The following is a 144,179-nucleotide window of genomic DNA, read 5'->3' as shown; positions in this document are numbered from 1 at the left end:
GTCTCCCCCTCCCACTGTCTCTTCCTGTCTCTCCCTGTTACTTCTCCCTCCCCTATGTTGTTCATCCCTCCTCTGCCTTTTCCCCTAATGTCCCCACTGAGCCTGACTTGATGGATGACCCTTTGCTTTAGCGATTATGGTCCCCGTGGGGGCCCCTTCTCTCCTCTGTAGGAATCCAGGTATGGCAGAGTGACAGAGCAAGTTCAGGCCGCCGCCTGCCTCAGAGTGTAAGCGTGCTCATAGAAGATATCTGGGAGATTCGTATAGAAGGGTGACAGGACATATCAGCCGAATGGAGTCTCATGGTCGGTAATAGGCAGAGCACTATCTCGTTGCTGTGTCCTGTGGTCTTTCCCTCCACCCAACCCGCTTGTGCCCATGTGGTTGATGGTCTGAGATGAGACCAGATGTTTTGCGATGTTTTGGTTTTATTTCTCCTCCAGGTTTTATAAAGGTTCATCTACTAGATGGCAATATAAAAAAGCAAAGTTAAAGCTGAAATTTGTAAATTGCATTCAAGAGATTATTACATTTGATACTCACTTACATAATCTCCCATAATTATCTTGGTAATTTCCATACATTTCAATACAGTATGTTCTTACAATATCTAAAGGTGACACCAATTCACTGACACTTTAACAAAAAGCCTCAGAACGGGGGAATTCCTTGAACATGAGGGCAACCGAAAAAACCATTGGTTGTCATTATCTCTGCAACCCAACCTGCTCAGTGTTACTGTAACTCCACACTGATGCACTATGGGTATGAATAAGTCACCAAGAGACTTTTTGTACTGTATAGTGATGCCACACTGGCCTTTTGTATAACTGCATTCCTTCAAAAATTTGTAAAAATGCTAAAAGGTAGCTGTAGACAAATTACCAAATTACACTGGAGCCCCTTGGGGGAGACAATCTGGAATCAGTCGAAAGTGTTGGAGTAAAAACACTGTGTCATGTTTCTGTAACCAAGAAGATGTAACCATAGACGCCTTTTGTTCAAGATGAAGCAAAAAGCCAGTTGTCTCACCATTTGTTTAGAGGGGATGTTTAGTTGATGAGCTCATGCTGAGATTCCCTTTTCCATGTAAATGGATTAGCTATGGGATGGGTACAGTAATTCTAACTCAGCAATAACAGACAAACATGAGTACTTGCATATGCATGCACAGCAAGCAGAGCAGAAGAAAGTTTGGAGGGAAATTGTTAACATTGATAATTGTTCATTTAATCTCAGTTGCTTAAATTATTTATTGTTAGTTGTGCATTTTCAAAGGACCATGCTTTGCCTTTGGTCTTAGAGTAGTGTTGCACTGACAAGAAACAAAATGTGATGATCAACACCAAACAACAAACAAGTGACATTTGGAAATCAATATATCTGGCAAATTACAGCGTTAATGAATCTGTGCATGTGAACTTTAAAAGTCTGAAAGAAATGTACAAAGGAACAGTTCTTTTGCAATTGATAGAGTCCCTGCAAGCAAAGGCATTCAGTTTTTCACTTTAGGACATGTGCGCCCATCCAGACTTAATAAATATACAATCTGAAGCACATGGATTACCAGGAATTGGGCACTTTTCTTGTTCCAGATGGTTATTCTTTCTCTAGCTTTGTTGTTTTCTCATTAGTACTTGTGTTTACTTCAGAGATAAAAGACCGGGTTGACTCACAACACAACAAATATAGAGGGCTAAATCAAGAAACAGCACAATCAAGCCTTATAAGCAAAATTAAAAACATATAAAGATGAAGTAATAGTTGAGATTTTGTAATAATTATAGAAACAAACAAATTGTAGCAACAAATTCACATTACACAGTCTTGTGATATTACACAGGTAGTAATATAAATGGTTAAAATTTGCTCTTTCTGTCAGTTGTCTTGGCTTATGTAATCTGTAGTATAGCATACTATTGTTCAAAGGTAATATGAGAGAAAAAAATGAAAAAAATATACAACATTACCTAACAAGGTCAGCACAGTGTCAAGAGAGATACCCAACAAGTTTTCCAGCACAAAATATTCAGGCTTTTGCCTGCACTTCTTCCAATGAACATGTCATATATCACGTGAAACTGTGGGAAAGTGGAAGGTTTTGAACCATTTTGGCATTTTGGTATTTTGCATAAAAATAGGATTTGTACAAAGTTTTCCTTCAGTGGCGGCTTTGTTTGACCATGGAAACACAGCCTCTCTCTTTCATTCCTTTAACTATCTACTTGAAAATTTCTGAGTTTTAATATTTGCAGAAATCCAAAAACCTGAGGATATCCAAGTCTTTAACGGTGACTGAAATAGGTGTGTTTGTACTTCTGTTCATTTTCCCCCCAGTTTTGCAAACTGTCTGTTGGTTTGTGTACAAAGCACAGAGATGATCATAAACAAGCAAGAGGCTGTTTGCTGTAAACTGCAGTAAAATCCCAGCCTAGATACATATCCTGAATGAACTCCATATATGCCCAAAGATTGCTCCTACAACCTGAAAAATACTGGATTATCCCACATGTCATCTGGAATAAGGTCTGGTTCAATATATTCAAATGGAATATTCTATTTAAATGACTAGTACCTAATTGGAAATATTGTCATTTTAGGAATAACTATGGAATAATAGTGTGCATGTAAGCTGAAACACTGGCACTCTTTGCTGGCACATTTTTGTGATTTCTGTTTTTAAAGATATGACACAGATGGTGATTCTTGACTCTTTTTCATCACAGTGACTTTAGGGCAGAGAAGAATTATTCAGATCCCTTACAAAGGTACTAAGACGATCATGTAAAACTTACTTAAATCCTGCATCAGTGTCCTGAGCAACACGTACTTCAAGTATTTAATCAAAAGCAGAAAAATTACCCCAAACAGACATGTTAGTACATCTTACCCTAGTCCATTGTCAATAAAAATGAGTATGAGTAGTATTTTACTGTTTTAGCATATAAAGGAGGACCTCATCTACTGCAGTTAGTCTACTGATTCTCAACAAACAAATTTGATGGCCATGATATGATTATGATTCAGAAAGAAGGAAGGCAGTTTTTCATATTTTTTTCTTATCTTATTGTAGTGTTTTTTTTTTATGAATTATCAGACTATTCTACCTCTCTGGCCCCGAAACAGTTATCCAAATGAGTCCTGTGAAGTGTCAGGTAATGTCCTTTTTCTTTGTCACAGTTTCTGATATATGGAAATGTGGGTTTTTTTGTTCCTGTTCTTTTTTTGAGCATTCACAAATCATAATAATTGGGATCGAATATGTTGATTTTCAACACTGCAGTTTGTACGGTTTTAGGTAAAACTTGCATGTAAAAATGACTAGTAAAATAAATGTAGTCAAGTAAAATGTTTATTATTTTCCTCTGAATTGCAATGGAAAATCCAAATCTAAAGTAGGTGAACTATTTAAGCAAAGTTCATGCCTTAATATTAATAGCATTAAAAGGAGCACAGTACATTTAATAATGTCCATTTACTACTATAGGCAGCTATAGCTGAGTTTTTCACTGACTCCAACAGATAAATACAGATACAGCATTTCATTTGCCTGCCTAAATGAAAGTCTTTTGAGTTCAACCATCATAAAAGGAAAACTGTCCACATTAAGGTTATGTCAGTAAACCGAGACAAATCCAAACACAAAAAGATACGAATGAAATTCAGTTGGGATGGGTAGAATGGGTTGAATTTGTGCGACTGTCATGAAGATATTTTCTATTTAATTTTCTCCAAACAAAGAATCATCCGATTCTGGATGTTTGCATGCTCATGTTTACAAGCATGGGGGATTTAAATTCCAGATCTGCAAAAAATCAATGAAAAGAAAGAAATAAAGAGGCAAATGTAAATTGCGCTGACAGTATAAAAAAAAAAACTGCGACGGTGGTCTTAAGTGGTCATCTTTTTTTTTTCTACTTAACCATAATGAACACCATGTGAAGAACCTCTGGTTCCACAGACAAAGCAGAGGGCTGAATAAAAAAGAGGAAAGAAGAGGTACCATATTTATGTTTCCCAAAGAGCTCACATCCGGAGATAATCTGCTGTATCCTTAGATAATCTTTAGTAGCTTATACACACCGGCTGAGCAGTAATTAATGGCAGGGAAGCAATGGCATGGTGACCCAGGGATGTTTGTCCTATCAAAGTGTAGACTGTTGATTAGCACGACCTGCAGCCAGTCACATGTTTTACTCCTGACTTAATGTTGGTTCAGCTCAAGAGACATACCAGACGACCAGCTCTCACAGAGAACATTTTTTGAAATATATAAAAACACATATTTAAGCATATATACTACCGTTCAAAAGTTTGGGGTCACTTAGAAATGTCCTTATTTTTGAAAGAAAAACTTTTTTTTAATGACGATAACATTAAATTAATCAGAAATACAGTCTAGACATTGTTAAAGTGGTAAATAACTGTTATAGCTGGAAATGGCTGATTTTTAATGGAATATCTACATAGGGGTACAGAGGAACATTTCCAGTAACCATCACTCCTGTGTTCTAATGCTACATTGTGTTAGCTAGTGGTGTTGAAAGGCTAACTGATGATTAGAAAACCCTTGTACAGTTATGTTAGCACATGAATAAAAGTATGAGTTTTGCCTGGATGACCTCAAACTTTTGAACGGTAGTGTATATACCTTTTTATGCATACTGTTTTTTTTCCCTGCAGTAGTGTTCCTTTTCAACAAGGCCAGAGACGCCCAGTGACATTGCTCCTCTCCTCCCACCATAGACATCGACTCTATTACTACATTAATATACAGCTTAAATAGGATTATTATTATCCTCATGCACATCTCAAGGTCTTATTTACAGTACATACTATGTAACCATGTAGCCTTGTATATTCTCAGGTGACCAATTTGCACATTCTTGCACACAGGAAATCTTTGTTACTTTTTGTGATTTAAAAACCCTTGATTACACTTACTGCTAATTTAACTTATAAAACTGCTTCTTATTTATCTTGTAACACTTAATACCTACAACTAGCAACACTTTTTAACCTATGTGTTAGTGTTTACTGTTGTGCACTGAAACACTGAATCAAATTCCTTGTATGTGGAAAAACCTACTGGGTAGTAAAACCTTCATAATGCTGATTCTAATAGCTTCTGTCAAGATAATGCTTCCCATGTGAATATTAATTCAGTTATGAGTTACAATTATCTGTGAGTGTACTGATCTTACATACTTTATAAAACTATCTAAGAGCAAATAACCCGTAAGCCTAATAAAAACACATGAGATTAGACACTACTATGCAACTTACATGTTCTGGATATTATGTGTAATTTGGTTTCATCACAAATTAAAACAAAATCCTGACAGACTTTTCTGACTTGTGAGTAAACCATCTCACATCTAACAGTTTGTGCAGCTGCAGCACATAAATTCACTAATTTCTGATATCACTTGTGCCATAAAACTTCAGTATATAAACCGGAGAAGTACTGCCAGAGCTCCACAGTTTGAATTTATGTTCATCCCACCACTGTGAGATGTGTGGGAAATCTCCACTGCAGCTCTCTGTCATGTCGGCTTCAGTGTCCGGCCTTGTCATTTTTCACCACATCGCCAACACTGCGGTGGAAGGCAAGAGGACATGTGTGTTTGTGTGAAAAGCACACCTGGCAGAAAAGGAGACCTACAATCCCACCCCTCCACCAGCCCGACCTTAAAACCCCCAATTCCTCTTTCTCCGCCTCCCATCCCACCTTCTTCCCTTCCCTCTGCCCCAGGCCCTGAGGGCAGACATCGATATGTGTCTGGGGCTGGTGATGTCACTGTTGGCAACCTGAGGTTCTGGAGTTCAGAAGAGAGAAGTGGAAGAACTATCTCACCTTGTTTACAATGAATGCAGACTCTGCTATAAGTACGTGAATGCAGAAATAATTTCTGTACACAGGTCATGTATTGTAAATAGCTTGTGGTCAAGACTTTTATCATTTGCTTTGGCTTGAAATTCATATAATTGCACTGGTATAAAATGTTCTTTGCAGCCCTCACCTTTTATGGATTTTCTTTTTTTAATTTACTCCAACAGTTGGGATGATGAGAGGAGCCTGGTGGAAAAAAATGCAAGCAAACAAAACTTAATAGAGACCAGGAAGGACATGTGTTTCCAAAGGTGGGGATTAAATTGTCGAGACAAACTATAAAAGGAAGAATCTAAAAGAACATGACCAGAAATTAAATTGTATGTGAGAATTTAGAGCTCCAATATCGACAAACTCTTACCTGTAGAAGAAAGGGTAGAAAATGTGTGCATTTTGCTGTGTTTTCTTTGAGATATTGAAAAGTTACAGCAACGTTGATGGTTAATCAGTTCAAGAAAGCTCAAAGGGTGCACCCTCCCTGAGAAGAATCCCAAAGAGATACCGTATGTGGTTTCCATGTATATCCTCCATATGTAAACACAGACATGTAGACAAACAGCCCCACAATGCCCAAGATGCTTCATGTGGCTGGATCAATTTTTCAGGATTTAGGCCTTGTTCTGTACAGTTGAGTGAAGACATGCAAGAGAAGACAGCAGAGCACATGTCATGGAAGTCAGTCTGGATGAAAAGGCTTGTCTCTCCTTCCCCAGTCAAGTCATCATACTGTGCAGTCAAGCTGCAGAAGTTTACAGATTTTAAAAGTCTTGACATTGTCCCATCAATTATGGGACACTGATGTCACGGGCCTCTCTGAGTCTCTGGGAATACTTTCAATATATGCAGTCAAAGTCAGAACAGTCAAAACACATTCTAAGCGCATCTTTGACATCCTCACTTTTTCCATAGAAGTGTCAGCAGCTCTGCTAGACACGGTTCTGTGTGGGAGAGAGAGCAGGAGAGAACGTGTGTGTTGTGTGTGCATGTGTGGTGATTAACAGTCCCTTCTCTATGTCAGATAAAAGCATGAGAAATGGTATGAAGCAAAAAAAAGGGCGTCTCCCTCACCAGTTGCAGCTTCAGTTATCTGATCGATACCATGCAATTACAGAGATTTATGTCGCTCAGCATTCCAGGGTAAGTTCATCTCACAGCCACCTGTGGAAATATGATCTGTTTTCAACTCATCTAACACAGGGAGAGGAGAGGAGAGGAGAGGAGAGGAGAGGAGAGGAGAGGAGAGGAGAGGAGAGGAGAGGAGAGGAGAGGAGAGGAGAGAATAGGAGAGGAGAGTGATTTTATCTGAGTTTCCTCCGCATGTACATCTAAGCACACTTGTTCTTCAGGATATAGCAAAACAGAACCACTTTACGGTATGCCATCCACTATGCATTTCCAGGATAACATATCATTATGCTGTGACTGATGGGGTGTAACTGTGTCTTCTGGTTAGGTCACCTGTGATAGGTATCTCACAAACCCATTGTTTCAAGTGTGACTGAAGCATTCAGGTTAAATAGGGTTTGGAATCTTTCCTGTCTGGTTGGTCATCGTCAAACTTCAAGAGTATTCTGACACTAATATTCACGTTATACAGTGTAAGAGGCCACGATCTTGTATTTAGCTGCAGATAAACTGGTAGAACAAAAGAGTGGATAAGATTCACCACTTAGGACATATTTCAGTGTGAATCTGCATTGCAGTATTTGTCCAAAAAAGATGAAGTTTGGAACAATAACTTATTCAATAATCATCTTGGGTGATACTTTGGTATACTTATTACTTCGCCAAGGAACGTGGCGGAGTTTTGTGACGTTTGTCCTTCCGTCTGTCTGTCTGTCTGTCTGTTTGCAACATAACTCAAAAATTGACTAACGGATGGACAAAATTTTCAGGGAAAGTCAGAAATAACACAAGGACCAAGTGATCAGATTTTGGCAGTGATGCGGCTTATAGTCTGGATCCATGGATTTGTCAAAGATTTCTGTATCATAAGGGCACAGCATCAATTGTAGCTATGACAACAAGTGAATGCTACGGCAGCTGCCTGCTGACGATCAAGATTGCAATCCTACTACAAATCCACCATTGCGGACTTATCCGTGGGAAATCATACAAGGAACTATTGATTAAATGTGAGGGTGTTTCCGAGTTCCATCAATTCCCGCCACCTGCTACATATTTAGGACACGCAATTCGGTATCTGTACATAACGTACATATGCATAACATACGCTTGTGCTCAGCGCAAGGTCATTTTGTTTGTGGGTACATCTATATTAAATGGACACATTCTACGTTGTCGTAATTTCTGCCACAATTTTTTTCAAGATTCCAGCCATTGGAAATGATACGACGGAGCAGCCTTGGTGGAGGACTGCGCTCTCTGAGTGCTTTTCTTGTTTGTTATTTCTGAGCTACCTTAGCTGGATCGATTCATCTTTACAAGTTACATTTACTACATTACATGTACTTAAGTAAATTTTACTTGTTGGAGTAATTTTATTGCAGCTTTTAATTTGCTTTAGGTATAAATAAATTTAAGGAAAAAATGTTCCGTTGCATTTGTATACATTCATCAGCTACTTGTGCTGTTTTGTTATACAATGCATTCATGTACATTCGGTCAAGAGGATGGTGATCCCCAGTCAGCTGGCACTTTGTTATTGTATTGAAGCCACACCTCATCATGAATCTGCTCACAGAAGAATAATAGGTGAAGCTATAGCTTGCGATTCAGATGATTATGTTTTATAGCTGTCTGAATTTGCCTTTGAAACAGCGTTGGCAGCTCGTACTAAAAGGGCATGTACAGGGTGCAGTGAGCGAGTGAGTGAATGCTCTGAGGTCAGCGCATCAGAGAACGGTGCTGACACTAAACAGAGAGTGCAAAGTGCATCTGTTGCGTTAACGCTAACATGGTTCATATGATACGCACATAACACATCATGCTTCAGAGCTACTACTAATGCAATCAGCTAAAAAAGGGGATAAAGTGAATACATTTGTAATTAACAGGTAATTTACAATGAAACATTACCTCCTTATCTCCTACTGGGCTCAGGAAAAAGGTGGCTGTTTTTTGTCTTTACCAGATTTCTTGCTACTCAAGCAGGCTTTTCAGGAATTCATTTTGTACTTTAACACTAGAAGTTCCAGAGCTGAGCAATGAACTACTTAGTTTTTTATTAAAATCACAACACTTTTGCTTGAGTAAAATGTTTAACCACTCTACCTTAAGGTTGGACAACAAAGATCAAAAACGGAAAATCATCAGAGCAACAGAAGTAGTCTTTGTTCTGAGGATAGTTTGTCCAAAATTTGTGAACACTCCTCGTTGAAATATGTGACGAGCAAACTAATCATCACATTTAAAGTTAAAGGAGTTTATATATTTACCAAGTCAGGTAGTAAAAGTTGCATTTACTCCATTAAATGTATTTTAATATTCTTTTTTCTTTCTTCTCAAAATTGGAGTTAGGAGCCTCACAAGGCTTTTATATAATAGTGTTGTATTGAAGTTACTGTATTCCTGAACTCAATGTGATCTACTGGTAACAAATCTGTCAAGGAAGCACTATAGGTTGGAATGGTTGTACACCTGGATCTGGACATCCATCCTTATACTGAATCAGAGCAGCAGCTGAAATCCAACAACATCCGTCACAGCCAGGCAGAGCAGCTACAGCTGTGCTCACAACCAGCAGCTGCATATTGTCTGAGATCGGCCTTTTAAAATGAGTAACGAGCACTAAATGCATTACGTGAAGTGTCACATCATGTCTTGTGTCTGCAGAGTATTTCCCTTAACTGTCAGCGGATTATAACAGGACTGGACCAACAAATCAACTGCTCATTAGGTTCAGGAGGAATGCAAAACTTATTGCAAAAGAACACAAAGGTATTGTGGAGTAACATATTATATCGGAAAGCAATGCAAATCTTATTGCAAGGTAACATTTGAGTACATTCATCACATTTCTTTGTGCATTGATGTGTATAATGTTAAGAGGTTTGTCGGCTGATCCCAGGTCTGCTGGTGCTTTGTTATCATACTGCAGCCACACCCACCTCCTGACTTTGTTTAAAGCAGAATAAAGGCTGAAGTTACAGCGGGAGATTTAGATGAGCCTCTCATTGGAGGCCTCACTGTTTTCTTTTGGGCTGTCAAAGAACACCAGCAGTTAACATTAACTATCCACAGCTCCAGGTGCAGCAGGTTTCAGCTGGTCGGAGGTCAGTATATCACATAAATGCACTGAGACTGAACTGGCAGAGAGCAGCAAGCGTGTTTCCTGTGTTAACGCTAATAAATTTTAGAATATACACTACTGTTCAAAAGTTTGGCATCACTTAGAAACGTCCTTATTTTTGAAAGAAAATCTTTTTTTCCAAGGAAGATAACATTACATTAATCAGAAATACAGTCTAGACACTCTTTAATGTGGTAAAATGACTATTCTAGCTGGAAATGGCTGATTTTTAATGGAATATCTACATAGGGATACAGAGGAACATTTCCAGCAACCATCAGTCCTGTGTTCTAATGCTACATTGTGTTAGGTAATGGTGTTGAAAAGCTAATAGATGATTAGAAAACCTTTGTGCAATTATGTTAGCGCATGAATAAAAGTGAGTTTTCATGGAAAATGAGAAATTGCCTGGGTGACCCCAAACTTTTGAATGGTAGTGTATATACAAACATCATGTATTATCATATTTATCATACTTCAACTACATACTCCTGCGGTCAAACTGTGCATTTTTGCAGCTGTATCACTAAGTCATCATTGGTAAATGATTTGCTGATTCATTTCCAGAACACAACAGAATGCAATAAAGGCAGCAACTAACAAAGAATGCAACTGAAAACGTCTTAGGGATAGAAGGAGTACAATACTAATGTAACATTCATGTGAGAATGTTGCGATCACACTTTAAAGATCCTGGTTGTAGTAATTTTCTATTTGCCACAAGATGATGATGTGCTGTTCTTTTCCTGAGGAGGAGCTCTGTTGTTGAGAGGATGTCTGTCATAACGGCATAAAATCTAAGAAGTGCGACAAGACCACAGTTTAAACTAAATTTTTCTTGACAAACTTACTAAAGTAGGTTTTTCAGCAGTTAATAGATTTGATGCTTGACTACTACCAATTCTATTTGAGTATTTGTTTTCCAAAGAAATAGTACTTTTGTTGAATACAGTTTCTGTGCATTTTTAAACCACTGTGTTGTGGCTCAGTAATATGACTTCAAACATGGTTATTGCGGTAGAGGAAAGATGGAAAATTTTAATGGTGTCTGCATCTACCCTGTAAAGAAATAGATGTTCTCTCCTAAACACTTCATGATATTCTGAAGATAAATGTTGTCTCTGGTCAGTGGAGGTGCCCCCGAGGCAGCAGGTCATGCACTGTGAATGATAAGTTCCTGTTTTAAGGCTTATCCACTGAGGCGCTTCCTGCTCTATACATGGCAACAGTGATTCTGGTTCCACTACATGGGCTCTGTAGGAATCCTCATGGTTGTGTAGCTCCACAGATCTGGCTGTGAGGGCCTCTTACATTCATAGCTTGCACAGAGGATGGATTGATATCAATTCTACCGTTTCTATCCTTTTATCTCCTCTTTTCTGCTGTCCTCTTTGTTTTGTCCTTCACCGATTTTGTTCTTTTTCTCTCTGTCTTTCCTTCCTTCATAATGACTCATACAGAAGGAATGAGTAAAACTCTTCAGTCCCCTCCAGCTGTCATCCACTCCATTTTACAGACAAGCTTTATAGCTACGATTTTTCGCTCTTGCAGAGGACTGTATTGTACTGCTAAGACAGTAGACGGCGAGCCTAAACGGCCTTGTTTTGCCCCGATACACTGTTAGTAATTCAGTCCAGATAGGTCCTGTCAAAGCAGTTTTGCTGTGTAATTAACTGAAGTGCTCAAGTTTGCTCAGATTCATTTGCAAAAGGTCAAAGCATCAGACTTTGCTCCAGATCCAAAGGGAATTATGGTCAGAGTAATTTTACTCTCAGTAAACAAAATGATCTGTCAAAGCTTTAAGAAGCCATCTCCCCAACAATAAAACATAACCTTCAGCTGCACAGAGAAGTGGTGTTTGTCTGTTTTTTTATTGCTACCTCAAACTGAATTGGACTGAAAAGGCCACCAAATCCAAACAAGGTCCTAAACCAACTTTGGCGATTTTTCTTATTTGGGTTTGAAAGGGGAATTTAAGTGTCATCTTTATTCAAAGGCTTTTCTGCATTACACGAAGAAAAATGTCTGAGAGAGACACACATACACACTGTTTCAGATGTCGTGAGTGGAAAATTTCACTGTAATAAATTACCACCACTGACACGCTAAAAGGCTTTGTGGATCTGTCATATTCAAACGTTTCAGCAGACAATAGCATTGGTACATGATGACACAGCTTAGGTCAAACCTTTCCAGACCTGGTAACTGTATCTCTTATTTTCTCTCCCGGCAGAGCTTTTTAACTGGATTTACTGCAATGTGATAGGAGCAGGCATTGAGTGTGGAGATGGTGGTTTGTGGTGTGCTTATGTCTAACTGTTCATGAGAAAATGTGTGTCACTGTGCTTGCATGAGCGTCTCTTCATTTGTGCATATGCGGACGCACTAGTGTGTTTGGGGAAGAGATCAGATGTTTGCCTGGTCCATCACTGGGATGGTGGAGGAGCAGAGGATGCTGGGATATGCCCGGCCCGAGGGGATCCTCTTGTGTGCTGAATGGAATTGAGGAATGCCACCATAGACAAACATGCTGCAAGCTATGAAACAGCCGCCGTACAACTGAAATCAACACTGTGCATCCCTGCTATCCAGCACAAAAGGGAAGTCAATCCAAGAAACTAAAGGAGAGAGAGAAGGAACGAGAGAGGGGAGGAAAGAAAGAAAAACAAACATTACAAGGGTGCCTCAGTGTAGCCAAAAGGGGTTTCAATGTAATGTCACAGCAATGCTTAATATGTAGCACAGCATGTAATGAGTTGATGTAATAATAACAAGATCTATGCATAGTCTTACGAGACACGTGCGGTCAAGCCCATGTCACTACCATGCAAACCAGAAACTCGTTTAACTAAATTTGAAAATATTTCTTCAAATACTAGTAAAGCTGTGAAATGCAAGAGGCTTTTTAGACTACTTCCATTCACTTCTATCTTTCCTATCTCTGATATCCAAACTATTTCTTTCTTTTCTGTGCAGTTATACGATAAAATGGTATCAAGATGGCGTGTGAAGTTGTGCTGCACCAATCTGCCTCCAACTGAAGGGACTTTCTTAATCATTCTCTCTTACCTGTTAGATAGTCAACAGAAGAATGACAGATACAGTCCTGCAAAAGAGTCTTTTCAGGAGACATGGAAATTAATGGGTTGGTTGGCCATATATTACAAATTTACACAAGTGTTCTTAAGTAAAACAGTGAACTACACATTGCTCTAAATGTATGTGAATTAAAAAGTAAAATGCTTTGGACAAAAGCTAATGCTATTTTTTCTTAAAAAATGAACAATATACATGAGATTTGCTTGTCCTTGAAGAAGCTTTAGAAACTTTCCAAGAACAACAGTATAAGTTTCACGAACCAGTTTTCTTCCACGTTTTCTAAACATTTCTATATTTTATGATATACCACATTTATTCCATAAGGTCCATCAATACATTTCATATTGTTAGACCAAATATTATCCTTGCTGAAGGCAATTTTACTGTATAAACTGATGTGGAATAATTCCTGATGGACGATTAATATATTGAGTTTCCAGTCGTGTGTGTATGATGAAAGGCTCGAGCACTCCAAAAGTCCTTGAATAATTTCATAAAGAAGCAGCATGCTTCTAAGCACGGCTTATGGACTTGTTGCATACGCAGAAATCAAAGCCTTGAGATAACAGTGCTAGAGGAGCTCTCTGGTTTGAGGTCTTTCTCAATGTTGTCTTCCGTATTCGGTTTGTGTAGAACACCCACAATTCAAAAAGCTTCTTGCTCGGCAAGGGGTTTATGAAGTGAGGGAGCTTTTTCTTTTCCACATTTAGGCAGACAGCATTTTCATATTCGCGCGTGAGGATCACCAACGTTGGCTGACAATTGTCACTCATGTACTTTCTAATAATTTGGGCATGCTTGGTGGGATATTAAGCAGGCTTACAGGCATGTAAGACGAAACGATTTGAACTCGTGTTGTGATGGAAGCCGTGCATGTGTGCGGGAATGTAATTGATTTATTTATTTTATGACAAGGATGCAAAGCAAGTGTGAGATTTGCTACTGTAATGCGGATTCAGAGAGAGACAGAGAGACAGAGAGCCATTGTAGGATGAAGGTGGGGGAAGGTAGCCCTTGCAATCCTTCCAAACCTTCCAAGAACGTTGATAAGCAGATCCCTGAAATGAAATCTTTCTCAGCACCCGGCTGGATCTGCCCCTAATCGTTTTATTTACAGTCACTATAAAAGACGCCTCCCTTTTAATGGTGCACTGAAATAATAGGCAACCGAGGAACAATCGGTACAGTCCTAAGCGCATTCCCCCCTTCCATTTTCACATTAGGCTAATTGAGGCGAGGGGAAGGATATAAAGACATCAGTTGGATGAAATGAGTGTAATTGGAGAATAATGTAGTTAGTTTGCTCTAATCTTCTGCATAATATTAAAATGTTCTCAATGCACCCCAGCTGCAAGCAATCACCCCGCTCTGAGGGAAAACCTGGGCGACACTGTTTGGAGTAAGGAAGGATTGTGTGAGTGAGAGATTGAGGAAGAGATGCATTATAGTGCAGGAAAAGGAGAGCAGGAGAAACAACTGGAGGCTTCAGTGGGAAGTCCAAGAAACTGTCTATGAAGGCCTTTGCCCAGATAAACTGAGCCTTCCTCTATCTTTTTCCTGTCATGGAAAAGCAATCCTTGCACCCTGCTGACAGCTGGCTAATTTGTACTGGGGGCTTGTTGGATGCCAAGACTGGTTATGGTGCTGTTGAAATCAGGAACAGTAGGGTCCAAAACTGTCAGCATGGGTTTCAGAGGTTCATTTTCTCCATGCTGAGTATAGCCTGGTACAGCCTGACTGTTTTTTTTTTTTTCTGTTGCCAAAACGCATCCTACAGCACACCAGCTTACAATGCAACTAAATTTCCAAAGCACTCAGGTGCATTTTGAGAATTAATACATTTTCACAGAGACTGGAGTAGAATGACATGCTTTGTGTACACAGTGAATCATCATCTGAAAGGATTAAAGATCTTCTTGGGGTGCAAAAACATCTTCAGCTCCATCTATTCAATTCTGTGCAACTGTAATGGGTGTGAGATTGGAAATTGAGAGGTCATCAGTCACTCTGTTCAATATGGCCTCTTATACCTCTTTAGTTTAAAAAAAAATGACTGTTGCCTCAAATGCCTCCAATGCCAAGCCAAGCGGGCTAAATGAAGTTTTGATCATCCCTCTCTATACAATTAGGGCTGTAGGGAAGTTATAGTGTGAGCAGTCACAGCAGTAGCCTCACAGTGGAATTAAGAGTGAGGTTTATTAGTCCCCCTTTGGCTTAGCCTTGTCTGTGATTTCAAGGCAAAAAAAAAAAAAAAACTCGCTCTGAGGCGCCTCTTTAACTGGTGTTATTGTGCAAGAAAATTGTCATTAGACAGTGGAACAAATAACCTCGAAACGTCATGGGTGTCTTCGCAAGGGATCTAAAACAACAACAAAGAATTAATCAAATTAAAGGAAGCCTTGTTATGTGATTTCAATTTAATTTCCACAACCAAGCCTTCTATTTTGTGTTTGACAAAACCTAAAAAGGGCAAGTCACAGTTTAGGGGCTCAGTAACAGTTTTATATTAGTGAAGAATTATCAATCCTTTAAGCTAATTTGGATAGGTTGGGGAGCCATAAAGTGGGCTATGAAAATGGAGTAGCCTATTTGTTAAGCTCCCACCCCCTTCCACACTCTTTTTATGCCACCGGGGCACTAATACACTTTTGTTTTCCCTTGTTGATCATCTGCCATTTAAGGATCCTTAAATCCTGCAAATTAATATAAATCTATGAAAGCTATTAGTGATTTCTACCCTGTATTAGGCAGCCACATAGGCCTGTCTATGAGAACTTGAGTTCTATAGTAATCAGAAAGATGAAAAGCCCTGTTATCCACTCTGCATTTGTACCACTGGACTTTTTACAGTGTCATTTTGAAGAGAAAATGGAACTTTTTAAACAAGCCAGATTTCTTTGCAATCTCACATCCTCTCCTATTGTCCCTTCTATTTGGCTTTTCTTTATCTCCACAGAGGTTTCTCAAGGGCCTCCTTTTTGTTTTCTTCCAAATCCTCTCCTCTCCTCTCCTCTCCTCTCCTCTCCTCTCCTCTCCTCTCCTCTCCTCTCCTCTCCTCTCCTCTCCTCTCCTCTCCTCTCCTCTCCTCTCCTCTCCTCTCCTCTCCTCTCCTCTCCTCTCCCCTCCCTTCTCCTCTCCTCATAGGCAAGCAGTTTAGGCAAGTGCCATATGCCCTGATTAAAGCTAGCGGCAGGCCAAGGAGCACAGGGAGGCTGTTTTGTCATTAGCCCCTTGCGCGGCTGAGGTGGAAACTCATTTAGCCCCATGCTGGACCTTCATTATGATAGACTTGTATCAGATGGCATCTCTGGCTGGGATCTCTGGCTCCTGGCTAACGGATGGGGAGATGCTACAGCTCCGGCCCCTCTCCAGCCCCAGCAGGGAAAGAGAAAGGGCTTTAAATGGGGATATGGCTTGAGGAGAATGGTTGTGGCTGGGTAATGGGAAGCAAATGGGGGATAAAGGCAGGGAAGAATGGCTAGGAACTACAGAAAGCGAGAGGAACAGGTCAGACCTGGGGTTAAAGGTTGTGGGACCTGGAAAAGTGGCTGAGATTGTAAAGAAAAGACAGAAGATAGAAGATTTCCTTTGCTGTTATTTTTGCTCCTATTATGGACACACTTCAGTAACAGATGTTCATTGCTACATTTGTTTTGGGGCATGTTTAATGTTACAAAAGTAAAACTAAGATAAGAGGAGGGTGTTTAGGTGATTAGAGGGACTGTATAGAGATTAAGGTGGAATAGAGTAATGAAGCTGAAGCAGTAGGTCAAAACCTGGAAGAACACATATCAGAGCGCCTTCAAGGTGATCTGACGTATTATTATTTAATAACTAACGGGTTAATCATTCTTGCTTTTTTATGGTCTAATGACAAGTGAGACAGTAGCTTGGAATAACAAAGGTGTATGACTGATGAAACAACAAGAGAAAAAAAAAATCACTGTTTATGTTTGATGTCTAAAAAAATCAAAGAACGCATTGAATATGGTCATACTGTAGTCTCCAAATTATGTCTTAAAAGTTTTTGCCTTGGCTCCTCCACGTCTTTAGTAAACATCTGTCTGATAGTATGCCCACAAATATCATGTCTTTCTGTTTCTGTAGTTGGATGTCTCTATTGATGAATAATACCTTCTTAAATGTTACTAGGCTAAGGTATCACATAGTGAGTCATAAATTCCCCAGCAAAGATCTACCACCTGCTGTTTAGAAAAGCAGAATGTTTGTAGTGCCAAAATTTTCTACAGAACTGTAATTTGTGATACTGTATCAAAAACTATTCATGTAAGTCAACTTTAGCACACTCATGGAATAGATTTTCGTGCTGTCCCACGTGAATGTATGGTGAAGTGAATTGGCGTATGGATTGAAAGAGGCTGGAGGAGAGATATGAGGTTAGGGGGTCTTGAGAGGCTGAGGTGGGTTTTGTGGCAGAGGAATACGAGGGGATGGAGCTGGAGGAGCCGATGCTGAGGATGCATGAAAAGAATGGATACAGGCCTGAGGGTTCTGTTTCAGGGTTACTAACATGGTTTGGTGTGAAGACAGAGAGGTATGGGGTGGGAAGAGCAGCAGAAGAAGACAGCTGGGCCTGGAGGAGAAGGCAGTTGATGGGGCTTCTGGTCCTGAGATGGGGCCGAGGAAGGATCTGGGTCTTGCTCAGCCTGGTGCCTCACTGGCAGATGCTGCAGCAGACTGGATGAAGGGACCACCACTGACAAACTGCTGGCGGCTAGAGCTGTGTGTTCCTGGTAGACCGAAACCACCTCTCTGTCTGGCTTTCTCTTTCTGCCTTAGTCTACCCCTCCCTCCTTCTATCTTTCTCTCTGTCTCCATTTCTTCCTCTTCCTCCTCATTTTCATTGTGTGTGCTATCATCACTGCTTAAAGCTGCACCTCCTACACTCAAATCCACACACACACACACACACACACACACACACGTGTGCACACACACACACACACACACACACACACACACACACACACACACACACACACACACACACACACAGCAAAAACATGCTTGCTGCTGACATACACAAAAAACTGTGCACACAATGTGTGCATGGAGTACAAAAATTATAAGCTTCAAATGTTCCAAAGCAAATGGCTGAAACAAATTTTTCCCTATTTGCTGACAGTTGTGCTACCTCCTGTAATAAAAAGTCAATGAACCAAGGGCAGTCAATATATTCCAATAACAAAGACTGGGAGATTTGTCATTTTCCCACTCCATGTTTTTTTTTTTTGTTTGTTTTTTTTTTCCACTCTTTTTTAAATGAAAACGTGTCTTTCTTCTTCTTTAACATACAAAGAAGCGGGTGGTGGTGGAGCTACACATGCACACAGATGCAGTTCTGCTGTCTCTTAAAAAGGAGAAATCTTGGGGAAAATGCCTGCGCCCCCCACAAAATGCAACCTGAGGAGAAGGCATCTGACTGTGACAAACCAAATACGCTCTGTAATAGAATTTTCCATTTCTGCAAAACTGATAAGGAAGAGAAAACATAACAACTGCGAGTGGCACATATCTGAAGGAGGTGATTTCAAAGAACAACACCAAGGCGCTCCAGATGCCTCCTCTCGCTGAGTTCTTACATAAATATGCCGTTAAGCAATATGATGTATTATTATTACCTGAAAACATGCTCTGAGCCCGGGTAGGCAGCATATGAGCCAAGCGCCTTAGCTCCCCAAAGGAGATTGTCTCGACACCACATATCAGCCTGTGCTATTGGATTCCCTGACTTTTAACTGGGTTAACCCACTTCCTGGTGAATACAAATTCAATTTTAACTGCCGCAGTTTTTTATTTGCCATGCATAACCCCCCCTTCCATTTCACTTGCCTTGCTCTCAATAGACTGGCATAACCACGTAGAAACAATTTTCCTCTATTGAGTATACACAAACTATAAAATTAAAATGAAGTGCCATTACATGTGTGCAAAAATGAGAAGGGGGGGGTGCAAATCTCAGAAAGAGAGAATGATCCCTCCAATTTCTTTTATTCCTTTCATCCATCTATCTCGGCCCATAGCTCTCTTTCTCCCGCTTGTCCTGTCATGTGTGGTGGTAGATGCTGATAATCTTGGATGCCCTGTTTCCTGCTTGTGGATGGAGCATTCGTTTGAAATGGATATGGACTCACCGTTAGCCACACTGTAAAAATTTTGGGGGTAATCTGTAACTTTTTGGCATGATTTTCAGGGTTTACTCAGAGTCTGAAATAACATTTAAAGAGTTACAATTTTTGTAGTTGTTTGTAATGATGCAGTTTATCACAAAATTCAAAGTAAATCCTCTAATTGTAATGAAAACAGATAAACAAGCATGTTATTCACTACTCTTTGTGTAGTAAGTGCACAATATTTAACAAGCATTTTGTGATACCTCTGTTTGTCATTGTTTGGGTTAATCCTTACTGCAGTGCAGAAACTAATTAAGAGTCTTGTTATTACTCAAATTTTCCACACTGCATGACTAGATCTTCAGATCAGCCCAAGCCTATCAAAGTTCTTTAAGAAGTCCATTTGCCAAGATGGACCTTGAGGTCCTCACAGCCACCTTAAAAATATTCAGGACACAGTGAGTGTCTTCTACAGTGTTTTTCAACAGTGCGGGCCTGTCTTCCAGGGTCTGTGTGACTGTCTTCTCAATGGGTTAATGGCTTTCCTCAAGCAAAGGGAGGGAGAGCGGGGCCTAAATAAACCCAGATGAGGGAGTCAGGAAGCCTTTCAGGACTTCATTAGGTTCTCTCTCTGAGAGGGGAGGTTAAGAGCCCAGCAAGCTGGTACTGTTTAGCTGCCTAACGTCAACAGGAATGCTCACGCAGCTGCCCCATAGACCCACCGATGAGCGCACACAGGACACAGCAAACATGAAGCAAACATAAGTGCAGATACATGCGCTCAGTCTCACAACATACTACATGGACACATGTAGACAGCAGCGAGATAAACACAGATACACACATGCACATACATGAACAGGCTGTCTCTATGTAGCCCCTGGTTCAGATAACGCACACCACTAAACACTTGCTAGTTGGCATTAGAAAAGGGCCACACAGGGACTCGAACAATCACTCCTATTGGTACAGTCACACTGTTGCTATGGGCGCAAACCACACACATGCATGCACACACACATACCGTACAGACATTAGACCTTTAGTCCTATTTGATGCACAGTGATGAGTTCACAAAAAAAGTGATATTGTTGCTGCACAAGGATAAACACATGCATGACAGAATTGGAGTCCAGCTGTTCTAATTCAAAGTCTTTCATTTTCATGTGTTGGCTTGATTTTAAATGATCAGTTAGTTACTTAGTGAATTAATAACAGGCACCTTAAACATTTTATACTGTAAGAGTTCTACAGTGAATTTGATAGAACATATAAATTTTATACTGTAAGAGTTCTACAGTGAATTTGATAGAACATATAAAATGTTTGTGGAAACTCAGAGTAGCAACAATGAAGAGAATGTCAAGAATGTTTAAAATATATGTGCAAAATCTGAGAATATCTAAAAGATATCTGTTCAAGCTGCTGTCAGCAACCACATCACTTTTACTGAAATGAAGTATTTTCCCACTGATTGACCTGCTGGTCTCACATTCTGTCAATGGAAAGTCAGAAGTTCCTTAATTTCTGCTAAAAATCAACTTGATGCACCCTGAACTTGTTTCATGACATCTCTGAGTATTTACCCAACAAATACTTACATCAGCACAACACCAGAGGATGATGTTTTCTGTTAGTCTGCTGTTAACATTCATTTACCTCCTCACACAAGAACCCAAATACACCAGGAGAGTTGAACTTAAGCTACGTATTTAAGCATGTATGTATCATTTTTAGGTGGAAAAATTGCATGTGTGTATTTATGTGATGTCAAAGGTATTGTGTTGCAACTGGTCGCCTGCCCCTGAAACCCTGAACGCGCTACCACATCTTCCCTGTAGCCCTGAAAGGAAAGCGACGAGAAAAGGCCAGATGATTAGATGGATATCATAGCTTGAGACACGTGGAGCTGAGATTTGATGAGTAAGGTAGAGGGAAGTGTATATGAGAGCGAGTGTGCGCGAGTGTTTGTGTGTGTGACAGGTGAGGAGGGAGGGGTGAAAGGGAAGCCGGCGAATATCAAATGAACAGAGAAGAGGTCTGTAAGTTGAGCCTCGCATCATTTTTTTTGCCTTCATTGTGTGTATGTATGCGTGTGTTCGAGTGTGTGTGTGTGTGTGTGTGTGTGTGTGTGTGTGTGTGTGTGTGTGTGTGTGTGTGTGTGTGTGTGGTGTGTGTGTGTGTGTGAGGGCAGTGGTTGGGGGGTGTTTTGTTGTTCTCTTAGAGTGAGTAGAATGGGAGCTGATGATAGTGTGTGTAAAGAGAGGGGGGAAGAGGTGTGTGTGTAGATGCGCGTGTGTTTCCGTGTGTGTATGTCTGTGTGTGAGGGCTGTGTTCAAGCACCACCTAGTGCTCAACTGTGGCACCTCACCTGGGATGTAAAACACAACACCTCAACTGTTACAATCAAGAGGTACGCTTGAAACAGACGCTGGAGGATGCAATAATTTTGAGCAATAATAGACTGAATAATTTGATGTGAAAACTTCAAAAATGCGTTACATTTTTTGTCATATTGTCATTACATTAGCTCACCTTTGATATTTAACAAAACTGACAGTATTTGCAAAGGAGAGTACGGCAAGTAACACATCAAATAATAATAATAAAAAATATAATAGTCATGTGTTTTATAATGTCAAAAAAAAACTCTACAATACTATTATATTGCTGATAAAACAGTGATGTGACATGGCCCTCGGAGAGGAAAATGCAGCCGAAATTGCTCCCACATAACACCTCCTGTCTATTGTGAGATTCGGAGGCTATTGTGAGATGGAGATAATGTCACAGTCGATTCCTCACTCATCTGGCAATCACCACCAGCCACCAGATAAGAGGCATGAGGAGAGCCCGGGATAATTATGGCACACATGGCTTAGCAAACTTTCCCCCCATTTCACCCGCTCATTTCAATGTGCCCTTGAATACAGTACATTGTCAACACACATCCATCGCAGTCAGCTTACTCCAACGTAGCACCGCGGCCCCATCAAGCCCTTCCAAACAGGCTGGTGACAGTGATGTGAGGCTGTCGTGGTGGATCAAGGTAATTCAGTCTGAGCCCCCCCTCCCCGTCAGTCGAGCGTGCCGTGACCCTCGGGCCTTCAGATTCAGCTCCCCAGACCTGTTTATTTTTATCACAACAATGAAAATTAGCATGATGCTGAACGCCTATGCACACTGCACGCCTCCAAGGCTGTTTGTGTGTACATATATGTGTGTGTATTTTTTGTGATCAGGCTGGGTGCGTGTTTATATGTGTGTGTGGGCTGAAGTGACAGTGTCACCTTCTTATCATGTTGTGTAGACAGGGAGATTTAGCTAGGAGATTGAGGGGGCTCGGTGGTTACTACTGTGTGCTGTGACAGGTATCACCAATACAAGGATTATCAAAACAAAGATTCCATAAAACTGTCAGATGAGCGAAGTGTCCCATGGCGCTTTTGCAGAAGAAATGTCAGAATTCCCAATCATATAGTATTTTTTGTACTTTATCTCATTTGGTTTAAATGTCAGACTGATTTCATTCTCATTCAGATATGCATCACGGACTGAGTTTGTTCTGTTGTGCACATTTAAAAACATTACTGCTCGTATCCGGAGTTTGAACACTTTCATTCTGATGGATGTGTCCATAGTAACACTTTAAAGTAGGTTGACTGTAATAAAACACAAACTGGAAGACAATCGGTCTTGGGGACATTATTACTGTCACACACATATGCTGTGTATGTATATTTTCTATTCAGTGTCTGACAAATTTTCACCACCAAAAAATAATGTAACAAAATGTGTAAGCCTAATTACATTTTCCATGTAATACAATTAAACTCAATTGCTTCAGTGAGCTGTGAGATATGTTTTTCTGGCTTATTACACACTGATGTTTTACCCAGCTTCTGATCTTAGTCACAGTCATTTTGCTTACTTCTACATTTATCGAATGAAACAGGTGGATTTTAAATGCCGCACGATTTCTTCTTTTGGACATTAAAACGCAGAATTTTAGAGATCAGACACAACAATGGCTATGGCTGTCTTCAGTTTTTGTTTACCCACACTTGTTCGAACACTGGCCCTTAAGCATGACTGCTGTTGAGTGTTAGAGTCTTAAACATTTAGCCTTGGTAGGAGCTGAGAAATACTTCATTAGTGAGTGTGGCTAGGTGGATGGAGTGGAGACAGATGTTTAACGCTTTGCCTGCCTGCACACACACACACACACACACACACACACACACACACACACACACACACACACACACACACACACACACACACACACACACACACACACACACACACACACACACAGTCACACAAACACATGCCGGCCCTGCACACAGATGTGTATGAGCTCATAGTGCATCTCTGACTCCATTATACACAATCTGCCGTGGAGGGTTTTTCCAGTGTGACTGACGGCAGTGATGGAGGTGAAGATAAGCCTGATTAATTGGGAGGATGGGTGGGAGTGGGAGGCTATACAGAGGCTACGCTGCACTGCCTCAGCAATGCCTTTGTGGCATCATGTGTCGCTACTCAAATAATTTGTCAACACTGCTGAGCAACACTTATGTGACTGCACCCATGGTCTCCATTTTGCAAAGTGGTATTTTGTCATGTGAAAAATGGCCCTCCTCAACCAACTCTGACACTCAGCTCTCAAGTTTTTTTTCATCTTTGTGCTACCCCTAGTGTAATGTTGGAGCTGAGAACTGTTGATCAGAGCATCCGACAGTCAAACGTCGATGTAACAGACTGCCATTAATACTAAAGACATGCGCTTTCTGCTCATAACACATAGAAATTATGTTTCAAATGAGTCTTCTGTCCTCGAGGTTGACATTAATGCTGTAACCAAGTGTGACCTTACACAACGTTGGGAATCAGATGCAGTAAGGTTTGATTTTGCATTGAATCTCAGACCAACATTAAAAAAGTTGAACAAAAAAATCATTATGAAACAGCTGTGGGCTTTAGTTATATGTTTCTCAAAAATCCTTGCAAGATTCACTAAATAAAAAGCAAGATCTGAACTGTTTGAATAATGCAGGTCTTACAGGCCTGGGTCACGGAGAACAATGTTAATTTTTGAATGTACTTACATTGCATTAAATCTGGACTGCATGGGAGTCGCTGGCCAGACAATGACATCTTCACATTAAAACACTGCTCAAGGGCCAAAGCCTGTGGTACTTTTACACAACAACTAGTTGATGCAGTAATCTTAAAGTGATGTTAGTTTTTATTCTACACTTCACAGAGTGCTAGATTTTGGAATGGAGTGGATCTTTATAAGCAATCAGTCCCAAATTAATAGGTTATCTGCATCAATTGTCTTTATCCCTACATACATTTAAAAAATAAGGAGGTAAATTTTTACTCATTAATTATTTCCATGCTTGTGCCTCATTTTGGTGGTTATAAAACAGTCAGAATAGCTGTTTAGTGTGTGTGTCTATAGGTCAGGTTGGAATACTGTCCCATAGTTTTACATGTTATTATATATTTATTATGACAGACATATTTTGTCTTATCGTGTCCCCCTCAACACATCTACAGTATAACAATCAGCCACAACATTGAAATCACCTATAATGTTGTGTAGGTTCCCCCACATGCTGAAGAAACATGCTGATCCAAAGTGGCATAAATACAAGATATCTGAGGGTGTCCTGTGGTGTCTGGCATGAGGGGTCTTGGCAATGGATTCTTTGGGTCCCATGGGTTGAGGGTCAGAAGTCTATTGTTCAGGTTTATTCCAGTGCATCCCAAGGAAGCTTGATGTGATAGGAACCTGGGGAGTCGGTGTGCTGTAGAAGTGGCACCATATGTAGGCACTATGTGTACCCCAGACCCTAAAATTATTATATAAATTTATGGTAGGTGGTACATGTCAAAGTATCATTCACATCAATGTCAAGGCCCAAGGTTTCCCAGCAGAACATTGCATTATAATGAGACAATCAATGTTACTCACTTCACCCGTCAGGGGTTTTAATGTTGTGGCTGATCAGTGTATACATAATCATATAATCATTAACGCCTAACGTATTATGTAAAATAACCTCTAACTATGTCTTGGTTAAGATGATTACCTTATGCGGTAATGCTAAATTGCTCTCAGTGTTTTTAGAATTGTGATTTGTGAAACCATTTTCCTTTTTCCCTTCATTGTCTGCCCTATCAATTCAGGATAATCAGCATTGTAGAAAACTTTTCCCTCTAAACATATATTCAGCATACACAATCCAGTTGTGTGGTTTCACTATGATTCAAGAATCCCTGAGAGCACTCATTCAAAACTGCGTGGAGAAAGACAGATATGGCAGAGCAGTGAAGATCCATTCAAATATGATTATAACTGAATTAATAGACATTGACATTTGTGTTTGTTCCAATGTGGTGAACAGCCCAGCATTTCCTGCCAATGGGCCCATGGATGACACTAATACCTTGTAATCAAAGGAAATGTGTATGGCTCCACAACCATTACATTCAGATTTTGTCTCTCTCGTTTTCTTACTTCACTCTTGTTTGTTTCGGTGTAATGCAGATCAGTTCTGGGTTTATTTTCTACCCTCAAAGCTGAATCTTTTATTTGATTTGCGGTAGAAAAAAAATCATCCTGGTGAAATTACATCCACATGGCAGAGCCTCTGAGTTCGCACTGTAGCTTGGTTGGCATTGACAACAGCCATGCCACGATAACAAAACAAGGTTAGGAACAACTGAGGAGCTGCTTTCCAAAACATTAAGCTTCTATTTTAGGTAATAAATTATTAAATGAAGGCCATTACTCAGTATGTATAAAATACAGAAACATTTAGAACAAGAATGTTTGATTTACTAATGCATTTTACTCCAACTGCTTTTTCATGGGTCTTTCTTTTCCAAGGTGTTCAAGATCAAAATGACACAACTGGCTGTTGCTAATAAAACCCTAGAAAGTGTAAAAATGTGACGCAATTCATTTCACCCTTCAGGCTTTGCAGGTATACCATTAAAACAGTTATTTGCTTGAACTAATGAAAATTATTGCTTTATTTGCCCAACACACATATACGTAGAAATATTACTTTTTCACCGAGGAAGATAACACTGTCATTACAAAATTGCATGGCACTCCCACTTAATCATTTATTGTGTCCTCTTCACCTCAGGATGTGGTTGACATGGCATGAAGGGATCTAGATGCACTCTCATATCTATCACTGAGCAACTTTTCTTCCTTTTTCTTCTCTAATGCCTGTGAAGACAGTTCACCCTCAGGAAAGAGGCAGCTACGTTTTCACCTCTTCCGAAAGCAGAAAGGGGGGAATTAACTAGTTGAAAGGTTATGTGGTAAGTCAACATTTGCTTTTCGGCTTACTTCATTGATTGAGCCCTGTAATTATATGGCACCGTCTTGCACCCTCATTGGTGGAAAACTTGTCTCTCTATATCTTTTAACTTACCTCTGAAACAGCTTCTTTTCCATAAATAGATGACTCTTTGTTTGAATTGGCAACCTCTATTTTTTTTTCTACTAGATCACTTAAGTAATAAAATATGATATATAATGTTAAGGGTTTCCTGGTTGTATAATAGACTGGGGTGCCTTTTGTTTTTGTGGTTTCTTGACTTAAGTTTTTGTCCTCTCAATAACTGACACTGTTTAGCATTTAATCACAAGGAAATGCCCTGGGGGTTATCTTTACAAATATATCTGTATAAGGGATGACAGGAAAGCCTTAGTCAAAGCTTAAAATTTATAACCTTAATGGAAGCATTTCTGAACTCTAGCTACTATAATAGAAATTTTAGTGGATTTACCTTATGACAATGCAAAGTAACTATACAGCCTGTGCGGAGCTCATAATCCTTGAAAAAACAATGCTGGTACAAACTGAGTCTGTGCTACTGCTAATATTTATATTTACCTTAGTGCTGGGACATGTGGCCATGTCCCCCGCTGACAGTAATCCGCAATAAATTAGAGTCTTTTCTCTTAATATTTACAAAAGTACAAAAGAAAAATGTTGATGTCCATCTGGATTTCATTGAGACTGAGTTTCCCTGCTTAGGACACACAGTGGGATGACAGAAACCAGCCGTACTATACCATAAAAAACATTTGTTTGTTTCACTTTTTCACATGATGAAGGGATGCGGGATATTCTTTCAGCTCAGTGTTTACAGCAGAGTCAAAGATGGTATGTTCTCTGCATTTTTTTTTAGGAATTCTGACCAAAAAAAAAGAAAATGCCCACTCAAGTGGTATGTACAAGCACGTGTGTACATCTGTTTATCCACATTACTTCATGTTGCCCAATAGTCAACTCACAAGTAAATCTTTTTTATTCTTTCCTGTTCATCTCTGATCTATTGGGAGTCTATGCCAGCATGCGATGGGTGAAAGGCCCTGTACACCCAGTGCAGGTTGCAATCTATTACTGATTCCAATGTAAATAGACAGAGAGCGCTGTCAAACAAAACACACAGGATGATGAGGTCAGATAACATGTCATTATCATATTGCCTGCTATCATCATATTGGCAATAAAAGTCAGCAAATATGGAACACATGTCAGACTTAAGCAAACTTTGAGAAGTGTTTGTCACATCATTCTTGCATTAGGGCTCATTCCAGTTCAGATTTGCCATAGCAGAGGGTGTGCAGTCAATCCACCACCAGTCATTGTCTGTTGGATATTTCTGGTTGTACTCCATTACCTTCTTGCTGTTTAACATAGCTCATTAAATCTCACTTTTCCATACCACTTGTCCCAGTAAATAAAGTTGATGTTGGCGCATGCCGGTTTCGTGATCTACTCTCTCTCTCTCTCTCTCTCTCTCTCTCTCTCTCTCTCTCTCTCTCTCTCCCTGTCTTACCAAGCAGTGTTCGGAGGTAATTGAAAATGTGATCCATGAAGTCACAAGTGCAATTTAACTCAGAGCCTACCCATGTTAGCGCTTCCACTCGTAACAGGTCAAAGAATGAAATTAATTTTTAAAAAGGTGACCCATGAAATTGCACTCATGATAGATGGGGTGTAAAAGCAATATTTTAATACATTTATGGGTATATATTTCCCAGACCCCTTGATGCTGGAAACACTGTTTCTGTGTTAAAAGAGGGTATTATTTGAGTTCATTTAGAGAAAGAGAGGAAATGTAGCATCAGCATGGTAAATTTAAAGCAAAGGAATGCTTTCTTCTTCATTCTTCACTCACATATGAATCAAGCTCATTTTCATCTCAAACAAGAGCAAAATGTGCACAAAGATGGCAATTTGCACATTTATATTACGGCTTTGAATATATGTACATGCTAAAAATGTGTAGAGCTGAAATTGTGAAATATTAGTGTAACAATGCAAGAAAATGCGAATGGCCTCTGCATGAGGGTCGGGCAAATGTCTGAAGGTACAGGGAAGAGGGAAGAAGCATTGGTTAGTTGTATCTGTTGGGAATGAAAAAGGCCCAAATACATCAGTGAGCAAGCATTACAAATCTTTAAAAGCATACGCATTCAAGATGATTTCAATCTCTTCATTTCATGTTAAATGACCAAAGAGAGTTCTCCAAAAATGCTTCTCCAATTCTTAGAAACGTTTTTTCTTTGCATACAAGACCTGAGTGTGCCAAAGCCAGTCTGCAGGCCTCTCAAAGGTCCCTCACCAACTGTCACCTCCACACCTCTGAGAGGGAGCACAGGTGATGTGGAGGTTTCTGGAGGAAGACTGTAGGGGCAGCTGCCTTCGCTTCAGTCTAAGTCCTCTGACCCACTTTCCCACCTCTTCCACCTCCCACGATTTCCCCATCTCCAGTTCATCTCCCACTTTTTCAGTCAAGATTAATGGTGTGAACCAACACCTGCTGGCAAACTGGATGTAAGGAAGATGTCTGAGGTAAGAGCTGACAGAAGTTTGGAGAGCTGGATAGGAGTGATATGTGGTTGTATGTGACTTTGTGCTCAAAGGTCCGTGGGGACTGTCCTTATGGTCGAGATTTTTCTTTACTAATCTTGTTGCAGGAGAGAGCAGCTCATATTTCACTCTCTCTGAGCTGCCGAGTTCTCTGTCTTTCACTCTTTCTGTCTCTCTGCCTCGGTGCCTTGAGGGAGAAAAAGCAAATTCTCAAGGCCTGAAAGTAAGTGAGAAGACTTGGTTGGACAGAAGTTCAAGATGTCATAGGGCAGAAGTTGTGTTTCAACATGAAGCCTTGTTTGTGCTCATCAGCAAACCTGTCAGGAGGCCGTTTGATGTTGTATTTGGGTGATGTCCTGAGGCACTGTGTTTGTGTTAGCTTCCATATGGATTAGCTTCATATAGCTTGGCCTTGCCTGAGATTATCCATCAATGGAAGATGCAGCAATCCTAGCATCAATCTCATCAACAATCTCATATATTTACACATATTCCCATCCTCAGGAAAAATATGCCCTCACCGGGATTGGAATTAATGACAAGTTTCAAGAGGAATTTATCAATATAATTACTTGAAGCACAAAAAAAGGGGAAAAAAAAGTTTTCTGCAGAGCGAAATTTTTTTTCAAATCACCACCATACCTCCACCTGCATAATTGATAGAGTCCTCATGATTAAGCTAATGAGGCTCAGAGCTTAAACCCTATCCAGCAGCCCCTAATTACAAATATGTAATATCCCCCCTCTGCTTCAATTAGCATTAGAGCAGAAGGTTAAGAATCATTCAATATTCATGCGGATGGTGAACTTCAAGGTTAAGGAGACTGGTCATTTAACCTCAGCTTTAAAATAAAAGTCATTTTCTTTAATTGTCTTAGATGAGAGCCACTAACTATATAGCTGTGGGAGATGCTTCATCAAGTTTGACCCAGGTGGAAGTGAAATATTATTGCTGTGCTCAAACTTCCTTTTTCCCATTTGAGGAAGCTTTGTCTCATTCAGGCGTCTCTAGAATATCTGAAACTATCACACACTGTGAGATTTCATTATATGCTCTATATGTTTAAAGAGCCTAAAGGTGTGATATCTTTCCTTGTATTTCTTTGCTATCTGTCATTTCAGTTTTATTTTATTATTTTTTAGAATACCTGAGCCGAACAGGTGTGTGACGTAAAGTAGCCGAGCTGTCAGACTTGTAGAGAGACGGTTTTTGATTGACACCCCTGGAGGCAAAAGGCCTAATGGTGCACCATGGGAAAGCTCTCTGCAGACTTGCAAGGACCTCTTTCTTATGTGATGAAGGCTCAGTGCAAAAGGGATCAAATGGCAAGATGTGTGTGTGTGTGTGTGTGTGTGTGTGTGTGTGTGTGTGTGTGTGTGTGTGTGTGTGTGTGTGTGTGTGTGTGTGTGTGTGTGTGTGTGTAGGGAATCCTGTTTTGTGCAATGCTCCACATAACTATATATACTAGAGAGTATTTGTTCTACATCTACTTTGCTATTTTTAAAGGGCCAAGACACATTACAAAGGTAAAAGAGTAAAGAACATCAGTATAAGTATTCCATCTTTGCCGCTGTATATTAATAGCTGAGGTGTGAGAGCTACACAGAACAGGAGCTTTAACTTTGGTCTTGCTTGAGTCCACCTCCTCCAGAATGTGTCTGACCATTGACTGGGGGTTTGACAGGAGACTGCATTGGCCTTGTGTCAGCAGTGGAGACCACAGAGCAGAGCCTGGGACTCAGAGACTGGGCTTGGATCCCATAGCCTGGAGGCTATAGGCCCAGCACAGCACCCACTGGCCTAGACCAGCCCAGCCCAGCCCAGCCCAGCCCAGCACAGCCTAGACCAGCCCATCCCAGCTCTGCTCAGCCCCCTCCTCCCCATGGCCTCCCTGCACCTTCACCAGCTGCGCTTTTCTGGCTCCAGCTGCTAGGTGTATATGTGTACGCTGCCCGCCCCCTCCATACCCCCTCACTCCCCTACATCTCTTGCATTTTCATTTTCTGGTTTTCCCTCATTCTCTTATTTTTTTCTCATTCCTGATTTGTCCTCTTACTGTGTGTGTGCCGCATCCTCTCTCTCTTTTTTTTTATCCGCTCTGCCTCTCATCCTTCCCTCCCTTGCCAGACACAGGGGTTGTAATAGTGCCCAGCAATTACTGAGTTGGCATGTGCTGCATTGTTTACTCACAGTCCTATTCCTACTGGACTTTATTAAAACACCATCTGCCGTCAGCTCTGGAATGGCAAAAGAGGTGGTGGAGGAGGAGATGGAAGAGGAAGGCAGTGGGAGAAAAGCGATAGATTTGGCTGCAGAGTGGAAGGAGAAGGGCTGGACTCACGTGGAGAGCACTGGCTGCCACAGTGGTCTCTTGTCAGAGGGACATCGACAGTACATGAGACTGAGGAAGCTAAATGGGATTTTTGCTGCAAACAAATGGTCTGGTAATGGGAATAGACGAAGCGAGTTCCAGGAAATACGGATCCAAGTTTTTGAAACAAACCATGCAGGCTTTCAAGGCCTCAAAAGTGCATGGAAATTTGAAATGTGACAAGCATTTTTTTATTTTTTTTTTTACCAGAAGACAGTGCCTACTATTATTGTTTTCGCAAACTGCAGCTGGTGAACAGTTGGAGATTTTTCAGATCATGTTTTTCCATGAAGGCAGATGACAGAGTTCCTTCATCAGGCCTGTCGGTCACACAGAGTGACTCAGGTGCTAAATAGCGGCCAGGATAATAACAGAGACCACGCCTGCTTATGAACATTCACACGGCCTCTCTTTCTTTCACACACATGCACACGTAGAGCCATGCTGAGCAATAATACCGTGGGCCCGCCCCTGTAATGACATTCTGATGGTTATTTCATTAGCTGTAATTTGTTACGGGGCATGTCATTTCGGACAACAGCCTGGATTGATTGGATAAGTCATTGAGAGGAGGCGGGCTGGTCCCACTACAAGCTGGATCAATTAGTGAATTATTGCAAAGGCTTGGCATCAACAGTTCTGGCATATTGCAGGTGTGAGTGTGTATCCTCAGGTGTTTCTGTACTATTTAATTTGCATTTTACAGTCAAATATGACAAAACATCTTGACGTGGTTACATTTTTCCAGCTAAAAAAAATTGCATTCAAAATGATAATCATTTTTTTCAAATAAAAAAGAAATTACGGAATAGCACGAGAAGTGTTTCATCCTCTGCTGCCCTAAATTTCATAAAAGTACAGTCAGTGGCTTACACTGGATGCTTTGTGCTCTGGAAATGTCCCTGAGAGATCAATGAGGTGGAAGACTCAAGCGCACTCACGCAGACACATGTAAGCATAACATACAATTATAAGGTCATTCTGGATGCTCAGTGGTCAGTCTACTTCAAATAAATCTCCTCCCATAATTGGATGCTTATTTTGTAGGAAAGTAAAGGCACTTGTTTAGGAAGCTTCACCTAAGCTGGGCTGCACAGTGAACATGGGGCCTCATTTGTGTGCTGTAAGTCAGCCATGTGTCTGCGCTGAGGTTCCCAGCAGAGAGAATCTTGGCAGCGTGAGAAACACTGAAGAATAACGAGAGGAGGAAAAATCACATGTAAGACAGACTGTGCGGAGCAATATGGCAGGATTGTGGTGGTGCAAGATGTAACTCGCTCATAAAGATCACCAAATGTATGACACAGTTCACACATTCATCCCCAGTAATGCTTCTTGACTAGAATGTCCCAGATTCAATGCCTTTTCAGCTCTCTATGTTCCAAGAAACAGTGGGAATAGTATTTTTCAGTTCCGTGAATAGCTGAGAATAAACTACATAAGCAAATCCTTGACATAATTAGTGAATTTATATTTAGTCAATACTCCTAATTATCAAATTGTAAGCATAGTATACACAACTTACATTTACTGCACACCTAAAAAGATAATTTAAGCAACTTTAAACCAAACATAAAATAGATCAGATTAAATTATTCATATTTTTCAGTGGTTATACTTGTCAGGGTGCAATACACAAACAGCATGTATACATTTTCAACTGTATTTATTGCAAAATATAACATTACTGTATGGGATTGACGAGACGTGTTGTGTGTTTTATTGATATGGATATATTCAGTTGCAAATGAGTTAAAATAGATACAAAAGAGATGTAAAATGGAAACCAAAATCTGATTTGAGGCATAGACAGCAGATATCACACTTGCAGTCATGAGTTATTCATGCATTAGAGATATTGTAGATTGACAGCACAATTATGTCAGAGGGTATTACGCATCAGCAACCATGTCATGCCCCCTGGACGGGCACATACACCACACTACAGAGAGAAAGCAGAAGGCCGTCTGCGGTGAATTGTCTCCAGCTGGAAGAAGTTTCAGTATTCTGAATACTAAAACCGGCTTACAGATGAAACAATAAGAGCCGGGCAGAGCAGAAAAGATTTTAAGTAGTTGCAAAGATCCACAAGAAAAAGTTTGATGGAGATGTTCTTGTTTTTAAGTGAAATGTTTCATCCTTTAGAGAAATATTATGTCTGTTTAATAAGGATAATAAAAGCTCAAAACATAAAAACATGATGCCTAGACATTCCATGTGCATGGGAGGGCAGCTTGGACATGTGTGTGTGTTTGTGTGTGTGTGTGTGTGTGTGTGTGTGTGTGTGTGTGTGTGTGTGTGTGTGTGTGTGTGTGTGTGTCGTACCATACAAGCAGTCCCTCTGTGTGAGCCCTCAGCTGGTGATGTTGTCGGGGGTAGGAGGTCAAAGGTCGGATCAGGGTTCATTACGGACAACCATCTTCCAGCCACCACAGATGCCAGCAGCTCCACTCTCAGCTGCACTGCATGACACAAAAAGATCAGAGGATTATTGTCATTTAGACACAATACATGTAAACCCCCATTATCAGATAGAAAACTGTAAAAAAACAACACCAAATAACAGATCGGTGACGGTAAAGGGTTACAAAGGTTGATACACTTTATTAAATAACTGTAAAAATACAGTCGGAATCTAACAGGTGTGTGATGTTTTTACTAAAATATGGTTATAAACTGTAAAATCTCAAGCTTCTTTGGAAAGTGCAGACAAGAAGGACCATTTACAGCAGGCTACTGTAAAAATTGATGGTTTGAACTGAACAAAAAGTTTTAGCACAACAGATTACAAAGCACTGCTTAGAGTAGCAACTTGATTTACACAGCTAAGAATATCCATCCATCCATTATCTATACACCGTTTAATCTTCATTAGCGTCGTGGGGGGCTGGAGTCTATCCCAGCTGACTTAGGGTGAAGGCAGGGGACACCCTGGACAGGTCACCAGTCTATCACAGGACTACATATACAGACAAACAAACTATTCTCCCATTCATACCTATGGACATTTTAGAGTTACCAATTAACCTCAGCATGTTTTTGAACTGTGGGAGGATGCCGGAGAAAACCCACGCATGCACAGGGAGAACATGCAAACTCCATGCAGAACAGCCCCAGGAAGGCCAGGACGCGAACCACAGGCGAAAGTGCTAACCACCGAGCCACTGTGCAGCCCAGCTAAGAACATTGTTAATTTTTTTTTTTTAAATATTAAGTTAACCCTTTGTTCCTTTGTTTTAAAAATATATTTATGAGACTACATTTGGAATACATTACTGCCTCCAAAAATACTTTCTTAGAAAATGCACATTTTACCTTTATACTTTCAGTGTTTCTACTTTATTTACATTTTTAGGACATATTTTTCTTCTTACGTTTATGTATATATTTTGTACCATTTATATTTCTGACTTTGAATGGGAGCAACTACAACATAAGCAATTACCCCTCTGGGACCAATGAAGTATTTCTGATTCTGATTCTGAAATAAATGTTCCCAGTGTATGAAAATGCCACTTGTTTTACCCTGTATCCTTAGTCTTGAGTGTTTTAGTGGTACATATGCATTTTTTAATGTTAAACAGTGATGTAGATGTCAATTCTGTATTCATTGCATTTGACTGCAATTAACAGTAACTACTGTTGCCTTTAATCTTAGTTACAGTGGCACAACTACACACATACAGTACATTATTGGAAAATCAAGTCACAATATAAACCCTATAGAGACCAGCGTAGCACCAACGCTACAACTGCATATTTAATTTTGATTGGTGGTAGATTTGAAACCAGATAAGATAGATTGATCATTCTTATTGTCTATAAAATCTGTGGAGTTACACTAACATTTCACACATTCATGTCTCAAAATGCTTTTTCATTGCAATGATGGGCTTGTAAAAATACACAATAAAGTGCAAATAACGAGACCACGGGATATTGTGTAACTTTTTCACATTTAGAAATTTGAGGTATACAGCTATGCAGTTTCTGTATTTTGAAAACTATGTAAAAAAAAATTTTTTTTCGTTATTTTTAGGTTCATTGCACGTTTCAGCAATTTATTGTAGAAGGTAAGACATAAGTCAATACATTTTATTAAAACTTGGGATATAAGGGTTATATTGATGTAAAGCAAATAAAAAATACTCCAAAAAATTACACTACAGTATGTAAATATGTAAGAATATGTCCCCGCGGATTTGCACAATGGTAGGTCTTAAAGGGTTAAACAGCAAACATCATATTCTACTGTATAGAACTGTAATTAGTTACACAGTAATTTACTATTGAGGTAAAGAAAAATAGCAACACTGTAAAAAATACAGTAAAATACTGGCGACTACAGCTGCCAGTGTTTTACTGTAATTTTACAGGAAAATTTGGTACAGTGTACTGAAGCATCTAAAACATTGATATTTAGATTATAAAGTAAGATGTGTTTTGTGAAATTTTGAATACTGAAAATTTGGCAACTAATTTTTCAAAACCGGGATTTTTGTTTCTGCTGTTGTGGCAATAAATTAATATAAAACATCACTATGAAAAGTGTCTCATTTGAATCCTATTGTGCAATTCAAGCATCAAGTAAGCAAAAGGCAGAAACTAATATTAAGATATTTTAATTAAAATGAAAGTAACTAAGATTCACCTGCTCCGTACACAGATAGGCTTTAGCAATGAGCGTACACGCCAGAAGAGGAGACAGTAAGTGCACTGTTAAACACACAGTTGTTGTATACTTGTGTACAGTAGAGTGTAGTTATCGTTAATGAGAGTGAAATCACTGTCTCTTAAAAAAACACACACTGTTTTATGGGTCACATCAGAGCCGCGTTCAAAGCAAGCATCCACCACCACAACAGGATGGACTGCTCGCCACTTCCTCCTCCAGTTTATTTTACTTCCTCTATTAATGTTTTTATTTACTATTAGGTTGTTGGAGATATTGTGTTGGATACTAGAAGACACAAACAGAGACATCTGTTTCAACACTGTGATTACTGCATTAAACATTTTGAGGAGATTTTGATGAAAAAGTCAAGAAAACACTATTTATATGGGGGATATTTTAGCAATGGTGTGTTAGCATTATTACTGTCAGTTCTAAAAGTATATGAATAGTTTATACAGTTGCAATGTTCAACCCCAAACAAATAAAAACAATCCACAGTAAATCAGCAGGTCATGTGCACTTTATCTGAGATTAAATGCATTGATGCTGTTAAACCATACGATGGGTTTCTGCTCACTGTATTTTTCTGCACTCTCTTAGGACGTCTTGTAAATCCCCCAAAGTAACTGTTTACAGTAAATGTAAAATTTTATATGCATTCAAGCTGTGCTCTTTCATATGTCCGTCCCTTGCTTGGTCAGCAATTTTTTTTTTTTTTTTTTTGCTTTTGCGAATTAAAATGAACCAGTTGAGGCAATTTTTTTGTTACATTTTTATTTAACGTTGCAAAAGTGTGAGATGCAATTTTAGGTGAGAAACTGCACTTTAAGCCCGGACATTAAAAACAAATGCACAGATTCAATTATCACTCAGTGCAGTTCATCAAGCAGAGCGACAGGGAGTTAAAAGTGGCGAGGCCGGGGTGTCTAGCGCAGTGTCAGCATGTCTCTATCACCTCAGTGATGGAGAGCCCAGCTGAGGATGGACCCTTGTAGCCGCGGACATGTTCCTCCACCCCGTCGCACCCTCCCGTCCCCTCCCTTCATCCAGCATGCCCTGCCGCCTACAAGCACCTTTTGTATGGGCTAAATGGGGCTGGATGCACCCCTTTAACTTTGATTTCCATTTTCCATTGTCTGCCCATTGACGGGGAGGGTGACTCCATCTGTGCCTGCCTTGCGTGGTGCCACCCTTTCAACAGACATATGCTCCACATGTGAGAGTCCTAAACCTGCGAAAGAATGGGTGGAAGGAATAATGATATACAAGACGGGCCCCTCACTTCATAGAGGAACAAGGAAGAGGGAGAGAAAATACTCCATTCATCAATTTATTGTATGGCCCTTAAAACTCCACGGCCTTTTTATGTATATTCAAGAGCGCAGAAGATATTACACAAAAGCCCCTGCTGAACTGATGGCGTTTTAAATTGCGGTCAAGCTGCTCCACTCGCCTCCTGAACTGTGCTCAAAATGCGTATGTGTGTTTTACATGAAGGGAGACTCAGCTTGTCGTGCCACCGGTCACAAAGGAGGCCTCGCGGAACAATTGATAACTGTTAACTGAGGTGGCAAGCTGGGTCAATTTTGACTTGGAAATGTGCAATATGCTGTGAAAACAGCCCCTTGTGTTCGCTCTCCCCCGTCAGATCTTATCTCCACGTGATAACACCACTTAAGATCTCATACAGTAACACACATTAAGTCATTTCCCTCTCCAAACAAACTGAAGGGGAACGTCAGTGTAAAAACAGAAAGTGAAATTTGGTACCAGATCATTATAAGGCAGTGTTTTTTTTTCTTGATTTTTATCTGCAAAGTCCAATTTTGATTTTCAACTTTTTTTCTCATGTTAGGATTATTTTTGCCTTGAAACCCAATTTAGGCGGAAAAAAGCGCCTAAGACAGAGTGGGAGGAGGCGAAGTTCATGGCTTAATTTGCTTTCCATTCCACTTCATTCATTTACTTCATTCATTCATTGCCTCTTTCTCCCTGTCCATCAACCTTATCCTAATCCCTCTCTTTATCCCTCTCTTTCCTCGACACCCATGACGCCGACTGGCCTCCTCACCCTAATGCCGTCCAGCCCCACCCCTCACCGCTCCTCCTGTTCAGTTATAAGGCTCTATCGATTACAAGCCTGTCGTACAAAACGACCTAATGGAGGGTCAGCTTTAATGTGAGGGGCGGGGGGCCCCTGTCTTGGTAGGAAGTGAGCCTGGTTTTAAACACCCTTTCTTCTTCCTTCGCCTTCCACTGTGTCCCCTCTCCCTCCTGCTGGGCTCCACCTTGTCCCCCTTAGACCCTTTCCATTGGAGAGCGAGAGCCATGAAAAATCAACAGCGGAGCCATCAATCCCCCTGCACACACACAACACCACCACCACCTCCTTCCTCCACTCCTTTACAAGGCCCACCGCCGGCTGCAGCGGCTGCACATGTGTGAGGGTATTTAGTGGGGGCCTGAAAGCTGAAAGGAGAAGTGCCTGGATCAAATGTGTGTGTGTGTGTGTGTGTGTGTGTGGGTGGGGGGGGGCGGCACAGAAGGAGCCCTCTCAGGAGGGGTGCTGAGGCCCCGGCTCGTTTTATAGACTCCCCTGAAAGAACGTGATTACAGATCATTATCCAATTGAAGCAGATTGATGGGCCGGGGTCAAAGTAATATAGCTCATAGTAGCTCAGTGAGACGGGAGGGGTGATAGGAGAGGACTGAGGGCAGCGCAGAAGTTTGGGTGAGGTAGGGGAGGGGGGCTCGCAGACAGGGCGAAGATGGTATAATGACCAGATTGTCACCACCGAATGGAGTATGAGAAGGGGGAGAGGAGCAAGAGGAGGAGGAGGAAGACCCAAACTTGTCGAATGAAAGACTGAGGCTTTTCTTTATCCGGAGTGGGTTGTAGTACAAGTGCTGATGGAGAGGAGAGTTCTAGATTGACCTCATCACTCCACAGGGCAGATAAAGAGATCTTTATGAGAGGGGAGGAAAGAGAATTTGTCCAGAGTGACTCGGCTGTGTGTCTTCTTGCAAATAATGCTGCTCATTCTCCCTTTTTTTGGGGGTGAAACAATCAAAAGTTATGGTTGGATTTGAAAATGACATTCTTAAATGCGATTTAAAAAGACATTTTTCAGAAATTATTCACAAATTTTTTTGACTGTGCCCAATTCAGTAAATGTAGGGAAAATGAAAGTCCCAAATTTATATTCTCACTTAGATTAACAAGTTTCCAAAAGTTATTTTAAGTAGAAGCAAAGACAGTTTTAACATTTGTACATGCAGTAATCTAATTACCGCCGTCAGCCAATGCCCTGACCTCTTTTTTTTCTCACGATATTCTGATAGCTTACTTGCCGCTGTACCATTTGCCTTAAACTGTTCTCTTACATAATATCGTACATTACAATGCATGATGTTCCTGACCTTTCCAAAGCACTGGAAAGGTAGATCTCAGATGATCTCACCGCACAACTGCCAAAAGCACAGATCCTGGTTCTCCTGCTGTTTGAATGTATGTGATGATGTTGAGGCTGCGTAGCTGTTTAGAAAACCTTACATGACCTCATGTGTAATTTTAAATGAATTAAACAGTAGCAGTGGCAATAGCAGAATATGTTTTGCACTTGTTGGACGGCACAGTGTTGGTCATAGGTTGGATATGTACGGTTTTATTGCCAAAGGCAGAGAAATTTTGATAGTCAGTCGGAGTGAATTTCAGATTGTTTTGTCAAGCTACAGTAATGTTGCTGTGAAAGTATACTCCACAATAACTCAGGACTATAGCGATTTTTTTTGTTTTGTTTTTTAACAGCAACTCATACACATGAGAATCACGCCAACATACCATGAACTGGTATGTCATGGCGTTTAATGTAACATCCATGAACCTGATGCATTCATTAACGCTTTGTTTGCAGGATCATAGTTCTGTAGATGGTGCCAGTGGACCGGAGTCTCATGACAGGGATCGTCTTCCTCCACAACAGAGGGCTTATGGGTAATGGCCATGACACTGAACAGTCTTTTGATAATAGCTGAGACCAAGTGTCTCTAAATTTTGCTTGCTTCCACGATTTGCCGATGTAAAAAAAAAAAAAAAAAAAATCCTTTGAAGACAGCATGAGCATGTTTTAGATCAAGCTTGACATTTCACTTTTTCGCTTGGGATATTTTAAACAAAATGGATCCTAAATGATGCAGAATTTCGGGACTTTAATTGGACTTGACAGATGCACATGCTGTCCATGTTCGCTCGACATGCAGGAACTGGCACACGGCAATTATGGTGAATGTGCAAGAGCGTAAAGAAAACATCTTAAAGGTTTACAACTTTGCTCTGTGCAGCCTTTGTGTAATTATAGGATTAATGAAGAATGCACTCATCATCAGCGGCTGTGACGCATAAAAAGGGGCACATACTGTACATAGGAAGTGCTTTATGCATCTCCTGCTCCTTCTGAGATGATGAATTTGGAAGGCAGTGCTGGGGCAAGTACAATCACATGTGTGGGGAAGGAGGCATACACAATAGCTTCAATATACACACACATATTGTGCTTGCATGCGAAAGCATGAGTAATGTGAATTCAAGGCATATATTTATTGATTTATTTATGAATATTTAGTCCTCTAATCTTCACCATACTGTATTTTCTGAGCTATACAAAGTGATTTATGGGGATTTTTTGAAAAGAGATAGAAAAGTCAGTCGGACAGAGCTGTAGGCTTTTAAAGTGCAGTCTAAAGGCTTTAGTTTCTCTGTCTCACCAGTCTGATAACTGACACTGAGCAGACCCATGTGACTACAGCCTCAGAGAAGGCATTATATATGATTGTATGTGCAGATGTTCTGTCTGCATGTGTGTATTTAAATGTTTCACTTTATACATTCATATATGTTGACTTTGGTTTATATTAATGTCTGTTATGTTCAGACAGTGTTGATCTGACTGAAGCCACTTTGAAATAAAGGTGAATAACTGTGAAGATATTTAAGGAGTTTTACTCCAAGATTGTCTACATTTTAAAGGAAAAATACCTGCTAGTCATCAGTGTTAAAGCTCTGTCCAAGTTTGTTTCTTTACTGACCTAATGTCTCCAAAAAGAAGGAAAAATGCTCCTGTGATTCTCTTTCATGTCTGCACCCAGTGTTTGAAGTATTTGTAATTCTCTTCAGTTGGTGCGTATCTCATTTTGGCATTTAAAGCTTGATTTGTGTTTGTGCTGGAAATTCATACAAGCAGGAGAAAATGATCCTGCACCACACATTGCTATAGGTCAGGCTGTAATTGCAAATGCATGTGGATTAATTCAAGTGATCTTTGATTAAACTACTCTGTTACATCTCACAGATGTCTTTGATACTGGCCCGTTTTTTCCAACATTCAAACAGAATAAGAAAATATCACCTTATAGATGAGTGAATTCTGAGATTCACTGCTGCTGTTCTTGTTAATTTACCTTAAACAAAGTGAGGAAGGTGATCATGACGGCCAGGATTTTTCAAACACGCTTAGGTTTCTTTCAGGGGGACATAAAAGTATGAAGCATCATCAAACAAGCATATTGAATTTTGCACCACAGCAGCAGCTCTACTCTTTATAATGTGTCTCACATTATTTTGCAAAAACAGAAAGACATTGGGAATTAAGAATTTATTCTCCAACTGCACCTCATTGTTACCAGGTTTAATAAAGTTTGAATTTTAAAAATGTCAGGACACAAAGTTAGTCAGTCTGGTAAGTCAATTAAACCATTGAGTAAACAAGTTGCCTTTGAAGACACCATACACTGTAGCTACAGCTCTGCGACCTGCATGCTAAACCCAGTTACAGGCAAGAGAAGCCCTGACTCCCTCTGCGTTACACTTAGTCAGATAATTGGAAATGCGAGGGCATTAACTCCAACGGGATTAAGAGGGGGAATTAAATATGTTAATCCCCAAAATAGGTAAATAGCCTCAGTGATACAATAACCAATTTCTAGGGTTTTCCTCCCCCGAGGACACGTCTGCCTTTGAACGCAACCTGCTCACACACAACCGCTCACACGTACGCACTCACGAGAAGACTCACAAGCAAACTGGTACACTCTCGCACATAAACACGAAGACAAACGTCGCACAGGAGAGTAGGAGAGAGAGTCTCGAGTGTTCCAGAAAGTTCTCCAAGGTCATGCCTGTGGTGTCGTGTGGCCCTGTGGCTGACTCTTGAACCTGTTCTCCCAGGTCTGCCTCTTTGTTCCAGAGATCATTACCTCTGTCGCTCCGCTCTGCTCCGCTCCCCTCCCGAGACCGCTTTGTCGCCATGTGTTCATCTGCCTTGTAATTATAGCACGGTCCTGGATGTCATGGTTTAGGGACTCTGCCTGGGTGTGAGCGAATGTGTGTGCGTCGGAGGACTGAGCGAGTGCGTTAAGATGTGTGGCATCACATTGTGCTTTTATGTGAGAGTGTGTGGGAAGTGTGTACACGATGGCGCACGGACACTGGTGAGATCAGTGTGTTTGTGTATGCGTATATAATTTCAATCAAAAAAAGGGTAAATTGAATACAGTGCACTTTCTCTTTAAACTATTCAAGCAGAGGCATTGCCTTTGGAGATGGCAACAGAGCTGGATTTTGATGAGCTACTGTACTTGTGCTGGGGACATGAAACAACTGAATAAAAAGTATATATTCAAAACTGTGACACAAATCATGAACCAAGAGTGTCGGGGCATCAGTTGTGGGCAAAAATCATGTTAAAAATACCCCACTGAGTTCAAAGTACATTTTTATACACAATTAGTGAAGTACAATTTCTGTTGGAACTGAAGCATGGCGGAAAAAAACCCCAAGGTCAATTACTGATCGCCTCAGAGGAACATTATTTTTATGTCTCTGTCCAAAGACGAATGTCTTATAGGGGAAGAGAAAATAATAACAAGAAAACATTAAAAGAGAGAAGTCAATCATTCAAGAATGCAAGACTTGAATGCGCCACAGTCAAATTCAATAAAGTCATTATTCCAGGCTTAGCCATAGCAATAGTATTTTTCCTAGATATCCTATACTGCTTACTCCTTTCTCTCTGCTGCTCATTCTCCTTCTCTCACCATTCCTCTTTCTTCACTCTGGCTACAGGGCATGTAGGATGGCATCAATACTCTAATTTTGCAACATGAAACCCTCTATTTACTCTAAAGATTCATCTGCGATGGGAGTCGTTCTGCAACGGCTACCTCCTCAAAAAGGAGGAAAGTGGCTTCATCGTGCCAAACCTCTGCATATTACTACTGACATATTCTATTAGGCCGATTACACATAATGATGCCAAATAAGCAGCAAACGAAGAGCTGGGGAGTTATCGCTCCCTCCCCAATGGAAAAGAAAACGAAGAAAAAAAATGCTCAGCAAAGTTTCTTATCTCAATCCAGCTGAAGGAGGAACCACACACACGCAGTCCATGCTGCACTTATCAGTCATTAGGCATTTAAATGCTTGCCCAGAGAGAAATTAGATTTCTGAAGAGTTAAGAAGATAACCAGTGGCTCTGTCTTATAAGTGTGTAGCACTTTCAACACATTTGAGTGGCAGCTGAGACAACAGACTTATTGCGCTGCTGTAAATCGTACCATAAAAACCATACTGTGTGTTCTAGTTAACACTATTTGAACAGATATGTAACACAATATAAAAAAACAAGATGCTTAGAAGAAAACATAAATAATGTCGTGAGAAACAAATCATACATACTCAAGTTACTTACTTTATTATCCCAATCAAGAGGGTTTATGGTCCTAGACTTGCTAGTTTGTTTTTGGTGAAACAGCAGGCCATGATCCAAGATGCAAATGGTAAGTAATTTTCAAAGAATTTACTCAAAATCTGAGACACTGAGACAATTTGATGACAACCACAATCCAGATGCCGACAGAGAGTTTCTAAGCATTTCCCATTATTAAAACTAACAAATTTTAAGGATTGTGCACCCTTGGCAGAGATATGTGCAGTCTATTTCTATAATGGTAATTTTAGTGGGTTGCAAAGTGGGATCCAATGACCCTCAGGAGTCTTGTGGGAGTTCCAGGGATCACTTGAGGCAGCTGAATTTCAGAATAACCTAATTCTTTAAACATAACAGCAACTACTGCAATCATACGTTTCTCACTGATCATTTAATATGTTCAACTTAAACTCCATGGAAAGTACAAAACTCGGAACAAAAATCTGCAGATAGGGTGGCTAATGGGACAAAATCTTATTCAAAGAGTATACGTTTCAGATATAACATCCATTCTATGTGGTACGATGCACTGTTTTGGGACTTCTGCAAAAGGTGTCAATGCCCTTGGAAATGTGTTCTGCATCCTCCCTGCTGATAACTGCAGCACTAAAAACAAGGCCCTCGCTAACAACTCCTTGCCCGACACTCCAGGCTCAGTTGTTTCCAGTGGAACAAATTGCAGAGCATTTACCAAACTTTTATTAGGTTCACAAAACAAGATCCCATGCCATAGATGTGGGTGAGGGGTATTAATTTAGGGAAATGAGCACAGGCTAAATAAAGGCTGTCTGGTTGCCGTCCTAACAGGAAATACTATGCAGGGGACCAGTGGAAGAGGTGGGGGTGAAGATTGGGGGAAGGGTGTGTGGAGGGGTGAAGGAAGGGAGGGAGGAAACAATTATGACCTCATTTAATAGTCTCTCTCTCTTCCCCCCCACCACCTCCTCCTCTCTTTCTCTCGGCTCCCAGGCAGAGATCGGAAAGGAATGCCCAGTTTGAAAACCGCAAGTCACCTCTGAACATGCAAGCATTTGGCCTAAGTGTTTCCTGTTGCAATAAAAATGTATGTCAAGTATGTGAACCGAGGTTCCTCAGCGCTTAAAGCCTGTTGAACACACACACATACACACACAATGTTCACACATATACGCTGCAGCCACAGTATTATGGTTTGAAATCCTCAACAGCAAAAATGAGCGCATTATGAACTACTGCCACTGCCCAAACACAGCGGTGTGATTAAGCCAAGCATGGACATGGTCTGGGTGCATGTGTGTGTATGTGTGTGTGTGTGTGTTGTGGAGTGGCATTGTGAAATGGGTGAGGGTTGCCGTGTGATACAAAGCCCATGCCGTTCTGGTGCCAAGCTCATGATAAGAGTTTGGGAAGTCGTCGCATGGTGATAGCCACAGGCACAATTGTGCAAGGGGGCTCCAAGTGCTAATTTTATTCATTTACCTCCCTCTCTGGATAATTGTTTCTGTCAACCAACGACGGCTTGATAAAGGATTTCACGCCGCTGAAAACAGTTACATGGCTACTTTGGAAGGTGATCGCCAGAGACGATTATATTTATCACCTGCTTTAATATCCGTAGTGTGGTGTAAATTGATTCATTCTCTGAGGATTGCTGTCACAGAGGCCAAGGTGTGAAGAGTTGTGCACCCAAATAAGGCTTCTGACTTCTGACATGTAACACTGCAAGATCAGCTCTTCTACAATTAAACTTACACTAATGTTGGATTATCATTAATAGTATCGTGCTGTCAGAATGCTCATTAAATAGTTTGCCTCTGTTTTTTTTCTAGCTATGTTTGAATAAAATGCATTAATGATTGTAATTAGATGACACATTTGCACAGACACTGTTACACACATGCTTTCATACTTGTCAAAGCACATTATGCTATAATACAATTTAACCAAAGGAGTGACAAAACTTGAGATTAAATTATTAATGTCATTGGCTACATTGTTAATGTCAGTGAAATTGATCAACATTTTTTATAGAAATTATCTCTGGAATTATTGGTGCATTTTTTGTGATTAAACACATACTTGTTACTAAATTATTGGTGTTTGAAAGAAAAAATAGTGGATTTTTCTGTATATGTACCTTCAAAACTGGTTGTCAGTGTCAGTTTTCTAAAATCTTTGAGTTACAAAAATGAGAATAAAAGTATTATTTCAGTTGCCGCACTAAAGCTGTCATTAGAAGGGAAAGAATGAACTTTCTTTAACATATTGTCTTCAAAGAGCCGACTGCCACCCAGAACCAACAATCAAAATAGCAGATTTTACTGCGTATCCATCAACAGCCACAGATGAAAGTTTAACGGATTCATCAGCCTTGGCTAATAAAAAAAAAAGAGAGGAAAAAGAAACTATACAGTTGTTAGAAGTTGACCTCAAAATGTCACTCACAAAGCTTTAAATTCCACAGCACACCTTTACCTCAGAAACTGACAGATTCCCACCCATTGAGAAGAGTGGCCTGGAAGCCTTCTTCCCCCAGAGTTCAAAAACATGTCGCTCTGCCTCCAGTCGGGGAAGCCTGCTTTTATTGGACCCTTTGTGGAACATCCTTTCTTCCCCCTCATCAAAAGAAGCAAAATAAGTCAAGGCGTAGTCGCATTTCCCCCTCTTTTATTACTATTCTAATAATACTCCATATTTGTTCATGCCTTCATCTTCTCAATGCAGCCATTGAATGTGTGTGTGTGCATGCAGGACTATAGCGAGGCAGCGCCACTTTACTGACTGCATCTGTACTCTAAGCTTCAGTGGGCAAATGCACTGGATGGATAGAGGACACAGCCTTCTCATTCTTCCCCATACCGTCACTGCTACACACAAGGTCATGGAAATGAAAAGAAGTAAAACGGAAGAGAGAGTAGAAGATTAAAAAAAAAAGAAGAAGAAGGCTTTTAAAGCAGAAGAGGAAGAAGGGGTTACAGTGTGTACACATGTGTGAATAGAGTGTGTTTGTGCAGGAGCATCTTGTTAAAACCACTCTGCACTAAAGCAGCAGCTCAGGCCCCCTTTGCTCCACAGAGGCCTGTAGCTGGTGGTGGCTGTGGAGGAGAAGGTGAGGCGGAGCGGCAGAGTGGTGGAGGGCAGTTCCCTGCGCTGACTGGAATGAATGGTATGGAGCAGTAGTGACCAGTCATGCATGCTGTTTTACCTCTCCCTCTCTCTCCCCCGTCCCCTTGCCATTCCCCATTTGAGATTTTTAGATCAGCAGCACAGAGAGAGTGAAATAGCACAAAAGGGAAGGAGATAAACAATTCAGAGACAAATCAAAGATAGAGGAGAAGGTGAGGGAAGAGAGTGAAATAAAAAGAGAGGTGGAGTAAAGAGAGAGAGAGTGAGTGGAGAGGAGAGGAGGAAGAGAGGGAGGCAGGACTGTAGTCGCTGGGCCACTGGAGTTGAAGAGCAGCGCAGCGTGAAATAAGGGAGAGGAGCAGCTGAACCAGAAAGAAGCCAGGCTGCTCATTACAAAGGCCTAGGCCTGACTTCTACCCTCCACAAACTGTAACACACACTCGCATGCATGCGCACGTGAAGATACACCGATGCGCACAAGGAAACAGAAAGAGGAACACATCACACTGCAACGGATGCCATTTGGTTGAGGTTTTTATGTGGGTGTGTGCACGCAGACATGCAATGTCATGTGCTGTATATCTGGAAAGGGGCATTCATTCACAAACACACGAGCCAAAGAGCAAAAATAATAAATTTAGCGTGTTTTTGTGCTGTATTTTCCCCCCTCATCAATAAAATATATATTTTACTATAACAAAACACCATGTTTTATACTTTAGCAGTTAAATTCAGGAAATGTATGCAAAGATAAAGAGAAGAAGAAAGAGAGAAGAACGAACTGAAGAGCGTCAATACAACACAAGCTAAACTTGCCAGAAGCTGAATATGTGGATCTTTCTGTTTTGCTTTTTTTCCCAGATACTTACTCCGTGAAAATGTTACACTTGCACAAAAAACTTTGGCAGGCTTTCCAAAAGCATGCAGGGAGACTAGAGAAGAGGAAGTCTCTGTTCTCATTGTGTGACCCTCCTTTCGCATCGTGACAGCTGATGAAACATTTGGTGCAACTTGTTTATTTAGATTTGATTTCCTCCCCTCACATTTGAGCAGCTGCCTCTCAATACATGGTTCACAAACATCTCATTCAAGGGCATAAATAAGTGTGTTGCCAGACTGGATGATACTGAATTATAAGCAAAGAGCGTGAATCTAATATCACATTGCACCACTGTTAATGGAATGGATGGAGAACAGGAGGCTTATGAATTTTACATTTTAAACTAAAATTAAATGAAAACAGATATTAGTCGGTATTATTTTAAAAAAGAGTTTGAACTATTGTGTCATTTATGGGTTTCTTGTTACTAAATTAAACATGTCATCACAGTCCTGTCTGATTAAAGCAGGACAAACAGTTTTCTTTCTCTGACAGTAAACGCCGCACACAGGATACGACTCCATCTGTTTCAACAAACACACTGACTCGGATACAGTATATTACTTCATCAACATTTACAACTCACTCTTTTATCTTTTAAACACAGACTGGAACCGAGGGCCAGTAGCAGTATTAAATCCAACAGGGGGATGTAAATATTAAAAAGAGACATATAGAGATGTAACAAGGATTGGAATGACAATATGCTCCTTAGATATTCCATTACAAGTTCTCATAAGACCTTCTTTTTCTTTTTTTTTTCCAATTCAAACAGAAGAAGCTGTAAACCAGTACTGCAGTGGCTCCTGATAAACCCCCACCTTTTCTGCTGGCTGACACATATTCTGTGAAATACTGCCATCTCTTGGCACTTAAAATGAGAACTTTTACAGAGAGGGACCCTTGGTGGCTCAGACGACTGTGACTTCAATCATATGTCAGAGGACACTGGAGGCGGGGTCTGTGCTGGACACAGAAGAAACGTTAAATTTGATCCTGATTTCCTGAAGGTTGATTTCAAGAGGCAGGGATGAGGATCAGATACAGGACATGTTATCTTATACTTTGCTTTATTTTTGTGCTGGGCCCTAAATGCATATTTCCCATTATGTGTACCAGAATTCTATTTAAAGTACTGAAGGAAATATGCAGAAATGTAGCATTAAATATAAAGTCTGAATGCCAACAATAGGATTATAGTCATTTAAATATAACATCCGTCCATATATTTTGAATAATTTTTCATGTATTATGATATTTGAAGCTAGAAATGGGCCTAAGTTGCTAAACATATCTTATTGCATTTTTAAATTTTCAGCTGTCATTCAGAAAACATTTGATATTTTGTAAAAATCTTTCAAATCACACCAAAAAAAGAAGCCACAAATGAGTCTCTTTTCATCATGTCATGGAAAGCAAAATCTTGGCCCAGCAGTAGAAATATGATGCACACAAAACACCTAAAAAAAAAAGTCACTAAAAAAAGAGAGCATAAATAGACTGCACATGTCCCTGAAATAGTAGGACATATTAGGTGGTTACAGTTGACGCTGCTGTACAGACGCTGCACACACAGCAAACTGTGGTAACCAGTCATGATGTGGAGGTGCGGTTCATCATGTAGAACTTACTCAGCAGCTTTCTGAACTCTTTCTTTTAGGAGATAAAAAAAAGGCTCCATTTGTGTCTGTGTGTCGAGGTTGAGACATGCAGATAAAAGTGACATCTTTTGAAAGAGGGGAGCAGGAGTGTATTTCTCTTGCTGCTTCACAGCGTAGTAGAGTTGTAATTCAATACTCCCCAGTCAGTGCTTTGCAGGGATTCTACAGAGGACTGTTGTGTTTCACAGAATGTATTTCCAGCATGGAACAGGTTGTTCATCACAAGGTCTGTTGATCTTAAACACACACACTGAGCTGGGAACTTTGAAGTGTGAAAATAAACATTTTCACCTAACCACTAATCTTCTCTCTCTCTCTCTGTCTCTCTCTCTCTCTCTCTCTCTCGCTTGCTTTCCTCTGGTTTCAGCTCTCTTTCTCTCTGTCTCTTTCTCTGCATCCCTCCCTTTCTCTGATCTCAGCCATTTTAACGTGAGCTTCATTTACAACTTTCATTTCAATTTGTCCTCTTAGCCCATTTGTTATTGTAGCGGAACCAGCGCCAGGGCCTCTGGTTAGTGAAAATGTCAGATTCTTTGATTTGATTTTAGAAGATTTCAGCAGGGACTGAGGGGCTGCGTGGTTCTGGCCCTTTTCTGTGAACGGACCAACTACTGTTTGCATTTAAACATCCATTTGAGCCAGATTCCCCAGAGGATTCATTTGTTTCACAGAGGGTCAATTACCTCTCACCGCCTCATTCAAAAAAAAAATCTTCTCTTCTATTTTTTTCCGAGCTGCAATTAAAGAGATTTTTCCTGTTTAGGTTAGGTGTAGGATGAGGGTGCCTGGCTGAGGTCACTGTTTTAATTAGGCACTATTTAAGACCAATAACAAACTGATTATTTGCCAAATGGCTCTTGCAAACTGAGAGGCTTAATGGCTGGTGTGTTGAGTGCTACTTAAGTGATTTTCACCCTCTGAAAAACTACTAAAACGTGAGGTCACAAATTTGCTTTGATTGAGGTTTCTATGGATACAGATACATCCCCGCTGACTTTTTTCTCTCCTAACCTCCCTCTGTCACTCTCTTCCTCTTTCTCCACCTCCTGTGCAGTGTCATTGCCGAGCGCTAAGTAAATACGTGCTCTTTATGTTCCTCGTTGCATTTCAATATTTGGCAGCGTGGCAGCGGGGGATCAAAATGTGTGTGTCTGCTAAATGTCAGTGGGTAAAAGGGGTTGAGTTTAGAGAGGCACACACCATGAAGCACCTGCTGTAAAGCGAGCAGCGGGGGGAAGTTTCATCTCGGTTTGATCCAAAATGGAAAAGGCTATGAGCATCACATCGACATCAATAGCAGCCCCCCACCCCAACACACACAAACACACACACAATCCCTATTTTCAAGTCTAGTTTCAATTTAGCCCTATGCAACAGATGGCATTAGAATACCTCACCTTGGCATTTTAATCAGACCAGAACACAATTTTGAGTTATTAAGGAGATTGTTTGCCATAATATAATGCTGTAATTGATTATCGGTTTCCGAAATATTGTTTATGCTGACGTTAAGGATATTTGAAGAAAACGTTATGAGTCACAATTATTATTGTTTCTAACTTACCTTAACTTATCTCTAATCAGATTAGATTTTATGGAAGACAACCCACAGCGACATCTGTGTCTTCTTAAAAGACTATCATGGCTTAATGTCTTAAATATGCAGTAATTGATAATAATGCTGAAATCTGAAATGATGAAGTTTTCATGTCTGCATAGTGGGGGTTGACTGAGCAAATAGGACCACTTTCCGTAAAAGCATCTCTCAGCTGCTTAATAAAAGCGGAAGGAAAAATGGGTCTGGCTGGTTTGCGGTCGTGTATGACATCAAGTAAGGTTTGGACTCTGTGTGAAATGGTCTGGATGAGCGTGACCAGCCATGGGAAGAATCTTTGGCCTCGAGGGACTGACAAAAAAAGACAGGAAGCCCTGAAGAGCCACTGCAGGCCATCTCCCCCTACTCCTTTACCTCCTCCTCCTTGCTACTTGGCCTTTGTCTTTACTTGGCATGCGTGTGTGTATAAGTTTGCATCTGCATCCTGTCCTCTCTGCCTGTCCCTGGCTGCGCCATTGGAGGCAGCTGATGCTATCTCTTGGCAGTATTGTGGCAGCCCCTGCTGTGAATAATCAAAGGCAGCTGTTTGGAAAATACCAGAGATGCCTAATAGGAAGCACTGATGGCCTGGATTCACTCTTTACCCAACAAGCCCCCCAAAATGTCTGAAATGAAATGCACCAGATCAATTATTATTATCAGCATGCAGACGCTGTGCCTCCTTTAGCCTGCCTTATTGTTGTTCTGCAATTTACTTTAAAATACAAAGTTTACAAAAAAAGGCAGAATTTATTCCACTTAAAAGCAAATGTCCTCCCTACTCTTTTTAATCTTTGTTTGAATGTATTTGTAACATAATTACAGCTAATAATTCCTGCAGTATGAGTTATATCCTTGAGTGTTGGCGGGTTAAAAATTAAGAGGAAAAGACCTATTATTTCTATTATTTGGACTGTGCACCAAGGCAGCTTTCGGGGGTTTGATTGTGTTTTGTTTGAACAAGTCAGTTAATGAACGCCAATCGCTGGATGCTGGTAGTTCTCGATGCATATCTGCTGATCTGGGGGTCCCAGCAGATCTTGGCCAAACACTGGGCGAGGCAAAAACAAATCTGTCTGTCAGTATGGGGTTAGGAGTCCTAATTAGGGGTCCTGACTCTCTGTCTGCGGCTCCAAGTCGAGCGTCAGCTCTCCCTGATTGGTACAAATCTCGTTTTTCTAAGCCTCAAAGGTTCGCGGAGAGGGTCAGCAGCTCACCATGACGGTAATTTGCTTATACCTTTAAAAAGACATTGATTACGTAATTAGACAGGGAAAATGTTGCACCACGGTGGAGGAAAAGGAGGGGTTAAGCGGTCAGGTTCTTTAATAAGCGGTGGGAACATTTGTGCACTGAATGTGGGAGCACGTTAGCGAGGGCAGCAAAGTCAGGAAGTTAGTGAGACATCTACACAGTGTGCTTTTAAAATTTCTTTGCCTGATGGGGCAGAACAATTGAAAACATAACCTTGTTGAGACATTTGCCCTGCAAGAATTAGCTGTGTTCTTTTTGCCATACCATATTGGCAGCATATTGAAATATTCCTCCATTCATGCACCCAGTGCATCCCACGTCTTATACGTTCTACATATGTAGTATATAAATTCATTAATCTATTGTTGTCTCCATTTATCAAGAACTGTTTTATACAAGTGTTTGGTTATTAACTGGTACCACTAACATTGAAGCTGCCTCAGACTTGCCTGAAATGGACATTAAACATAGCATGGCCTTTTCTCTGCTGCAGCTTTGAGAAAGATCATTGGACACAATTCAGGCTTCACCACAATTCTAGGTAATTATTCACATAAGCTTTCTATCTCACAGATCATTTTTCCACTGAGTCAGAGTGAGAAAAGATGTTGTTAACAGGGTACTTCTGGGTAGCACAGCTTGGTCATTTTTACATGGTAACATCATCAACTTTCATGTAACAAAGATAAACTCAGTGGTAAAAGCATTACGGGCAGTGAAACTGTAGTCAGGTGCAACATCAAAAAACAAAAGTATGAGCATTTTGGTTTCTGAACGTCTACTTTAGAGCACCACATGTTTACATAAGAGCAGCTTGAAGAGGCAGAATTGCGGCATGCACTTACCGACCCATGTTTTTAAGGTGAAAGGTTGAAATAAATGGCCATGAATCGCCTTAAATTGAGCTCATCACTTTTGTTTCCAGCTAAAATGCTGCGATGCTTTCGGAAAAGCCAGCTGCTCTGTGTGCCTCTCCCTCCCTCTGTCTGTCTGCCTGTGCAGGTTATGGATGGTCTGGTCCACGAACACTCACTGAGAGCAGAGGCCACATGCACAAAAGCAAAATAAACTGCAGGGGAAGGAAGTGGTTAACATTAACAAGGATCCAATAAGAAGATTAAATGTAAAACGCAGGGCCTGGTAATTGATGTGTTTCTAACTGTGTGTGTACGTGTGTGTGAAAGTATGCTTGAGTCTGTATAGGTGTGTATGACTGTATGTGTGTGCGTGTTGTAAATATGGGCCTTGTGTCTGGACATAATTGCTCCCAGACCTGCAGCATAACTCTATGGGTTGATTAGCAAATGTCTCTACTGTAAATAGTTGCCACTAATCATGCAACACTGTCGCTATTAGCATAAAAGGGGAGGGCAAGAGTGAGCACAAGAAAGAAACTGATTTTTTTTTCTTCCTACATTCAGTGACAGTGACATAACTGAAGTTTAAGATGAGTCACAAAGTGTTAGATCTCTTCCCGTACTTATCTCCTGTAACCTGGAAATGGTAAGGTTATCGGAAAATGGACTCCTGCCTTCATGTTCTTATTGTTATTATGGACTTAACATGATGGGAAGGAAAGATTAGAGCAAATCTTGATGGTTCATTTCCTTATCCACCCACTAACCACTGCAACCGAAGACAAGACTGTGTTTCCTGCTGCTGCCTTGGAACTTCTAGTGAAGCAAAGACTAACAGAACACAAAGTCTAGTTGATCTCTTATAAACAAAAACTAATGAATCAGTTAAGTAGTCTGTAGCCGAATCAAATCTAATTTAAGGCTTGTCCATATTATTCAGATTACACCATAAGACATGCTAAATTGTTTAATTTAAATATGTTTGTCTCTTTAAGAAGCAGTAACCTCCCACTAAAATTGATAAACCATTTTGTTAAAGACCCACATTGGTAAAAATCAAGCATTTTTTTATTTTTACTTTAACATGTCCATATGGTGTGTTTTGTATGCTAGAAGACACACCACGAAAGGAAAAGGCATTAAATGCTATATAATAACTATTATAATATCATAGCTTGCCATTGTGCAGCATAGAGTTGTACAGTGTTTGAGAAGAGTCACAGATGAGCAGGTGTGCTCAAGCTGCAGCGATGTGGAGGGTCCTGTAGACATAGGTGGGAACTTCACAAATCAACACATTCTAAATGGAAACAACGGTGTAGAGTTACAGCTCAGCCATTTCAAGCCAGGAAAGGATTATTTTCATGGTAATAAAGCTTCTAAATATGTAACTGAAGCACAAAAATGATTTTGAAGAAGTTAAATCGGTGACTGAAGAGGGAATTTAGGATCCATGTAAAAGTTTTCAGCTCTTGTTTAGTTGGAAATGTTGCACTTCTACTGCACTATTGTTTCACTGCTTAATATGAACTGTGGCAAAAACTACATGGTCGCTGCAGTTTGGATGGAATATTATCCAACGTTACAAATCATCGCGACACTTTAAAGTGCATATTGTGATACAGTGCGGAAAGGTGAGTGATGATGTGGCTCAAATAAATTACGGAGGTTTTAAAGGCAATATTAGTCTTACACTTTAATTTGCTGACAATAACCTGAATGAGTTCTAGTGCCATTCCAGTCATTTGTGTTTTAATATAAGTAAATAAAATGTAAAAGGCTCATTAGTTTGTTTTTTTTTCCCAATGAAAATGTTATCTCACAGTTTTGCTATGCAAATGTTGTATTTTTTTTTAAATCTTTTTTAATTAAAAGAAATGAAATTGGTATTAACTTATTACATATGGACTGAGAATAGTGTTTGCCATCATCTGTGACTATTGTAACATTCTGTTTTCTTAAATTTGATTTTACCAGCATTACAAAAGGTGCATTACACATTCTTAAAAAAAATATATACTTAAATGTAGAATCGGCCATTTAATGACTTAAATTAAAACAGAATATTTACGTAGTTTAAAATTAAATAAATATATTTATTCTTTATTGTAGCAATTATAATATCCTTTGTTGTATTTGGTTACTTCCAACAGGAAAATATGTACACTTGACATCAGGTTGTTGTTAGGACGTGACTGGCAATTACTGAATAACAGCAGTATAATATTTCAGTAAAAATCCATCAGATAGCCGTGACCTTATCATCATTACAGCCAGAGTATATATACGTACAGTAAATCATCATATTTTCTCCCTCTGATCTTTGGTTCTACCATGTAAGCTGCACAGACAACTATGAAATTCCTGTGTGTGTTTGTGGGTGTTAACAGATAGAATATGATACTATAGGATTGAGCTTATACGTCATGTGACTCCATTCGTGTATCCCTGGATGTACATGAATCCTCAAGTGTTGAGGGACCTGCATGCAGACTGCTTTGTCAATGCTCATTGTAGTACCAAACATTCAAATTACTGCTGTCTACTGCATCTATTAGGGTTTATCAGTTTGTCTTGAAGAACGCCTACATTCACTAGCCTGAAAGCTTTAATGCCTCTATTGCCGCGAATTACAAATAAATTGTCTCTTCTCCAATGTAAACAAAATGCTTTTCAGTTCTCATAAACAACAGATAACGTGCTATTCCGTTGCTTTTAACATGCTGACACTTTCAATGCTGTGTTAGGGTGACAGAAGCCCAAGGCAAAGTTAGAAAGCACTAAATATATGCCATTATGGTTAATAGATTGAACAAAATCCAAGACACTCAGAGATTATCTATTGAGACGCTGTCAAACAGGGACAATGCATGCCACTGCTGTTCCCATACGCTCTGCATTACTGTAAACCTATACACCTTGGTGTGGAGAAAAAAGAGAGACGTAGGGAATCAGGGAAAATGAGGGTAAAAATAAATATAGGATAAAGATAACCTAAGGGCAAGGCGAGTGGATTTAAGCAAGTGTTTATTCCGCCCAGCATATGCTCCCTCTATACTGTAGATTCTACATCCCATGACCAAAGTACGATACAGTGTGTGTCTAAGGGTATGGATAGTGTCGGAATGTTAATGGTTTTCCGATAATTACCGCTATCTGTGCACTGTAATCCATCATTCTGAGCAGTTATAAACAAAAAATGCACATCTGTTTATTTTCCCGTTGACAGGCACAGCAGGCTCTGTGCAAAGGTTGATGCTGTAGTACAGTTTACTCCTCTTCTTCTAAATAAAACTAGGTAATCTCCGCTTTGGACCGTGACTGGCGTCGCACGATACCATATCAGTGGGTGGAGCGTGGCTACGAAGCGATTTCATAAGGATGAAAGTACGAGTATCGGAAATACTGGTGGAATTGCGGAAACATGGCTAAACATAGTCACTGCCCTGCCAATTCCGGGTTTATTTCTGATTTTAGAGGCAGACCAGATGCCTCTTGGTGAATTATTCGGTTTTTCAAATGCATCGGTTAGCTGACGTTTTAATGTAGATTTAATTAAACGATTTAACGTAATTGCACGGAAATCGTACCAATCCATTTTTTAAATTTCTTCTCCAAAACTGCTATTATTAACATTCTTTTGTAGTGACATTTATTGTCAATTCATTTGCAATAGTGTTAGTAGCTCTTTGTTGTAAATGCATTGCTTCAGTAGAAACAAAGCAACAATTTTTAGTGAATTTTTCTTCTCTTTTGAAACTCACTGAACTCGGGTCTGTTAATCAATACATTTTGTCAGCTGTATGTCTTTATTAATGGCCATCCACTAATAGAACAAGAAAACTGAAAGTGACACATTCATTTATAAACCTGCCCCAAACAATGGCTTGTCTGGCCGATAGTTGCCAAGCTTAACATGTTTAACCTTTTGCACAGAATTGGCCATCTTTGCTTTCAACTCAGCAACACAATGTCAGCCCCTGTCGTAATGAAGACAGGGAAATCAATCGATTGATGAATGAAAGATTAGTCTATAGACAGAAAGCTAATTAGAGCCGGTAGGCCAGAATGAAGAGTGAACCCAGATGGATGGATCACAGTTCCATAATCGGGATATACTTCATTTGACACCTTGAGGGGCATAATTGAAATAATGATTTTATCGATATTTTGAACGTTTGTTTATTTGTAAGAAGATGTGTGGCCATGTCAGCGTGTGTGATGTACACGTGCGTGTCGCATTCACACAAGCTGGTCTTTCTTTTTGTGTAATTAACCGAACTTTTCAAAGTGTTGGGATTACTTTATCATCACAACTGTCCTTTGATGATCATGCCAACACAGCCATTCAGATTCAAAGCCTCTTATGCTAATGGCAACATTCATGATTGCAGCTCACAGTTGGGGGCTACATACTGTAAACAGCATGTGTTGGGGAAAGATGATGTAGGCTACATGCATTTGTCGCCTTCATTTATTGTGTGATATCCAAGAAAAGTAACGTGTAATGCACATAATGCAATTACATGGACATGTTGAACAAAAATTATGTTCTGCAGCACATGTTTGTATGAATGCATGCATTAGTGTTGATTATCGCACCAACACACTGAATGACTGACTCCATGCATCCCATTGAAAGTGTATGATTAACTATATTATGGCTGATCTGCAGCACAGGCCTCCTTAGCATGAGTAATTGATTTGTGAGAATTATGGCTGTACACTGTCTTTTGCCTATTAATTAATCACACAAGCGTTGTTTGAGTAAAACAATGTAGTGAGTAATGATATTGATGAAGTCTCCTCTGCACACAGTTGTCTGGGGAAATGGAAATATGACGCTTAACAGAGCAGATTTCTCATAATACCGGAATTAAGTGATTAGAATAATCGCCTTTGTGCAAATAATCTCAAACAGAAACATCCGCTCTGCCACAGCTGATTGTTTGCTCCTGTGACACTGAGAAAAGGCAGGAGTGTGCCTGTTTTGTCGCTGCTTCAGCTAATTTCCCATAATCCACTCTGATAAGGCCCCATGGTCCTCATCTACCTATGCTGCATAGCGATGTGATGCACATTAGTCAATTAATAGTGTGTTAAATGGCAGCGGTTCCAGTCAATTGAGTTTCTCTTGGGAAAAGGGTTGCCATTGTCCTACAATTCAAGACACAGAGAGATGGAGACAAAGACGGGGGAGCTGGAAAAGCAGTTTCTACATTTAGATATCGCTGCACATGTATGTTATGCCAGAGAAAATTTATGTTCCCTTCTTTTAACTAATGAGGTAGTATCCTGGTTTTTCCTAATTACCCTCCAGTGCAACTTTGACCACTATTATTACTTCTACATTAATATAAGTCCATTCAATTGTAATCTTCAGCGAGTTAGCAGTTATGAATAACTATATTTAACACTTCTTATATTCAAATATCCCATCCCCCAACCTCTACACACCCCCACCACCTCAGTCGAAAGGGTTGCCGTCCACATATCAAATGGAGATCCTTAGAGCCAAGCATTCCCGCTGGAGAAAGAGGGAAATGCTCCCCCTATTATGAGACCCTCAGTCGAGGCCTCACCTCCTGACAAGGGTATTAAAATGAAATAAATCAGCCATTAAGAAGCGGGCGCTGGCAATTGAAACCCTATTAATGCGGCAGGCGGAGAGAGGTAGCCCCGGCATGATGTGACAATGGAGCACCACAGTGCCCCTTTAATTGCATTTCGGCCAGGCTTTTATTCCCCAGACTGGGTGAGGATGACAGGTGTACGGAGGAGATGAGTGTGTGTGGACAGTCATATACTTGCACTTTGATGTGTGGACACACTTCTATGATCACGCTAATTACTGCAATGAGTTTCCAGTGTTAAAACCTCAAATGTGCATCCCTGCTATTTCTTTTAACTATTTCATAACCCCAAATGGTCATTCATAAGATGGTCACTCCTTCAGTCAGCCATCAATACCAGTGTCCATGTGTTGTCGGCAGCTAGGCCCCATCAATGTTGCATAGGTTCCTTTCTCATTACCTTCGCTGTTAGACTAGACACTGGGTGATGGATCATGGCCTCGACTGGACCTCATTTGGGTGATGTATCGCTAGTGTTCCCCTGTGAAGTGTGTAGGTGATTATACACAGACACAAAGACAAACACAAACACTTACACGGGGAGAAAGATGAAAAATCGGTCTATGGCAATTTGAAGTTCCCACTTCTGGTATCCTTGATACGAGCAAATAATGAAGTGAAATATTCTGAAACAACAACTTCAGTGGTATCATGTTCTGTTCTATTAGAACACAACTGCAAGAGTACATACATATTTTGAAATACAGTGGCGTTGAACAGACAATTTGCTAAGAACAGGAACAAGAGGGAATTTAAAAACATGGCTGCATTTTTAAAACTGTGCAATTTAGAATTTATAATCAAACTTTATATTTTGGTTCGGAAATACACCACCGATGATTGAATTGTTTTATAACATTATTTTTTGCTGTTCATTGTGTTATTTACTTGTTCACCCTGGCCGAGTGTTCCACAGCAAAACAAATGAAGGCATCCAGGAGAGGAGTTAGTGCTTATTTGAAATTTCGTCAGGAGCACTCCTTCACCTGTCACTGGTTATTGATATATTCATTAGAGGGCCCTATTCTCTTTCTCTGGTATCAGTTTCTCTTGACAGTAGCACTGTTGACAACATCACTCAATGAATCACTTTACAATTATGATTGTTGATGGCCCATGACACAAACTTGGAGGGGATGTCATTATATGAACATTAAAGTGATACACAGGGATGCTGGGATGGAAGACCTGGTTGCAACAAGCCCCCTCCCCCTACTATTTCCTTGATGCCTTCATTTAAAACAAGGGCCTCTCTTGTATGGCTTCATCCGATGGAATAATGCTATCACACCTTTTTCAATGGACACGCGCTGGCACTTGATCGTGGTAACGGCTGATGTGGCAATATTATTGCATTGATTCGTGTCACTATTTCGAATTTTTGCTGTGTGATTCTTCTTTTTAGGGTGTGGTGTGATGTACCAGTGTCGATGATAACCATGATGTTTAAAAAATTAAATGTTTATATCCAATTAATAATATACACTATATTGCCAAAAGTATTCGCTCACCCATCCAAATAATCAGAATCAGGTGTTCCAATCACTTCCATGGCCACAGGTTTATCAAATCAAGCACCTAGGCATGCAGACTGCTTTTACAAACATTTGTGAAAGAATGGGTCGCTCTCAGGAGCTCAGTGAATTCCAGCGTGGAGCTGTGATAGGATGCCACCTGTGCAACAAATCCAGTTGTGACATTTCCTCACTCCTAAATATTCCACAGTCAACTGTCAGCTGTATTATAAGAAAGTGGAAGTGTGTGGGAACCACAGCATCTTAGCCACCAAGTGGTAGGCCACGTAAACTGACGGAGCGGGGTCAGCGGATGCTGAGGCACATAGTGCGAAGAGGTCACCAATTTTCTGCAGAATCAATCACTACAGACCTTCAAACTTCATGTGGCCTTCAGATTAGCTCAAGAACAGTGCTTCAGCAGAGAGCTTCATGGAATGGATTTCCATGGCCGAGCAGCTGCATCCAAGCCATATCACCAGTGCAATGCAAAGCGTTGGATGCAGTGGTGTAAAGCACGCTGCCACTGGACTCTAGAGCAGTGGAGACGCCTTCTCTGGAGTGACGAATCGCGCTTCTCCATCTGGCAATCTGATGGACGAGTCTGGGTTTGGCAGTTGCCAGGAGAACGATACTTGTCGGAATGCATTGTGCCAAGTGTAAAGTTTGGTGGAGGGGGGATTATGGTGTGGGGTTGTTTTTCAGGAGCTGGGCTTGGCCCCTTAGTTCCAGTGAAAGGAACTCTGAATGCTTCAGCATACCAAGACATTTTGGACAATTCCATGCTCCCAACTTTGTGGGAACAGTTTGGAGCTGGCCCCTTCCTCTTCCAACATGACTGTGCACCAGTGCACAAAGCAAGGTCCATAAAGACATGGATGACAGAGTATGGTATGGATGAACTTGACTGGCCTGCACAGAGTCCTGACCTCAACCCGATAGAACACCTTTGGGATGAATTAGAGTGGAGACTGAGAGCCAGGCCTTCTCGTCCAACATCAGTGTGTGACCTCACAAATGTGCTTCTGGAAGAATGGTCAAAATTTCCCATAAACACACTCTTAAACCTTGTGGACAGCCTTCCCAGAAGTGTTGAAGCTGTTCTAGCTGCAAAGGGTGGACTGACGTCATATTGAACCCTATGGATTAGGAATGGGATGTCACTTACGTTCATATGCGAGTCAAGGCAGGTGAGCGAATACTTTTGGCAATATAGTGTAGATGCACCCACAAACAAAATGACCTTGCACTGAGCACAGGCTTATGTTATGCATTTGTACGTTCTGTACGGATACTGAATTGCATGACATAAAAATGTAGGTGGGCAGCGGGAATTGACTGGACTCGGAAACACCCCCACAATTTAATCAATTGTTTCTTGTATCATTTCCAACAGATATGTCCCAATAAGTCCGCAGCGGTGGATTTGTAGTAGTATCACAATCATGTGATCGTCAGCAGGCAGCTGACGTAGCGTTATTTTGTTGTCATAGTTACAGTGAAGCTCTGCTGCTACCTTGCAATGACGCAGTAATCTTTCACAAATCCGTGGTAAGCTGCATCAACGCCAAAATGTAATGAGGTGGTCCTTGTGTCATTTCTGACCTTCCTGAAAATTTCATCCAAATCTGTAAGTCTGTTTTTCAGTAATAACAGACGGACAGACAAACATACGCCGATCGTCACATAACTCCGCCACATTCCTTGGCCTAGTAAAAATATTCTGGTAGAAGTCTTCATCTATGTAGCACAAAAAAAATTGAGAAATTAAAGCCAGTATTATTGATTCTAATAAACATGTTAATCAGGTATTCGACTCAGCTGATGGTGTCTCTTTCCTAGAAAATCTTCCAAAAATCATGAAAATGACTACTTTCAGTCATCATTTCCAACATAAAAAATGCTTATTATTGCTGTTGGACATTACAAATTTTCACCTCTATATCAGTCATAATTTAATAGAATGATGATGTTCGCTGCATCATTTTTGTAGTCTGCACAATGACAGAGCTGCAAAACCATGAAATACAATCCTTTTTACTGCATCCATATTTGTTCTTGATTTTCCACCAACACAGTCCACAACAATGTTGGCAGATTCACAGGCAACTAACAAACTTTGCACGCACTTGGCCAGTGGCCAGCGTTAATTTATCACCTGCACGGCGCCGCATCATGCACAATGTGTCCATAATGCATGGGGAGTTTGCACGTACAACCTACACAGAAACTATTTGTCAAGTTTATCTGTTCTGTAACCAGAGTATTTCCCTCGATCTGTGGTATCTACTTTTCCTTCAGTTAGTGATCTCCCACATCTCCCATAATTATACAGCATGCCTGGACTTGTTGTAATCAGTATATGTAGTTAAAACCTGTAAGTAAGACTGAGCGGAGAAGTTTTCCACTTGAGTTGTGCCCCTCATTCAGAGGGCAGCATGCCTTGTAAATGCAATGCCTTCTGCTGTATGTTAAAGCTACTATCAGGGAGGAAATTGGTTTCTCTTCCTCTTCTGTGATCTACATAACCACAAAATGCCGAGTGAGTCTACTAAAAAGCTCTTTGATTTCTATGGAACCACCATTTGGCCAGTCATCACCACCGACGGTTTATGTTTCCAGTTTCCCATAATAAGGGCATGAGCTAACCAGGGTTATTCTAACCAAGTGTTGATATTGTCAATGTGTAGACCCAAAAGCGAGACAGAAAAATCTTATTCAGACAGGAAATCTCCATGTATGTAAACATAATCAGTGTTGTGGAAATATTCAGTGGATGAAAAGTTGAGTCCTTGTGGTCGGCATGTGAGCTCTCCATGGGGTCTGTATATTTCGCCTGGGTATTGCTGCTGGTAAATGTGTAGCTCGTTGAGAGATAGACTCTCATCTCCTTTTCACATTGCTCTCCTTCTCCCAATGCTCTGCAGCAGCACACACATACACACACACAACAAAAAAAAAACACATGTGGCTGGCCTTGTTGCCATAGCAGGCTAACGGGTTGCAGTAGCGGCAGATTTGATTGCCTGCCTGGCGCTGAAGTGAAGAAGAGGAGACAGGACTAAATGAAACTCCATCCATCTTAATGAAACACAATTATTTTCCACTTATTAATCATTGAAAAATCAATATGTCTCTTCTCGGCCGAGTGTTGGCTGGATTTGTCATTTGAGGCTGAGCTGTTATGTATCATCCTCTGACGCCAGGACAGTCATGGGTTCAGTCACCTGTGTCCTTTAGGAGGGAAAGAGGGGGAGAGAGCAGAGGAAGGGAGTAAAAGAGAGAGAGAGGGAGAGTAACATAGCAGGAGGTATGGACAGATGGGCTCTGGGATGGGACAGAATTTGAGAAAAGCAAAAAGAAGAAAAGAGCAGAAAAAAGGAATAAATGAATGAAAGAAAGAGAAGAGAGAGGGATGAAGGCTGCTCACTCTGTCTCTTCTCTGCTCTCTGAGACAAATGGGAACTCATTAGTGGCTGTTGGTGATTGCGTGTTTCTTCACAGATCAATTTACTAAGCACATTGTTTAATGGGTCATTATTAAAGTCTAAGGCCTCGTATTGACTCAGAGAAAGAATGCAGGCGTGAAGAATGGAGATTTTGTGATTAGACATATTTTCATTAAAATGCAATTGATTTGAAAGATTTTAGTATTCATTTGGCAATATATTGCATTACTAAGTGTATTCAAATTAGATAAAAAGGTATACTTTCTTAATCATATTCTAAACTAAAATACCAATTTGCATCATCTCCAACCAGCCTCCAATAAATAAAATTTATATACTACTTACTTGTAACAGCAAGTGTGTTTTAGGGGGAAAATGATTATTTTTGAATCACTACAACAGGGGAATATTATAATAACAAATCTGCCAAGTCACCAAATATTAATGCTGAACATAGTAAAATGCCCAGTGACAGTGTTTTTGAAATTAAGCACAAGTTTTGACATTTTTGTGAATATTTAACCTAAAGCATTACTTCTTCCTGAATTAAACCAAAGTGCATGAAGCATGTTCACCTCCACTTCTATGTCGTACAAAACATTCTTACTATACATTATCTTTGCAGTAGTTATGTTTCCTGACAAACATAACCAGGAAAACAAATCAGTTTCCTGAAAACATAATTACTACTAGACAGTGTTGATCCAACCCAGTGATATTAACTGTCTTTCGAAAGAACAAAGTGCATACTCATTTATGTTTTAAAGGAAACCTGAGACTGTGACAAAGTTGGAAAATTCTCTTTACATTTGTTGTATACTTTCAGTTTTCACATGCTGTTTGTTTAGGCTTAGGCACTAAAACTATGTGGTCAGGTTCAGGAAAATATCACATTTGATCAACACTTTCACATCTATAACTACTTGTTACAAGCTTGGTTGAGTATAGGTACCACAATTAATTGGCTAGGTTTAGGAAAAAAAGCACAGTTAGGGTTAAAATATGACCTTCTGACTACATGTTTGAAGCTTCTGCCACATTCTCTGGGACACCAGGGTGACAAGACCCACTGCATCTAATATATGATTGGTTGAGTGTAAAGAAGTGACATTAAAGTAGTAAAACAAATGGCAATGATACACTACCAATCAAAAGTTTGGACACACCTTCTCGTTAAGTGGTTTTTATTTAATTGTTTTATACATTGTAGATTAGTACTGAAGACATCAAAACTATAAAAAAAACATATGTTGTAAACAAAATAGTGCTCATCTTCAGTATTAATCTACAATGTAGAAAATAATACAAATAAATAAAAAGCATTGAATGAGTGTGTCCAAACTTTTGACTGGTAGTGTATGTTGATACAAACAAATGTAACTGAGGTGACAATACGTTTCTGTCAAAACATGACTGAGAATGCAGTTTAGTTGTATGGAAACATAACTTTTGGGAGACATTCTGGTGATAGTATATTTACAGTCCACAGTACAAAGACTCACAATAGGGTGTGGGAAATTGTGTTTGTTTTATACATAATAAATGTTCAGAAAGGTCTCTAAATAATATAAAATAATTACGGTATCGGCTTTTTAATGTTCCTTCATTTTAAGTAACAAATACTTTAAAAGATTTGTTTAATAATTGGCCTCTGGCCTCCTGTAATTTGTAAAAAGTGACCTCTGGGCAAAGCAGCTCGAGTATCCCTGATCTACAATATCAGTGATGGTTTTGTACTACTGCCAATATGCATCAAGATTTGGAACAATATGTAAGTATATCTAGTGTGCTACAGTACATATTAATATGGCTAAAAAAACAAAAACTGAAACAAAATTTACATTTTTTTTGTACAAAGTCTTGGATTATACAGGGTGCCCTTAAGGTTTTGAAATTAAATTTCAAAAGTACAGTGCAGGAATGCAACATTCTGTGTTCCTATGATGTCTTCATATGAAGTAAAATGTCAGTATTTAGGCAACACCAAATATAACATCCTCCAGTCTCTGATATTTGTGCAACTGACTCAAAAAACAACAAGCACCACTTCTGCTACTGTTATTAAAACTACTACTGTGACCACTTGTGCATGGCAATGTACACACAAGCATCTTCATCAGTCACAAGTAACTTTCTCAAACTCTCAAAACATAAAAAAAAAACCTTATGTGCATCTCTCTTGTTTTTCCCCAGTGGAGGAAGGAGATCCATCAATCTGCCATTCATCAATTTTATCGCCCGTTCTCTCCTCCTCGGCCACCCCGAAACCCCAAAAGGAAAGCTTTTGGTGCTGTTTTGAAAAATCGTCCTGAGAAAAAATGATTCCAACCGGCTCAACCCTTTGTTTTCCCTCTCAATAAAGCAAGCGACAAGGCCAGCGCTTGATGTACGAGCGTCGTGGGCGCCTGGGCATGCAGCAGAGTGCATAAGCAAAGCCATGTTTCATGGCAAACAGAGTGTTCTTTACAGTCACCACGCCACCCGGATGAGAATATAATGTTCTACAACACATAACTGCTTCAGGTCAATACTTGATTTGCTCCAGCATGTTGTAGAGCCTCTGCTCTGGTAAGGGTCTGGGGATGCATTAGGGGCCCTGGAAACAGGACACAGAGGTGGTGGGTTGAGGAGGGACATGGGGCTGGGAGGGAGCGGGGCTGCTTCTCAGTGTCAGCTCTGGGGTGTCGGCTGGGCCACAGTCCCCCGAGTCCCTGAAATCATTTCCAGGTATGTGAGTCTGCATGTGTGTGTGTGTGAGATTGACATGCACTGCTGTTCAGAGCCATGTACACATGCTGTATATGTGCACTTCATTTCAAACTGGTTTGGAGTAGATTGAAAAAAAAGGGCAAAATGTTCCTATGTGGCAAACCTCAAGTGGGAAAAAATATTATCCGGTCATCATACATACTAGCCAGAGGGACAATTAGGTAACCAGACTGCATAATGTATTTTATCATTTGTAACAAATGTATGCCAAGCAATTTACTTACATTTGCAGGTGTCAAAGGCTCATCAAAGAAGGAATCAGCACTAACTCCAGAGGGAACAGATACACTCTCACTTCTGTCATCTATGAGCATCTCTGCAATTTCACTGTATGTGCCAAGATTTGGACGCAGCCTGTGTGTCACTCAGGGACAACAATCTGTGAGTGTCAGAAAGCACCCAAATAATAGATGAGGGTGAGGCCAGTTGCTGAGGTTCCTTAAATATTAATGTTGTCGAACTGCAGTCCATCTCAACCCTGACACAGCGGTGAAAGAAAATCACTTGCCCTTTCAATGAGATAAAACACACTGTAGACAAACCCGTGTCCATATGACTCTATATATAGGTAGATGAATGACATCATCTCCTGTGATGACACTGCTGCTGACTGATTCCTTACATCGGAAGATTTAGAGTGAAGTTAGAAACGGAAGACCAGGGGGTGGATAGTGGCTCTGTAGGCTACGATACATGCCATGGGCTTGCAATGTTTTCAGTTTGGAGACTTTTGTTGCTTGTCACTTCTTCATTTCTGCCTTCCATCTTTATGACTCTTACTCTATTTTTCTGAAATACATGGGAGAAAAAAAACATTAAAAAAACTGTGAAAATCTAACAGCAAGGTGAAATAATATAGGGTAAAACAAAACACTGGAACACTGTAAATCTGATGACAAATATCTTTAAAATAATGATTTTAGCTTGTTTAAATACATTAAAACTGTGTAGTTGTATGGGCACACGTAAAGGAACAAATTCATATTTGTAAAAATACAGCTTTATGATGGGCTTGTTTAGTTTAATTTGTTTTTTGGTCTTTTTTTAACAGTCAACATGTAAATTATTACTTTGCTCTGGGTTTTGGATATTATCTGTAATTTAACAAAACATGGAAAATCTGTAAAGCAATTGTTAAAAAAATTGATTTACCATTTTTATTTGAAATAACTTCAAACAACTGTAAAATAATATTTTTACAGATTTAAATATATTTTAAAACACTCTAACTTTAAGGTCAAATGATGATGAATTATCAGTTTTTAAAATATTATTTTTTATTTTATTTTATTTGTTTACAGTTTGGCCTGTTATTTTACAGTCAATATACAAATTAATAGTTTTTTATATGTGTGTACTAGATTTTATTTGTAATTAATAAAAACAAGAATATTTGTTAAATAGCTGTTAAAAAGTGGTTTATTATTTTTTAGTCCTTAGCATACATAATTGTTCTTTCAACAATAAACATCTCTAAAATTACTTTTGCTTATTTAAATACAATAAAAATAATGTAATGTTACAGTCAAGAAATGTTCAAGTGCAAATTATCATTTGTAGAGAATGCTGATTTTTGATGTGAACATTGTTTAACATATTTTTTGACATTTTACAGTTTTTTTTAGAATTAACAATTTACTAGTCATGATCGATAATTTAACAAAACAAGGTTTAAAAAAAAACAAACTTTTTTTTACACTCGAGCTGCTATAAGAGCAATAACTGATGTATATAATATTATTAGCATTACCTCAGAGTTTACATGTAGTCTGGGACATTTGCCTTATAGATAATAATCAAACAATTTTTTTTTTAAATTCATGTTGTCCTATATTACGGTATGTAAAAACATACACAGGAACATGAACAACACTAAAATAGAAACATAGTGTCTAATAGTTCTTGCCATTTTAATGAAACTATTAATTTGTGGTGTTGGCCTGTAAATTTTTTTCTCTATGGCTTTTTTTAACACAGCTTGTCACAGTGGCGAGCTTGAAGCATACTAAACCAAGTGCGGGAGCCTGTTTTTATCATTTCGCTAATCCAGAGTCCCTGGGTCCCCTTGCCACATTGACCAGATGAAAGGCCTTACCCAGATGTTTACAGCCTGTGAAAGTGGCAAGGAGCTGGTGTCGGATGCTGGCACAGCGCGCCAACAGACAGAAAACAAGGCAGTAAAGCTCCATGCTGTTTATGTAGAGTTTAGGAAAAAGGAGGAAAGAAACCGTGTCAAAGGGAAATGATGGAGTTGTAAAATTTGAAGAGCACGCAGGTATGTGTGATCTGTGTCGGTGCACATACGGCAGCGGGGTGCATGCTTGTATGTTGTAGACTGCTACTAATATAAGTCCAAATTATTGCATACGATACAGCAAAATCCAATCTGATCTGCACCAAAAAGAGCACAGGTTCAGGAAGTGAGCTCGGTTGCTCCAGGTCACTGCTCCCAAATGTGTAACCTTGACCCCAGTTTGCCAGATGGCACTCACAGTGGCACTGCCATACTTAGCACACTGACCTCTGTGACACTGTTGAGAAGGTGTGTATTTGCACGTGTGTATATGTACCTGCTTGAATGTGTGTGTGTGTGTGTGTGCGTGTGTGTGTGTGTGTGTGTGTGTGTGTGTGTGTGTGTGTGTGTGTGTGTGTGTGTGTGTGTGTGTATGTACGTTTATGTGAATGTGACACTGAGAAGTCTGTCCATTCATGCCAGTCTGTCTGGAGCCCAGGCCATCTGGTGCCCTCTGTCAGGGCGCTTTTATTTAGCTTTCCTAGATAAAGCCCCAGAAATACTGTGTGTAGGAGGCCAAACTCTCACTGCCAAGGTCAGGTCGCAGCAGTGCCGGTTCCAGCATGAGGTTAATCTTTATTTCAACATGCTATGTAGCATTTTAACATCAATTTATCTTTACCAAATTCATTTTGAGATGTTTTAGCATAAAGAAACAAGTGACGGCCTCTTTCAACAAACTCAATTTTGCCTGGATTTTCCATTTGTTTCCATACATTAACAAGTTGTTCTTGCTATGTTCTACAAAAGTTACGGGACAACTCAGGATATTACAGACATTTGAGATTGAACAGACAACTTGAGGCACTAATATTTAATTTTTGTTTTCTTTTTTGTAAATCTTTAAATGTTTTTAAGTTAATAAATCCATTTCAACATCTTGTTCTACACTGAAAATACTGACCCCCGAATACAGTCAAGAAGTAAATACACAAGGATATAAATATGATTAAGTCAAGAATACACGTGGGTAAAGTAGCATTTATTGCAATAGGAAGACTGAATTTATAGGTTCTGTATCAGATTCTTTGATTGATGCTCTGCTTCTTTAGTGTATTTTAAACTAATATTTTGCACAATAGATCCCTATAGTCACGATAGATGTCATTTCTGGCTATACATGCTGTATTAGTCATTAAAACAATGACTTCTGGAGCAACATACAGTGTAGCAAGGACAAAACTCTCCTGACCCACAGACAAGGATTTTCAATTGTGCTGCTTCTATGCAAGAATTCAAAACAGACAAGACGTCTACAACCCTATTAACCTCAAAGCTATTGACCTGATCTGGTATTTGAATATTTGACTAAAGTCTGGCCTCGGGCTGCTTTTGCTAAACGCGGAATTATGTAGATGTCACCTCATTATTGCAGCACTGTCTTGTGTACACCGAGATGCTAATAAACAAATGAATAAATGGTCTTCGGGAGGGTTTTCCGTGACTTGAAGCAAAGCAAAATTCACACCTCTCGCCTCCTCTCCAACAAGCCCAATTAGAAGGCCTCTCTAAATGAATGTGCTGTGTGTTTCTGGAGCCACGCCGTCTCGTGACTTAATCTGGATTGAGCAGAGCACTGTTTTATTAGGTTACACGCAGCCGTAATGTGTCTTGTCACTTTGCAGAGACAACAACCGATAAAATCCGTTGAACGGAATTAGATTGTCATTGATGTGTCAGTAAGATCGTGAGAACAACAGATCGATGGCCGAATCAGCAAGCGATATTTGAAGATGCAGACGATGGATAAATGAACAAAAGGAATTCAGCGGGGAAAGTTTGAGCGCACATCAGCCTACATCTGGGTCTCTCTCGTACACACGTGGAAACACACACACAAACAGGTCTTTTCTCACACTTTAGCTTGGAGCGATCTCACAACGCTGAACAACAGCGAGTCAGTGAGAAAGGGAGAGAGAAAGAAGCCAAACCAATTCCAATACAGCACTAATGGGCCACATCATGCCAATACAATAAATAATGGCCCTTTCAGCTCAGTCAATAGTGAGTAAATGAAAATTTAACCTTTCATTAAATGTGGTCGTATTATTTCCCCCACTTGCTTCCCAGCTCTGTTTCCCTCTGACACTTTATTTCCATTGTGTACAAGAACCATGTGCAAATGTTATGATGGAGGGCCGTACACTGGTGTTAAGTGGTGTATTGTAATATAGTTTACTGCTGTCTTAAGCTATAGCGCATAGAGTGAGATCTATGGATCAAAGAGGTGTATATTGTTATCTTACTGTTAAATTACAGACAGTGGAAGTGCGCTGGTTATCCATTAAATCAATTGACGACCGAATGCAGACAGTTAGTGGGCTCGCAAGAAATTGAAAAGCGATGTCTTATTACAAAAGGTAGAGCTAATGCCTTTGTAGTACAGTTTTCATATGTAGACAACCTGTTCCTAAATCTCCACTGATTTCTGCAGGCTGTGCTGTGGTATTATTGGGAGAGGAGGTGATAAGTCTCTAGGCGGCCTGTCTGGTAGTTTCAGGTAGATGAAAAGGCTCTGGGCCTGCTCTCCACTGTGGCCAACCTGCCCTCTTAATTAATTAGCGCTAGCAGGAAGTGTGGGTCCACAGGGGAGAGCAAGGCCCTCCAGAGAACTGGACAAGGTGATAATGTCCTAAAGGGGACACCAAGTCCTGTGTGCTGGGGTAGCTAGCGGATGCTATCCTGCTCGAAACGTACAGAGGCAATCATGGTTGATGCTTCCCATCACTCATTTATATAGCCTACTTAAGCTGCGGGATAGGTCATATCAAAAGTGGAAAATTTGTATTAAATTATGTATTTGTGTTTATGAAGCAGCCATGTCAGTTTAGTGTACACCACTGCAGTAATATACATGCATTTGAGGGGAAAGGTTGACATTTTGGGTCATACACTTTCTCATTTGCCTGCCAAGAGATCGATGATCCGGTCACATCTGTATACAAAATAGGAAACTAAACTAAGCTAGCAGCTAGCTTAGCAATCATTTTTAACCCTCCGAACCTCAAAACCCACAAGAGTTTTGAAAAGGTTTAATTAAACTTTAACTAACTGCTAAGATTACACTATTTATCAGGGCCAGAAACAGTAAAAACACAACGAATCATAGGATTTACAACTTTACGACAGTAATTTTGTAATTATGAACTTTATGTACTATGAACTTTATGTATTATGTAATTGTGAACTTTTCTGCAACTGGACTTCTGTGAAAGTAAAGTGGATTATAACGTAAAAAACTCGTGTAAAATAAAAAAGCTCCATAAAAGGTTTCCAGCTTCTAGAACCACGGGGCGGTTCTTCTCTCAGTAATTATGTGAGGCAATCAGTTCCGTTTAAAAACATATTTGGTCAAAATTATTTTATCCATCCATTATCTATGCACCGCTTAATCCTCACAAGGGTCGTGGAGGGGTTCGAGCCTTTCCCAGATGACTTAGGGTGAAGGTAGGGACACGCTGGACAGGTCACCAGTCCATCGCAGGGCTACCATTAGAGACAAACAATCAAGCACACTCACATTCAAACCTATGGACAATTTAGAATCACCAATTAACCTCAGCATGTTTTTGGACTGTGGGAGGAAGCCAGAGAACCTGGAGAGAACCCACGTTGCACAGGGAGAACATGCAAACTCCAAGCAGAAAGATCCCAGGCGCCCTAACCGGGACGCGAACCGGGGATCTTCTATCTGTGAGGCAACAGGGCTAACCACTGCTCCACCTTGCATTTCTGACCAGATCCTGTCAAAAGTAATTAAAAACAAGAAAAGGACTCAGAGACCGCAGTACTCCCCCAAGGCTGCTCAGTCGTTGTATGATTTCCGACGGATAAGTCCCAATAAGTCTGCAGCAGTGGATTTATAGTAGGATCGCAATCATGTGATCGTCAGTAGGCAGCTGACTTGTCATCATAGTTACAGTGACGCCGAGCCGTTATCTCGCAGTGATACAGAAATTTTTAACAAATCCATGGATCCAGATTATATGCATTACTGCCAAAATCTAATGAGGTGGTCCTTGTGTCATTTCTGACCTTTCCTAAAAATTTCATCCAAATCCGTTATTCCATTTTTGAATAATGTTGCGCACAGACAGACTAGGAGATGGACAAACGTACGCCAATCATCACATAACTCAGCCGCGTTTGATAACTGAGTAAAAGTTCAAGTTCAAGTTTTCACTACTTCTACCCACTGTTGTGCTGCTTCTATAAAAGTGCAGTACTTTAAAATGCAATCAAAAATAAGCCCAAATTAAATAAAAATGTGACACAGGCAAATATGCCTAGAACCTGATTCAAGCTCAGAGGCTCAAGGAGCAGTATTAGTACATAACCACTGTCTCATTACATTCTGGTTTTTGTCCAGACTAAAGAATAAGATAAAACATGCTATTTGTTAGGTTTAGATGTGTTCGTGGGCTCATTTTTTAAACCTGAAGAGAATACACTTTTATGCTAAGCTAAGCTAATCACCTTCTAGCTATTGCTTTATAATTAGCATAGACAGAGAGTGGTATCAGTCAGTCTTGTCTTCACTTTTCTTGGCAACCAGCACCTGGAATTTAGTGCATCAGACCAAGAAGTAACTACATAACCCATTACACGTTTTTTCTAAACTCTTTTTAAACACATGAGATGTCACGTATCCATTAGCAGACTTAGCAATACTATCATGAGAGAAATATTAGTTTGTTTTTTTTTCAAGTTTTTGGTAAATATGTTTATTGCCTATTCTAAATACTCCTAGTTTTTTTGTTTTGTTTTGTTTTGTTTTGTTTGCCTTGGACAAGGTTAGCTAAAGGCATAGTCTGTTTAAACTTAATTTATTTTATTCATTTTATTTGCAAGGGATGATGCACTTTACCAGAGTTAGCTTAAGGTCGATTTTAAACTACAGTTCCCCTAGCAGATCACAGGAAAACTTGGACACAGACCACCACAACCACAGAAACAAACAAAGGAATAGATTTCAAAAGTTTGGGGTCACCCAGGCAATTTCATGTTCTCCATGAAAAGTCACACTTGTATTCATGTGCTAACATAATTGCACAGGGGTTTTCTAATCATCAATTAACCTTTCAATGCCATTAGCTAACACAATGTAGCATTATAACACAGGAGTGATGGTTGCTGGAAATGTTCCTCTGTACCCCATGTAGATATTCCATTAAAAATCAGCTGTTTCCAGCTAGAATAGTCATTTACCACATTAACAATGTCTAGACTGTATTATATTTGTTGAAAAAAAAATGCTTTTCTTTCAAAAATAAGGACATTTCTAAGTGACCCCAAACATTTTGAACGGTAATGTATATCCCCCCTCAATATACAGATGACATATATTTGATTCTATTTTTGAATTGTCACCTGCTGCCCGAATTTTGTGTTTGCCTGTTTTTTACATAAAAAAATACATTATCATAAATTAATCCAGAGATGTCACAAATTGGTACATAAAAATTCAGAAAATACAGAAAATAAATAGTTTGACACTCAAAGACCAAATTTCCCCTCGGATATTTAAATGAAATACACAGGACACAAATTTGAACAATCAACAGATTTGGAAGCTCAAGTTAAGATATTTTGTCAACATCCCCTTGAAGTCTCTTTTTTTTATAGAATTTTAAAGATCTATTTGTCCAAGAACAATTTGCCAAGTTAAATGCAATGTTTTTTGTTGTTGTTGTTGTTGTAGTTTTTACCCAATTAAAGACTTTATTGTTAAGCCAAAATATACGTTCAGTAACTATACCAATCTTCACTTTACCTTACATTATTGTTTTTGAGAGAGCATGTCCTACCAGTGTTCATTCTAAGACAGATATGATCACGTCACCGTGTGATTCTACCCATAGCAGAGTTGCCTTGCACTTAAACAAATAAGGATTTCTGATTAACTTAGCGTAGCATCCCTGTTTATGCTAACTTGCTATCAGTTACTTTAATGATGATTTCAGTGTAAAAGCATCACAACACGTCTTCAAATAAGTTCTCTGCTTGTCTGAATGTAAAAAAATCATAAATTCCCATGATTCAAAGTGTTACTTGAACTATTTATACAGATCTCTGTGACCTATGTACTCTTGGCATATGTGTTGTGTTGCGATTTATCTTTGTTGTGTTCGTGTGTGTATGTGTGCGTGTGTGCTGGAATGCGTGTGTGCAAACTTCACTCTCTTTCTCTCTGTGTCTCCAATAATGAGCATGTGCACCTTTTCCGCCTGGGGCCTTCATACACAATTTAGCCAGAAAGCCATAGCTGATCATGATTTAGCTTTTGACATAGCTCGCCCCGAGGCAGGGGGGGACTAATACAGATATCTGACTCCCAGACCGCTATGGAGGGAAGGAGAGAAAGAAAGTGAGAGGCCTTTTATTGACTAAATGATAAAGAGGTTGGTAATGATAAATAACAGTCATTTTATTGTGGAATTCCCAGAAAAGACACATTCTACACAATATATAAAAAGAGAAATAATAGACGAGGAAGTTGCTCGCCGGGGTGTCAGTGTGCCCACTCCCTACCGAGGCGCCCATTGTTAAACTCCAATATTCCTCTGCTAAGGTGGAGGTCACAAATTGTGTTAGAAGGACCTGCTGCTATGAATACTACATAAGGCTGATGCAGAGTGGCAGCATCATCCCTGTCTCTGGCACTAGGAGGAGGGCCCAGGCAAGACAGAGCCAGTCTTGCCCATGGGCATCGCTCTCTCAGTATCTCTATTTTGTGATTCTCTCTCTTCCTCGGTGCACTTAATCTGTCTCTCTCTCGCTCCTTCCTCTCTCTCGCTTTCTCTTTCTTCCTCTCTTTATCATTCGCTCCCTTTCTGTCTCTCAGCATGGTCCTTGCACTGTTTTCCCAGCACATCAGGGTGGCAGGGGAGCCTGTCTCTGCTACTTTTGCTCTCTGCCGCCTCCAAGTCTCCAGGCCTCAGCTATCAGTAAGACAAGATGGCTGACCCTCTAAGGACAGATGCCTGCGCTAATGCAATTTCTGGAGAGCAATTCCCTTGCTTTAGTGTAAATTAGAGAAAAATATAGCTTGTGTAAACATATTAAGTTCTTATTACCTTGTACATATGATGGGTAATAGTCTGTGCTGACCAACACTTCACTTAGAATTAAAGATCTTAACCTTATATTTCACTTTAATATCACCCACATTAAATGCATAGTATCTTATAAAAAAAAATTAAATAAAAAAATCTGTTGTCTACTGTCCAGTTTTGCTGTCTAGCAGGAAGTTCCCATCTCTGTTGGTGTGAGAAACCTGTGGCAGCTAGTGCGTGTTTGCCTCAGGATACCTCTGCAGCTCTGCATTTCTTGGATACTGAGTGGAGAGTGGCCCAGAAATGAGCAGTCAAATCCAATTAAATTACTCAAATTAAATTGTACAATGGTTATGGAATACCTGATCAAATTACTCACATTCAGGGGATTTCGACAGCAACCAATTAGTTCAAAGTATAAAGTTCACATGCTCAAATTAACACCAAGAGAGGACAGGGCCTTTATTTGAGGGAAATGATACATGATAATTACATCACATTGGAAAAATCAAAAATTATACAGCATGCATTTAATAAGAAAATGGAAATGGTTAATAGGTCTTGATAAGACAAATCTAGCCCTGTCAATGGTGCAGCGTAGCTAGGTTGGCTAAATTAAAGAGGAGAAGTTATTATTGTTTCAAAGGAGCTTAAGGGTCGATTGTTGCTCATTCAAAGCATGGGCTCTCAGAACGTGGTCCCCTAGTCGAATACAACAGTTAAAACCAACATGAAAGAGAGAAGAGGGAGAAAAAAACTGTCAGAGCAAAGTGTAGTTAACTCCTCTGGTAACTGAGATATGTTTAAGAGGCTGGTCCAACAGTTAATGAAATTTAATTTTGCAGCGGGTCTTTCTTGTTAGATTGGCCAAAATAGACACTTTGTCATTTCCTCGATGTGATGAAATTCTTTAGAACCTCCTGGCTTAATTGTACAAGGGACTTCCTGGCCTTTTTTATATTTTAAACTTAGCTTCTCAAGGTGCCTTTCCAAGGTGAAACATGTGAGTAATGAGATACAAAATCAGCCTGTTAATTGACTTTCAGCAAATTTAGATCCGTAAGACCAACGTATACATTTCCCTCTTTTAAAAGTGAACCATTTTAGCTAATAAAGTTATTAATCTTGCCCATACAGTAATTATCTCTGCAATTATGCTGTAATTGCACATACATCAAGGCCACCTCATATAGCAGGCAGCCTTGAGCTTACTCCTGATAATTTTCTTCGTATCATGTAAAGACATTACTCTTTAACATAGAAACTGAATGGAGAGAGTTGACATTTACAATCGAACCGGCATTATTTATTAGTTTTGTTTGAAAGTATACAGGTAAGAATCTGATTTTCTGAGGTTTTGTGAACTGTTTGTGAAGTTTTAGCATTGTCAGTCATCACAATGAAATGCAGTATAACCAAGAACTGACCTTTTCACCTTTATTACAAGAATAGACAATGAAATGATGACTTAGGTTAGGCAGCTAGCTTGACCTGAAGTCAGGACCTAAATCTGTTTTCCTTCCTCTACTGTCTGACTTGTTGCTGGTCGCTTTCCTGCATCCCTGCTTGCATGGACAGCATAGAGCCACAGAAGTACCATAAACGCTGTAACATGATAATGCTGCTTTAATTACCCCTTGGTCAGCCCACTTATAAACCTATTGCTGCAGCAGTCAATATCCCCAAAGATCCATTCATGCCTCGGCTGATGGTTAACTTGGGAGCCTTTGCTGAGTGCTTTAGCCTAATTGATATCCTTATTTAGCAATGAGCCAGTGGGAGTCGGAGGGGAGTTAAATAGAGCAGTTTACCAGGCAGCGAGCACGCGAAACCAGATCCCTGACACCACCACCATGGTTTGCTGCAGCCCAGACGATGATTTATACCAGCTAATTTATGGTTTCAAATTGATTAACACCACTGTTGTTTTGTTTTCACAAATGGCTGCTTTCACCATTTGTCCTTTTCTGTCTTTTTTTCAATAATCACAACCCAGAGCAAGTTTTGCCACGGACATTGTTTTCTAGCAAATTACACCTATTTATGACAGCCGAGTGCGCCCAGGCCACTAACTAATACCGGGGCCAGTTCACAGGAGGGACTTCAGAAGCTTCCTTAAGGCATTTATTCCAACCAAGCAAACACACACATGCATAGAGCTGCAAACGCAACCAGCGTATGATCAACAGGACATCCCCCTACATATTTCCATGCATTGTCTCTCATTTATTTACACATGATGTAATATTTAAGATGCAGTTGCAAACACCATCCCACGGAGCTCTGGGATTTTCAGAGAAAAACAACAGGTATAACCCAACCTAGAATCGTCCAAGAGAGAACAATGCAAACCCAACAGGTCAAACAAAGCCATCGGGAGCAATGGGAAAATCAGATTCTTCTTTTAAACTGGGTTTGTAGGTCTCTCCCTCCTGCCTGTCTCCCCAGATATGTCTCCCTTAACAGCTCAAAGTAATTAGCAACGACCACATGCCAAAGGTAGGGTAGCTACTGTATACAGAGTAGGCAGACCTTATCTTTAATTTGAGACATTGAGATGCTCTGTGGGGGCTTGTGGAGAGCTGGGAGCTATAAGGTACGGCATGCAGGCTCCCCCTCCCAAGGTCGCTTTAGTGAGACAAGCTTATCTGGGGACAAAGGATACCCACTGTATGTGAACGTAGATTATAACAGTTTAATCTGAATTTGTTTTTACTCAAACCAAAAATTGACACTCGCTTGTCAAGAAAACATGTTTTTTAACTTGTAAAATATTTGCTGCCAAAGTGCATCTGCAAACACAAGTCGCTGTTTCAAACTTTGTTTTTTGAGTGATACCACCGAAAGTCCTCCAGGGCTTCCAATTAGTCACGTAGTTGAGCACAGAGCTCAGCCACAAAATGGCCTCCAATCTTGGAAGGACGTCGTCAGTCCATTCTTTATACTGTCAGGATGAAGAAGAGCATACAAACTCGGAGTCAGTAAAGTCATATGAAATGAAACACGGCATGCAACCGTGACTGATTTAAGTCTTGTTGTGATGCTCTCACACTCTAAGAAGACAAAAAAAAAGACATGAGCAGAAAGGGGAGGAAAAATTATATAGAAGCCGCTGAAACTATGTGCATGATTTTGCTCTGGTTGGTGATGTTTCTGAGGGCATTTCTGTGTTGCATTTTGCGTTCTGCTCTAAAAATGGCTCAATAGCGGCATAAAGATTGTCTTTAAGCTTTGCATTTTTGGTATGATACTTCATATTTGACTGGAACATTATTATTTTGTTTAAACTTGATTATAGTAGTCGCTGTAGTCAATTGGTATCTTTATAATAACATCCAGTGAAAGGAAGTATATTTGGGCAAGTTCATACACTCTGGTTATAACATACCAATTACTTGCGCTTTACTTCCTTTGTCTGAAAAATGTCTGGAAATGGAGGTTGCAGCACTGATCTTTTTTTTTTTTCTTTTTCCCAAGCAGTGAAGTCAATACCATCTCAGACAAAGACGGTGAGATGAGAAAAGGGAATGACAGAGATTAAAAATGAAAGAGAGTGCCACTTTTTGTCCAGATAGTGGTTTTAGCCTACAGCATCTGACTGGCTGAAATACTAACTGAAACCCTCTTGCAGCATTTGATCAAACTGAAACTTTATGCCTCAGACAGATCATTGCGACTGAAAAGATCTTCCAAATGAATCCCTAAACTTACAAGTAAAAGTCAGTGACGGCAATTTGAATTTGTCTTAAACACACTGGCTTCGCGTAGAGGAATATCCTGTTATTCCTAAAATAAACAGACATCTCTGCCGGGCCCAAACATGACAGGAATTTTACCGTTTTAATGAGCCTGAGTCAAATTCAATTTCTATTTCAGAAAGTTGGAAACCGCAGCTCTAATCTATTTCAACACTCCACTCTGATGCCATGAAGTGATAACTGAGAACTTGGTATCACCTTTGCAGTTCCTCACACAGTATTTGGACGGCATTAAACTTCTCAGAGTATTGTGTACAAACACCCTCTGTCAGGCTGCAGCTCCAATTTGACACTAACACACAGAAACATTCCTGACTTGAGTGAACCACCAACTTGACATGAATGTTTTTTGCACATGCAGGAGGAACAGCGGAGAGAGAGAAAGAGAGAGAGAGGGAGGGAGAGAGCGGAGCGGTTTTGGACAGACCGTGTTAAGATCAGTGCTCGGGGCTAGGCAGGTTGCTATGCGCTGAAATGCTAATAAGCTTCCTGGCTCTCGGTGCAGGTCGACTAGCCTGTGCCGACTCGTCTTGACACTTCACACACATGCTGTCTTCCACCCTTTTTAATCATTTTTGATAGGCCTCCCTGGGATGCCATCCATTTAATTTGAAAGGGTTGAGCCACCCAAACATTTTCACCATCTTTAAATAGAGGTCTGCCTCGACTTGCCTGCTACATTGTGACCTGACAAGGTGAAAAGCAGCGGAGTGAAACACTGTTTGGGTTTTGCAGGATAATATTAGGCCAACACTGGTAGTGACTCGTAGAAAAGATAGGTGAGTGATGTGGAAGTGGATAAATAAAAGGGATGGGGTAACAATACACAAGCAGGTGTGGATGCAAAGCCCCTGCTTGACAGAAACACAGGAGTGTAATACAATACTTTTGTTTCTTTTGTTAATAATCACATTTTCCATAGAAAGGGTGGTATAACTTTAGAAAAGTGAAAAGACAAAATAAAAATAATGTAAGGCAAAATGATGCAAAGAAATATAAAACAAAAACTATGAATTCTAGCCTAAATTGCTGTGATCCAAGAGGGAATAAATAGAACAGAGGTTAAATATAATAAAGGCAGCACAATGTACCAGATCCAGATCATTTTACAAAATCATTTTTGTTGTAGATGAACTGTTTGATAATGCGGACTCCCTAACAGAGTTTAACAACCACTGTCCCACTCTATATATCTTATAATTCCGTCTGAAAAATCTCAGAGCCTGCAGCCACCACAGTATGGTCAGAAATGAACCCCGGCCATCTTGTATGATTCATAGGGAAGAAATAACATATTTTATTGGAGTCTGAGAGATTTATTTACTGGGGATAGCATTGGATATGTAAGGGACACAAACACTGGGGATTTTGCCATCCAATTTACCAGTGTACTCTTCTATAAACATCAGTCAGAAGAAATGGGACAAATTCTACAGAAAATAATCATAAACAAACCATTACATAGCATTTTGGAAATTGTCAGGAGACGCTCTTGACGATGACTATCCACTCAGAGTCTAAGGCAGAAAAGCCCAAAAGGCAAGTGGGGATGTCTGCGTGCTATATGATATTACCGTGACTCTCAAGATAAAGATATCATATATTATTGGTTTAGACTGGCAAAGAAAGAGAGAGGGTGAGACCAGCACAAACAGATAGAGGGGGCGAGAGAGAGACATATAGACAGAGAGCGGGGAATGTTCGAATATATTGCCTCTTAGCAAAGGCACAGATAGCTTTGAGCCTCTTGATGTCCTTCTATGCGAAACAGCTGGAGCTCTCGATGAAAACCACACTCAGCTCCACAAAAAGCCCGGTTGTTAGTTTCTAACAGCAACTGATCCAGTTTCATACCCTCTGCGCTCCACTTGTAGCCCATGCAACATGTACAGTAAACCATCATTTATGTGAGTCTAATTTTGTTTGTGTGCATTTGCATGCAGAGAGCCGCATTTTTTTATTTTTTTAAGATGCAGTAAACAGAATTGTTTTCATCAGAAAGACAGGGTTGTAATCATGGCCACAAACCAGCGTATAACCAAAAGCTGGAGAAGTTGGGGGGGAAAGGGGGGGACTGACATAATTATTAATTAGTCAGTATTACTGAATGGAAAAAGCCTGCCTTTGGTTTCCTCCTTAGAGCTTAATCGAATGCAGCTAAGATGAATCTAAGCTAAACAACACCAGGCAGTTAATCTCCACTACCATGCTCCTCAGATGCTGATAATGTTCATGGGTTTTAAGCGAGCGAGCAGGTCCATGTTTTTTAGATTTACTTGTTTGCTGTTGTTTGCCATCTTTAAGTGGTCTTTTATTAAAGCCAGCCATCTTCCATAGAGCCCTAATGCATTTCACTATTCCAATGCTAATGACGCCCTAAGAACACATTATTCAGCATTAGTTTCATTTCCCTTTGAGCCTCAAATGGCGACAAACTGTCTTGTAACCATTAGAGTTTCAACTTGCATAAGGCACGCCACCCGCAACCCTTTTTTTGACAACACTTTGCAAAAGACTCTATTCTGATTTACGTACTCATCAGGAGCAAACAGCTCAAAAGAATACGTCGTTTTTTTTGTTTAAAGAACAAAACATGACATTTCTGACTTAAGTAAATATTTGCAAATGAGTTCCATGATGGAAAAAGTACCATAAACAAATAAAATGTGTAAAAGATGAAGCAAAAGTTTACAGTATGCATGTGTATGTGTGTGTTAATATGATTTTAATGCATCTAGCAAGAAATTAGCATCAAGCCCTGTAAACATTAATGTGCCGGTACATGATGTGCCTGTGTGTGCTTCACTGTGTTCAAATGCACAAAGTTTATGAGATGAGGCTATGCATGCATGTGTTTTTTATATACTTGTGTGTATTGCTTCTGTTTTGAGCATGCTTGCCTTTGTGTGTGTGTGTGTGTGTGTGTGTGTGTGTGTGTGTGTGTGTGTGTGTGTGTGTGTGTGTGCGTGTGTGTGTGTGTGTAGGCTGAGGACTCCCCACTGACCTGCTGTTTGGCTACAGACAGATAGAGTGGAACTAGCCATATTACTGTTCTTACCCTGCCATCTGCTGGCTCACATCATTCTAGGCCTCGCATCTATCCCACCGTCATAACTACACCCCCCTCCTTCTCTCTCTCACACACATAAATCTCTCCCTCGCTGTTTCTCTCTCTTTTTCTGTCTTCCTTGCTCTGCTAAGTTTATCTTTGTCTCTTCCTTTCTCCCCTGGTTTCATATATCTGCACACAGAAGCATCATGTGCCCTCCGTGTCCCTTTACATCACCCCTCCTCAGAGAGAGGAGAAAGGGGGGAGAGAGCAGGGGTAGGGGGAACGAAAGGGGAGCGTCGGACAATTGTTATCAAAAAATAAGCATGGTGTTTGAAAGGGATTTTAATTGAGGCATTCGTTATATTTGAAAAGGTGAATTCCTGAGGGGATGGAGGGAGAGGAGCTGCAACCCTATTCATATCCTCAGACATTCATAAAGAATGGCATCTTTTGACTTTCCCTTTTAAAACCGTGCAACCTTAAATGGCCTAAATATAGAGGAGGGGAGGTAGACACGGTAATTCCCTGCACCTTGGGGGGCGCCACAAGAGTACAGGACAGTGGGATATAACCGAAGACTCCAATTAACAATGAGGGAGGGTCCAGCCACCCAAAATAGAGAAAAACGTCCTTTTCACAGGCCCCCGAAGGGGATGTCTGTCCATCTTTTCTTTCTAAAACCCTCCTCTATCTGCATCACTTTTATTTTTCCTTTGTTTGTTTCCATCCCACACTCACGTCTTTCTGCCTTCAATCCAGTCTCCGTCCTTATCTCCCCATCTCTGCACAGCAATTATGTCATTAATATTGCGAGGGCCCTGTGATTGTCCTGCTAAGACCAGTTGTCCGGTCTGTATTTCTACAGCTTAACTTGAGAGGAAGTCAACAGAGTGCTCATTTGTTGTTGTTTGGTAAGGTCAGCTCCTTACAAGCCGTACTTCCAGTGAGGCAGACGGCCGCTGGTGTTTTCTTTGCTATATTTTGACTGTGACCATTAAATTAAACTCGGGCTGTTCGTTTATTGTAAAGTTATTGTACATGGACAACATCTCGAGGCAACACACAATAGGTTTGTAGGTTTTTGTTTTTGCACTGTCTCTCCAATTTCATCCTGCTGGAAGATCTGTGTCCTCTCTGAGTTGTATGTTGCCCACAAGTGCAGTCCTGTATTGACAACAGTGATCACACTTTAGCATCAAACATCTTCATCCTGTCACTTGATGTCTTATGCAGTTTTGCTGTGAATAAGTGATGAAGTCTTCCCATATTATTAGCAAAGTTTCATCCTTACGCTTTGGGAAATACCCGCAGGCAATGTTCTGTTTAAGCATCCTTGATGATTTATGCAATGTAGCTGCAACCAAAGCGGCATCCTTGATGATGAAGTTATGAAACTTTGTTGGAAGTGCCATACCCACTGAAGGTATTTATCATCAGCCTTCATTTTTCATTGTCAGAATATCTCCAGTATCACACAACATCTGTGAAAGCTCATTAAATAAGACATGGAGATGCTGCATAAGTTAGTGACAGACACGTGTTGATAGCATGAGGCATTTCGTTCTTTTGTCCATTCTTGATGGGTAAATTCAGATAATAATCCAGCAGAGAAGATGAGGTGATGCCTGCTACATGAAAAAGCTTGACTGCGCAATAATTGTTAGACGCCGAGGCTGCTTGGGTGAAAGATCTGGTTGAGTTAATGTGTGTATGTGCAGTTGTCAGTAATCTCTTGCAAAAATGTTTTGCTTCAGAACTGCAGTTTGACATTTTATGTTGGATGGGATAAGGCATGTTCAGCTTCATGACTGAGGTTTGACTTGTTAAGTGGTGTGGTGTCAAACAGAGGGTGAATGAAATAATAGCCATATTATGAGACCTGCAGAGGATTCTGGAAAAAAAATGTGCACATGCATGAAAAAGCAATGTCTTTTATCCATGTACACTAGCAATGCAGACACACACACACACACACACACACACACACACACACACACACACACACACACACACACACACACACACGTTTATGTGTCGGTGAAGGGAACACACACACAGAATTATTTCTTCTGGTCTTACAAAATCCTTGCTAACAATGTTAGTAATCACCACAGCTTAATCACTCATAAAAAGCAGCCTCAGTTTATTAATTTAGGTCCTTGCCAAACAAAATCCATTCTTTGTTGCATTTCATTTTGACTTTTACAGCGAGTCATAAAAATCTCCAGTTAGAATCAAAGGCAAGCCGGCCAAATCTGACATTCGTCGGTAATGAGTGGAGTGTTTGTTTTGAGCCTGGTGGGATGTGGTTTAAAACTGCATTTCTTAAATAAGGTGCAGATTATTGGTTAAGATTTAAATTAATGTGGTTAGAGTTTTATTTGACCACGATTTAGTCTGGGTTGAGCAGTCACGTGGTTGTTGAACAACAGTCTTTACAAGCCTGACTGATAGCCGAAGGTCTGTAAAAAACAAGAGTATTGTCAGACACACTTCATGCAGTCTTTAAGTGAGTCTCTTGTCATGCAAAAACACAGATACACAATCGATATATGTGCAGAAAGGCACAGACTTATGTGCATGCTGCCCACAAAAAGCACCACTAATTCTCACCAATGTGTGCATGCTATGACGTGTGCACCCACCTAAACACACAACAGCTAGTCAACAATTCATTTGTCTTATAAGTATACTTATGATGTACACTGAGCAAACCTCAAACCTTTAAAAGATGCATTGGAAAAATGTACACATATATATATATTATTTATATATTATTTGCTGAAATGTAAATGGGCCAAACGTCTAACATCTGTATGCAATAGCTGTATTTCTACTTTAGAACAACATCAAGCCGCTATACTGGGTTTCACAGCAGCACTCATTTGCAATAAAGGCACATTTCTAATATCAGAGTGCACGTTCTGAGCAAGTGACCAAGTTGAGGTGTGATCTGTTATTTAGACAGGTTGGATGCACTTCCTCACAGCCTGAAATTTCCCCCGGGGGCTCTCTTCCATTTCTCACTGTCATGGATTTGAATCTTTTTACCACTGAACTCTTACAATTACTGAACATTCATCACTTGCCTACCTTCTTAGCTACCTAGATACTGTATGGAGACCAGAGATATGGGACAGACTGGTGCAGACGGGAATACCAAGTAACACTGCTGCTAACATAGCAATGAATTCTCAATATCCTTGGACGGCAGGGATCTTTTTTTTCGTCTTGTTTTGGTGTATATGCTTTTCCAGCTGTGTAAAAATTTGGAGAGGTTTGATCTCCAATATTTATCTTCACTGGTTTACTTTAAATGTTGATATTACACGCTACAGATTATTGGGTCGAATACTTAACCAGTTTTGGGGAATTAGTTATTTTGACCTTGTCCCAATGTTATTTTTTGCAATACTGCTGGGAAAACAAGCAAAATTATATTAATTATTTAGGTAAACTACGGTCATATCTTAACTGATTTCCCTTTAAACTGTCACAAGTGTATAAATTGCACAAAATCATGTGCTGATTGATGTCAAAACTGCAAATGATGAACGTATTACTAAAAAATCAGTAACAAAAAGAAAAGCTTGAGTAGATGTAAAACAATCATACAGTTTATTTTGGATAAATAACCCAACAGTAACAGGGAAAAGTGATGTCTGTCAAAATAAATGTGCAATATAGTCCTGGGTTTTACACACTGGATACCAAATATGATCAAATCTGACCTTGTGATTTTCATAGTGTACAGGTTTTTCATGTTCAGTCATTTTGTGATTTGTTTTCCTCCCAAAGAAAGGGGAAAAAAAACCTATAAATCATCTAAACTCAAAATGCTCTTTGGTATCATGCATACCTCAAAACAGCCACTATGACTTACGGCCACATGCCACTGTATATATGTGCAGCCTCCCCTTTATGAATAAAAGGCCTGATCTGTGAGGTGAGAGGATGTGCCCCCATGGCTCTCCAAGTCACCCCCTCCAGTCCCTTGTGTTACTCATGCTCACTTGTAGAAGTCCCTTAACACTAGCCCAGAAAGCATCAATATATTATAATCTCATCACCTGTCCATTTATACAGGTGTCACCCTGCCCCGCAACTTGATTTCCAGGAGGGCAGCAGTTTTTCCTGTGGCAGCGATTGAAGTCATGGCATTATTATCAGGCAAAATGTATTCATGATAGCAGTGGTCCGAGTGCCCTGCGGGCTTTGTAATATAATACCAGACCTCTTTATCAAATTTAACAGTTTATTGGAAACAGCTTGTACACATGATTTAGGCACCGGTCGCTACGGCAAAGGCTGCGGGTATCCTCCTAACACACATCAGCTCCACACACTGCCGAACGCACACATTATGAAAAGTCACAAGCACACCCGTTCACAGCGACAGTCAAACACGTACACATTTAATCACACATCTCTCCCCCCTCCACTGCCTTCTCTGCAGAGCCTCCTCCTCCTCTCCCCATCATATCTAATGCAAACCTCTCACTGGATGGGGCAGCCTTTTTCTGTGGAGGTCTTTTGTGCGCTTTTGTTGTTTGTTTTCTCTGAAGAGCAGCGCGATAACAAAAGCGTGGCGTGACGTGACAAATGGACTTTGTGCCCCGCAGCCAGATTTAAGTGATAGGTTACTGAATGGGAGCTACCCTCCTATCTCATTTATATATACACACACATATAAACAAATGGACACATGGGTGTACACTCTGACACTTGTAAGTGTGAGTTAAAAATGCAACTTTTATTCACAATTTTATTTAAATTCAAATTTTTCCTTTCATAAACCCTCTATCAATCCTCCTGTCATGGACTATATGTGGTGTGTGTGTGTGTGTGTGTGTGTGTGTGTGTGTGTGTGTGTGTGTGTGTGTGTGTGTGTGTGTGTGTGTGTGTGTGTGTGTGTGCATACAGTATATATTTGTATATGAGAATAAAATAAGATGAAGTTAGTGACTTGTTTTATTATTCTTGTGTGGGACCAAATTACCATCTCGCATTTCCCATATATCTTTACCACCAAATGAACTGCAGTATTGTCTCATTAAAAAGGGTAAAGTCATGCAAACAGCTTCTTCTTCAAGTCAACCAGGCTGTATTAAGTGCATCTTTTAATATCTATTTCATGAGACTATGAAAATGTTGTCAATCAATAAGTAAAGAGGCATAGTTAAAATGTTATCCTTACACCTAAGTTAAATAATTTATCTACTGTTTGATATTATTGAGTCCAGGAACAAATTAAATACAGCACAGCAATTCCAGCATCACAATATCCTCAAAATAACTAGTCTTCCTCTCCTCTTTAAGATCTCCTATGAGAACGGTAAATAGAAACCATCAGTTGGCCGGCTAATGATTTAAAGGGATGGTCAGAGGTCGTACCCAGCTGTTAATGTTCCCTTTTAACAAAAACCACGTGCGGGATCTGTCCAATCGGAGCGAGTCTGGAAGTCACCTGGGACCTCCGTATGATCTGTCTGGTTGAGATTACACTGAGGAAGAGCAGAAGCTGAGAAAACTGATGTCTGTGTGTGGATATGTGTGTGTTTTAAAAGTGTGTGTGCAAAGAACAGATCAGTCAACTGCCTTTGAAAGTTTCTGAATATACACTGTCTTTTTACGTCCACTTGATATTTGATTTTTCCCTTAATATTTTTTGCATCCTTTCCAGATATTATAAGTGATTTACATTTTATTACATTGTGTTTTGAGTCAGTAAAAAAGTTGAAAATATATGTAAATATGCTGGTTAGTATCTGTCACTGCAGTTAATCAGAGTAAAAATGTGTGTAAACATCTAAAATCAACCTGTAACATGATAAACATGAGAAAACTAGCATGCTATTTCAGGTTGTGACTCCATCATCTGCTTACTTAATGTTCAAATTGGGAGTCTCTTCTCCAAAAATGAAATCAGTCTCACTGAAAATAATGGAAAATTACTGGAGCTCCAGATTTACCAGAGTCTAGCCTCTGGATATGAAAGTTAACATTCTACCCCGCTTATATTTGTTGGCAAAATTGCCATATTCAGAATACTGGCTTAAAATTTTGCAGCACGCCACAGCTTAAAGCTTTTTGATGCGTTTAGCAACTGCAGAGCTTTAAGTATAAACATTCATTAATCCTTTCAGCCATTTCTGCCCTCAACAGGAGCTCGCTGCATGACGGAGGTTATCTGCACAAGGAATAAGCTTCAAGCATGACTGACCCAAGACCTCTGTCTGTCAAATGTAATCTTTGTCTCTATACTGTGAGTCTGTGCTCTCTTTGTTTTATCTTGTTTTCTTCCACCACCTATTCCGCTCTATTGTATTTTATTTTATTCTATTCCTGTTGCCTCTGACTAAGGCTCCCATCAGTCCTGTGGAAGTTAATTATGGGAGCCAAGCTGTTGAGAGGTTGAGGAGAAGCTTTTTTGCCTGAATACTGGATATACACCAAGTCTGGCAACGCCACCGAGCATTGTCTGCCGTGATAAAATATGGACGGAAGTGCTGCTAGGCAAATCGTTTATCAGCCAGGTTTAGCATGCACATGTTAAAATGAAAGACTGTGCTATCTGCATAGGTTGTGTGAGCTTAGTTTAGTGTAGCCAACACCGTTTGTTGTGTATAAATGGCATGCTGGCTGTCGCCCCTGTGGGACGTGATCAATCACACATTGCCTGCTTTGCTCTCTAACAGCTATAGGCAAATCTATTCAAAATATTCAAACTAACATTTCAGTCCCACCTTAACTGCATGCTTTGTTGCTTTATACTTTCTGTGCCTTTGTTTGGCACCTGTGTAACAATTTTAAAAACCTAATTTTCCTCTTGCTACTTATTACAAATTTTAATCAACTTACTGTAACTTCCCTCTAAACTCGCACCATTTTCTAACTTAGCCCTAATGCTCTATTATGACAATTAAATCTAACATATTTCTCCAACCCCGGACAAGCCATTACATGGAACATGAGCTGGCATGTTTACTCTGTTACAAAGCAGTCTTTAAAATAACTGCATGCTCAGTTTAGTCCCCCATTCCCAGTTTGCCTTAATGAGCCAGTTCAAGCTGTCAGAGTCTAAGAGAAAGGAGCTCTGATAACTGTCAGTCTGAGGTGAGTGCAGGGGAAGACAGGGATGAAGGGATAAATGGAAGGAGGGAGGAACAGACAGAGGTTTAAGGAGGTGTAGGAAGGTCAGGCACAGATTACACTGGAAGTCACCAGTGCTTCAGGCACGAAGAGAAAGAAAAGATAAGAGACAGAAATCCTACTGTTAACAGCTGGGTATGTTTTGCCTTTTTAATAATATTAACCAATCAGATTGTCCGATAGTTCACTTGTTTCTGTGCACTCATCAAACATTTGCACACAGTTGGGAAGACAAAGCCAGCAAGAAGCAATAAATCTACATATCCCTTTAAATTCACTTTAACATATCTTAATGACTTAATCATTGACCGAAACAATGTCATTCTCATAAAAAGTCAAATTCCCAGTGTTTTTGTCAATTTAAACAGGAGACCTTTAGTACATGGCTATTAACAAGTAATCACAAGAGGTGTAATAATGAAGAATGCCCTTCATTTTTGCAGAGGGCAAGGTAGACACTGGTGTCCAGCCCTTGTCTTCAGAGGAAAATATGGAGGGAACTTAGGTGTTTGATGATGCGTTTAATTCACACAGGAATACATTAATATGATAGTCAGTGGAGCGGCAAAGCCCTCAAGTAAGGTTCTCTCATTAGTATGTTTCTCTATTTTTTTAATTATTCAACAAAAAAATGAGGAGCCGTATGACAGATGTATTGGCTGTGTCAAGAAGGAATGATTTGAATTTGAATTGTGCATAAAATCGTGCAATTATGAGGCCTCATTTGTGTATGTGAACAAAATATTTGCCTCTAATGAGTATCGGCTCTGAAGCACGAGTCGAATCACGGGGTATATTTTAATGCAATATTTATTCTCTTTTCAAGGATCTGGTCACATTTTGTGTGTTTGAATGTCATGAATATTAAATATTCACACAACATAAGATGGAGCTTAAACAGTGGCCTAATAATGCAACTGGATGAGGTGGACGAGACAAAGTCTGCCACACCCCTGAGTGCCTCTGACTTCAAAAGCATACCATTTAGAGTGTGCAATGCCCCATAGAAGCCTGATGCTTGTACAAGTCATCTTGGTGGGCTATTATCTCACTTTACCATTGTCACAACTGGTTGGTCAGGCTTTCATCACACCAATAAGACAAACACCTGATCTGCACACACTGGGGTATTGTCTTCTGGGCTCTGCTTAGACAGAGAACAGGAGCTAACTGCAAGAAGACAGAGAATCATTGATGCATGCTGTACTTAATCATCCCAGAGAGAAAGTTTGGATATCTGAAATATCAACATTGCAGCAAACAAGAAAATTTTTCAGCGTCACCTAACTGGTTTTGTTCATAAATCAATACATGTAAAATAGAGCTTACAAGTTCTGAAAACTGTCTTGTTTGTGGATTCAGGAACAAAGTCGGGATTGCATTTAAAGCACATTAACGTTGTTGAGCAGTGGAGTTTATTCTTCATTATACCCTTGACCTGGTGTATTAAAAACTTATGAATATGTATTTCTTGCAAGGACTTGAAGTTCCAGATTGTCACTTACAAGAGGTCTCTCACTGATTCTCATTATTATCTCTTCTTAATTTTCCTTGACACAGTTAACCACTATAAGGTCCACTGCTTTGACTTGAGGTTAACGCCAGCCTCCTGCAAAAGGTTAGGAAGGTAATTCATTGCTTGATTAGGCTCACTCTGCAATTAATCATGCTTAAATGCATACCCTCACTGAGCGATCATTTAGGAATGATGATTAATGGAAGATATTTCTCACTTTCCTCTCCATATTGGGCAGCAGCGTTAATGTGGGTCATGCTTGGGAAAAACGCTGCGGTAACCTTCGACCACAACTGCGATCGTGCATACACACCCTAAAACAGGGGTGAAGGTCTCGTAAGTTAATTCTTTCTCGTGTTTTTGTGTGTATGTGTGTGTGTGTGTGTTCTTCGTTCCTCTTTGAAAAGCCAGCTGCAGTGCGGCGGAAGCCATTTCTGGGAAGCCGCCACGCATCAAAAATACAGGTGCAAGGTCGAGAGGATAAGTGGCGCACCTTATGGGCATGAGGGACGACGTGCGAGATAGTTGCGTGTCAGTGATTGTTGAGTCAATTAATTATTGAACTTGGCAAGAGATCAATCGTTCCAGTAAGGTGATCCCATTTCCAACTGGCAGCATATTGAGACAGTAACCTATGACAATATTAATCACTAGCACAACAGCAGGCTAATTCCCATATGTAATTAGTCTACATTTTAATTCATCGAAAACTAGCACTTTTCTAAACTCGCTTAATTATGTACTGACACTTAATTATAGTCCCCCCCTCTCTGTCCTCCCCCCTCCCCAGTTTGTTTTCAGTGCCACAGATGGAAAAACATATTTATTTTGGGGAGGAAGAGATAAAATAAAAACTCCACCTGGGAAAGGAGCGGCAGGTCTCTGCTGAGTTGTGCTGCGTCTGGTAGGAATTTACTGGATTAGCTCAGTCACAAAATGTGAGATGAACCACATTGTCAATCACCCTCAGGGCAGAGCAAGAGAGGAAGAGCTGTCAATCAAAGCGGGTCTTCAATCGTCCCATTCACATCGCCTCCTGGAATCAGTCTCTCCCGCTGACTGCTCTTTGACATTTAACGCACTAGGGCCACGAGGATGGAGAGGAAAAAAGATCCTCAGATCCTCCCTTTTCTTTCTCTCGGCCAGTCTGTCCTCAATCTGCTTCAGCAGAGGCAGATATGTGTGTTTAAAGTAATGACACTGTTCATTTAGTGTGAGACTGTGCAATAGTTGTGAGAAATAACTGCAAAGCAGACAAAAAGTCGCAGCAACTCTTGAAGTGTGGTGACAATAGACAGCGCATACAATAAAGCCTAAACAGATTGGACTTGAGCAGCAGAACTATGTGTTCTTTTCATTCTGATGAATAAGTTATAATATTGCATTGCAAGGTTGAAAACATATGACTCCCCTTAACAGCATCTATTTTGGGCTTTTCATGAGATGCATTATGAAATTCACACCGAGCTCATCAATAAAATGCATTTGCTAAAGCTCAAGCAATAAATGCACTCCATTTACCAACAGAATCCATAAAAAATAGAAAAATACAACACAGAAAAAACAGCTGCTAATCTGCCGAACAGATAATACCTTCCTCCTCTGAAAGATGCTGCGGGATGAAAAATCCTGCTGCAGTTTGTTGTCGTTTTTATGTGTTTTCTCTCCTCTTGTTTGTATTCCGGGGCAGTTGCCTGGCTTCGAGTGAGGTATACAGAGTCATTGCTCTTTTGGCTCCAGTCCTGACACCTCGTGCCCTCAAGTGTGGACTCCTTAGTCGCGATCTGATCAGCATCTTTATAGTTTATCAGCCTTGGGGTTCAATTTTGGCTTGGATGCTTTTACAAATGAACGCAATCACTGGTGAGCCTTCGCATCCTGATTGCATTGAGAGAAGCGGGTGGAGGAAAGTTTAGTGGATTACCGTGCCACTTGAGGATGGAGCACAAACACACCGAGGCAGCCACAGAGGGGGCCGCCTCAGCCTCCCTCCCCTGCCTGGGCTATTGGCACTCGCTGCTTGTACTCTGTCTTATTTCACTAAAATAATATAATTGTCTCCCATCTTATTGCTTGTAAAGCTATCTTCTGTCCGCAGGCGATGTGTGTGATCAATGTACTATCTAACAGAATCAATTCTTCTAGGAATACCTTGTGTTTGTGAAATGATCCCAGGCAGCTGCAGCAGAAGACGGAGCTTGAAGTGGGATCCTATGGTACTCGGATTAGTTTAGTGACTTGGACCCTCCAGTTCACTCTGAATGGTATGGCTCTTTGCCCATTTCTCATGTTGTTCACTGTGTGTGTGTGTGTGTGTGTGTGTGTTTGTACGGCTATCATAGTGAGGACAAGTGTGAATTTTTAACCCTTGGAGTGAGGACCAAACTACAAAGTGAGGACATTTAGGCCGGTCCTCACTTTATTTTCACTGCAATGGCTTCCAGAGGTCATATCTATGCTTCTGACAAAGTTTCAGACTGGTCCTCACAAAAATAGTAAATCCTAAAAAAATACACACACTTTGGTGTGTGTATATTTTTTGAATACACACACTTTTTACTCTCTATTGCCCCCTACTGTACTGTACCCAAGTGAGAAAATTCGTTTTCCCACTCTCTAGCGGCCTCTAAAGGCCTGAGCCAGAAAAATATATTTTGCTCTCTGGCTCCCTCTTTGGTCATTGCAGTTACTGCAATGGCCTGAACCAGAAAAATATGTTTTGCTCTCTGGCTCCCTCTTTGGTCATTGCAGTTACTGCACCCAAGCGACCGTAAAAATAGAAGGAGACAGGGGGTTTAATTCAGTGAAGTACATTATGTGTAATGTCATGGTAGTTTAGTATTTGAGTCTCACTTTACAAATAATGACAAAGAATTTGAATTTAATTGACTTTCATAATAATGAGTCTTATAACCTGAAACCTCTTTCAATGTGAACTGCTTCACTTTTGCATTTCTGATTTGTGTTTGTTCTTCATGTGTAGGCTGCCTGTGAGAAATGTCTGTGACCTTATGGCCTATCAGACAGCATATAAAGGAGGTTTCATTCTCTGTTTTACTTCTCTGCACAGTCGGTGCACAACAGAAGCGTTCAGAATCTGCTTTATTGTCACTATACACAGGATAATGTAATTATTAGTGGCATTTTTTCAAATAAATCATAAAATTTAAGCACAAAATAAATACACAGAGTATGAGAGTATGAAAATATAAATAAGGAATTTGAATAATTTCTGATCACATTACACTACCATTATCACTAAATGGTTGGTGTTTCAAACTCTGGTGTATCCTGAAGGGAGAAGTACATTTTCCCTTTTAGAGTATTTACACAGTACTCCTATTATTTAACCACATTATGACCACGTACTATTACAGTTGTGCTCATAAGTTGCTGTTTTGCAGCCTCAGGCACAGGGAGGCTTGTTTGGGTGCATGGCATCATGAAAAAGGAAATTATGCTGACAGTTTGAGGGATAATATCAAGAAATCTGCTCTTAGTCTGGGCTCAGGTTGTCAGTGGATCTTCCAACAAGACAAGGACCCAAACCAAACATCAGAATTGGTCCAACAGTTGTTAAAGGACACCAAAACCAAGGTCCTGGAGTGGCCCGCAGAGAGCCCAGTTCAATCCAAGCATCAGAATGGGGACGAAGGAGGATTTAAGTGACTTTGAACGTGGCATTTTTGTTGGTGTCAGACAGGCTGGTCTGAGTATTTCAGAAACAGCTGATCTACTGGGATTTTCATGCACAACCATCTCTAGGGTTTACAGAGAATGGTCCAAAAAAGAGAAAATATCCAGTGAGCGGCAGTTTTGTGGACAAAAATGCCTTGTTGATGTGAGAGGTCAGAGGTTCGAGATGATAAAAAGGCAACAGTAACTCAAATAACCACTGGTTACAACCAAGGAATGCAGTATACCATCTCTGAACCACAACATGTCTAGCCTTGAAGAAGATGGGCTATAGCAGCAGAAGACCACACCAGGTGCCACTCCTGTCAGCTAAAAACAGGAACCTGAGGCTACAATTTGGACAGGCTCACCAAAATTGGACAAAAGAAGATTGGAAAAACTTTGCCTGGTCTGATGAGGCTCCATTTCAGCTGCAACATTCAGATGGTCAGAATTTGGCGTGAACAACATGAAAGCATGGATCCATCCTGCCTTGTATCAAAGGTTCAGGCTATTGGTGGTGGGCTGTAATGGTGGGGAATATTTTCTTTTCACACTTTGGGTCCCTTAGTACCAACTGAGCGTTGTTTCAACACCAGTCTACCTAAGTATTGTTGCTAACCATGTCCATCTCTTTATGATCACAGTGGACCATCTTCTGATGCTACTTCAAGCAGGTAATGTGCCATGTCACAAAGCTCAGATAATCTAAAACTGGTTTCTTGAACATGACATTGAGTTCACTCTTCTCCAGTGGCCTCCACAGTCACCAGATCGTATTCCAGTAGAACCTTTGTGATGTGGTGGAACAGGATATTTGCATCATGGATGTTCAGCTGACAAATCTGCATCAACTGCATGATGCTATCATGTCAATAATAAAAATCATCATTATCCTGCCTGGTGCCACTGTCAAGGCCACAGAAATGGACAGGCTAGCAGTGATGTGCACCAAGAAGAGAAAGCTGAGTTTAAACACAGCTTCTCTCCATCAGTTTTTGACCAATGAGATTGTTGCACATTCCATAAAGAGACTCTGTATACTGTAAATTTCATCCATTCCTGGGAAGACGGCTACAGATAAACATTTTTGTTCACAATAGTCCTCTGAACAGTAACAGTCCTTGATGTCAATCTACTTGGCATTGTAGAATAAACAATTTTAACTGAGAGAAGTTGCCTGTCTTCTGTCTCAAAAAATTAACATATTCAACATAAGATAAGATAATCCTTTCTTGCTCCCCACGCCAGGGGAAATGTACATAGTTACAGCAACAACATTTTTACAGCAGCAATAAACATATGTATAATAATAATAATAATAATAATAATAATAATAATAATAATAATAATAATAATAATAATAATAAATGTACAAGGATGAAAAATGAAAATTAATACAGTATTAGTATACTGTTGACAACAGCAAAATAATGTGGCTTGGAAAGTAAATGTAAAAGTGGAAGATGCAGCAATATAAATATTGCTGTACAAATTTTATCATGGTTTGAGATGATGCTGACAATATGATATGTCTGGTTTATGTTACCATCCAACCATCCAAGACTGCAGCCTGAGTCAAAAAGCAGCAGAGTGAATATTGTGTGTGTATGTATGTATGTATAACAGAGCAGCAGGGTGAATATTGTAGTTTAGGCTGAATATTCTAGTTTAGTCCAAATACTACAGCTTAGGCTGAATGCTGTAGTTTAGGCTAAATACTGTAGTTTAGGCTAAATACTACCGTTTAAGATGAATACTGTAGTTTAAGCTGACTACTGTAGTTTAGGCTGAATATTGCAGTTTAGGCTGAATATTGCAGTTTAGGGTGAAAATTGTAGTTTAGGCTGAATACTATAGGCTGAATATTGCAGTTTAGGCTGAATATTGCAGTTTAGGGTGAATACTGTAGTTTAGGCTGAATACTGTAGTTTAGGCTGAATACTGTAGTTTAGGCTGAATACTGCAGTTTAGGCTGAATATTGTAGTTTAGGCTGAATATTGTAGTTTAGGCTGAATATTGTAGTTTAGGCTGAATACTGTAGTTTAGGCTGAATACTATAGTTTAGGGTGAATACTATAGTTTAGGCTGAATATTGCAGTTTAGGCTGAATATTGTAGTTTAGGCTGAATACTGTAGTTTAGGCTGAATACTGTAGTTTAGGCTGAATACTATAGTTTAGGCTGAATATTGCAGTTTAGGCTGAATATTGCAGTTTAGGCTCAATATTGCAGTTTAGGCTGAATATTGTAGTTTAGGGTGAATACTGTAGTTTAAGCTGAATACTGTAGTTTAGCCTGAATACTATAGTTTAGGGTGAATACTGTAGTTTAGGCTGAATACTGTAGTTTAGGCTGAATACTATAGTTTAGGGTGAATACTGTGGGTCAGAGAGTTTTGTGTTTCTGCAGCTCAGCCTTCACTAATGGCCCATCATGGGGAGGGGTTCCCCCCTGCACCTTCACTGCTGCTGCCTCTCCAGTCTTCACTTCTTCACTTTTCTGCAGGAACCTGCCCTTCCCCCACCTTTCAGTTAAATATGTTTGATTGAGTTTTTTGTTTAAAGAAGTTAAAGTTTTGAATACACAGCTTTAACTCATAGCTGAATCTGTTCCCTCTGCAGTGTTGTTACTGTTACTTCACAAAAAAAAACTAACAGAGATAATTGGGTGTAAGTAGTTAAACTTTACTTTAAGAGAGGAATTTTACTGTTAACTTTCAGATTTGACAGTTAATTCAGTGAGTTTCCAGCTCTGCAGCCAGTAAACAGTGTATACATGCTGAGGTGAATGCTGCTGTTTAGGGTGAATATTGTGAGCAGTTTCTGCTGCTCCTTAAGTGGTGGCTGATGGCCCATCAAGGGGAGGGGCTCCCCCCCGCACCTGCACTGCTGGTTTCAGGGTGAGGCTCCCCTCCTCCAGCCTCCCATGAACAGGAACTGGCCCTGCAGAGACATTTGGTGTGGAGCAACCTGCAGGACTAACGCTGAAGAGGAGACTTGTGGAATTTAAACTCTTTAAAGGCGATTTTCAGAAACGGCGTTCAAAGGTAAGACTGAAAGCTCAGATTTCTGCTTTTACTGGTCTGTTGCTGCTGTTAATGTTGCACTATTTTTCATGGAAGAAACGTATCATATTCGAGAGTTTTTGTTGTAAAACGGTGTTGTTAACTTCAGTTAAGTTGCAGTTACTTATAGCTGCTACTGCTACGTAGTTTTTTTGTATTGTAATGTGAGTTTTTAAGCAAGATTGAACTGACCCAGACCTATAATCAATATAGTAGAAGGGGATTTTAAATTTGACGAGATGTTTCTATATTAACCGGCGCAGCTTTTCTACTGTTTACGGTATTTAGCAGCTCCGAGGAATGAACTATGAAGGCAGTTTAACATAGTCAGGCTTTATTTTTGGAATTCGGCATGACAAAATCTAAAACCTGTCAAAGTTAACAGGTATGAAGGTGGTTTTCAACTTTCTTTGTTAGCTCAGACTTTCTGCTTCAAACTAGTCCACACACATAAGAACGTTTAAGGAGACGAGATGCTTCTATATTAACCGGCGCAGCTTTTCTACTGTTTACGGTATTTAGCAGCTCCGAGGAATGAACTATGAAGGCAGTTTAACATAGGCCTTATTTGTAGAATTCAGCTGGACAAAAACTAAACCCTCAGTCAGAGTTAACAGGTATGAAGGTGATTTTCAACTTTCTTTAACGTATCATTTGACTCATTTTCTGCACTAAATGAACCGATGCTGTTCAGCTGCTTCAGTCAACAGGTTGTTTTAAGACCAATGAAGAACATAAACATTTATGATGATAAAAAGCTGCAACTGGAAATGATCTAAGAGGAATGGTGGTAGAAATCTGTTAAACATGCCTAATGAATATATTTTATCGATGAATGCAGCCAATTTAACAGATATAAGAACATGATATTGTGACATGATATTATTTAACAGATAACAGAACATAATATTGTACGGGAGTGCATGTAAGTCTGACACTGTCTCATAATGAAGGAAATCACTTTAATTTGTGGACAAATCAGAGTGAAGCTAACGTTACTGGTTGAATATTCTCTGTAATGAATACTGATAAATTGATGTTCTAACCAGTGTTCCATCAGCTGCAATACCAGCTGCGGAAACAAACTTTACAGAAAATCAGGACGAAACATATTTATATGATTTCTGCATCACCAACTGCATACATGTCAGTTCCCATGGCAACATGATGCATCCAATGTGTGATACTGTAACAGCTTCATTCAGTGGTTTTACCATTGTACAGATTAACAGGTTTGCAGATAAAACCTATTCCATCAGCTGAGAATCTGTTCATAAAAAATTGTCAGGAAATACTTAGTGAACGAACAACTGAATATAACTTCATCTGGACCAGGTTAGCTCCACCGCATCAGTTACCATGGCAATCTAGCTCTACAGCATCAGTTACCATGGAGATCTAACTTCATGACTACAGTTACCATGGAGATCTAGCAGGTTTAAACAGAGCCACTTTCATTGAAAACTCTGACTTTATACTCAACATAACTGCTAGCCCACTAATCTCACTTCATAGTTCAGCCCTCAGGAAAGTACAGACTCATAGCATGGGAGTTCAGCCATGAACATGATTCAGACAAAATAGTTCCAGGATCATGTGCATGAGAACGGCTCTGACACCATTCAGGCCTAGATTTAAAATCCTGGCAGGACAAGCTACAGCTCAATTCTCTCCCTAAGCAACGTCATCCTCCAGATTGGTCATCTCTGCTTCATCATTCAGAAGTCTAGCAGACAAGTGGCCTGTTTCTCCGTGGTACCTGTTACTCTCTATCTGAGCGATCACTATCAGTCAATTTTAACTGCATCTTTTTCAACTGGGAATGACATGTAGCACATATCAGTTTGGGGCTCTTTTAAGTCTAGATGATTCAAAACCACTGATAGTTTTAAGCTATGTAGAAAAAAAACATAAGATAAATAGATAAACTGCCAAAACCTTTGACACGTAGCACAACACTGACTACGTATTATGCTAGTGGCAACAAATGTTGTCATGCTTATGTTTACTCTCCTTATGATCAAAAGATGCATGCAGGTATAAAATTCTCATTACATATCAGTAGTAGACCCTTTTAAAACTGTATGTACAAAATAGCTTATTTATATCTGTTAATTAAGGTATTTAAATAAATTCTTCTTGTACAAGTTTGAGGCAGACATCTCCTTCCATCGGTGCAGGCAGGAAGTAAAGAGGCCTAGTCATGTGACCATTCACACTAGTTACATGACACTGATGCAATATATATATATATATATATATATATATATATATATATATATATATATATATATATATATATATATATATATATATATATATATATTTTATGTGTGTGGTAAATGAAACCAACATAGAACATGCTACATATTGTTGTCTGTGACTGGAATGATTTTTTGAACGATGTTCAATAGATAACAAGTAATACGTTTTCAATCTTCCTTTTGGCGTTAGGTCAAGGAAGCAACAGCTATGATGCAAACACAGGTACGTGCCTTTATAAAACCTTTACTGTATCCAGACTGAGTGAATGGGACATTGCTTAATATGAACTGTTTTGCTTCCTGATGTTTTCCTGATCAGTTTAAAGAGAGGAGATGTGCACACTTGGACATGTTAAATAATGCTGCTCTGAATATTGACATTTTCTTAATTATTATTTGTTACATTATTACAACTTTTATTACTTTAAAGTTTACTTCACATAATATCAGTGAATATCAGAGTGGAATAATCCATTTTTTAAAAAAAGAATAATGATAACTCTGAAGCTCCACATGCTCAGTGAATTTGATTTCTCCTGATTATGTTTTTTTACCTACAGATGGAGTGTGACTCAGACTTGTGTTCATCAGAGAGTGAATGCAGTCAGACAGGATTGGACACAGAATACCTTCCACCTCAGAGACCAGCACCATCCAGTGATGAGGAAGATTTGAAAAGTGCAAGCCAATCCAAGAAACGGTCCAGTGAAGAAGCGGTCAAAGGTTCAGACACAAGTTCAAGCAACAACGATGATGAACAAAGAGGCAAGTGTAGCTTGCAGAAGCAAAAGGATCCAAAAACCAATCTGAAAAGGAAGAAAAAGAAACAAAATGGAAACCAAAAAGTTAAAGTGAATGTAACTGTGACTGTAAAAACCTGTACAAAAAGAGAAGACAAGAAAAGAGTATGGGACAAAAAGCATTACTGCTTCTACTGTGGCAAACCAAATATAAAGATGGCAAGGCACTTACAAAGAAAGCATATGGACCTGAAGGATGTAGCATATGCCTTCAGCTTTCCTTCAGGATCAAAAGAAAGAAAGGTTCTACTGGAACAACTGCGAAATAAGGGTGACTTTAAGCACAATGTCAAAGTTCTGGAAAAAGGCAAAGGTGAATTAGTGACATGGAAGCAGCCTTCTGAAAAGGCTTCTGTTCAGGACTACTTGCCTTGCTCTTTTTGTTTTGGGATGTTTGCAAAAAAAGATTTGTGGAGACATCGGGCCTCTTGCAAATGTAAAGAATTATATATGAAAGAAGACACAAAAAACACAAGAGGAAGAGTACAAAGTCATGCTGCACGTCTGCTGCCAATAGCAGCTTCTTCAAATGGATGTCAGGATATCATCAACAACATGCGACAAGATGATGTGTCTTTTCATATCAGGAGTGATCCTTTGATCTGCAGATATGGAGAGTCACTGTATGCTAGACACGGCCGTATGAGGTCCAGGCACCAGTACATTTCACAAAGAATGAGGGAACTCGGTCGATTCACGTTGGCCGCCAAAAAAATGGACAAGACTGTGAGGGGGCTGGAAGATCTATGTGCACCATCCAAATTTCAGCTTGTTGTCAGTGTAGCTAAGAGACTCACTGAGTTTAGTCCAGGCAAAAATGAGTATGGAAAGCCTTCAACAGCAGTCAGAATTGGATTTTGTCTGAAAGGGGCAGTGGATGTCCTGATTGGGCAGACTCTCATCAATGATGATGACCTGGCAGAGAAAAGGGCGAAAAAATTCTTGGAACTTTTGGAAAAAAACTGGAAGAACAGTGTTTCTGTCAGTGCTCACCAAACCATCCAAGAGAAGAGATGGAACAAGCAAGATGACATCCCCCTCACCAAAAATGTGATGACTCTGAGGGATTATCTCAGGATGGTGGAGGAAAAAGCGAGGGGGGAGCTGATGCAGCAGCTGAGTCTAGCAGCGTACAAGGCATTAAATGAAGCGGTCCTGGCACAGGTTATTGTCTTTAACAAGCGGCGTGAAGGGGAAGCATCACGCTTGACTCTTGAAGCCTACAAGAAAGCCAGCGCAAGTCCTATAAATGAAGACATTTATGAAACACTGTCGCCATTAGAGAAAGAGCTGAGCAAGTCACTAACACGCATTGAAGTCCGTGGAAAAAGAGGAAGGAAGGTGCCTGTGTTCTTCACAGATAGAATGAAGGAATCCATTGACTTGTTGATTAAAATAAGAGATGAAGCTGGAGTACCTGCTGAAAATCCATATCTCTTTGCAAGACCTGGTGTGAACACAAACATACGTGGATGTGACTGTCTGCGAAAATTCGCAGAGGAAAGCAAAGCAGAAAACCCTGAACTCTTGAGGTCAACTAAGCTACGAAAACAGGTTGCAACACTCTGTCAGCTTCTGGATCTCAGCGAACAAGAGCTGGAACAAGTTGCAAGGTTCATGGGCCATGACATCAGAGTACACCGCGACTTTTACAGACAGACTGACAAAACTTTTCAAATTGCCAAAATCAGTAAACTTCTGTTTGCCATGGAACAAGGCACGGCCACCTTATCGGGAAGGAACCTCGATACACTTGATCCTTCTGCTTGTGGTATTTATGCTCCTTTAGTCCTGCTGAACACCTTTCATCTAACTACAACATACAGCTGAGCAACTTGAGTAGTACAGTAGAGCTATTTTTATTAGCAATAGTCTTTGTAAGAGGACATATATATATATGACTGCTGTTTTCTTTCATAGGTAAAAATCCTGTACCGACTTCTGAAAGTGTCCAGCAGAGGAAGAGGAAACATGGTGAAGAGGTGGATGAAGGTAAGCACGCAGTTCATATTAGAAGAATAGTGCATTATAGCAAGATGATCGATCGATGTTATTCACTTCACCTGTCAGTGGTCATGATGTGGCTGACTGGGGTGTGTGTGTGTGTGTGTATATATATATATATATATATATATATATATATATATATATATATATATATATATATATATATATATATATATATATATATATATATGTGTGTGTGTGTGTGTGTGGTTAAAGACTTGTTTCAGTTTTTTTGTCCTCCCTCTTGACCTACATTATTGACCTTTCATTGACTGCAGAGGATGAGGAATCACTTTGTGTTCTGTTGTTTTTCAGATGGAGGTTCTGACCTCTCATCCCCCAAAAAGAGACATGAGCCCTGCAGTGAGAATGAGAATTCACATTTGGATGGTGAGTGACAGAGTTTATTATCAAAGTTGATTGTACAGTTAAAACATTAAGTGTACAGATTTACTGTCTTTCGGTAATTTACCCTACATCAGTTGTAAATCAAGTCTATATATCACAGCTCTGCTCACCATTTTATTGTCTAGTAATCATTTCATTAAGCTGAGCATGACAATGTAGATAATCAGTGAGTGCAGACAAAACAAAAAGGGTTCATGCAGGCAGACAAAAGATGTTAAAATTAACAGGTCAACACCATGAAGACAGATAAAGGTCATAAATACTAAAATAGAGTCATAAATGCTATAGGTATGTTATGTTTTGTTTGCTTTTGTTTTCCATGTGGTGGTTCAGAACTCTCATCCCCTGAGAAGAGACGTGAGCCCTGCAGTGAGGACAGGAATTCAGATTTAGATGGTGAGTGAAATGGCTTCATTATGTTGCATACCACAAATAATTTTCTTCGGCAAAGGACCCTGTTGGTTGTTTCTATACTTCAGTTAAAAGAAGAGCACTAGTTTACTGGAGTGTATGAAGTACAAATTTCATCCTTTTTGTCAGTACAGTTTGACACTTCCATACAGTTATGTGAGGGATGTTCCATCACAGTAAATATTTAGTATGCCATTGAATGTTAAATTATTGTCCTGTCCTGCTGCTTACAGTTTTGACCAAAGAAATTAAATGTTAGCAGCCAACTGTCCGGTTGGTGGGAATCAGCTTTTACAGTCAGCACCTGATTACACATGAACCCTGAGTAGCCACAATACTTGAGATTTCTCTAACAGGTGCTAATGTCTGTCACCTGTTGTAGATCGGAGTCCAGAAACGAAGAAGAAGAGGGAAAAGAGAGGGAAACACACCAAGACTGTGGAAGCAACCGGTAAATTCTTTAAACCTTCAAAGCTGTCTTTAAGGACTTTCTGTGTGCAAAAGGTTTGCAACAGAAACTGCATTCATGTCCCTTAGAATTTTGATATGAGGAATTCTGGAGCAGTCAGATTGTGTATATACACAGACATGAAATAGTTGAGATATGTGTTAATGAATTATTTTATTCCTCTTTAACCAAAGATCAAAGATTTCAATAAAGCTGCACATTCATTGTAGCAATACCAGGTTTGTCTAACTACTCAGTGGTTGTAAGGGCCTGGTATAGTCTGGAAGTGATGTCAGCTCATGCCCTCTGATGTAAACTATCATGAATCCGTGTAACTTATTACAATTATGAGATGGATGTTCCATTACAGAAAGATATTCTGTACTTTTTAATAGTTGTCTTCTAGTAATATCCTTGTGAAGAAGTGGTCCTGCCTCTCAATTTTAGCATGTTATCAGTTAACTGAATGCACGTTGTCCCTCAGATTTTATTAACAGGTGCTAATGTTTGTCTGTTACAGTTGTTGCAGTAGATCAGAGTCCAGGAACAAGACAGAAAGCCTCACAGAAGAAGAAGAAGATGAAGAAGAGAGGGAAACACACCAAGACTGTGGAAGCAACCGGTAAATTCTTTAAACTTTCAAAGCTGTCTTTAAGGACTTTCTGTGACTATGTGTGCAAAAGGTTTGCAACAGAAACTGCATTCATGTCCCTTAGAATTTTGATATGAGGAATTCTGGAGCAGTCAGATTGTGTATATACACAGACATGAAATAGTTGAGATATGTGTTAATGAATTATTTTATTCCTCTTTAACCAAAGATCAAAGATTTCAATAAAGCTGCACATTCATTGTAGCAATACCAGGTTTGTCTAACTACTCAGTGGTTGTAAGGGCCTGGTATAGTCTGGAAGTGATGTCAGCTCATGCCCTCTGATGTAAACTATCATGAATCCGTGTAACTTATTACAATTATGAGATGGATGTTCCATTACAGAAAGATATTCTGTACTTTTTAATAGTTGTCTTCTAGTAATATCCCTGTGAAGAAGTGGTCCTGCCTCTCAATTGTAGCATGTTATCAGTTAACTGAATGCACATTGTCCCTCAGATTTTATTAACAGGTGCTAATGTTTGTCTGTTACAGTTGTTGCAGTAGATCAGAGTCCAGGAACAAGACAGAAAGCCTCACAGAAGAAGAAGATGAAGAAGAGAGGAAAACAGAATAAGTCTGTGGAAGAGGGTGTTCTGGGTAAGTTCTTCAAAAACATAAACAGTCCAGAGTGTGATTAATTGAGCAATTAGCTTTTTTGTGTTCATGCTCTGTGCTCATTTAATTTGAAATGAAGCATCAGTTACTACTACTACTCTTAAAGTGCCAAGCTATAATTTATTATTGTTAATAATAATAGTAGTAATAATAATAATACATTTCATTTGTATAATGCTTTTCAAAACACACAGACATTTTACATATAAAATCAGTGAACATTAATATAGAGGAGCATCCATCTGCTTCTATATGTCAATAACTGTGTGACTACACTGTACTTCAAAACTACAGTTATGTGTCATCTGTGACTGATTTTGAAGGCATTCTTTGTCTTTTCTGTCTTTGCTGTTTGTAGAGAAACCTGTTTTAAAGGTGAAGAGACCGTGGAGTGACGCTGAAAGGAGTGCGGTACATAAACACCTTTCCAATTTTATGGCAGAGCGACGAGTTCCAGGGAAAGAGCCCTGTCTGCATTGTCTTAAAAAGGAGAGTGCCTTGGATGGAAGAACCTGGAAGGACATAAAGAACTTTGTGTACAACACAATAGTAACTTTGAACCGCAGGTCTGTTCGGAAGAAACTGGCACTTTGAGGATCTTCAGTGATCAGTACAATACATGTTCTAGTTATCAATTTAATAATTAGCACTTTCATGCTTGTTGATGCTGTTTGGATTGTTCTGCATTTTTGTAGTTCATGGCACTAAGGTGCTTGAATGTGCAATTAACATTTATTTACAGTCAGGCAATTTCAAAATGTTCACACATTTTATATAACAAATGCTTACTGAAGTATTTCCAAGGCGATACTGTAGGTTTTATTTTGTCAAACTTTAATGGCATGGGATGAACAAAAGCACCAGCTGAGTTTGAACTGACAGAAACAAATAAATACATACAGTGCTGGTCACTGGAATTTGCACAATTACATTGTGTCTTTGTGCACGTTTTATGGTCACAATATTAGTATGTAGCATTAGAATTCTGCTTGTCTATTCTCCTCAAACTGAGCAACTCTTGTCTACAACATTTAAACTTACACATTATTCAATTATTTGTCTGTGCTGTGAAATTTAAATAGTAGCAAAGTATAATTTATTTAAAGTTTATTTAAAGTAATAAGGTAGTTCTATGCTCTAACCAGAAATGACCCCAACTGCACCCCCTGCTGGGCGAACCCCATAGCACACCCTACAAAAAAGTCCTCACTTCAGTGGTAATCTGTGATTGACTATACTGATTTTTATTCTTTGTTTTTTGAGGAATCTGAGGTGATAACTGGAATCAGGGAGCCACCTACTGTCGAAATGTAACATTAATTTCCCTCTAAGTATAGCAGAAAGGGTGGTCCTCACTTCCTAGGTTAATATACACGGATCTCACTTTGGTGCCCATACAAGAATGTGTGTGTGTGTGTGTGTGTGTGTGTGTGTGTGTGTGTGCAAAATAGGCTTCCGAGGAAATTCACATTCATATTGCCAGTTATGTGCATCATCCCTTGAACATCTTCTAAGCAGTTTATTCCACTTGTAACTGCTACAGTGCAGGGGCCCCGTGAGATGTTTTCAACTGTGCTGGAAAATGGTAATAAATGTCATGTCAACTGTTGGGGAATACAAAACGGATTTCTTGAATTTTACTAGAAACAGGAGTTTGATCTTATCATTCCCCGTATATATTTGTTTGTGTGACTCCAAAGATTTACTTTGCTTATCATCAGTGTCATTGTTGACACTGTTGAATATTGTGAAATACTGCATGGGTTATCTAGAAAAAACATGTCGAATATATGTTTTCAATAAGACCAGAAAATAATGACACAACTTAATGTACTTAACATTAATATAAATTAATATTTGCCACAATCAGGGAGTGGATCAAGGAGAGTAATATGCCAGAAAACTATTACAGATGGGAGACTATGGGACTAGACCCCTCTGGAGGAGCAAACTAGAGTAAGAAAAGAATGGAATCAAACCAAAGGGAACCATTTTGGCACTTCATTTTGTTCGCAATCATCAGCGGAAATCTCTGTAGTGAAGGCAACATCTGTGGCTTTCCACCAGAATTTCATGCTTTTGCAGATTTTCTGACGTAAAATAAAAAAAAAAAAAAAAAACTAAGTCCTGCATGTGAACAAAACACCTGAGAACACACTATGACTGACATTTCTTGCATGGTGTTGTAATATGGTGTAAACTACTGGCTTGGCAAGCCTTTAGCGAAAGCAGTATCTGGGTTAATAAGGATGGAGAATTTCCCAGGAAGTACTATGGCATATTGAGTTTCTGCGCCCAGAAAAAAAAAAGGGACACTTTATGCAAATTCAGGTTCGCCCTAGCAATTGTCATTCAGTTGTTTGGTCCTGCGGTTTGATTCAATTTAGGGAAAAACAGCAATGCCAAATTGTGTCTTTCGATAACATCGCTGCAATGATTGAGTTATGCGTTATTGCATTTGTGACTTGAGTTCAGTCTGTGGCTCTGCAGTTTGAGCCTTTACCTGAGAGCAGCATGAGAAGTCGGGTCCAAAAATCCTTTCATTTCCTCTGTAAACCACATGTCATGTCCTATATTAGGTGGATAAAGGATGTATGTGCCTTCATGTCTCTGCACCTTAGATCTGGCCAGAGATTTCACCCTCCCCTTTATTTCGTCTATTTCTTCCCTTCCTCTCCTCTGTTTACTTTCCTGCATTCTCATCTTCATGCGTCTTGTTTTGTCCTTCTCTCTCTATCTCCTCTCCCCTCCTGCTCTCTCTCTCTCTCTCCCTCTATCCCACTCGGCTCTGTGTCGCTGGCCTCGGCCCATTCTTTGGGTAGCACAGGAAGTGAAACTGTAACACAGAGTTCACTGGTAATTGGCCACGGTCACGCTAACCAAACAGGAAGGAATCTGCAACTGATTAGAATTCTTCCTCCTGCAATAATACCCCCCACTCCCTCCACCCACCCATTCCCCCACCGTTACCCCCCGCCCCCACAAAATTAATTACATTCGGGGGTCTATTTCAACTATTGGTTTTCCTGTTTTGAAGCTGCATTATAAAGGGACAAATCCCAAGACAACACAGCCGAGCTAGCTTTTCAATTACAGGGAGACGGGTTAAGTCTTGAAAGGCTGAGGAAGCGCAGGCAGGCATCCACGTCTCCGTCTCGTCATCCAGACAGCGATTTTACCGGCTGGACTGGCCAGTTAGAGGGACAGACTGCTGAATAATCTCTTCGTAACTCGCTCACACACACATACCACACAAAAACTAACCTCCCAATTTCTCCGGCTCAAAATAGGTTCTCTAAATATCCCTTATTTATGACTTATCCCAATGATATTTCTGTTAGTATTTATATGGAAAAAGTATTGATCTCTACATTAAAAAAGATAAAAATTAACACGAGTTAATGCAACTAAAACTTTTTTCCCCAGACATACAGTCACATACACAAAATAGTTGAGAAATTTCAAAGTATAGTCAAATAAATAAATAAATGGATGTCTGAAAATGTGAAATTATAGAAAACATTGGAATTAAAAATGTGTAAGTGCAGCATGTATGGCAGTTGCATTCCTCCTGTTCGATTTATCACTGCTGTTGTAATATAAAGAAGAATTTCAGTAATAAAACACTCACATTGTTTAGCGTTTTTTATTTTATCTACAGTAGAAAACATGCACAGCTGAAAATATATATGTTTACATCCACTGCGAATGAAATGTCTAAGCATAACTGTGAAGTACAAAATGGTATCAACAGCACAGGAGTCCACAGCCAAACACTTTACTGTCCGTTCCTGCATAAAAGTTCAAAAGCCTGTGTGAACGCTGCCCACCTGAAATTGTTTTGGTGTTGCATTCTGAACAAGCGCATTGCTTGATGTGACATACTCGTTTCACAAAAGAGGTTAAGCATACAAGAGCAGCAGGGTGCCACGGTGCACATGAAACGTTCAAATACTGGTGCCGTTGAGCGCCTTTCAAAATAAAATGAAAATAAAATTGAAGAGATACATTTTCATCTCATCTTCACAGAGACAAACAGAGGGCCAGGGCTGCTTCAAAAATAAATGAACGCCTAACAATGTTTTTGATGTCCTATATTTAAATTTGTACGGTTACTTACATTACTCCTACTTCCCTGGTCTTGGAACTAATCCGATTGATATGGAAATGGGGTGCTCTGTTTCATGACAGAGTTGGGGAGAGAGAAAGTGAATTCCCAGGTTCGCTCCTACTCAAAATGTGCTGAAAACAGATTCTCAGAATCCTTTGGCTTCATGGTATAGATTATAGAGGATTACACAAACCACTTAAAGCTCGACAATGAGCTTCTCTTTTCAACCAACAAAAAACTTTTTCATGCTGGACACATTCTCCACCCTCCAGAGGTTAATCAGGAACAAATTAAGTAAATATTGTGTAGGGCGCAATAAGAATAAGATTACATGTGGTGACGCACAGATTTTAGTGTTTAAATATTCTAGATTCACATTATTTTTAAGGTTCTGGTTGAAAATTAGAAAACATTTTATTTAATATTTTTTAAAGTTTAAAAAAAGTAAAATTGCAAACTATAAATGACAAAACTTAGACAACCAAAACTATTTATAAACTATTGAACTATTGAACTATTATGTTGTTCCACTTTTATTAAAATAAGATTTTAATGTACATAGTACCCAGACATTTTATCATATCATATTTCATCATGATAATTTTCTGTTTTTTAGGAAGCATCAAAGCTTTTCTAAAAAAATAAAAAAAAAAGATATTCTACACATTTCATATTTAATTTAAAGCACCAGCTTATTTTTAGAAATTAAAAACAACTTTCCAACAGCAGAGTTTTCTAAAGCTCAGCCACATAAATCACACGTGGTATGCAGCTACTCTAACGGCACATTCAAAGCAGTATCTCCGAGCTTCCTGCTCTCTACACAGGCAAATCCTTATCTGCTGTAAACTCCCCTTTTTATCTTAAACAGCATTTAAAATCATCACTTACCAATTCCCTTCTTTAGCTAAACAGCCATTCCAGTGTGTGTTGTCTGTCATTGGGGTTGAAAATTGGGGAATGGGCTGGAAATTGGAACCATCGAGGATGCCGTCCTGGAAAAAGAGGAAATCAAAGTTAAATGAGATCATGCACATGCCAAGAGAATGTTTAACCAAAGGGCAAAAAGGAAGCTGGAGATAACAGAGAAGAGAAAACCGCTTAATGTTGTGTTACTGCAGTCTGTTTGGAGTCATGCACGGTTGTATGTGTGCGTGTGTTTGGAGGAGGGGTGTCACTTGTCAATATACATTTAACTATCATTTTATACACCTGTAAATTTATGTGCAACTGCATGTGTACATATTTTAAGTAAATTGACATTTGATGATTTGTAAAGCCTTGAGCGCATGTGCCTGCATACATCAGACCATGTGTTTTTACAGCCACACAGGAATGTGAACATATGGGATTTACCGTTTTTGCGGAGCGTGTGCATGTGCAGGTGTGTATGCAGGTGATGACGGGCAATGAGAGTTCATCCCGTAATGGAGGATCTAAAAAAAACTGTTTGAAGTGGTGCACCGCAAACAATTAATCTTGCGTCTATGATTGTACTGAGCCCCGGTGATGCAGATTTCCCATGACAAGTTCACTTCAAAAGACTGGAATCCTGCCCCACCCAGAGCACTCATGGTTAGATGATAGACAGGTAGCTTTGTTTTAACATGAGAGGACATCGGAGCATCTGGAGCATAAACAGGTATTGGGGGGGGGGGGGGGGGGGGGGGGGCTGCTCTCTTAACTCTGTGTGTATGTAATTTTCAGACACTGATGAAAACACTTTAATGAACTATCACACTGAAGAGAAAGGGCCAGAAGTCAGGTGACGTGTGCAATATTTTCATTATAAATACAGCAATCTGTGAGCAGGGAGAAAAGTGCATAATTGCTTTCCTCGGAAACACAAGCAAGAAAAAGGAATGTGTGAGAAAGACAAAGGAAACACTCGTGCAAATGTATGCACTATATACTATCTGTCATCAAATGATAACAAGGGAAATTATGATACAGCTCAGTAAAATCTCTGATGTTTGATTAAAATTCTGTTTATCGCGAGAGCTCTGAATCCTCTTTTATCTGACAGTGGCCTTTCAGCTGACATCTGATCTCAGCACCATCTTCACTGATGGAATCAGGGACCCCTGCGCAAGTTGTCCATAACAGACAGGCAGGAATGGAGCATGTCTGGATTATGTTTATTCAATTTAACTGAGCATTTATCCTCCCAGGTATTGTTGTCAGTATGTGTGTGTAAGCTGGAGAAAGCAGAGTGATCATGAGAAAGAGAGCGGGGGGAGAGATGACAGGAGCAAAGTTTCCAGTTCATGAGCTGAGCTGTTTTCCACTGAGAGGGAAACATGCAGCCAGCCTACACATGTCAAGGTCAGAACACATGATCTGCCAAGGAATGAAGGGAGAGGTGGAGAAAGATAGAGATCTTGTCCCCATGTACCTTCATGTGGCTCTGATGTGCTCAAGAACAAAAGACTTGAAATATCTCTAATCAATGAAAATTTATCTGTGACAAGTAAACTAACAGCTGACAGATTTATGCTTCTTTAGCTCTTTGCTTTTTTACTTTCTGCTTTTTTTCACCACAGTCTCTCTTGCAAAGAGTTAAACTCTGAAAGCCCACCAACTTCAAAAAAAAGGTTTTAAAAAAACATGAAGTTGTCAGTTTTACAAAGGGTGATGTCATGTGAACAGAATACCTGTGGGTGTGTGCCATCTTTTCACTGAATCATTTGGCGCTCTGCTTTATTTCTTAATTCTCATTGCCATGAAACACCTCAGAAAGAATATCAACCCAGGAGCAATATTTTCTGCAAGCAAAAACTAGTTCAAAGACATTTTTTTCCTCACTTCCCCCCCTCCTCAGTCCTTAACTTACTGTCCTGGCATCTAGTCAATTTCCAAATTGCAATGACTTTTACAAGATTTTCTACTGACTTTGTTGCAGCACTGAAGCCCCCAGGCCAGTAGGTCATATAATTATTATGTGCAGAGAATGATAAGCATGTTTTAAAAGTGAAAATTAGCTTTAATTGTGGTGTACTGTTGTGATGTGAGCATGAAATCACAACAGTCAAACTTATGAGACTTTTGCATTATTTAAACAATTTAGGCTGATTTACGTTTAGTATGATTTCCAGTGACTCATGCTGTTTCTGTAATACTGGGGATGGTTGAGGTAATGTTCGGAATAAATTTTACAACATGACTGGCTTGACATCTCATCCATATTTTTTATTTTTCTTAGGTACACTTATACAGTCCTCTGTATCTTTTTATGTGAATACACGTCAGACAGAGTAAAAAAGATGGGGACAATAGCACTGCCAACAAAAAAATTTGTTTCTCATTTCGGAATTGTTGCACTGTGATGCAGTGAAACATGCATGTAAATATATTAGTAGATTATGGGCAAAGTAACTGATTACATAAACTTTGTACACAAGGAAAAATTCCATGTACGCAAAGTTTGGATTCTAGATCAAGCTGCCATCCGGAACCTTTGTATCCTTAACGCAAATAGTTCATGTGACAAATAAAGATATCATACTTCGATTAGCCCTGACAAATCCTCAGGTTTCACTTCACACCTCATAGTCCCTGACTTGTACGTCACCGCCAATCAGAAAACCAGGCCACAGACAAGGAATTGAAACGAATGTGCGAGGTGTCCTTGGAGTAACCAAAACAACTGCGAGTCCAATTTCCTCCTTTGTCACTTTTTGTAGGTTTACACTCAAGCGGAGAGCGAGCTGAGAGAAGAACGTGTTGTCGGCCTGACTATAACATTGGCAGCTCTCCTGCATATGTGCAAAGCTGACATCCAGTTTCCTGAGTGAAGTCATTTCCTCAGTAGACGTTTTGCACAAACACAGGGCTAATATCCAAACGGGGGGGCTCAGGGGCACTTCTCTGGGAGAAAAAGGAGGCTGACGACAAACATTCACCTTTAAATTTCATTTATGCTTTCATCGGTGAGCACAGATAAGTGATTCAGTAGCCACGGTTAACTAGGAAAATATTATGATGAATGGGCTGTATTACTATTTTTCCCCATTATTCATGACAATAACAATACAATGTTCTCTGATGGCAATGCTGCATGTGTCTGGCTGCATCACTGACAAAAGCAAGGGTACTTATTATGGAAACGGTGCAATGATTAATGTGTTAAAGCAACTCAAACTTAATCTAAACTGCATTACATGTTGTTTTGAATATACCTCCCTGATATGCCCATCTTTAATGTACTATCAAGTGCAGGGAGCAGAATTGCTTTAGTCTCCAAATTCAGAGCAGCGGAGAGAGAGAGGCTTTAAAATACTGTCTGTGAGAAATGCAAAATTTATGAATACCCCCTCACATCTCAGCTTGATTTATGTGAAATAATAATACACTATTTAATGCTTAAACATAGCTAGGAGCGATCCCTGGCTATCAAGATGTACAATGGAGTAATGGGGCTGGAAGACAAATCACCTTGTGGACTTGTGATGCTTATTTAAAGGTGCTCAGGCAGATATATTAAACTATATGTAATTGTACACTAACTCTGTGCTGTAGGCAGAGGCGGCAAACACAGGAGGAGGCCAGTCATGATGCAGATGGAGTGGTGTAATCAATTTGACTCAAGCATCAGCATCCACAGCAGAGAGGAGGGTGAGGAGAGGGGGAGGATGGGCTATATTGTCATCTTATTTGGGATTTCACCTTCATTCATACATCCTGCCTGTGCATCCATCAGAACTTTAGAATAAACTGTAAAAAAAAAAAAACTTCTGGAAAAACTCAGATTAAAAAAAAGAAATCTGCTTGAACACATCTGTGTGGCGTGATAATAAAAAACTAGGACTACAATACAAACTAATTAAAATGTTGGTTAACTCTTATAAGTTACAGTTGCGTGTCTAAGTAAGTTTTCTCACAAGGTGTGTCACCTTAAAAGAAGACGACCAGGTTCAAACGGAGCTAGTGGTCACACCGACTGTGATTTATGATTCACTGATTGCCTCATTTAATTAAAGTAAATGACAAAGCCAAAGCCAGGCCAAATTGTCCTGATCTGATGAATTGGCCCCCGTTTTACCACCAAAAACATGTAAGGTAAATAAACAGGGTAATTACAATGCTAAATGAAGCCTCTGTGAGCAAGCCGTGTGGGCTGTGGGTGGCTCACCCAGGATGTACTGAAGAAGTGAACAACAGGCGTTCCCGTAACTTTCTTTTATCATCTTACCTCTGTCTCTGAAACCCAGTCATGCCAACAAAAACATACCTGCAATCACACAAACATCTACAGGGTGCGCACACACATTCTCACTCACATATTCAATGACACACAAACCACAACTCTTCTCCCACCTCCATCCCGGTGCGTTCATGTACAATTATAGCTACGGTGATCCACAGGTGTTGAATTCTTCTGGCAAGCCATAAAACATGATATGCATGATTTGTGCAGTCAGCCAGGTCTGTAATTTCATTCTCCTTTTCTTTCATTTTCCCTTCCTGGGCCACATGATCCATTTTCCTGCTTTATGAGAGAGCAGACACCCAGAGAGACTTTCAGGATGATTACATGCCCCATGCCATGGGGGGTCTGAGGAGCCAACACGCCAGCCTAAGAGCCGTGTCAAACCTGGGTGAAAACATCTATTTGAATAAGGCTGTGAATATTTGAGCTGCTCGAGGTGCGTTTCATTTATCTCCTAGACATTAGCACAAGTGAAACTATCAACTTCCAGACAAGCTATATCAGATGCTTCTAATACGTATATTTTTGATTTACTTAAGAATTCTAAAAAGAATTTGTACACATATTGTACATTTTGCCCAGGTATGCAGCACGCTGTCACAGGAGCAGCATTGATTTAAGATCAGGACTCATTCCCTTATGGTCCTGTGAGTGTCTGGTGAAATAAATCAAGCGTACCTCACATGGCTCATGTATTTAAGGCAATATTCGTATACACAGTCAGGCCTAGTGTCACAGTACGTGGGTTGGACTGTTGGCAGAGAACTGCAATGTCCTCCAGGGGAAACTAAACAAACTCTGTCTGCTACTTCACAGCATTGCCTAAACGTGATCAGGGTGAGAGATAGTTCCTCTACTGTGGACTTATCCAAACACACATACACACAGCATGGATTATATTTTCACACATGCACACCTACAGTATAATCGCCAAAGGAAGAAAACTATAAATTGAGTTTGTACATATTAAAACTGAGTCATTATTATAATCCAATCCTGGATTCACATAGGCGTATTTCTAATACAGTATTACTGTGAGATTTACCATGGCTTGCCGTTATCATAAACATAATTATAATATCTATGTAAATAATGGCCTCTCTTAGATTTAGAATTGGGCTACGTTAGCAAATGGGTGTATAAGGATAAATGAACGTGAAAAGCTAAACAGGCCACAGAGCAGGATTTTGCATATTGCACAATTTTTGTTGTTTTCGCAAACGTGTCAGTGGGAACAATCCTCCAGCTTCAATCCATAAGTAAATAATATTCAGTCATAAACACAGCTTTATTCCTGGTGTGTGATTGACATTTCATATCAGTGACAATACTCCAAATAATTAAAAACAGAATTCTTGAAAGGTAATAGCTTCTCAAATCCATTAAGTAGTTAAAGGTTATGAGAAAAAACTGGATTATTGCTCACAGCCAAACTCCTAATTAAATGACACTACGTAATTTGTTTCTCAATCCCTTTCTCTTCATAAGCACAGTTCAGGTTAAATGAATGGGCAATGAAACCTGTGTGTCATTTACCGTCACTCTGAGGAGACAAAAAAACAATCTTTTCCCCCCGTTTTCTGTCTTTATGTATTAGTGCAAAAGCAAGTATGGTAGATTGGATAAGCAGACACACAATTCCTGGTAAATTGTTTGCTTAATTACTTTTTCTTTCCTTTTCTTCTAAGCACACTTGCAAAGAGGGATGCTTCCCCCTCCTGGCTGCTCATAAGAAAGTCAAAGATTCCTTGGTCTCCTGTGTCTGCCTTCAGTTTCACCTATTCACTCCGTTATTTCTCCTTATGACCTGTGTGTGGACTAATCAGCCTAACAAATCTGTGTTTGAATGCAAGCATCCTGATTAATCTGCAATGGTTTAAACAGTCTGATTTTTAGTTCAATTTAAGTATGATGCTTTTCTGATTCCTTCTTTGATTTCTCAAAAGAAATTAGAGTCAACACTTTGATTAAAAAGTGAAAAATCGTGAAAAGAGCTGCAGTGATTTTGGGTGTCAACAACTTGTACGACCAAACTGGTGGCTCAGAGGTTAGAATCAAAACAACAAATGTTTGATTTTGGCTGAACGCCTTTAATCCAAGTCATTTCATCTCTGTTTCATGCTGTGTTCCTGTCGCTTTACTGTCAGCTGTAGAGGCAAAAATGTTGAAAACAAAAAAGCTTTGAAACCTGACAAGTGGCTCAGAGTTCCTCTACATGTAAACTTTATACAAACAAGAAACAATCTTTAACAAAGAGGTGCAATTCTTAACTGTTTAGAGCATGTATGGAGGCCGTTATACAGTGAAACTATATAAAGTATTTTTATGTAAGACACACTTTACAGGCTCAAACATTTTCAGATGCCAAACTATGATGCACTGAGCTGCAATTCTGGACTTGCTTCTGTGAAACGTTACTTTCACACATAATGAATTCCTATAGCTCAAAACACTGAAATCATTCTTTTAATACAGGGCAAATATATTAGAAAATATTAATAATGAATCAGTTATTTTAATTAAATGAACAGAATGTAAGAAAACTGTAACAAATGTCCAACACACCTTCCTGAAGCACTTAACATTGATTCAACACAAAATGGAAAGGTGGAACTAATAATTTTTTTTTTTTATGTAAAAGAATCTAAATTACTGTTCCATCATCAAAACTGCCAGTGTTTATTTCTAATAGTTCACAAATCAATAAACTGATATCACAAATGAACCAGGGTTGAGTGAAATTCAGTTAGTTGGCATTTCAGAAATGGATTTCTTGATAAAGATAGAAAGCTTATAAAGCCGCTACTATTATAAGTGCAGTTTTGATTCCTGCTTTAAATTTAATGGACTGTTTACCGAATGTAAGTTGACACTCAGCCCTGATGTGAAGCGCTCCTCTGATGCTAAAGACATATTAAATGGAGAATCTAAGAGGTGCGACCCACCATGCACCTCTTGCCCTCTGATGACAGAGAACAGATGAGCTGAATTTCAAACGTCCACAGCCACCGTGAACCAGTCTGGCCGGCCTGTCTCGGCTCTCTGGCAGAGAGGATGGAGGATGGAGGGGAGGGGGAGAGAAGAGAAAGGGGAGGTGGCGGGAGGAGGGCGTGAGAGGAGGAGGAGGAGGGTGGTGTGGGGAGAAAAATGTAAGAGCAGCAAGCCTAGCAGATCAAAGAAAATAACATGGGAGAGGATATGAGCGCTTTGAGAAGTAATATAGCCAAGATAGCATCTGTTTTCCGTAGCATACAGGAGGCTTGAGACAAGCCCAGGAAAAAGACAACGGAGAGCGAGTGCACTTTAGCCGAGGATAAGACCAAACACAAATGGGTTATTAAGAAGCCCTAAATGTAATATCTGGCTGACATTAAAGTGTCTCTTTTGAAATGATCCATGGCTGAGGATAGGGGGGCTTTTTATGATACTGATGATGAATAATAAATAATAAGGAGGATCATTATCAGGGCAAAGTGTTTATAGGAGTGGATCTGTATTGTCTTGAAAAGAGATTAAAGAAGGAAAAAACAAATGTCATCACTCATGCACGGCTGGACAGTTTACTAAACCCCAGGAATAGCTTTGTTTCTAACAATAAGTTCCAAAGCAAACACTTTAGAAGCCTAATAAAATAGTTATTATTAGCCAAGCCTACTCCCAACTCAACACTAACTTTGTATTATCTGGTATTTGTTGTATACTTTAGCTGACAATGCAGAACATTGTGTAATCCTGTTTGAAAGAAAAATATAGTATAGTTCAAGGATGCTAGTGTCAATTTGAAAAATGTTAAAATCTCAAACTCTGTCGAGGACTCTGACCCAGTTGTCTATCCTGATTTCTATGGTCCATTTACAATATTGAAACCATTCATAGGTCTCACTCTCATATGAGCCTCCTGAAGATAGAATAATGTCCTTCCTGATCCATACTGCAAGAGGCCATATTGGATCCAGATTTCACTGGTTCAGAAGTCATTTCATTCCCCTTCATTTCTTCCTCTCTCTCCCTCTCTCTCTCTTCTTTATTCCTCTCCGTCTCTCTCAATTCTTCTCACTGCCTGCTTTATTTATTGCAGGTCCAGTGGTGTGGTACAAAGCCATTACCCGCGCATATGTACCTTTTTGAATAATCAATAAATAATTATTTTATTATTTAATAAGACCGTACTGAAAAAGGAAATGGGTTTTATTACATAAATCCATCACGTGTGATGAATGGCTACACTTGTAAAGTTGGATGGGGGAGAAGGAAAAGTGGTCGGACAGGCCCTTCGCCTGTGCTCGACTACTGTGCATTGCTGAGCACTTTCTCCATGCGAGGTTGTAAATATGACATTTTGTCTCTTTGGGACTGTCAATTGGAGTGCACAGGGAATGGGGGAAGGGGATTGTAAATTCTGAGAGATTAATTAACCTTTTACATTTGCAATTCAGCCTTGCATCTTTTTTCTGGATGTTGTGACCCCTATGAGCAGAGAGGTGAGAGACCTGGCCGCAGACGGCCCAGGGAGTCTCGACGGCTCATTCCAAATGAGTTATTAACAGAATTTTTTGAATAGATGGAAAAATTGTAGCCTGGCCATTTAGTGTCATAAAGGCCGGGTTGGCGAGGCGGCAGGGGCCTCCCAGGGACAGGAGGCAATACCATTACAATCAAATCTGAGATGGAAGAGGGATTGAGCTGTCCATTCTGAATTTTTATATTGTCGGAGGGCTGGGGAGGAAATAATGCTATCCTGGAGTGTATTAACCTCTGGCTGGGGAAAGAGGACAGAGAGAGAGAAAGGGACAGGGAGAACCAAGGCAGGCAGAGGGAGGGATTTGAGATTGGACAGCAGGGAGAAAGGACGGCTAGAAGCTGGAGGAGGGGAATGAAGGGGCAAAAGAGAGTTTTGTGCCTTATGCTGGAGAAGCTAAAGAGGGAGAGGCAGGTATATGAGATGGCTAAGAGACAGAGGCAGAACTAAGGAGGCTAAGATGGGAATAATGCAATAAGGGGAGGGAAAGAGTGAAAGAACTGTAATGGGGAGGGCAGCTCATATGGAGATGAAAGCATGGTGACGGAAGAGGAGAGTGATGGGAAAAGACAGAAGGTGAAAGGTGGAAGAGGAGGGAAGTCTTAGAGGAATATGGTAATGATGAGAAAGAAGTTGTCGTGGACAGCCATCATCATGTACAGTACATAGATGGCAACAGTATTAGGATGATGTCTAAACATGATGATAAGATACTATTTGTTGCACAATCTCATTATTAACTGGGTAGTATTTCTATTAAGACGGCGTCATATATTTTACTGGAGAAAGAAGTACTCAAATATCTCATATTGTGACCTTTTCAGAAAATAAATCAAATTTTTACACGTCCCTGCAGTGTGTCTTTCGATTTTTCTACTGCAAAGATCGGTCATTTCACCGTGCCTGTACAGCACCTGGTTTTAACTAGGCTGTTTTGCTCTTAAAACAAGACAGTTCCAGCTATTCCCACCTAAATGTAACACCTAACTGACCAAAGCACCGTGGTCGAATTCTAACTAACTTGTAATGCTGAGACGCTTTGGGGGTGTTTGAGGACTAGCAGAATTACACATCACCATCATTCAACAGCTTTCATTTAACTTCTCCAAGTATATATCACAATAAAATGGATTTTCAACATATGGGAGCTTTAAATAAAAGTCTCAACACCACAATCTAAAAACACTCCTTTATAAATTAAATTCCTGCATTCAAAACTGTACTAGAATCCAGAAATATTAGCAGTAAAACACTACTGCGGTAAAATTCAACTACAAGTATCAATAGTGAAAGTGTTCATCATACAGCAGAATGGACCACACCAATGATATACAGCATTATATTACAGAGCCCAACCAATACGAGATTACTTGTGCTGACACTGATTAAATAGTTATCCTGTTACAGATTTTTAGGGAGTAAAACAATTTTGTTTATGATATATAGGCTGATGTATATATAGTGAGGTAAACAATGGAGCCACTCACCTGGACACATCTCCAAATTATGCACAACATGCATGCCGATATCGATATATCTGTGATAGTTCAATATTTGCTAGTAACACTCATGAACCAATATATCAGTCTGGCTCCATCATAGTATATGGTGACAAATAATGCACTGACATGTAAAAAACATTTTAAAGTTGCAGCTAGTTTAATAAATGCATACATGTGGGCTACACTGGGGTAGCTTGATCTATAACATGGGTGGCACAGTGGAGCAGTGGTTAGTGCAGTCACAGGTTCAAATCTCCTGGTTTCTCCAGGTGCTCTGGCTTCATGGAAAACAGATTTAATAGCAAGACAGAAATGCAAAAGAAATCCCCAAAAATAAAATAAAAACTTGTGAAAGTGTGGCAGCAATGGTGTCAGAAAAAATAGGTTTAAAAATTATGGAAACTGGAATAATTTGTGAAATGTCTTATCACTATTTTTTTGTTGTTGTTGTTGTTTTTAAATACAGATTTTGATGTGGACAGTATTCACAGTTATGGCCTGTTTTTTGTGTGTTTTTTTTTTCTTTTTTTTTAAGTCAACATAGAAATTAAACCTTTATTCAGTGACTTTACTACATTGCATCTGTAATTTAACAAAACTGTGGATTTTTTTTCCACTTCTGAATCTCTAACAAAAATACTTTTTTCTTTCAAATCACAGCAAATATCTATTTTTTTTTTTGTTGTTGTTGTTGTTGTTGTTGATTTAAATACCTTAAATGTAAGGTGTAGTCAAATGCTGCAAAGGAACAAGTTAACATCTGTAAAAACACTAATTTTTGATGTGGACATTATTCAAGTTTTGGCCAATTTTTTTTTGCAGATTAATTACTTTTTATGTTATTTTCCCAGTTACTATCTGTAATTTAACCAAACAGGGAAAAACTGTAAATTATAAGTAGTGTTCCAAAAAATACTGATACTGAACCAAGCAAGCACCCCAAAATTAAGCCAAAATACGCTTCACAATTTGAGGGTTCTGTGAAGTCTGCATTCATTTTTTAAATGTGAGAGTCCAATTATTAGTTGCTCTTGAATACTGGTGATACGAGGACATGGTTGTTGCTTGAGGAAGCCACTAAACCGGATGAACCAGAACTCGTGTTTGTCTGAAGTGACAGTGGTGACAACAGGCAGCAAACTCACCAACTCCAGATGGACTCCTCTACACGGGTTACACAGGTAGACATGCAGCCTGCTCGGTTTTATCTTGAACCACTAAACAATTCACTTATTCTGGTTCTGGCTTTATCTAACCTGAACTAACATTTCTCCTCCGTGATTTAAACTGCATGTGTGTTTAGGCGCGAGGACACGGTGAGACGGTCACCTGCTGCAGTGGCTCTCAGTCAGCCAATAGAAACACGGTTCAAAGGTCGCAGCGTAGCGGAAGCTGTTGGCTGCTTTCTGCCACTGCAGCAAGTGGAGGTAGCTTTTAGCCGGCTAACCCGCTGCTCTATGCGCTTCGGCTGTCTGTCACCGCAAAATAAAGACGTGAAAAGCTGCGGGGCGTACGAAAGATGAAGCCGGCACGTCCAGGGGAATGATATTCACCGGCTTTGCCTCTGAAAAAGAGGATAAGCAGACGTAGAGAAACACGGAAGTGTTGTCGAAGGTAACAGGCTTGCTGTTGTAGCTTAGTAGACTGGCTGGGAAAAACATGTGGACAACAGAAATCGCTAATACTGGTGGTGTAATAGGATGACATTAATTGTTGGGATTATCAGCGCGTTTTGGATGCTTAATCTAAGCTGTCTAATCTATTGACAGCAGCTACTTAAGTTAGCTGCTACATAGCCTAGCTAACGTTAGCGGTGTTGTGCCAAACACTGAGCGTCTGCTACAAACTTTGTCGTGCAATCATTGATATGCTTCTGTATAATTTTACCTGCTCTGTGCCCTCATTTATAACCATGGCGATTGTTTTTACCGTTTGAAGTAGCCTTGAAGAGCCATCTTGACCCATGTAATGGCAATGTTTTCTACTTGCCAAAAAGGGACTTCAGCCCCTTTATAGAGACTGAAATGTCAGCAATGCATCAAAACTAGTTGATTTCATATAGGAGGCTTATATTTGAACGATTATAGCTCACAGGGCAATTGAAAAAGAGACAGTTTCTTATTTTTATTACATATAACTCATCCGTAAATCCTGTTAATGACAGCCTAAGTAAGGATGTTAAAGACACCAAACACATGCAGCCCTAATCACTGGAAACACTACGCTAACATTTCCTATATAATTCCTAAATTTTCTGCAGGATTACACTTATAAACTACAATAATTTCTTTGTCTCAATCAGTTGAAGGAAGCGTTTAGGTTTCTCAAAAACACACTTGCTATCCCAATGCACAAATGTATTTGCGCATTAAATCCAAAAAGCAACTGTAAACATGGACAGTACAACTTCACATTAAGTTATTGGCCGACTTTTCCACACCACACCAGGCACAGCAGTTACTATGTGTCATCTTTTTTTGCCATAGCAGGTGGGTCAAAGCTACAATTTGGTGGATGCTTATGCAGATGTACTTGAAAGGTCTTGGTCTTGGGATGATATAATTTATTCATGTCAAGACTCTGTCATAAAGCACAGCTATTCATTTGTGTTGTGTTGCTCTTGCATCTCCCTTAATAGCTGCCAACAATGTAATGCCATGCTTGTTGAACACTCCCTCAACATAAACTGAATACAGTTAAAGAAGGGCTGTGACCAGAACAGAAAAATGAACAGAGAAACAGCACTCATGTTTCACAAATACAGACAAAGCTTTTCAGGAATGCATGACATTGGTATGTGCATGCATCTCTAAAGTTTTCTGGTAGTGTTTCCAGTATCACAGAGACTGCATTACAAATCTGACTGTCATTTTTGCAAAGTGTTTACACTGTGATCACATCTTTGCTTAATACTGCCAGCAATGGCTGGCATATTTAAATAAAGCAGTCCACCCAAAAACAGAGTTGAACAACTGCAGCTAATCATTTATTTGCTGAAGCAATGCAACATTTGCCTGTTTACAGTTGCCTTTAAACACATCAGCAAGAATGCTCACAAATACTTAATGCAGGGACATATTATTTCAGTCCTAGATTTTGCAGTTTTATTATAGAATTGAATTTAAAATTCTGTTGATTACTTTGAATCTCTTCAGGGTCCATTCTACATCTCAGAATTCCCTCAAACCAGAAAATGGCTGTTAGAAGTTCCCCAGTCCAGGATTTAAAACCACAGCAGACCTTACTTTTACTATTTTAGCCTCAGTGCTGTGGAACAACCTCCCCATACCGATGGACCAACTGAGCCTCAATTCAAAAGCATTAAAAAAATCTACCTGTACAGAATAGCATTTGTGAAATATTTTATTATATGTTTTTGTAAAGCTTGATTTTTATTCATGTTTTATTGTTGCTAATTCATGTTTTATCTTTGCTTGTTTTTGTGAAGCACCTTGTAACTCAGGTTTTAAAAACTAACATATGAATAAAGGCGATTGTCATTGCTATTTTCAGCATGATTCCCTGGGTGTAACAGGTTGGCTTTACTTTTGTTGACACTGCCACTATGGTTATGGTTTTATTGTCATCATAACTTTGACCCTGTGAATGATCACTATCTTAGGTAAATGTCTTACATGATACGGTGATGAAAGCTTAGTTCCGGGCTAAGTTTGTCCCTTCCATCTTTTACTTTTAACTTTGTTCAATCAAGTGAAGTCAGCTTCCTAATTCTACTTTTTGAACTGCACGCAGTTTGATAGGTTTACCAATCTGCATTTTTAATCAACAAGAATTACGTAGTGCCTCTTTAAACTCTTGCTCCCTCTTTTTATCAAAGCTGCAACCTGTGTTCGATACTGGAGCATCGTGGAGGAAGAGCATTATAATGAATGTCACCTAAATCTCTCTTTGTATCCCCCACAGCTTCCAGCAGCCACAGACATAATGAGCGGCAAATATGGCCTGGTGGGCTACAACAGTTCACGGAAGCACATCTCCATCTCCATCCCCTCGTCTACGGAGGTGATGTCTCCCCACATAAAGTCTGTGGAGGAGCTGAAGGTTCTGGGAATAAACCTGAGCAGCTTAAGTGCACCAACACAGTTCTTCATCTGTGTGGCCGGAGTCTTCCTCTTTTACCTTATTTATGGGTACTTGCAGGTAAGAGAGGGGAGAAAACATACACTCACACTTATATAATATCTTGAAGTAATTTTTAAATATTTGCTGCTGTATATTTATTCCTTTATTTGGTGAAAATGTGCACTCTTCTGTGTATTTAAACACAAAAAGACAACACAGGGAAATAAACCTAAAGAGAGAGCTGTTATAGAATGTTTCATCTTTCTGTCCCTCTACGTAGGAGTTAATATTTTCCGTGGAAGGATTCAAGCCTTTTGGTTGGTACCTCACTCTGGTCCAGTTTGGCTTCTACTCCATGTTTGGACTAGTGGAGCTTCAACTCACACAGGACAAACGCAGAAGGTATAACCACAGAACATTTTGTGCTCCTAGGTGACTGACTTCACCCTTATGTTCAACTTCATCACTGTCATTCATTTGTAATGCTGACCTGCTTTGTTGCTGATGTTTTTGTATTGAATCAGTGACATGCCAACAGCTTGATTTCATTCATATCTTCCTCTCCTCCAGGATACCAGGGAAGACCTACATGATCATAGCCTTTCTAACAGTGGGCACAATGGGCCTGTCCAATACCTCACTGGGCTACTTGAACTACCCCACACAGGTCATCTTCAAGTGCTGTAAACTCATCCCCGTTATGATTGGAGGAGTGTTTATACAAGGTTAGCCATTCATCTGATCATTTATTTACAGATTGTACATTGCATGTTGAAACTAGTTACTTTGGTTTTGTTTCTGCTGATGCACAAAACTTCATCATTACTACTCAATGAAATTAATTGATCTACATTTGACAGCTCTGTGTTTTTTGTGTGGGTTTTTTTTGTTTGTTTTTTTTGTTTTTTTGGCTTGGTTGTTTGATCATGTTAACATTAACTTTTTGGAGTAGCTTAAACATGAGTCAAATCTGGATTACCAGTTCAGTTTTCTCTGCTCTCTGGAGTCTTTTTTTTTTTTTTTTTTTTTAAACTTTTATTTTTTTATTGTGATTGATCAAGTTTCCATAATTCTGATAAATTCAAAGTACATATGCAAATTTAGCTGATAACTACGTGATCAGAAATATAAAGCAAGGCACCAGAATGTGACCAAAATGGGCACATATAGTCTTTTTTTTTTCTTAAATGGTGTGCATGTTAAAATTTCACCTGATCACAGGCATGCAAGTTCATGATGATCATGCACGCATTTTGATGTTCCTGTGGAAGACAGGGGTGACTACTCCACCAGCCATTGTGGTGAAATTAGAACTTTTTACTTTTGGGACAGACAGACAGACTTTTTACGTTTGTCTGTCTGTCCTTATGTTTTTCTGTCTGTGCACGCAACATTACCCAAAACTGAATAACAGATTTGGATGAAATTTTCAGGGAAGGTCAGAAATTACGCAAGGACCACCTGATTAGTCTGGATCCACAAATCCGTGGATCCAGACTGATTTCTGTATCATTGCAAGATAGCGGCACTTTGAGACCAACTATGTAACTATGAGACCAAGTGAACGCTACCATTTTGTTTGTGGGTACGTCTATATTAAATAACCACATTCTATGTCACTATGATTTGTAGGGCTGGCCCGAATAGCAATTTCTGGGCTCCGGATATTCGGCCCCGATTAATGACGAATATCCGAATATTCGATTCGGTTCGGAACATCCGATGTGGGGGGATCCGAATATTCGGATCTCAAAATAAATATTTGGATACCACCGTAACGACAGAATATTCGGATATCCAGATATTCAGGTCCAGCCCTAATGATTTGTGATCATCACTAACGAATGAACAAATGCTGCATTTCTTTAAAAAAAAATTGCTGCATTTCTGACAATTCAATTCAATTTTATTTATATAGCGCCAATTACAGTCAAATTGTCTCGAGACGCTTTACAGAACCCATATGCCTGACCCCCAGAGCAAGCCAAAAGGCGACAGTGGCAAGGAAAACACCCTTTTAACAGGGAAAAAAAACCACGAGCAGAACCCGGCTCTAATGTGGGGGACCCATCTGCCTGCTGGCCGGGCGGGTTGAGAAGGACAGAAGAGGTAGAGAGGTAGAGGGTTAGGGGTAGAGGGATAGAGGTAGAGGGTTACAGGTAGAGGGTTACAGGTGGAGGTAGAGGGATAGAGGTAGAGGGATAGAGATAGAGAGGTAGGGGGGACACAAGGACCATAAAACACACAATTTCATACATGCATGATAAGACAGATGATACATGCAAAGTAGCTTACTGCTATGGTGTACGGCTCTGGCATTAAATACACTACATATATAGCTGGTGGTAAATTCAAAAATATGTAGATGAGCAAATCAAGTATAGTAAGGGCAATGCAGAGTAGATTGGTGGAAATGGGCAGCTGGAAGCAGTGGGCTGGAGGAAGGTCAGCAGCAGCATCCCACAGATGGAGATTAGGCCAGTTGGTGGGAGAACAACCACACATCTGAAGCATCCAGCTCTGGGACAAGGGACACTCGGAGAAAGGACGCAGGGAGAAACAGAGTGAGTGTAAAGCAATAATGGTATATATAGTAAATACATAGGTAGTTAGAGAAGGGCTCAGTGCATCAAGAGAGGTTCCCCAGCAGCCTAGGCCTATAGCAGCATAACTAGGGGCAAACTAAAGAACGTCGAGAGGGGAAGTCAGTTGTGCAAATGAAAACACCACCGTCAGAGTCCCCCAGTCAGCCCTAACTATAAGCTTTGTCAAAAAGGAAGGTTTTAATGTGCTATATGGGAGAATGAACAGCCTTTGTGGAGTACTGGGCTCTCTGAGTGCTTTTCTTGTTCTACATGTGCAAAAATCTATTAAGCTGTTATTGTGTTCAAAATGTATAGTAGTCCATATCTGAATAGTTTTTCAAAAACAGAGGTGTGTGCATTGCAAACAAATCACATGCTGGTGCGAACAAGTGAGAAAGTTGGTGGAAGTAGAAAAATGGAAAAGTTAATGTAAAGCCCTGTAGGTATGGGTGCTCAGTGTTTAGTTTTTTTTCCCCCCTCAGAAAGTCTCTCAAGTAAACTCAATAATTTGCATTTTTAATTCAGAAGATAATGATGATGAATGTTGTATCATTGCTTACAGAAAAATAATCCTTATTAAGCACAAAACAATTGAACCATGATCAATCATGACAGGTAGACTTTAGAGATGGCACATTTTCCACCTCATTTCAGTCATCACACGTCTCCTTTGAAGCAATAGCCACCTTTCAACTTTCACCACATTCTTTTTATCCACTTTTGTTGTTTTCAGCCGTCAGAGCCCAGTCGGCGGTACTCACAGATTCCCCCTGCTCTTAGTTCTGTCTGCCCTTTCATCCTCACACTGGCCTTCTCAAGGTTCTGTGTCCTAAACGTCAGATGGGTTTTGTGCGTTTTTTCCCTTCCTGCGTCTCTCTCTAGATGGATAGATGTGAGGACCTTGGTCCCTCAAGGGGTCGAGTGGAAAACAGAATTTGTTCACTTAGAATGCAAAGAGAAAAGAAAGTGGGAGAGAGGGATGGATTGGTGGATGGATGGAGGGAGGGAGGGAGGGGTGTGGGGGTTGCATCTGATGTGAGACCTTCAAAGGTTGAATCAGGGAATCAAAGCCGACCGCAGCCAACCTGATGTTGCGTCCCCTTGTCAACCTCAAGGCATCCATCCGTCAGCCTGTTTTTGGAAAACTCCTTCATCCTGTTGTTTTGTCTCCATACTTTTTCCTTTTCACACTGGCTTTTTTTGTGTATTTGTTACATGCACAACCTCAGAAACTTTGAATCGAGAAGCATACCCGTTGTGAAAAAAACTTTCAATAGTTAAGTATTTTCTGAGTCCAATGTCAACTTTTTCTATTTATTAAAGGTGGGCCATCTTTTCAAAGATTTCTTTGTAAGCTGAGCTTGAGGGAAAATATTCTCCCTGTGTCTCAGTTTGGTTTACTGAATTTGTGATGTTGTAAAAGGTTTTTAAAGTTTTGCAAGTACCTTACATTTTAGTTTAGAATTCTTGCTGCTATAGCTTCTAAAACTTTTCCTTAGCTTTGTGCTTGTAAAAAAGAAAAATAGATTTAGATTTTAACTTTGGATCCATGATTTCTTAGTTACAGATAAAAGGACATTCTGTAATTCATTGCTTTGTGTTTGTGTTCCAGGTAAACGGTATAATGTGGCTGATGTATCTGCTGCTCTCTGCATGAGTCTGGGACTCATCTGGTTTACCCTAGCTGACAGCAAAGTGGCCCCCAACTTCAATGTCACGGGTAAGTCCTTGGAGATCCAACAGCAAGCTCCAGTGGTTTTCACAGAAGAACCCTAGTATTATTGCTGCAGTATAGTATAGCAAGTGCAAAAGTGTTGGTTTAGCTTTGAATCAGAACTGTACAATTAGTTCTACCTGTCTGGGCAAGAAACTGGAGGAAGCTGCAGTATCAATAAAACATTTGGTCTCATCACAACAAAAATAGAAATCTGTAGTCACTAAGTTCTTGTTGGTTATTGTTACGCAGAGCACTCATTTAGTGGAGGTGATTTATTAAACTACTAATAGAATGCAAGGGTGACTTGTGTCTCTGAAACATGGAAGATTAGTATTAAGGTGTGTTGTGGTGTACCATTAGTTTTATGCTTATAAGAGGAAAACGCATCTCTGGACATTCTGAAATACACTACCAGTCAAAAGTTTGGACACACCTTTTCATTCAGTGGTTTTTATTTATTTGTGTTATTCTCTATATTGTAGATTAATACTGAAGATTTACACTTTTTTGGTTTCAACATAATTCTATATGTGTTCTTTTATAGTTTTGATGTCTTCAGTTTTAATCTACAATGTAGAAAATAATTCAATAAAAACCATTGAATGAGACGGTGTGTCCAAACTTTTGACTGCTGATGTATGCTGGTCACATCTGCCACATATTCTCCCCTTTTTTTTGTTTGAAGCATAGCTGAAAACTTACTTGGTAATGGTCAAATGTCTGTTTGTGTTCCTTCAGCTAATATATTGGGTTTGACTATGTTGTAGCTTCAATGTCCTAAATCTGTCTCTGTCATGTATGTGTGGCATACAGGTGTCCTCCTCATCTCCCTGGCGCTGTGTGCAGATGCTGCGATTGGAAATGTGCAGGAGAAAGCCATGAAGCTCCATAACGGCTCCAATTCTGAAATGGTACAGTGCTAGTCTAACTGAATATATTTTCTTATCCACAACAAAGACTGTATAAAAATCTAAAGACAACTACATCTGTTTGCACATTCGAGGTAAATACAGAATATGACGCTCTGCTTGTTTGTGTCATTAGACTTTTATGTCCTGTGTTTTGACTGTGAGTAATATGATAATTGTTATAACTCTGCGCGATGTCACTGACTGATCTCACGGTGTTGTGCTGACAGGTGCTGTACTCATACTCCATTGGGTTTGTCTACATACTGATAGGCCTGCTCTGTGTGGGCGGATTGGGGCCAGCAGTAGCATTCTGCTCAGAGGTGAATACACCTTAAAACAATATGAAAACACATCTTTAGCAGTTCATGTGGGAGACATTGTTTACTGTATGTATATTCGTCATATACGTTCGGTTTGAAAAACAATGCAAAAGTGACATTTTCTCTATAAGTTATGTAAATTAATCAGTTATTATGTGCAATATAATAATAAACTTGTGATCCTTCATAACCTCTTGAACTGTGACAGGCTGCTGGTTTTCAATTTAGGCTGTATTTATTCATAAGATAACTTAAAGGCTCACAGTGCACACTTTATTTTGTTACTGCAAGTGTTCTGTAATTAGTATGTTTTCATATCCAGTTATTTTTTCCTGTCATCATCTCCTTCCTTCCAGCATCCTGTGATAACCTACGGTTACGCATTCTTCTTCTCTCTAACGGGTTATTTTGGAATCTCCTTCGTGCTGGCCTTAATCAAGCTCTTTGGTGCCCTGGTTGCAGTAACAGGTCAGAGCCACAATTTTTTTTTTTCAAATTTCTGACATATTTGGAAAAACTGTGTTGATAATAGGGTGGCAGGATTAGGGACAAGAATGACAATCGCAATTACTTTGATCATTATTTAGAGATTCATTATATTTATCATGATCATTTATTGATTTGGGGTAAAAATACTGTTATTGCACTTCCACATATAGATGAACGGAGTGCTGTTTTCACTTCCATGTAGTGCCACATTCCTACTAATGTATCAATATAAATTAAAACAAGTAAAGCACACAGAGCACAATACTCCACCAAGGCAGCTCAGTCATTCTATCATTCCTGAAGGATAAGTCCGCAGCGGTGGATTTGTAGTAGGATTACAATCATGTGATTGTCAGCAGGCAGCTGACATAGTGTTCACTTGTCATAGTTACAGTGATGCCATGCCGCTATCTCGCAATGATACAGCAATCTTTAACAAATCCGTGGATCCAGACTGTAAGCCGCGTCACTGTCAAAGTCTAATCAGTTGGTCCTTGAGTCATTTCTGACCTTCCCTGAAAATTTCATCCAAATCCATTTGTCCGTTTTTGAGTAATGTTGCGCACAGACAAAATGACAGACTAACAGACGGAAGGACAAACATATGCCAATCATCACATAACTCTGCTGCGTCCCTTGGTGGAGTAATAAGACTTCTTCCCCTGAATTCAGAGTGTCTGCTAAAGGCAAAATGTGGATAAAACTTTCCATCTGGTTACGGACGGACACTACAATTTCAATGATGTTCCCTAAATGCCTCACATACAGGCTCTGGTTTATAGTAGGTAGACAACTGTGCACTAACATTCCATTAATTGTGCAGCCCCAAAGGATGAAAAATTATTTGTATTTTCTCAGGCCAAGACTAGATTATTTCTGAAATTTTTGTTCAAATCTTATTTTACCCAGGTCACAACATGACCAGTGTTGAGCTTTTGCTCCTCATTTATAATTAAGAAATAGACCTGCCACTGATGAATGTGTTGATTCCTTTGCAGTGACCACCGGGAGAAAGGCCATGACTATCATACTTTCCTTCATGTTCTTCTCAAAACCTTTCACTTTTCAGTAAGTATTGTAACCTTTTGACTTTAAACAGTTTCCTCCCCGCTTAAAGTAAATCTACAGTGTGACCACTGACCTCTCCTTTGACAAAAAAAAAAAACAAAACTTGATTTGGCTCCCCTGCCCCTGATTTTCATGTCCTCAGTCCATTTTCAGACCTTCACTGTTCCACTGCTCTAACTCCTTGTCTTTCACTCTGTTGTTCACCCTCTAACCTGCCCTCTGATTACTCTGTGCTGTCAAACTGTCTCATTTTCTGTGTACCTCTCCTGCTCTGTTTCTCCATCATGACTTTCGACATGGCCATGGTGTGGATGTCTCTCGATACAAAAGTCTTTTCTGTATCATCGTGGCCAACTTCATTCTCCCTCCAGTGGTGTGTGCCCTCCACCCTGACTGGAGTCCGTCCCATTCATGTTTGCTGATTTTAAACCAAAAGATTCTATTAGTAGTATGTGTATTATCAGTTAATACCTGATTTAACAGACACCAAATTGACTACACTAACCAAATTCATGAATTCTATCCTTATCAATTATGATACAATTGTGTCATGTGCTAAAACTCTATAAAAATATGATGCTACCATATATGAAAATATTTGACAGTGAAGGAAACTGCATAGTTTAAATAAAAACACACTCTGGTTGAACTGTCAAAAAACAAATGTTATGTTGTATCATTTTTAAAGGTGCCCTGTGGAATTTTCTAGTCCACAAAGTTTCACTCAGTGTTGCTCATTAAAACAGACTGTGTATCTTTGAGGTCTAACAAATACACTTCTCTTTTTATATAACATTTGGAAAAGCTTTTTTATTTACATTTATCTTTGCTAGAAGTTTACGTCTTCAGTGCTGTTGGCATATTGCTGCATTTTTTGCAGCTTTAGGTCTACCTGTGTATCAATGGAACAGTGTGAAACATGCAGAAAATGCACAAAACAGTGGCACACTCCCAAATGTTGACCTCTACTGAGTGTCTTTAAGTGAGAAATCTCTGTTCAACCCTGCTCTTCTTCATGGTGTGGATCCATTTCTCACATTAGGAGCAATTAGCTTCTCCCTTTAAAACATCTAACCTTTTCATCTTTTCCTTACTAGGTACATCTGGGGTGGCCTTCTGGTGCTATTCGGCATCTTTTTGAATGTTTACAGTAAAAACAAAGACAAAATGAAGCTTCCCTCCATCAAGGACCTCAAAGGCTGGCTGCTGACAGGAAAGAAAGTCCGATTCCTCTCACAAAACGTATAGGACGCACCCGCAAGTGTAGCAGAAGTCTTGTGCAGGGAGACTGCTTCAGTCTTCACGTGGAGTGTCGGCCCTCATTTCTCAGGGCATATGCTGAAGCATGTGCCTGAGCTCCGGGCCACATCACTCCCAACGTCCAGCCAAGGATGGGTATACAGGGTTTGACCTCCAATCAGCCTTAGAGACAGCTCACATGTTTTAATGATGACTGAGGGAGTCGCTGTATCCCGTCTCTGTCTGCCAGTATGTCACTGGTTAACAGAAATTACACTATCTGAAGCAAGGAACTGCAACTGTGTTTTAAAAGTGGATCAAAGCCTTGTGGGATCTTGTAAAACAATGCTTCAGAGCCCCACAGAAACATTCTCAACATGGAATACAATACTGAGGACGTGTACGACTCTGAAGGGAAGCCAGCTCCTTAGCTAACCAAATTGCACAGTTTTGCACTGGAATTGACTCAAACACTTAAAACCCTTGAGTGGTTGTAATGAAAATGAAATATTTTGAAGGAAAGAGCACAGAGAGACATGTTGATGTGTGTCATGTCTGAAATGATTGTCGCCCACCCTTACCGAAAATACATTCTGATTAAAAAGCATATTTGCCCCCGCATGTGCCAGGAAAATGGAACAAAACTTTGTTTTATGGAATCATCGTCTTTATAAAAGTGTTTTTCATAGTTTATTGGTAATTCACATTTGACTGTATCTTAATTCATGAAAAATATGTGACCACATGATACCATTTTGGGGAATGCAAAGTCATTTGCTCTATTGTATATCAACAACTGCCATAATTTGCTAACCATATGTTTGGGAGAAAGGGTACAGCTCTTTTTACAATAAAGTATGTATTTAGTAATTACAGTGTTTTGTGTTTGTGTGAGTGTGGTTTGTCAGCCAGCCCTTATTCTCTCCCTTTGCACCGCTTGAGAGAAGAGTTGAAATGTTGCCAAAATGTATGTGTGTGTCTGTGTGTGTATCCATCTAGTGGCCTTAGGCGTGTTTGATTAGGTGTCCTGAAAAAAAAGATAGCACTGCTAGACAGAAAATAAACAGCAGCCTTCACTGTGCCCAGGCTGTTCTATTCATTTGGATCCATCCTGTGAATGTGTGAGTGTCGCTCAAATAAATGCCACTTCAGTCTTCCTAAATAGTGACATGATGATGCTCACACCCAGTTCTGCTCCAAGCACTACTGCTTCCTCAAGTTTTATTTTTTGATGTCCTCATTGACATTAGTGTTTCCCCTGGTGCTGCATTTACACTATTGCGTTACAGTAGGCGCTTGCATGCTGGATTCCGGTGCCGTCTGTCTTTTAACATAACATCCCTCGCACAGAATCCCAGCTCTTAGTATAAATATTACTGTACATCTGGTTTCAATCCAGATGCACAATCCATCATAGAGATAGTCATTTCCCAAGAAATCTGTGCTTGTCCAGTCTTATTCACTGTTTATTGTACACTTATGCCTGCTTAACAGCAAAAAGTCCTTTGATGTTCAGCAGTCGATATGGTGAGAACAATCCTTAAAATGCATATTTCTCATTCCATTCAGATACTATAATCTTAAAGTCACGGCTGATCTGTGGTTTTACAGTATAAGCACATTGTAAGTCTAACAACAAAGCTGTACGATCTATAAATGCTTTATAATTTATTGAAGTAATTGGAGAGCTTGGATCTTGAGTCATTTATGCTACAGAACCATGGAGCAGGAATCCAGCACTGATGTTCTGTCTGCTGACCATGCAGTTTCACCTCTCACTGGAGTCATCCCCTGTAAGAAAAGAATTCTCTTACAAAGCTGTATAGTGTTTTATTTCATCACTCGCAACCACAACTGAAAATCTGATCAAGTAAACGTTTAGGTAGCCTAGGAAAATGTTGGAAATGTTAGAGAAGAAGTCTTTTGTCCTTCATTATCATTTTGTGTGTCTATGTGTGTGTCACTGGCAAGCTGTGAAATGACAGAGACTTGCCAGCTCAGCAGGAGACAGGCTGAGTGTGGCTCTCTCTGTGATCCTAATAGAGGCCCAGATATTACAGTCTCACTTCCAGGCGGGAAACCTAACGCTGGGCCAATTAGTAATTTGGTATTTCATAAAATTTGGCAGCTTGTGTGTGATGACAAACTGACAGAGATCTTCTCTCCTCCAGGGAACCTTTGGCAGTGCTGCACTACACACACACACAGACAGGACTGCTAAGTTTTTATTCCACAGCAAAGTGGCAAGCGTTACACAGACTGAGAGCACGTAACTCAATTGAAAACCTAAATTGACTTTGGTTGCTTTTTTGTTTGACTGTAGATTTGGGTTTCACACAGGCACAAAATGGGGAGAAGATTTTGTTTAAGGGGCCTTTTCAAGACTTGCTCAACTACTGTTTGTGTATGATGTATGAACAGCGAAGCAGTCCATTAGAGGTTGAGAGGTCGCGTTGCACCGTTAAAAATATTAGTTTGCCATTACACGCGTTTGATGTGCAGCGTACAGTACTGCTTCATCGCTATGGGAGCGGCTGCTCTTTTCCAGCTCCCTGAAAGGTCATTATGGGATGGGAAAGCCCAGTTGACGCAAGGCAAAGTACATCATTTGTCTTTTAGCACCAGGAGAACACACCTAACAAAGCAGACTGACCCCTGTTAGAATACTGAGGATTTTAGCCATTTTTCAAAACCACATAGGAATTTGCCATCCACTGAAGTCAGCTGTTTTTTATTGTTTTAGACAAACATGTTGTTTGTTTGTGTCGTAATCATGAGTGACTTTACGTGGTTTGTCTTTAGCAAGGCTGTGTGATGACAAATGTCTCCTTGAACGATAATAGGATGTCCTGTTTGATATAACAGGATGTGCTTAAAGACGGAATCATAAAGTTAACATGAAAGAACATTAAGGAAACACATAAAGTCGCAACTGATTTATGTTAAAAGAAAATCAAATAGGGCTTCATCTAGGGAACTGTTCCTTTGTCTTTACTTCACCATTTTCTGCTTCTTTCTGCTGTTCTGTCCCTCATTTCTTCCTCCAACCCCCACTCCCAACACACACCTGGTAACCTAGGCCATCCAACCTCTGGTCTCTTATGGCTGCGGCCTTTCCTAATAAATAATGGGAGGTGTCCAGAGCTCATCATTCCAGCAAATAGGCTGCTATATAATATGCGGTCCATTTCAGATAGGTTGCTATATAATATGCGGTCAGACCTCGGACGGCCACAGCGGGGAGGGCTGGCAGCCCATTCATTACGGGGGCAATCGGTTCAGTGGGGGCAACCAGGTGGCGAGGTGAGGGATATGCAGTCGCTCTCACCGAGACATGTACCGACACACTGGTTTCTTTTTCACACACACACACACACACACGATCACTGTCATATAGGCATGGAGCTAATGTTATATGGAATTATATAGCTAAATAACATCAGTTAAACCAGATAAAATGATTGAAGTCAGTTATTTGAATGAGTTGAGACAATATGTTTTTCAAAAAATTGTGCATCTTAAAATTTTAAGTTCCGCTGTCACATTTTAAAGAAACACTTTGACATGAAAAAATGCTTCTTTGTTTTCTTGCAGACAGACAGTGAGAAGATTATATAAGTCTCATGTTTGTAGCATGCATAAAGCTAAAGCCAGTAGCTAGTTAACCTAGCTTAGTATAAAGACTGAAAATGGGGAAACTGCTAGCCTAGTTTTCTCTAAAGGTAACAAAATTAAGCAAATAGTCCCTTAAGCTAACAAATTTGCATTTTCTATATTGTTTCTTAAACCCAAATTTAGTAAAAAATTGAAGACTAACTAGTTACTGTTTCTTGGCAATTAGCAGCTGGGCATAGTAACCAGATAAACTAACTGGTTAGCCCTTGTATTTATGTCACTATTTGTTCACTACGCACTGTAACTTATTGGAGTTTTGGCATCAGGAAAAAAAATATGTTTCATTTTCACATTTAGTGAGTTTTGGGGTGTTGATAGGTGGATATTATATTATCATCTTTGGACTAAGTCAGGCTAGCTGTTTCCCTCTGTTTCCAGTCTTTGTGCTAAGTTAAGTCACTTCTGGCTTCATGATTACTGTGCAGGCTAACTCTTTGCAAAAGAGCAAATTATTTACCTAAATTTCAAGCTATTTAACTGTGGTAACAATTGAAATAGGCTTAGATTCACTACTTCCCTTGCATATTTAAAAATGTATCTCTATAACGCAAGTAGGACAACAGAGGTTTCATGTCTTTTTACCTCCTTTTCGAGAATGACCATATTTTGATTACTGAAAACCAGGACACTCGGCCCAGTAATGAGATACTAAAATATACTCAAGGTTCACTCACAGATGCCTTATAATTTCAATACATTAAAGTATGCCTTCTCTGTATGGATAGAAAGTTGTTATATTACCAAATACTATCTATAACCAAAAACACAAATTCAGACAGGCTTCTTAGAGGTTACTCAACATGTTTTATTATGACAAGTTTCAAAAATAACATGAAATAATGATAAAAATAATGTCTCTTCGGTATTAGGAAAAAAACAACTAAAAGATACCTCTGATATATTAGCAATCCACCTTTAGCAAAAAAATAGCTCACACAAACTATAAAACTGTAAAACTAATTTTAAAAAAGTGTTGGCCCAATGAAAAAGAATGAAAACCAGCCCATTTTTATCACTTTATAAAAAACAACAGGACAGCCAGGACAGGACATAAAAACTGGACATGTCTGGGGAAAACAAGACGTTTGGTCACCCTATCCTTTTCCTCGTTTCCACCTTCTTTACCTTCTTCTCCCATTCTTTCTACGCTCATTCCATCTGTCCTTTTCTCTCTTATTTCCTTCCTTCACTCCATCTCCTGTCCTTTCCTTCCCTCTCTCCTTCCTCCTCCTACCTCAGACTCATTACACCCCACCCACCCGTACCTCAGCCTCTGCAAAGCTCTCCTCATATAATATGATGGCCATCTGCTAGGCTGAGCCACGCTTCCCAAAAGCCCCGGGGCTAGATGTTTATCTGTCGTCCCCCTCTCAAACTCCTTTAAGGATGCAAAACATATCAGCAATCATCACAGCTACAATTAGCACAGGTGCTGCTGAGCTGTAAAGTGATCAGGAGAAATGGGAGGAAACATAATTGAAGTGGATTAGAGCGGAGAGGTGGGGGGGGACAAAAATGAAATAAAAATTCTGGAGGCTTGGACAGCAGCCCTTTTCTATAATGCTGTTTGAAATTCACTGTGCTGTGATTAAAATTGGTGCAGAGCAGTGGTGGAAGTCCTGGCAAGGAGTTTTGGTTTTTAACAGCTGTCTAGTGTTTTTCTAGCCACTGTTTCCTCGAATGTGGTCCTGTCAGGTTGAAATATGGAGCTGGAGAGTGCGATGGTGCTTTGTATAACCAAGATCAGAGCTTTTTTATGCATGTACTGCATGTATTTTTCAGTTGAGGAGCTTGTAGTGCACTGTGTGTGGTCTCTGTGTATGTGTTACTGTAAAGAGTTTAACACATGACAAACCCAGCCTTCTTGATGTCATCATCTACTGACAACATGGCAGCAAACATTTGTGCAGGAACACATATGCAAACACATACTGTACTGTACAGACCCACACTCGTGCATACACACACACACCATTTTGGCTGCTCGAGCGGGGTCGAAATATTCCGCAGCAGTCACTCATGAAGAGAAATTCTTAATAATAAATATCTAGCCAATAATGAATGTGCTGCTGGCTGCAGTTGTCTTGGGGGCATAATATCTAATTTCCTCCCAATGTTTCATATCCCTACTCCTGCATGTCGACACAGTCCATCATTACACCCCAATGCAGGTTCCTATCACTTTTATTTATTTTTCAAATCAATATATAAATCAAAGCCCGGACCGATGAGATCCAATAAATTACAGAGTGCCGGACAAATGAAGAATGTTAACTGTGTACCTTGAGAGGAGATTCCCATGTGTGCCGCCTGGCCTGTTCCGTGTACTACAGCAAAATCTACTAAATGTCATATTAAATCACAGCTAACTTGAATATTACTCAGCGCTGTTTTTAATACTAGAGGAAAAACTCCTTCAAGGCCTTATCTGAATAAATTTTGTAGATTTTTTTTTTCTTTTTGCATCTGCACTGATAATCATTGCATTTTACCTCAAATCTTATGAGTTAGTTATTTTAGTTGTCCTCAAAAAAGGAAAAATCTGGGATGAGGAAAGCAAGTTAGTGATGTCCCTTGTGGTTTAGTAACAGATACTGAAGTGGAGATGGAAATTAAGCATTACATTTGTATTGGCATTGTTGAGTATGGAGTGATACCATTTTGTATCCCAAACCACCAGGCATATATTTATATCGAACTGGAAGATGTAAAATCGAGCAGCGGAGCAATGATCCTCTGTACACCAGCCACAGTGTGTGAGTCACCCTGTTCTGTTCCAAGCTCAGCCACATGGAAAAACAGGAGGGTTAGTGTAAGAAGGGGAAGAAATGGGGGCAAGAGGATGGTGAACCTGGTGAAACAGAGCATAGAGAACAGTGGAGGAGGCTCAGCGGCCTCACAAATCTGCAGCTGCCAGGCTGAATCCTCACTGAGGACTCACGTAGGTGCAGGGGGCTAACCAGTCAGCTCGGGCACGGACCCATAACGTGAAGGGCAGGCTCAGAGGACACACACACAAACTCAGAGCTATACCTGAGTGCAGCAATCATCGCTATCAGCAGGGAATATGCTACCATCAGGCCCTATAACGTCAGAGCACACCTTGGCACTGACACCACATGACATGCATATGTGCGGAGGCAGCGTGAGGCAATGCCAGCCCAGGCAGCAGCAGGGGTTTGAAGGAGATTCCCACTGACAGTGGTCCGGTGGGGGGAGAGAAGATCCCCACTGCAAAATAAAACAGCAGGCCTTCTTCAGTAGATGGCAGGAACACAAAGAAAGGAGCACAGCCTCATGGATACTGAGAATGAGAGAAAGACTGTATTAATGGATGGTACTAAATATATATCTCTGTAATAGATATACTAGTAGTATATTTAGTTTTTCAGCCATCATTATTAAAAGATGTATATGCACAATGCTTAATATAAGAGATGCATTGAGATTGATACCAACACAAGAACAAAAGCACCACTTTACAGCAGTTTAATGTTAGTTGAACAGCTGGCGAAGGTGGAGTAACGTCAGGAGTTAGGACATATTTGGGGATAAGCAATGAAGCCAAAATAAAGCAGCCTACAAGCTATGCTCTTCTAAATCCAAGCAGAGAATTCAAAAAAGCTCCACGTATACAAGCAATATGACAAAAAATATCTGAAAACACAGTGCAGAGGTCAAGGAGTTTATTAATACTCGCAGCAGGAAACAGCAACAACAATATTTGCAGTAAACACCAGAGAAGTGAGACAAAATGTCAAAAGATGCCCCACTCTCTGCAAATATAACAGAAGGCCCACAGTCAGTGCCTGGGACATGATGACCAGAACATCGTCAGTTGTCGATGATACCAGATTTTGTCATCTTCTCAGTGTACTGGACCCCAAGTATGAGATTCACAGAGGTCACAGAAACCAGGCTGATGAACAGCTGAGTTCCAGGCCTGCTATGTCAGCTCAGTGCTGCTCATCAGTTCAACTGCAGTGGATTTTAGGAAGTCTTTCTACATGCAAAGCAGTTTTAGGGTTTGAACACTAGCAACGCCATAGGAGGTACATTTCATGATATGGGGTCTTCTGAAAAGTTTAGATCTCTGTTCAACTGGCTGGTAACAGGAGTGTTTCTAGCTCAGTGATGCAGTATCAGTCAGATGTGAAATATTGGGACATTTTGAACATATTTTATTTTGTTACAGTCCGAAAATGAGGAATATCTGATGAAAATGAAACAGTTATGTTTTTATTAAATACTGATGTCAGTACTCTGTGAACAATGTGACTGTTTGTATTTGTATGTGGTAAGACAAATGGTGATATCAGCGTATTCCTACTTAATGTCATAACATTTGACCAGAATTGTATATTTTAAACACACTAATAGTCCTTTATAGAGACTTGAAGACGGCAGATTATGGTCATTTTCACCACAGACAAATGCTATCTGTTTCCTTAGCTGCTCTTTAATTCGTTTGGTCTAGAAAATATGACCATCACAGTCTTTTTTAGCCCCAGGTGACATCTTAGAATTGTTTGTTTTTTGGATCAACAGCTCCAGATCTAAAGATATTCAGTTGAAAAAAAGCAGCAAATCCTCACAACTGAGAAATTGAAAGGAATTTTTGATATTTTTGCTTTAAAAAGTATTAAACATTGAGTAAATTATCCATATTTGATCATCACTTCAGTTCTAGATTTTGCAGTTTTGAAAATGGTTTTTGTTCACACGGGATCCATTTTTGGCAAATTTATCTTTGTTTTTCATGCCTTCAGGCCAGTGACAGCTGAGACCGCAGGCATGATGTTCACAGTCCATCCATCCCATTGTCATAAACGCAATATCTCGTGAACGCCCAGAGGGGATTTCTTCAAATTTGCCACAAATGTTCCCTTATACTGATTATATTTAGGTGGTGAAAGGGCAAAGGGCCAGGTCACTGTGACCTCACAAAAGTTTCTGGATATTCAAGAATTACGCTGATTTATATGCTAGTTATGACAAAATCTCACGCCAGTGTTTCACAGGTTAAAATTAGGAATTGATGACGGCTTATTTCCAGAAGGCCAAAGGTCAGAAAGATATGGATGTAAAGTGCAATTTGACTGGTTGATGAAGGAATGCTATACAAATGGAAGGCAGTAATTCTAATTTGGTGTTGTAATGAGCTTCAAGCCTCATTAAACATCACTGTAAGTTTGTCTCTTGAATCTATCATTTTGTTTGCTTTAAGTCACTGCTGTGAGTTTATTGGTCTCTGTAGGGAAGTTCTCTCTCCTTTTGGGCCCCTTAACAAAACATTAGAGGTCAGCATCAGTAAAAAAGGATTCAAATCTCCTGCTCAGTGTATGCCACAGTGTGTTGTTGAAGGGCACATAGGAATGTTGGATATTTTATGACATGGGTCTTACAACCAGTACCTAAGACATCCTCGTCAGAGTTCATGTCATAGTACTGCTATGTGAGAGAGGGCCTGGAATAAAATGTGATTCTTTATTTTTAGACCCCAAGTTGTTAAGTTTGGATGCAGGATGCCTTTTACCAGTTGGTTCTCCAGATGATGCTACAGACAGACAATGAGAAGAAACGATTTTGTTAACAACAAGAACATAAATATACAGCTGGTAAATTCACACCCAGCAGACTCAGCACACGCTGCAATGAAATTTAAACGGCCCATTTAAACATGTTCTTTTTTAAGCTGTTTGTCTCTGTTCATCTGATGTATTACAGTTTAAACCCTAAACCTCTGACATGCCACCAATTTCAAGCAAAATTGACCTTTTATTTCACATTTTTATGTGTTTTAACTAGTATTTCAGTTCTAATTTTATTTCAAAGGGGATATTCATAAAAAAGGTAAAACATTTGCGATCAAACCTCATAGAACAGAACACCATACCTCCAACCATGTGGCGCTTTGAAACAATTACATACAGTATCTTTTAACGCTGCACTGGGAAACAAGATCTCATTTAAAAACAATAGCAAAGCAGAAGGCAGTTGTTCTAATATGGAGAATATAAAGAATAAATAATCCAGTTGTCTGCAGTGCCCAACGCAAAGCAATTTAACGCATCAGTGGCAGCTGCCTATTAATTTCCTGTAGAAGGAGAGAGGGGGGAGCCTGGAAGCACTGATTGGAGGGACAACACAGCTGTATCATGTATCACTTTGGAGCCAAACAAGATACACACATGCAAATAAATGCATAAATGCATGCTCGCAGACACACATTTTTCCACACAAGCATGTCATGATTGTAATCATGCTGCTGTTTCCCACAATGTCGGCGGTTGCACAGGAGTGAGGTGGAACTATATGCCTAATGATAGTGAATTAATAAGGAAAGCCTACAGATAAAGAGGCCCATATGTGACTCTTGTCTTGAGGGTGTTGCATCAATAATTGTCCCCCCAGGCAGGCCATCCTCACTCCTTCTATGCATTTGTTGAAAATCCCTGTCCGCTTTAATTAGGTACCCGGGTTCTGAGCCCTCCTCTGGTTCCCAAATAACTGAAGAGGGCGTGGCAGCACCAATATCTCTATCTGGCGCTGATCCAAGAAACGACACCTCTTTCACGATGGGGGAGGAAGAAGGGGAGACCATGGTACTATAAATCCAGAGGTATTTGGACATGGGCCACCGCTGGTCCCAAACGGCCACTGTGGTGGCAATAAGCAATGCAGGGGCCACAGCCAGGAGAACCAGAATGCATGAACTAAAAAACACAACTTCTTCAGTTTTGATATACAGCGA

The 144,179-nt window shown here is 39.9% G+C and overlaps 2 protein-coding genes and 1 long non-coding RNA gene across 4 annotated transcripts; 2 read left to right on the top strand and 1 right to left on the bottom strand.

The window, feature by feature from the left end:
- Positions 1-33,992: 33,992 nt before the first annotated feature.
- On the bottom strand, positions 33,993-122,643 carry LOC118469648 (uncharacterized). The gene is made up of 3 exons (XR_004846582.2): positions 122,484-122,643; positions 111,000-111,103; positions 33,993-34,129 (listed from the first exon to the last, which is right to left on the bottom strand). It is a non-coding gene; the product is annotated as an uncharacterized LOC118469648 (long non-coding RNA).
- LOC111580683 (uncharacterized) lies at positions 100,714-107,434 on the top strand. 2 transcript variants are annotated; one of them, XM_055007287.1, is made up of 9 exons: positions 100,714-100,876; positions 101,214-103,224; positions 103,374-103,445; positions 103,776-103,850; positions 104,202-104,264; positions 104,662-104,730; positions 105,248-105,349; positions 105,875-105,979; positions 106,356-107,434. In XM_055007287.1, the coding sequence occupies exons 1-9, from the start codon at positions 100,862-100,864 to the stop codon at positions 106,589-106,591; spliced, it is 2,748 nt and encodes a 915-aa protein (XP_054863262.1). In that variant the 5' UTR covers positions 100,714-100,861; the 3' UTR covers positions 106,592-107,434. The 2 variants fall into 2 exon arrangements, with proteins under 2 accessions (XP_054863262.1, XP_054863261.1); XM_055007286.1 differs by lacking the exon at positions 100,714-100,876 and having other exon boundaries at positions 100,910-103,224.
- Positions 122,644-122,715: 72 nt separating the features above from the next.
- On the top strand, positions 122,716-134,625 carry slc35b3 (solute carrier family 35 member B3). The gene is made up of 10 exons (XM_023299895.3): positions 122,716-122,952; positions 125,263-125,499; positions 125,702-125,823; positions 125,992-126,146; positions 129,619-129,726; positions 130,537-130,634; positions 130,862-130,954; positions 131,311-131,422; positions 132,442-132,511; positions 133,609-134,625. The coding sequence occupies exons 2-10, from the start codon at positions 125,284-125,286 to the stop codon at positions 133,757-133,759; spliced, it is 1,125 nt and encodes a 374-aa protein (XP_023155663.1). The 5' UTR covers positions 122,716-122,952; positions 125,263-125,283; the 3' UTR covers positions 133,760-134,625.
- The last annotated feature ends 9,554 nt before the right edge of the window (positions 134,626-144,179 follow it).

The sequence above is a fragment of the Amphiprion ocellaris genome, chromosome 22, assembly GCF_022539595.1.
Source record: "Amphiprion ocellaris isolate individual 3 ecotype Okinawa chromosome 22, ASM2253959v1, whole genome shotgun sequence".
Lineage (NCBI taxonomy): Eukaryota > Metazoa > Chordata > Actinopteri > Pomacentridae > Amphiprion > Amphiprion ocellaris.
This window is presented reverse-complemented; position numbering and strand designations above follow the sequence as displayed.

Excerpts from the sequence above, each read along its gene's own strand:
- slc35b3 (XM_023299895.3), top strand. The coding sequence starts at position 125,284 with ATGAGCGGCAAATATGGCCTGGTGGGCTACAACAGTTCACGGAAGCAC. Across the intron at positions 125,824-125,991 it reads ACACAGGACAAACGCAGAAG|GATACCAGGGAAGACCTACA; the intron begins GTATAACCACAG and ends CCTCTCCTCCAG. Across the intron at positions 129,727-130,536 it reads CCCCAACTTCAATGTCACGG|GTGTCCTCCTCATCTCCCTG; the intron begins GTAAGTCCTTGG and ends TGTGGCATACAG.
- LOC111580683 (XM_055007286.1), top strand. The coding sequence starts at position 101,196 with ATGTTTTTTTACCTACAGATGGAGTGTGACTCAGACTTGTGTTCATCA. Across the intron at positions 103,225-103,373 it reads ACTTGATCCTTCTGCTTGTG|GTAAAAATCCTGTACCGACT; the intron begins GTATTTATGCTC and ends TTTCTTTCATAG. Across the intron at positions 103,446-103,775 it reads TGGTGAAGAGGTGGATGAAG|ATGGAGGTTCTGACCTCTCA; the intron begins GTAAGCACGCAG and ends GTTGTTTTTCAG.